We start from the raw sequence: 130327 nt of genomic DNA, 5'->3' as shown, positions 1-130327 counted from the left end.
TTGGGAGTAATATGGTGTACTGGAATCCCGAATAAAATCAACCTGCTTTCAGGAAAAAAATGTGTTGCATTACTGACTGGGAGTCCTCGCAAGTTCGCGTTGGAGCATAAAAAAGGCGGATACGTTCCTCTTTACGGGACTCTGACAGGAAACTGCCTCTACTCGCTTTCTACCTTCCTTGCTACAAATTTTGGCATGCGAACATAGTTTCGCTTATTTGCACTGAAAGACCGTAGCACAGAAATACTGACGGTAGAAGAGAGAGGAGACAATGCCAGTGGGAGAGAAAAAGAGTAGAACAGAAACAATGGCAGTTGGATGGAGAGACAGTGAATGTAGCAGCCGGACGAAGTGGCCGAGCGGATCTAGGCGCTACAGTCTGGAACCGCGCGACCGCTACGGTCGCAGGTTCGAATCCTGCCTCGGGCATGGATGTGTGTGATGTCCTTAGGTTAGTTAGGTTTAAGTAGTTCTAAGTTCTAAGGGACTGATGATCTCAGAAATTAAGTCCCATAGTGCTCAGAGCCATTTGAACCATTTTTGAATGTAGCAGTAATTAGACAGTGATAAGGACGAATGAGAGATACAGATGAAGACAGTGACAGTGGGAGAGATAGATAGGAGAAAACGCCAATGTTACAGAGGCAGTGAGAAGGAGATGCTGAACGTGAAGACTTAACTACAAAGGGAGACTGGGTGAAAGGATTTAGACTGTTCTATGTTGAAAGAGCGCTGTTCGCGTGCCAAAATTTTTGGTGAGGGCGGTGGAATGACTATTCAGACAGCTACACTACTGGCCATTAAAATTGCTACACCACAAAGATGACGTGCTGCAGACGCGAAATTTAACCGACAGGAAGAAGATCCTGTGATATGCAAATGATTAGCTTTTCAGAGTATTCACAAAAGGTTGGCGCCGGTGGCGACACCTACAACGTGCTGACATTAGGAAAGTTTCCAACCGATTGCTCATACACAAACAGCAGTTGACCAGCGTTGCCTGGTGAAACGTTGTTGTGGTGCATTGTGTAAGGAGGAGAAATGCGTACCATCACGTTTCCGACTTTGACAAAGGTCGGATTGTAGCCTATCGCGATTGCGGTGTATCGTATCGCGACATTGCTGCTCGCGTTGGTCGAGATCCAATGACTGTTAGCAGAATATGGCATCGGTGGGTTCAGGAGGGTAATACGGAACGCCGTGCTGGATCCCAACGGCCTCGTATCACTATCAGTCGAGATGACAGGCATCTGTAACGAATCGTGCAGCCACGTCTCGATCCCTGAGTCAACGGATGGGGACGTTTGCAAGACAACAACCATCTGCACGAACAATTCGACGACGTTTCCAGCAGCATGGACTATCAGCTCGGAGACCATGGCTGCGGTTACCCTTGACACTGCATCACAGACAGGAGCGCCTGCGATGGTGTACTCAACGATGAACCTGGGTGCACGAATGGCAAAATGTCATTTTTTCGGATGAATCCAGGTTCTGTTTACAGCATCATGATGGTCACATCCGTGTTTGGCGACATCGTGGTGAACGCACATTGGAAGCGTGTATTCGTCGTCGCCATACTGACGTATTACCCGGCGTGAAGGTATGGGGTGCCATTGGTTACACGTCTCGGTCACCTCTTGTTCGCACTGACTGCACTTTAAACAGTGGACGCTACATTTCAGATGTGTTACGACCCGTGGCTTTACCCTTCATTCGATCCCTGCGAAACCCTACATTTTAGCAGGATAATGCACGACCGCATGTTGCAGGTTGTGTACGGGCCTTTCTGGATACAGAAAATGTTCGACTGCTGCCCTGACCTGCACATTCTCCAGATCTCTCACCCATTGAAAACGTCTGGTCAATGGTGGCCGAGCAACTGGCTCGTCACAATACGCCAGTCACTACTTTTGATGAACTGTGGTATCGTGTTGAAGCTGCATGGGCAGCTGTACCTGTACACGCCATCCAAGCTCTGTTTGTACAGTCTGGAACCGCGCGACCGCAACTGTCGCAGCTTCGAATCCTGCTTCGGGCATGGATGTGTGTGATGTCCTTAGGTTAGTTAGGTTTAAGTATTTCTAAGCTCTAGGGGACTTATGACCTCTGATGTTAAGTCCCATAGTGCTCAGAGCCATTTGAACCAAGCTCTGTTTGACTCAATGCCCAGGCGCATCAAGGCCGTTATTACGGCCATAGGTAGTTGTTCTGGGTAATGATTTCTCAGGATCTATGCATCCACATTGCGTCAAAATGTAATCACAGGTCTGTTTTTGTATAATATATTTGCCCAATGAATACCCGTTTATCATCTGCATTTCTTCTTGGTGTAGCAATTTTAATGGCCAGTAGTGTAGTTCCCCACCTTTCCGTCACAGTCTTTTAAAGAGGAACATATTCGCCTCTTTAGTGATACGACGGAGCATTTTTCCGCTGTCAAGGAATACACCTACACTGCTATCCCCCTGACTCGTCACTGTACAAACGCACTCGTAAAAGTGCTGGGGCTCGTGAACTGTAGAGTTCTCGGTGCGGAATCGGAACTGTTCTGGGAGGAACATGTTAAGCTCCATAAAGAATTTTTGGAGCGACTGCACATAACGAAGTTCAGAATCTTTCCTAAGATATCAAGGAGGGAGGAGGGGATTTCAGGGAATAAGTTTGGGAAGAGAAACTACCACTTCAGCCGCCTTTCGTGCAGAGGTGTAGTAGGGTAAAGAAAGACAGCGGTTCTAGAAGCGACTCAGTAAGGTGATTATTTGGGGACGGAGGTGTTTGAGTAAAGGAACCCTAATACAATCTGGACCAGGTGCTTTGTGGTTGCCCTAACGCTTGATGAGAGAACACACAGTGTCGTCCACTGCGTCAGATACCCTGCCCGGCAGTCCACCCTCTGTTGAGTTCGTTTGAGGACTGTCAATTCGTGACACTCACTCATCATCGATGACGTGACTTCGGAATTTTATCTCCAGTGATTTGGCCATAATTTCTCCTTTTGTCGTCGTCGAAGTAGGCTAGACCGATTTCACCGTGGAGAGGCCTCACGGTACTAGAGGGCTTCTTCTGCTGCGTGATCACCTCCCAAAAATGTTCCGAGGGCGTCCGGTAGCTTTCGAGGATCGAAGCTTTTCATTCCAACAGCACAGTCGGTGCTCAGCAGTATATTCATGACGTGGACTTCGAGACTCCTCGGCGTTCTTCAATCGACAGGGTCGCGAAATCGCAACACTTCTGTCTCGTCTTGTGTTTGGCATAGTGAGGTCCTAAGTACTAAGTTCGGTGGCAAGGCTGGCACTACAATCGCTAGTGCAGGTGTGGAGAATATGCTTGAACACTTGACTGCCCAATACACCTCCCTCCTCGAACACAGTTATAAGAGATCTTCCACATATTGCCCGATTGGAAGCTACATTTCCTCTATATCCCGTTCATACCGAAATCACGACTGCACAAGACTGTTTACTCTTGATTCGACATGACGTATTTCCTTATTTGGGTATTAAATCATGAACTTCTGATTAAGAAAGCAGTTTGCTTCATGTTCAGATCGGATAAGTCCTAAGTAATGAATACTGAATTACTTCGAAACTAATAATCAGATTTTGAAGAATGGGATGCCGTTGCAGTCGTCTCTTTTACAACTACGATGTTAGCAGCAGAAGTGATTACAGTTCCATTTAAAAAATAAAGTTGCTAGCGGTATCTCTGTAGCTATGAAACCAGGCTACGTGTCGTTTAGTGAGGACTTTCCCACAATTCATCTGGGCAGAAGTAGTATTACGATACCAAAATAGTAGATTATATTACATTAAATGTACTTTTTGTTCCATAAATCCATATGAATGGAGTCCTCAAGGTTGTAGACCACGTGATAAAACAATACATATTTACCAAGAAAAACGGTTATACTAATGTACATTGACAATAATGGTCCACATGGATGTGTAATAAATAAAAGAAAATGCGGAAAGCTTTGAACTGTACAGCTTAGCTGAATGACCCTGACTTTCGTTATGCTGGTGTTCAACTCCTCTTGTGGGGAACATTTCGTGTGTACTTGTTAAACTCTGTCTCATCTCTTTCCGGGAGTGCACCTGGGACATTATTATTACACCTTCCAATATTTCAGGTGCAAAAGTTATGTGGCAGCATGCTCCGAAAAATAAAAAGTATTTCTTGTCAAGGAGCGTCACTGACTAACTCCAGAGTGCGATGCGGTGCCTGTTGGGCGTCAACGTCATTAAACGAAGAACTAACAGACAATATGCATTAAGCTTCGTTTAAAACAGGAACATTAAATGGAAGACGTAAGTCCATAATGGTTTGGGATCAGATGGCTGATTTACATCTGCATAGATACTCCGCAACCCACCGTTTGACGCTTGGCGGAGGGTGCCCTGTACCACTCCTAGTCGTATCCGTTCCTGTTCCACGCGCAATAGTGCGATGAAGAAACGACCGTCTATATGGCTCCGTATGAGCCCCAGTTTCTAGTGTCTTATCTTCGTGTTTCTTACGCGAAATGTGTGTTGGCAGCAGTAGGATCGTCCCGCAGTCAGCTTCAAATGCGAATTCTCTAAATTTTCACGATAGTGTTCCTCGACAAAGTAAGTCGCCTTCCCTCCAGGGATTCCCATTTGGGTTCCCGAAGCATATCTGTAACGCTTGCGTGCTGTTCGAACATACCATTACCAAGTCTAGCAGCCCGCCTCTGAAGTACTTCGATATCTTCCTTTAATCAGACCTGGTGTAGATCCCAAACACTCGGGCTGTACTCAAGAATAGGTCTCACTAGCATCCTATATGTGGTCTCCTCTGCACATGAACCACGCTTTCCTAAAAGTCTCCCAATAGACAGAAGTCGACCGTTTGCCTTGCCTACCACAATCCTTAAATACTGATACCATTTCATATCACTTTGCAACATTATACCCAGGTATTTTAGAAACGCGACTGTGTCAAGCAGGACACTACTAATGCTGTATCCAAATATTAGAGTTTGTTTTTCCAACTCACCACCATTAATTTGCATGTTTCTACATTCAGGGGCAGCTGTGATGCTGACTCAGAACATGAGCTTACAATAAAATATGAGCGGATTCCATGTATTGTCGAAATTAAAATCCTCATCTCAATTGATCAAGCTGTCTACTACTTACGAAAGCACCACGGGTGGAATTACCGAAGTGTCCGATTCCACCCATCTGCTTTTATCCATGACGTCATCAATATGGCGGAAATGGCTATTCTAAGCGTCTCCGATATGGCGCCTATGATGTCAGTACATACACACGGCCACAAACACGAAAATACGTACAAATACGACAATAACATCTCCCTCCAAAAATATCATCAAACTAACAGGGCAGCCGCAGGAAATTAGGGGTTTTAGGGAGGGGCCAGCTAAATACAACAGTAAAAAAAGAGACACCACGATCCCAAAACACAAAAATGACGAACAAAAAAAATTACAAAATCTACGGGCATCAGACACTTCCCTTGACCTATATAGGTCAACCATAACTATTGATACTAAGAAACTACCACCTACAACTACGAAAAACAAAAGCAAAACCACAACACATCAAAAATTCAAAAGCCAAACCTCCCTGCGTAAATTCAAACACATTGAATACACAAAAAAAACACAACAAAACATCTACAAACACAACCAACTCAAAAACTCCGCGTGGTAATGACGTCACACACCACAACACCCTTACGTCATGGGTCAAAGCTGACGGGTGGAATCGGACGCTTCCGTTGACACTCATGGGTTTATCCAAAGAGTCCCAAAAAGGTGTGTTTTTTTCATGATGTGAATGTTGTTCTAATTCATAAAGCGGATAGCAGACACGTGCGGCTCAGCCTTCACAGATATACACGGCTGCTGAAGGGGGTATGCCGCTGGTCACAGACACATCACTCCTACAAAATGCACGTTGCTTATATCGTATAACATTCACCACACTGACACGGAATTTTATAAATCCCCGCTTTTGGTAACAGCAGATCAGCCTTGATGCTTAATAGGAGATGTGCAGGAAGACAGTCAGTGGGGTTCTGGAAGGTACCGACATGGATGTGGAGCCCTGCTGACTCCAGTGGCGAGGCCAGCGGCGCTACATTTCTCAACTGAGGATCAGTGGCATAAACAGCCTGATTGAGGTGGTCTCACAGATTCGCGATTGAGTTTTGATCCGGAGGGTTTGGTGGCCAGAAGAGTACAGTAAACTTATTCTGATGCTCTTTGAACCACGCACGTGCACTGCGAGCGGCGTAACATGCTGCATTCTCCCGCTGGTAGATGCCAGCGTGCCGAGGAAACACAAACGGTATGTAGGGGTGGACATGGTCCCAGAGGATGACGCGTTGTTGTGTTGATCCACTGTGCATTCCGTCCGCCCCCAGTAGTTGGGTGGTCATCGCGACAGAATGTCAATCCTAAGGGCCCAAGTTCGATTCCCGGCTGGGTCGGAGATTTTCTCCGCTCAGGAATGGGTGTTGTGTTGTAATCATCATCATTTCATCCCTATCGTCGCGCAAGTCGCCGAAGTGGCATCAACTTGAAAGATTTGCACCCGGCGAACGGGTTACCCAATGGGAGGCCCTAGTCATACGACATTTATTTATTTACTGTGCGTTCCAGAATGATGAGATCATCCAGGAACAAAAACATTTCCCAGACCACAACGGTCCCTCCTCGAGCCTGGGCTCTTCGATGAGTGTTCACAGTGATTGCTTTCAGACATTTCACGACGAATACGCAAACGGCCATGTGTTCAATGGTGCATAAAATGTGATCCATCTGAGAAACCCACCTGCCACTACCCAGTGGACGTCCAGTTCCGGTACTGATGCGCAATTTCTAGCCTTTGTCGCTAGTGAACAGCAGTCAGTATGGGTGCATACGCCAGGCCCCTGCTGCGGGGGCCCAAACAAAGCAATGTTCGCTGAACAGTCGTCGACGAGACACTGTCAGTAGCACCTTGATTTATCTGGGCGGTCAGTTGCTCAACAGTTGCACGCCTACTCGCCTGTACACATCTCCGCAGCCATCGTTCACCCTTGTCATCTATGCACCACAGTTTCCACAGTGCTGGTTATGGATACATTCATTTTGCCATGCACGGTACACTTTAACCATAGTGGCATGCAAGCAGTTTACAAACTTAGCCATTGTAGAAATGCTTCCACGCTTGGCCCGAAAGCCAAAGATCATGCCAATTTGGACATCTGATATATCAATGATTTCCACATTATCACAACGACTGCACTGTTTTCCACGTCGCCCGACATGCATTATGTGCTCAACACTGCTAGAGCTGTCACCAGCCGTCTGTGAGTGAGTTGATGTTGAACCTAGTCTGTAGTCACATTACTCTGATTGAGCCGTATATTTGCGCATATTTCTGAGTACCAGGATACATGATCTAATCACTCTAATGTTCGAGAGTTGAACATAACCAGTACATAGAAAATGTTTCCTAATAATGGCCTCAAAAAGGTAACAGAAGATGGTAAAGCTTAATCGTAAGGCAATAGGCATACCACAGATACTGGCACAAGCAAGCTATCAGAGAAAAAATGCATAAACTAGATAGGGAAATAACATAGAAGGTTCGTCCAGCTTTTAGGGAAACGTACTCGAGGTATTGATAGAGAACCAGTCAAAGGAATTCACAAACAATTAATCAGCCGTGAAAGTGATTGAGACGAGGGACAAGAGTGCATGAGTGTTGCTAACCACAGATGCATGAAGTACAGGATGCTGCAAGATACCCCCCCATTTGCAGATAAGAGCGCATTTCACTTTATTTCCAGTTTTGCTGTTTCACATACGTTAAGTGAAGGTATCAGCGCTGCAATACCTATGAAGTAAGAAGAAAGACCGGCTGGGGTGGCCGAGCGGTTCTAAGCGCTTAAGGCTGGAACCGCGCGACCACTACAGTTGCAGGTTCGAATCCTGCCTCGGGCATGGATGTGTGTCATGTCCTTAGGTTAGTTAGGTTTAGGTAGTTCTAAGTTCTAGGGGACTGATGACCTCAGAAGTTAAGTCCCATAGTGCTCAGAGCCATTTGAACCATTTTAGGGAGAAAGCTGTAGGTTCCCACGCTGGCTAGCAGAGGCGGTTGGCCATCTGGCGCTTTCAGGTGCCAATGCAGAAATCGCACCTGATGTCAGCAAAAAGACACTTAGGGAAAGTACAGATATTCTGGCGCGATTCAAGTAGTTATTATTAATAAATATTTGCTAACGAGAGTTGTCTTTTGCAACTCAGTCTATGGGTCATAAATAGCATATCTTAGTAGATTTACAATTCCACGAAACGTTAATATTAATGAATAAATGAATAATTTTAGCATAACAGAAGATGTACATTTCATACAACTATACTGATTGTATGCTCAAGTTATAGACTGGGCGCCATAGTCGGTAGTCGTTGATAGGACGCCTTTCGATCGAGTCAGACAATGTTCTCGTACCGTTAATAGTTAGCTTGTAATCAGTGTGAACAATTCCATTTTACGGTGTTTCTTAAATAAACGCACCATAATGGCATCCTGTATGAAAATTATTTGGACAAATACCTCTTCCCATTTCGTTGTGTAGAACTTAGACAGTAGTATTGAGGTTTCAGATCCCGACAGAGCTTCTACGTCTCTGCAAGGGAATATAAAAATTACGAGATCATCTCCTCCTAACTGATAGGAAGAATCCCTAAGCAGCGGCTCACTAAGTCAGTACAGGTGCTGATTGACTTAATTTTTGTTATACTATAGTTATACTATACGCCCCTTATACCACCATCTACGGACTCACCGGCTACACTGAGACATTTCTGGAGGTTTAGTACGACTGGAGGGTTCTTGCATTTAGCATCTCCGGTGGGGAGGTGAATTCTCGTAAATTTGGATAGATTACAGTGAATGCGTCTTACACGTCGTCGCAATTTGAATAGTTTGTAGTGGAATGCATCTTGCACTTGGCATCTTGTGAGTTAAATGCCACTATAGAGAAATAACTTGCCACGGAAAAAATTATTAATTGCAAATTTATGGGCAAAATAGGAAGAGCAATTTCGATTAAAAACGCGACTAGAAAAGAAGCGGGAAGCGAACAATAACTACGATAAGTGATTGCAATGTGTAATCACTTTTCACATGAACGAATCAAATATTAGCGAGAAATGTCTGAGGAGACTTACGACTGGTCAGAGAGGCATGATGTATTGCAGCTATCAGAATCAAAAGAAGGTCCTGTAGTCAGGATGAATGATATTGTAGGTAAATAGGGGCAGGAAGTCCCATTAAATACTGTAGATACCACAGAAAATGTTATTGAGTCAGACAATGGTTACGGAATGTACGTCGACAGAAAATGAACCTAATAAAATTAATGCTTCAGCGTTTAATATACAAGCCATGTTTTCAGCTATGATGAGTAGACTAGAGGAAAGTGCTCGGGAAACTAAACAACTAAACCAAAAACTGGAAATGACTAATAACAAAATAGAAGAAACTGCTGGGGAAACTCACAGTGAGCTAGAAGAAAATAACCAACAACTCCAAGCAGCTAAGAAGAGAATAGAGCGAAGTGCTAGAGACACTAAAGAACAGTTGATAAACATTATGAAGTAAATTAAGAAGAACACCGCTGATGGCTTGGATAAATGTATTAGGGACACTAACCAAAATGTCACAGTCGTGGATGAAAATTTTGAGAATATAATCAAGGAACAGCGGGCAGCGGCTCAAAATTTGGAAAAAGGAGTCATCACTGGGGGAAGCAGCGCAGCAAATCACAGTGTATTTGCTAAAGAATTACAACAGAATACTAAAACTGTAGATCACAATTTTGGTAAGGAGACTGAAAAATGAATGCATCGATCTCCAATGTATATGAAAAAGTAGATGAAACACAGACCACTTTATCTAACAAAATATCTTCAGTAGAAACAAACACTAAAGATATATCCACAAAAGTTGCTAGTATTCAGAAAGAGGTCAGGGATTTTACTAACAAAGGCATTCATATCTTTGTTTAAATGGTTGAAAAGAAATAAAATACACTTAACATTAAAAGATATTATTACTGTAAATAATAGTTGAACCAGTACAAATGAAGAACTTTGTTTAAAAGTTTGTACTGTGCATAATTTTTCTGCAAAATGGAAACTTCATCCTAAAGCTTTTCTAAAACATTACCAAGGTCTATTATCGGAAAAATGGGATGAGAGGAGGAAAATAGGATGTTTTACAAATAGAACAGAAGGAGATACTCTTTCACGGGGAATGAATGGGGAATGAATCATGTCGAGCGAACGACGAATTCATTAAAAAAATTCTTAGAGAAGTTCTGATGTAACAGTACTCAATGCAGTGTTACAAACAGCATCTTCAAGGGCAAAAATTTCTTAGACAGTGGATATGATAGCTATAAAGATTATTTTTAAGGTTTCTGCGAAAAGAAATTGTATTTAGATAACTTCCTTAGTGAGGAAGACCTTATTGCCGTACTATTGGTCAATCTACCAGTGAGTCTTCAGGAAAAATTGATAGGGATATCGAAAAAGAAACCAGAAGATATTTTACAACCTTTAGACCAGCTGGATGCAATTTCAGGGGAATAAACATCCAGTAATGGCTGGAGAGGAGTAAATTGGAAACCGAGAGAAAGTGGTAATTGGAGGAAACAAAACAGAAACCGCAATGAGCAGAGGGAACGTAACAGAAATCAGAATGGGAGAGACGACGAAAGCCATGGCAATGGGTTCAACAGATATCGTAGAGGAGGCTGGACCTGAGGAGGTGATAATAATCACAGTACAAGGCGAAATCAAGAACGAGAGACTTAATGATGATAGAACAGAAAGAAACCACGAAAGGGGAGACCAGGAAAGGGAAAACTAGAAAGGAGTTTGTGTGAGGTCTAAACACAAGCTCAATAAGTGACGGCCTATTGACTATGAAGAGGTTGATAAGCGAATCTCCTGGTAATATTAGAAAAGTTCATTTTGAACGAGATAAAGTAGATAGCAAAGAGAAATACCAACCCATTGTAGATGGGGAAATTAATGGAATTGAAGAAACTACTGTTATTGGTGTGGCTAGCAGATTATGTGCTGTAACAGAAGGGCTGTATGACCAAATAAGAGCTAGAACTTGGGTTCCGGTGTTGCAGCCACAAGGAGTTACGGTTGTATGTGTTGTTGGACGAAAAAGTCAGAAAATAAAGAATCAAGCGTTATTAGAGCTAAATGTTCAAGGAATTTCATCAGGCGTTAGTGCTTTGGTGGTACCAAACCTTTGTATTAGATTGGTAATGGGATAGATTTTTTGCGGGACCACAGTGCAATCATGGATTTAGGAAAGCGTATATGACCCTAACGGTGAATGGTGCTCAGAGAGAAATTAAATTTTGTTTCGTTCCAAAGGAAAAGTGCAAGATAAGCACTACCTAGAAAATGTACGACTGTTTTCTGTGGGGAGTAGATAAAGGAAGGTATTCCACAGAAGAAATGGAATCAGAATCAGCGTGGGGTTGGTTCAAGAATAGTAAACTAAATAAAGAAAAAGGAAAGCATATTGATGTTATTGATACAGACGGGAAAAGGGAGCTAGAAAACGTGTTTTTAAAATATAAAGAAGTATTTTATGATAGACCAGAGTTAATGAAGGGAGAGCCTTATGAATTTAAAGTCAATAGGATGTTGTCTTTACAGATTATAGAGAGATTAACCAGTCAGTACTGTAACCGACTAGTTTACATTACCAAAAAGGATGTTTTAGTATCAGTGACATTGAATGCTAGGGTAATAAATAAGGTGACAGAATCTAAGAACAATAGACCAGAAAACTTAGAGGAATTAGTACAGAAATTTGAGAGCGCTAATACGTTATCTAGTCTGGACCAGGACTTAATAGTTGTTGTTAAAGAATCAATTAAGTAAAGAATAAAATAATTTAAAAAGGATAATGTTTCAAGAATTAATTAAATTAACGGACTGTCACGTAACCTTAGAATTGTTTATTACATAATAATTATTTGAAAGGAATTCACTAGCTCATGAAGGTAGTAGTTAATTAAAAGTTTTGAATTTTGGCCACTTGGGCAGAACCAAAGACATACGGTAGACTATGCTCTTGTACCGTTAATAGTTTGCGTATAATAAGTGTGAAAAAGTTCACTTTATGATTTTTCTTAAATAAATGCAACGCAATGGCACCCGATGCCAAAATTGTTTGTACAAGAAAACTTCTTCCCATTTCGTTGAGTAAAACATACACAGCAGTATTACACTTCCAGAATTCGACAGTGTTGCTACGGGTTTGCAAGAGGACATGAAGTACGAGAGCATCTCCACATAACAGGTAGGATGAATTCCTACCCAGCGACTCTCTAAGTCAGTTCAAGGATGGACTGGTTTAATTATCACGAAAGTCGGGTGGGAAAGTGTGACCAGTATTACTGTTTGCCCCTTATACCACATCTGCCATCTACGAACTCACCTACTAAACTGAGACATTTCTGGAGGTTTAGTATGAGTGGGAGGGGGCGTTGCAATGCCCACAAAAGAATATCCCACTTTAAACAGTCTATTATAACAGTTTAATTTAGACTATTTACAACAAATCAGACATCAAACTGAAGATAAACTAGCCTAGTTTTCTTACAAATGTTTAATATTTGCACCTTTAGTCACACAGCACACAATGAACTTAAAATCCAATTGTTCCAAACATTTGGTTAACAAGTCTAGAGTAATGGAAGCAATAGCCACTTCAATTCTGTGTCTCTACTGTAGCAAATAAAGTAGGATCAGGACACAGATACTAACTTTTATAAAGCCCCAAAGGGAAAAACTGTATAGCGTGAGGTCAGCTGAACATGAAGGCCAACAAAAAGAGCTCTGTCATGCTAACCACTACGACCAATCCAACGGTCAGAGACTTCAACCTTCAGCCACTCTTGTTCAGAGATACGCCAAAGGAGATAGGCTCAATGTTGTTGGCAAATAAAGTTTTCAGGTTCACGTTCTAATTGGGGAAAGAGCTATTCTTGCAACATATCCAGGTACTCTTCAGTGAAAAAAATGGTGCATACAACTGACGTCGGGACACAGCGAAAAAATTGATCCGTACACTTGACATCGGCACACAGCACGGGAAACATATAAATTTTGTGATGTCTCTGATGCTATACAACATCATGAGACTGTTCTGACCCTTAAGAAACTAGCATTGTTGGTATTTATCTCCCACTTAGATGAAAAGTTCCCTCATCACTGTACACCACAAGACCAAGAAAGTCATTTTCCTGTTGCAACACTTCACGTGCAAAGCTGCTCTACATCATAGTCATCTGGCTTTAAATCATGTGTCAAATGTAACTGGTATCCACCCAATTGTAAACTTTTTCGTGAAAGCTTCCACATTGTCGTCTTTGGCAGCTGAAGTTTAAGACTTGCTTTCTGAACAGACTTCTTAGGAGTACATCTACATCTACATCCATACTCCGTAAGCCACCCTATGGTTTGTGGCGGAGGGCACCTTTAGTACCTCTATCGATTCTCCCTTCTATTCCAGTCTCGTATTGTTCGTGGAAAGAAAGATTGTCTGTAGGCCTCTGTGTGGGCTCTAATCTCTCTGATCTTATCCTCATGGTCTCTTCGCGAGATGTACGTAGGAGGGAGCAATATACTGCTTGACTCCTCGGTGAAGGTACAGGGTGTTTCAAAAATGACCGGTATATTTGAAACGGCAATAAAAACTAAACGAGCAGCGATAGAAATACACCGTTTGTTGCAATATGCTTGGGACAACAGTACATTTTCAGGCCGACAAACTTTCGAAATTACAGTAGTTACAATTTTCAACAACAGATGGCGCTGCAAGTGATGTGAAAGATATAGAAGACAACGCAGTCTGTGGGTGCGCCATTCTGTACGTCGTCTTTCTGCTGTAAGCGTGTGCTGTTCACAACGTGCAAGTGTGCTGTAGACAACATGGTTTATTCCTTAGAACGGAGGATTTTTCTGGTGTTGGAATTCCACCGCCTAGAACACAGTGTTGTTGCAACAAGACGAAGTTTTCAACGGAGGTTTAATGTAACCAAAGGACCGAAAAGCGATACAATAAAGGATCTGTTTGAAAAATTTCAACGGACTGGGAACGTGACGGATGAACGTGCTGGAAAGGTAGGGCGACCGCGTACGGCAACCACAGAGGGCAACGCGCAGCTAGTGCAGCAGGTGATCCAACAGCGGCCTCGGGTTTCCGTTCGCCGTGTTGCAGCTGCGGTCCAAATGACGCCAACGTCCACGTATCGTCTCATGCGCCAGAGTTTACATCTCTATCCATACAAAATTCAAACGCGGCAACCCCTCAGCGCCGCTACCATTGCTGCACGAGAGACATTCGCTAACGATATAGTGCACAGGATTGATGACGGCGATATGCATGTGGGCAGCATTTGGTTTACTGACGAAGCTTATTTTTACCTGGACGGCTTCGTCAATAAACAGAACTGGCGCATATGGGGAACTGAAAAGCCCCATGTTGCAGTCCCATCGTCCCTGCATCCTCAAAAAGTACTGGTCTGGGCCGCCATTTCTTCCAAAGGAATCATTGGCCCATTTTTCAGATCCGAAACGATTACTGCATCACGCTATCTGGACATTCTTCGTGAATTTGTGGCGGTACAAACTGCCTTAGACGACACTGCGAACACCTCGTGGTTTATGCAAGATGGTGCCCGGCCACATCGCACGGCCGACGTCTTTAATTTCCTGAATGAATATTTCGATGATCGTGTGATTGCTTTGGGCTATCTGAAACATACAGGAGGCGGCGTGGATTGGCCTCCCTATTCGCCAGACATGAACCCCTGTGACTTCTTTCTGTGGGGACACTTGAAAGACCAGGTGTACCGCCAGAATCCAGAAACAATTGAACAGCTGAAGCAGTACATCTCATCTGCATGTGAAGCCATTCCGCCAGACACGTTGTCAAAGGTTTCGGGTAATTTCATTCAGAGACTACGCCATATTATTGCTACGCATGGTGGATATGTGGAAAATATCGTACTATAGAGTTTCCCAGACCGCAGCGCCATCTGTTGTTGAAAATTGTAACTACTGTAATTTCGAAAGTTTGTCGGCCTGAAAATGTACTGTTGTCCCAAGCATATTGCAACAAACGGTGTATTTCTATCGCTGCTCGTTTAGTTTTTATTGCCGTTTCAAATATACCGGTAATTTTTGAAACACCCTGTATGTTCTCGAAACTTCAACAAAAGCCCGTACCGAGCTACTGAGCGTCTCTCTTGCAGAGTCTTCCACTGGAGTTTATCTATCATCTCTGTAACGCTTTCGCGATTACTAAATGACCTGTAACGAAGCGCGCTGCACTCCGTTGGATCTTCTCTATCTCTTCTATCAACCCTATCTGGTAAGATGCTATGAGACGGTCGACATCCTCTTCAGACATATTTGGTAGTCGTGTGCTTTTCCTTTACATACACATCCCGTCCTTTCAAATTGATTACGTCATCGGCGGTTACAATTAATAATGACGTGGTCGTATAGATTTCACCTTAAAACCAAATGTTTCCCCCCCATCTGCGGAGGACATTTTCAAGGGGGATCGTTGCTTTGTTGAATTTCCGATTCACTCCCTGGCTCGCTACTGACTACAGCAAAATTCCGTTTCCGCGCAGTGGCTTGACGTCACATGTTTTGAATACGGGAGTGCAATTGGCCGTTGTCGACTGCCGTCGTCTGCTGTTGCTATCATCCCACGGTGGAAGACTGGTACACATCTTCTTCAGCACCAGAATCCAAATGTCATTTAATTTCACCCCCTTCTCCTTCCTACTGAAATTTTTCCGGAAGATACAAGATCACCTAAAATCGGACAAGGTTGGTCGACAACCACTGGAAAATGCTGGAATTTATAGCATTTCGTGTAGTTGTGTGGAGGTGTACGTGGGTACTACAAAAAAAGAACTGTCTACGAAAATTTGGAAATTTGTGGTAAGGTCTTCTGGGACCAAACTGTTAAGGTCATCGGTCCCTAAGCTTACGCACTATTTTATCTAATTTAAACTAACTTGTGCTAAGGACAACACACACCCATGCCCGAGGGAGGACTCGAACCTCCGACGGGGGTAGCCGCGCGGACCGTGACAAGGCGCCCTAGACCATGCGGCTACTCCGCGCGGCAACTCCTCAAAAAACGAGTCGAAGAGCACAAGAGCAATTGCAGAAGATGGGAGACTAGCAAATTAGCTGTTGTGGAACATGCCTTAGAGGCAGGAGACCACCACATTCATTTTGATAGTACTCAAGTATTGGCAGCCACTAGGGGACATCATGAAATGCTATATAGAGAAGCCATAGAGTTGCAAAATATTCCAGAAATTTCAGTAGGAAGGAGGAGGGCCTGAAATTGAATGACATTTGTATTCCGGTGCTGAAGAAGATGAATAGCAGTCTTCCACCATGGAATGATAGCAACAGCAGACGACGGCAGTCGACAACGGCCAATTGCAATTGCTTATTCAAAACATGTGTCGTCACGCCACTGCGCAGAAGTGGAATTTTTCTGTATTCAGTAGCGAGCCAGGGTCTGAACCGGACATTCAGCAAAACTACGATCCCCCTTGAAAATGTCCTCCGCAGATGGAAAGGGGGGGGGGGGCGAAATCAGGTTTTAAGGTGAAATCCATTCAACTATGGCGTTACAGCCCGGAACATTTTATTAATTGTGACATTTCCGGCAGTGAAAGTTTACATCGTACCATCGGCAGTTATTTCCACCACATTGGAAATCACAATTAAAGTTTAAACGAAACTCTTGTCGAACTGAAATTACACATTCACTCTAGCGAACTGTAAAACACAACACGCATTACTCTCAGGAGTTGCCGTTTTGCGTACGTGGCGCTGCAAGTGGGAAAACTGCAAAGCAGTACCTCCACATGTGCTTATCTAAAACTGTCTGAGTCACTCATTACTTGTGAACTTGACTCAACATTTTACAACGGACATTCTTTTACGGTCGCACCGGAAGCGTGCTAGTGCCGTCGCCGCAACCGCGACCATAGCGTGCATTTTCTAAGTGCAAATGCATTCTTATCGCATATTTACTAAACATCAAACAGTGACTGGATTAAGTATTACTTTGTCTCCAACTGATTCAGAATTAATTACCCATTTTAATCATGAAAGTCAGTAATTGTAACCAGTGCTAATGTATAGTACTAGTAATAGTGAATACTTTTACAAAACAGTAAATAGCTGTGCTATTGCCAAACCCACAGATTACTGAAACATTATGAAATCAAATGGTTCAAATTTCTCTGAGCACTAGAATACTCTCTTTCAAATTCTAAAGGTGGCAGGAATAAAATACAAGGAGCGAAAGGCTATTTACAATTTGTAGAGAAACCAGATGGCAGTTATAAGAGTCGAGGGACATGAAAGGGAAGCAGTGGTTGGGAAGGGAGTGAGACAGGGTTGTAGCCTCTCCCCGATGCTATTCAATCTGTATATTGAGCAAGCAATAAAGGAAACAAAAGAAAAGTTCGGAGTAGGTATTGAAATCCATGGAGAAGAAATAAAAATTTTGAGGTTCGCCGATGACATTGTAATTCTGTCAGACACAGCAAAGGACTTGGAAGAGCAGCTGAACGGAATGGACAGTGTCTTGAAAGGAGGGTATAAGATGAACACCAACAAAAGCAAAACGAGGATAATGGAATGTAGTCGAATTATATCGTGCGATGCTGAGGGTATTAGATTAGGAAATGAGACGCTTAAAGTAGTAAATGAGTTTTGCTATTTGGGGAGCAAAATAACTGATGATGGTCGAAGTAGAGAGGATATAAAATGTAGAATGGCAATGGCAAGGAAAGCGTTTCTGAAGAAGAGAAATTTGTTACCAGCGAGTATAGATTTAAATGTCAGGAAGTCATTTCTGAAAGTATTTGTATGGGGTGTAGCCTCGTATGGAAGTGAAACGTGGACGATAAATAGTTTAGACAAGAAGAGAATATAAGCTTTCGAAATGTTATGCTACAGAAGAATGCTGAAGATTAGATGGGTAGATCACATAGCTAATGAGGACGTATTGAATAGAATTGGGGAGAAGAGGAGCTTGTGGCACAACTTGACTAGAAGAAGGGATCGGTTGGTAGGACATGTTCTGAGACATCGAAGGATCACCAATTTAGTATTGGAGAGCAGCGTGGAGGGTAAAAATCGTAGAGGGAGACCAAGAGATGAATACACTAAGCAGATTCAGAAGGATGTAGGCTGCAGTAAGTACTGGGAGATGAAGAACCTTGCACAGGATAGAGTAGCATGGAGAGCTGCATCAAACCAGTCTCAGGACTGAAGACCACAGCAACAACAATGGGACTTAACGTCTGAGGTCATCAGTCCCCTAGAAATTAGAACTACTTAAACCTAACTAACCTAAGGACATCACACACATCCATTCCCGAGGCAGGGTTCGAACCTGCGACCGTAACGGTCGCGCGTTTCCAGACTGTAGCGCCTAGAACCGCTCGGCCACTACGGCCGGCTGAAATCAAATGTTCTGCGAGTTCACACATTGACAAGTTAAAATGGTTCAAATGACTCTAAGTACTATGGGATTTAACATCAGAGGTCATCAGTCCATTAGACTTAGAACTACTTAAACCTAACTAACCTAAGGACAGCACATACATCCATGTACGAGGCAGGATTCGAACCTGCGACCATAGCAGCAGCGCGGTTCCGGAATGAAGCGCCTCGAACCGCTCTGGCACAGCGGCCGGCTTGACAAGTTCATCATATGGAAGTACACAGGGTGAATCACCTAAAACTTGCACTGCAGATGTTATGAAAAAGTAAAGTGCTGTTTGCCGTGTCACCGCCAGACACCAAACTTGCTAGGTGGTAGCCTTTAAATCGGCCGCGGTCCGTTAGTATACGTAGGACCCGCGTGTCGCCACTATGTGATTGCAAACCGAGCGCCGCCACACGGCAGGTCTAGTCTAGAGAGACTCCCTAGCACTCACCCAGTTGTACAGCCGACTTTGCTAGCGATGGTTCACTGTCTACATACGCTATCATTTGCAGAGACGACAGTTTAGCATAACCTTCAGCTACGTCATTTACTACGACCTAGCAAGTGCCATTTTCAGTTACTATAATTAATATCTTCAAGAATGTATTCTGAACAGATAATGTTGTGAATCATGTACCGTCAAGAGCGACGTTCATCATTCATGGATTAAAGTTAAGTATGAAACTAATTATGTCCACTTTCTGAATTCTCATTTCTTGTCATGTTCCAGACCTCACGTCAGTATAGTTCTTCCCTCCTCACGCCACCAGACGTGAGCTAAAACGCGTGCATTTCGGCCTCCACTCGTAACACGTTGTTGGCTCTTCTGCTAACACAAAAAAAATTAATGATGTGCGGTTTTCACATAGTGTATTAGCAGTCAGGCGCTCGTATTGTTGACCAATAAACAGATTGTAATAATACTCAGACAGTGTATTTTTCATGCAAACATACTTTTACAAATGCAACAATGCCTATTGACGTTAACGAACTAAAAGTAAGGTAAATTAGTATGTCAATCGTCTTTGTTGCAGGAGTCTAGTGCGAGTCGTTTACGAGATATCGTATTGTCCAAAGTTTCCATACCGTCACTTGTTTGTGTCATTCAACCTGCGTAGTTGCTAGGTACGACGTTGTTAAGTTTGCTTAAGCGTGCTTGTGTGTTCCATGGGTGCACTGAGACGTGCTAGTTACTTAGTGCGTTACAGTCCAAGCAGTAGGGCAACAATGGACGATGGGATTTACCAGTGGAGAAAAAGCCGACATGTTCATGTTATATGGAGAGTGTAGGAAGAATGCAGTTCGTCCTTCTATGGTGTATGCGGCAAAATATCCCAATAGAGCCGGCCGCTGGTGGCCGAGCAGTCGTGTGAAGTTAGCACCCCTTTTTCGAGAAATATACATTTTTTTCACAGTTCTTGTTAGATGTGCCATAGTTCTAGAGTTCTTTGCACAAAATTTCAATATTTCTGCAGAATGTAACGAAGAAAACAACAATACTCGAAAAAAAATTCGTATCGAAAACATTCTTTGTTAATTTCCGCATAATGTAAATAAGTACAAGAGTTCTGAGCACAGTTCTGAACAGAGCTCCAAGAGTTCTATCGAAAATCCAAGTAACATTTTTTTGTGTAGCTGATAGATTACGAGATAATTGCAATTTAAGGAGAAAATCTTTTCACTTACTGTGAAGTTGGCACCCTTTTTTTCAGAAATGTATATTTTTTTCAGAGTTCTTGATAGATATGGCATAGTTCTAGAGTTCTTCGTACAAAATTTCAATAGTTCTGCAGAATTTAGAGAAGAAAACAACAATACTCGAAAAAATGTTCGTATCGAAAACATTCTCTGTCAATTTTCGCAGAAATTAAACTCGTAGAACAGTTCTGAGGACAGTTATGAACAGAACCCCAAGAGCTCTATCGAAGATCCCAATAACATTTTTCTATGGCGATAATAGTTTGAGATAAATTGATTTAATGTGGGACACACTTTCTATACAGAAAATATAAATATATTCGCACAACAGTTCTGATGATAGTTCTGGACAACACGTGAAGAGTTCTATCGAAAATCCTAGTAGCATTTTTTTGTGCAGGTAATAGATTAAGAGGTAATTGTAACTTAATTAAGAACTCCATCAGTGCTCCTACTGTGAAGCTGGCACCCTTTTTTTCAGAAATATATATTTTTTTCAGGGATCTTGATAGATAAGTCATAGTTCTAGAGTTCTTTGCACAAAATTTCAATAGTTCTGCAGAATTTAGCGAAGAAAACAACAGTACTCGTAAAAGTTGTGGTATAGAAACCATTTTTTGTCGATTTTCGCAAAAAGTAAATTCGTACAACAGTTCTGAACAGAGCCCGTATAGTTCTATCGAAAATCAAAATAACATTTTTTTGTGCAGCTAATAGTTTGCAAGATAATTGTAATTTAAGGAGAAAATCTTTTCTCTTACTGTGAAGTTGGCACCCTTTTTTTTCAGAAATGTATATTTTTTCAGAGTTCTTCATAGATATGGCATAGTTCTAGAGTTCTTTGTACAAAATTTGAATAGTTCTGCAGAATATAGCGAAGAAAACAACAATGTATAACATAGCTGATTCAGGAACCCTTTCCTTCTGATACAATTCTTACTGTTGCCACAAAAAATGACTTGTGCATCGATTCCAACCGTATTGATCATTACAAAAATATAACCATTGACCAGCGGCGCACATTTCTTGCACCGTTGTACAATGCATTCAGCTTATCCGCTGTGAAAATACGACACTTAACGCTATTGTAACATTTTCGATGGATGGCTTCCATTTATCTACAGTGTCAGCATCTATCGAATTATCTTCATGCAAACGTGATGCCAGGATCACACACTTCCCCTTTTTAGGTACGGAGGAAAAGCTCAGTCTTATGGAAGCCAAAAAAGGAACTGTGGGCAGCCCTTCTTTCACTGATAGCAAACTCTAGAGAAATATCACGGTTGTTTTTTATCATCGTGCCAACAAAAGAAAAATTCTCCCTTCATAGCTCTATTATCATTCCAGTACTAGTAAACCAGTTGTTCGTTTTCACATTTCGACCTGACTGATATGTAGGTTTACACATTCACATAACAACTTCAAAATGTTTATTGCTCAGTTGGTAAATCCTTCTGGTTGCAACACAGCGTATATTTCCAAATTGTACAGGTAAAAGTCTTAAGAATCCTCAAAAGCATAGATTTTAAATCCATACTTGTTTGTTTTGATAGGTACATATTTGCAAAAACTGTACCTTCCACAGAATCCTTCCAGTTTCTTCTCTACTGTAACATTTTCTCCAAGGGTATAAGATTTCTAGTAGTTGCGTACAAACACAGTAAATATTTCCCGAATTGCTGTTAGCTTGTCTAATCGTCTCCTTTCATCATGAATAGCGCGACTGTAAAATCTAAGGCACTCCACAATAAATTTGAAACGTTTTATGTTCATTTGCGAGGTGAAATTTTTCAGTGCCATCCCCATCAGTTCCACGCAGATCTTCCAGGCTTTATCTTTTGCTTTTGATAACAATAATTAAATGCAAGAGACTGATTAAGGCTTTCAGTTCAATAACATCTATTGATTTTACCCGTCTCTTACGCTGAAATCAAGCTTTAATGCTCTCAAAATGCTGATTGAAATACGAAACTACAATAGACAAATATCATCTATGAGGCAATTACAGCATCACAAAGGCTACTTTGGCTGCGCCTATCGGTCAAGGTAAATTTCGAATAGTATTATCCTCTTCGAACTATATGCTTTGGATTTCTTCAGCATGATCAAGTACATCCCACTTAAATTAATAAAATTCCTATAAAATAACGCAACCAGGCACAGTGTATTAATTTGGTATTTGACGTTCAGACGGCGGACACTGATGGTTAAACAGTTCAAACAGAATTTAAGTGCATTTTACATTCTGGATTAGCTTTGTACTACTTACTACGTTGATAAACAAATAAATTAATTGCTGAAATGAAATACGAAAGGGCACAGTGGATAAAAACGAGCAATCTCATCAAGAGAGGATTAGCGTCGATACTGAATCATACAACAATGAAAGGCATACAGAGAAAGGAAGCTATAACGAGAGGGCGCCAGTGCTACCAGTTGTTGACAAGTAATTTACAGAATCACACAACAATGAAAATCATACGGAGATTGTAAGCTATTAACGAGAAGGCGCCAATACTGCCAATTGTTGAAAAGTAATTTACAGAAAATTTCGACATGTATCAATTTGAACAGATGGGGGCGTTGGAAGGCTAATGAAAACTATGATACGTCCCTGAGACCTCTCAAGACCAAAAAATAATAAACAAAGCACAGCAACAATGCAAAAGTCGTGGCACTACATCTGGAAACAATGAACACTTGAACTGCGTCTTTTAAACAATCGGCAAGTGACGTCAGCGTAGCAGTTACAATAGAGGTAGCATCAAAGCTTCTCGCGGTAGCATCAAAGCTAATGACAACAACAGCTGCACTTTTTGGGTGGCACGCGCCGCGTCGTGTGAAGCCGCCCGCCGGCGCTGCATTTCGCTCCTTGATCTGCCCCTAATGACTAAACGTAACAATACTACTCACACTCATGGGAATAATAATTATGCTCGATCAGCCAGAGCTCTTGTGCAGTCGGTGCTTGTTGTGCAGTCGGTGCTGTTGTGGAAGTGATATTTATGAACTGTAATACCCATAAAAATGTACAATCTACCAGAATTGAAACGTCTTCTCAGCATGGAGGAATTTAAAGTAATCGATGAAAGAGGCATTCAGTTAACTCCGTCTCATCCGGTCTTCCAAAAACTGTCCGATGCCACGGCCGACATCGGCTCGAAAATGTCTTCAAACATATTTACACAACAATTAAAGAAGATCGTCATGATCTGCTTACTTTTGTTAGAAACACCTTCAGGCTGGAATGTTTTGTTGAAGAAAAAGACAACGACAGCAAAGATGAGTCGTGGAATTTTTTTGGTTCTTCGTGCTACAAGGACATGACAAAGTAATTCGACTTACTACTGTCAGCAGAAAAATGGTCTACCATAAAACCAACAAAGAGGAAACTTGGAAAGCCTTCAAAACTGGAAACAGGGAAATGGACCGATTTGATGGCTAATAAAATTTATGCACATCACAAAATTCCATGTGCCTTTTCTTTCAAATACGCGAAAGTGTGTGAAAGTTCAAGTTCAAAGTACTTCTTGAAGATCAAAGGAAGATGCACAGAATGCGGAGCCACTTTCGAAGGGATTGCTCTGAAGATGCAAAAAAAGGACAGCGACATTATTCTGAACAGCAGACTTTCAAACTTTTCAGACGATAGAAATCACCTGAAAAGAAAACAACTTCGTGACACGAGAAGACAACAGGTAGCTGCTAAATTGGTTGATAACAGGATTCCTACAGCTCTTTGGCGAAATTATGAAGTGAAAAATATGTCTTTCGGAGACATGATTCCTCCAAATTTACCAAATGCTGATGTCTTGAGAAAGGCTAAAGAAGAGGAAAGGGACAAACGATTTGGTATAATAACTAGTATGCCTGTTGAAAACCTGCAAATCGCAAAACATACAACCCATCGGGACGAAATTTACGCAATCGGATTGGACCCATTCTTCTGTATATATTGACTGAAAGATCAAAGTCAGTTGCACAAATACTGTCATCAAATCAATAGCAGTGTATACGGTTCAGTAGATGCTACAGGTGGCGTTGCATTTCGAGTTATTTCACGATTTGAGGATCTGTCAAACGGGGCTGACTGTGTGGAAATTAAGTCAAACTACATATACGTGTATCAGTACAAGTGCATCCACGAAGTAAACGTCACTAATAAAGATCCAAATGTCGTCAATGGATCATCAATCAGTTGCCCAACTTATCAGATGATATCCTCTAGGCATGAAGCATCATTCCTGTCATTTTTCTTTATGCAAATCGTCAGGTCTGGAGCTCCCAGACCAAAAATCATGGTAACTGATTTTGGTAAGGCTTTGTTGGTTGCTACTTCTAGAGCAATAGCCAATTTCTCGGGCTTAACAGATTATTTGAATAGGTGTTATAGTCATATTGTTTTGCATGAAAGAGTAATTCTACCCTCTTGTTGTTTGAGGATAGATTTAAACCATTTTATGGTCATGATTTCGAGGTGGAAATGCTTCTCAAGAGGTAAATCACAAGTCAAACAACTTTATCTTTGAGTTTTGGCCCATATTTACATGACAGATTTTCGTGATATTGAAAGTGCTTTGCGCTCACTTTTGGCTGTTGCGTTGAGTGAACATCTTGGTACTGATGAGTGCAGTCAAGAATATTCATCAATGAAACATCAGTACCACCTTGATAACATTATCAGAGGTGGTCCACGTCATTCATATATTGAAGAAAAGAAAGATGATGACAAGAAAACTGATGATGTTGAAAACAATGATGACTGTCTTTTGGAATCAATTTTGAACTCTAAAGAATCTACTGCAAACGCGTGGATTGATAGGGCAAAACGTATCTACAATGAAGCTGAAGTCATCGCGAATCAGACTAAGGATGACAATCTCTTTAATGTGAATCTGTACAACATTCCTAATGCTGCAGAGATACAGAAAGAGTTGATGTTCTATATACCACTGTGGACAGCTGTGATGTATCCTTCTTTCCATATTCCTTTTTCTATTCGTTCGTCAGCAGCAACTGAAGGATAATTTTCAAAATTAAAGACAATGGGCTTTGACTTGGTTATAATTTCATGCAAGAGGCTCTAGATGCAACAAATGGAGGTCTGAAGACTGTCATAAAATGCAAGAAATGTAAAGGAGAAGCAGTCGAAGAAAAGAGATTCGGATGCTACTTGATGATGGATACTAGTACAACAACTTGCCCACTAACTGAAGATCAGTTTCCTCCAAATCAAAGGAAGATATGTGTGTTGCAAATGATCACGAAAGAAATCTTGCTGGTGCCATTCATTATAATAGCTCCATCAAACACTACACGGCATATGTCTTTGATGGAACCTACTGGAAGCAGTAAGATGACTTGTATAAAGATGTACAGATATATTTTTCTGTACTTATTTTTCTTAGTTGTTTCACACCTCATAAATTCTATGCTTATTTATTACTGAATTCCCTACATATGTATTTCCTTCTGGGTTTTAGTGTATTCTGAAGAAGAGCTGTTAAGGGGACCTGTACATCACGGCCTGTAGTTTTTACTGGTACTTTGAAATTTAATAATGCAAGACTGTCAATAGATTCAGAAATGAAACTTTTATCAAAGAATAGGTATATAGTGAGCTCTAGGTGAAATACATTGTAAATCTGTGGAATACATTGTGCAGTGAATATTGATGTTTTTCTTACATACTGAATTACACGTAATTGTTATTTTAGGTTCAATGTATTTACACACTATTTCAAATAAAAGATAAAAAACAAATTTTATTCTTTGAATTATTACCTTGAGGCAACAGCAAGCCAGTAATATTTACCAGTTTCATGTTTTGATTATTTTAAAAACAATGTATTTTAAGAGTCAATTTTTTCTCCTAGTAATTTAAGAACATAATATGACATACTGCAGCTTAAAATATTTAATCCATTGTTGAATAATGTGGTTCGGTGTGTAGGCAAGCACTTTATTAATATTCATCCATAGCTTTGTTTATGTAGCTTTAATAGTGGATGAGATACTGGTAACAGTATCTCTGTATGCAAACACGTTGATTACAGAAAATTGAAACTAAAGATTTGTATGTTATTTTCTTCTCAATGACGACATTGCAAACCATTCCTGCTCCATAATCTTGTTGTCATCTTTCATGTCCTTTTAATTTTCTTTAGTTTTGCTTCTTTTCTTTGTTGTTCTGGCCTCCTTTTTCATGCTTTCAGCAGATTTTTCAGTTTATGTGACATGTTGCCTGTCCGCCCACACCAGCACAATTTTCATGTTGTTCCTAGTTTTGATGCCTCTTCTGCTCATTGTTTTTAATCTTTACACCATCAGGCCGGCCGGAGTGGCCGAGCGGTTCTAGACGCTACAGTCTGGAACCGCCAGACCGCTTCGGTCGCAGGTCCGAATCCTGCCTCGGGCATGGATGTGTGTGATGTCCTTAGGTTAGTTAGGTTTAAGTAGTTCTAAGTTCTAGGGTTCAAAAATGGCTCTGAGCACTATGGGACTTAACATCTCTGGTCATCAGTCCCCTAGAACTTAGAACTACTTAAACCGATAATTTCTAGGGGACTGATGACCATAGATGTTAAGTCCCATAGTGCTCAGAGCCATTTGTACCATTTGAGCCATCCCAATAGACGTCAACCAAATGATTCAAATGGCTCTAAGCACTATGGGACTTAATATCTGAGGTCATCAGCCCCCTAGACTTAGAACTACTTAAACCTAACTAACCTAAGGACATCAAACACATCCATGCCCGAGGCAGGATTCGAACCTGCGATCGTAGCAGCAGCGCGGTTCCGGAGTGAAGCGCCTAGAACCGCTCGGCCACAGCGGCCGGCAGACATCAACCATCTGGCAATTAGTTATCAGCCTCTTTAACCAGTTACATGAAAGTGGCAGGGTTACACCTAGACAATGTCAAAGAATGAAACAAGTGACGACAGAAGAGGGGAAAATTAATGTTCGTGGCGCTGTTGCAGTTGATCCTCACGTTACTGTCCATACAGTCTCACGAGGAAGTGGCATGAGTCAGGCAAGTGTCCTTACGCATTCTCCATCGACATAGGTTCCATCACAGTCACATCTCTCTCCATCAAAAGCTGCATGGAAACGATTCTGAAAATCGTGTTAAATCCTGTACGTAAGTACTAAGACACGATACTCCAGATGCATCGTGTATCTTGTTTAGTGGTGAAGCCACATTTATCAGTCATGCCAAGTAAACCGCCGAAACATGCATTATTGAGCTGTTGACAACCCCGTTGGCTTTATCAGCGCCTGTGGCGTGTCAATGGGTGGTCTGTGATAGTCAACCATAGACCCGTTGTTCATACATGGCAGACCTAACCTGTGCAAGTATCGCAGCCTCCTAACAGACCATATTCCACGGATGCTAGAAGATTGTCCTCTGCAGACTAGGAGAAATCTGTGGTATCAACACGTTGGCTGTCCCAACCATAATGCACGAAGTACTACAGTTAAGTCTTCACGAATTGTTTCCAAGTCGTTGGGTTGGACGCAGAAAATCTGTACATTGACCGGTCCGTTCTCCGGATTTGACGCCTGTAGACTTTATGTGTGGGGGAAGCTGAAAGATGGTGTCTACAAGGACTTTCTAACTACACCCGATGATACGCAGCAACGTCATCGGTCGGGTATATCCGCTGAAATGCTAGCACGTGTGGTGCAGCAGTCGTTCCATACCAGACTCGAAAGCGTGTATTGCCGCTGTCGGTGGTGGTTTTGACCCCAGTCTGTGATTGTCAGTTTTCTTGTTACTGGTAAGAATCGAAATAACTAGTTTATGTACTTGTGTTGTTCTTCAGTGTCTGCTGCCACAGGTATTGAACAAGTGCCTTTTCAAGTACCTTTTCAAAACACGATATCTCGGAAACGTCTCGCGCTAGAATTCTGCAATAAAGACCACTGACATTCTAATTTGCCCTACTTTTAGTTTCTTAACGTCAGTAGGCGTTGTACCATTTAAAAAGTATATGTTTGCACAAAAAATATCCTTTCTAAGTATTATTACGATCTGTTGATTGGCTACCAATTCATTCTGTGAAAATCGCACATCAGTAGCACTTTCCATTTCCGCAATATTTGTGGCGCAAGTTTTAGGTGATCCACTCTGTACATGAAAGCTAAGTAAAAGTTTCTGGCATCTGAAATAAATGACACATCATCAAACGAAAATTTATATCTCAAAAGAAAATTCTGTACATTCAGAAGTGTAGCTTCTTTCCAATCCTACTACAATAAGCGGTTCTCTTGGCAGACGAAATTAGCCTCTGAATAATTTGAAAAGCGAGTGTCTGAAGTGTAACTGTATTCTAGCAGCACTCACATGATCGAATACTACACTTTAACATCTGCGATGTCCTGATTAGTTTAACTTTAAACTCTCTGGCACCTTCCAACACCATCCACCGTTATTATACGAAGGTTACAAATTATCTGTTTGTGTTGGGAACACATTTCTCTCTCTCTCTCTCTCTCTCTCTCTCTCTCTCTCTCTCTCTCTCTCTCTCTCTCTCTTACTTTCATTATTTCCCACACTTTCCAACTGTACAGATAGTGCGTGCCAATAAAAGAATATAAATTCTAAATTCAAGGACATATAGCTACTTTTATTTAACTTTATGATACAGTTTTACAGAGCGATCACAGAGAACATATAAAACGTAAAACGATACTGGGTCCTTTTTATTAATCAACACAACTGATGAACATCTAATCTGTTAATAATTGCATCAGGCGTACCATTAGTTTCGTACTGATGAGGATACATTGTTTACCAACTAGTTCATTTCCTTGAACCTGTCGTCTTGATCGTATTTTTATCTTCATATTATTCATCTCCAATGACAATTCATTAATTCCTGGGCATTAAAATCATTTCAGGTTCATCTTTCCCACCAAAACCAGTGAAGAACCACTTTCTTCTTGGCACATGTTCATCACGCACACGTCTGCTGCACGGCAAAATTTTCAAATTATCTGTTTCTATATGCGTGCTACCCAATCTCCACCAGTGAAATCGTACTGCATAAGCTTCTGTTTCAGTACGTTATATAAGGTCAAAACAGGGTGACCAGACGTCCAGATTAATCCGGACATGTCCTGCTTTTTAGTTCCTTGTTCGGGGTCCGGGCGGATTTTTACAGTGTCCAGCTTTTTCGCAAAGTTGAGCGTAATACAGTTCAATTCATAATTCACCCCGTTCTATTGCTCTTTTCTTAAATACTTTAACTATTGGCACAGCCTTCGTGATAAACACGCACGAAGGTGGTGTTAGTAGGTGGCATCAGGATCGTCGATATTATCGTTGATAAACCTATAAGCGAATGCAAATATCAATTATTTAAAATTTTCGTAAAAAATATTCTTCTGGGAATCATCAACTGACCACCACTAACAATTAACTACTAGTTTTACCGGTAATTCCCGGCAGTCACGTGACTTGTCCAAAGCTGACGGGTGGTATCCTCATCTGCAGTTGACCCGTTTGATGTGTCCCCTTTTTTCTTCCTTTATCCTCCTTTTTGAAGCAGTTTGTCCTCCTTTTTAACCAATTGCATCTGGTCACCCTAGGTCAAAAGATTTCAGTTCATTCGCTTTCTGCACTCGTAAAACTAACATTGGCACAGCAACAATTACGAGGGCCGTTCAGAAAGTAACCTCCGGTTGATTTAAAAAAATACACCAAGTTAAATAAAAATATTTTAATATATACATCTTACAACTACATATTTGCACTATTTTTCTACATAGTCTCCATAGCGATTGAGGCACTTATCGTATCTCTTCACAAGCTTTGAAATTCCTTCTGCATAAAAATCACCCGCTTGTGCCTGGAGCCAGCCTGTGACCGCATCTTTGAGCTCTTCGTCGTCATCAAACCGCTGTGACCCGAGCCATTTCTTCAAATGCATGAAGAGGTGATAATCACTTGGCGCCAGGTCTGGGCTGTAAGGTGGATGGTTGATAACGTCCCACTTGAAGGACTCAAGAAGGGCCGTTGTTCTGCGAGCAGAGTGAGGACGGGCGTTATCGTGCAAAAAAACGATACCGGAAGTCAGCATACCACGGCGTTTGTTCTGTATAGCCCGTCGTAACTTTTTTATTGTTTCACAGTACACGTCTTGATTAATGGTCGTACCACGTTCCATGAATTCAACCAACAACACCCCTTTGGCATTCCAAAACAGCGTTGCCATCAATTTTCTGGCAGAAAAATCTTGCGAGGCTTTTCTTGGTTTGGTAGGCGAATTTGAATGTGCCCACATCTTTGATTGTTCTTTTGTCTCAGGGTTCACGTACTTAATCCAGGTTTCGTCACCGGTCACGATTCTGTTTAACAATGGTTCTCCTTCGTCCTCATAACGTGACAGAAAGTTTAATGCAGAGGCCATTCTTTGAGTTTTGTGGTGGTCGGTAAGAATTTTGGGCACCCATCGTGCACAGAACTTACGGTAACCCAATCTTGCTGTCACTATCTCGTACAAGAGAGTCTTAGAAATCTGTGGAAAACCAGTAGACAACTCCGACATTGAGAAACGTCGATTTTCACGAACTTTTGTATCAACTGTCTGAACGAGTTCGTCAGTCACCAATGATGGTCTACCACTCCTCTCTTCATCATGAACGTTTTCTCGTCCACTTTTAAATAAACGTACCCATTCACGGACAACTCCTTCACTCATAACTCTTGGTCCGTACACGGCACAAAGCTCACGATGAATAGCTGCTGCAGAATATCCTTTGGCTGTAAGAAACCTTATGACAGCACGCACTTCACATTTGGCGGGGTTTTCTATTGCAGCACACAATTCAATCTGCCACAAAAACTAAACTAGCGCAGGTACGACGTTCACTCGGTCACGGCTTGATGCCGACTGACCTGTTGACTGCGTGAACGCACAGATGGCGTCGCTACTCCCCCCACAACCCGCACTGTGACCAACCGGAGGTTACTTTCTGAACCGCCCTCGTATAATGTATAGAAAGGAAATACTTCCATTTATGAGTCATATTTAGATTCTCAGCATCAGAAAATACTGTAGCTCTCGTACACTGAGGATATCTACGGTCTATGCTACTTCCATCTATCTGTAGGGCATGCAAGTGTCGGAATTTCATGATAGCTATAGTAGTACTCTAAACTGCAGGAAGGTGGCTCCGCAGGCGCCCACAGTCGTGTAAGGCATTATTTTAACAAACAGGTCCAGCATACAGTCACAGTCGCTACAGCTCTCATTAAAATGTCTGAAATCATGTTACTAAACTAAGTCATCCTTTTCTGCAGTCCCGTCATCTTGGGAATATTTTACTAGCTGGCGTTCAGAAAGCTGAAATCATGCGGATCTTCTCCTCTGGTGGTTATTTATTTTCGAAACATGTTGATCCTGTATCAGGTCACACTACCAGATGTCCCACAGAACAAAAGGGACATTAAGACGATCCTGGCGGTCCCTGTGACCACTGAACCACTGCGCCGCAAAAACAAGACGGTGCAGTGCTTCAGATGTCAGGGCCTCAACCACATTGCGGCACACTGCTCCATGGCAGTGAGGTGCAGGAAATGCGCCGAGGCCCATGACACACGAACTTGCAACATGAAACACACGGACCCGCAAATAAGGTGCGCGCTGTGTGGCAAAAACCACACAGCGGGTTACCAAGGTTGCGAGGTCCATAAAAGACACACACAGCAGGCAAAGGGCGCAAAGGCCGCCCCCCACACACGAAAAGAAAACACCACGAACCCACCCAGACACACAAGAAACCAAAACATGACAACACACACAGACAAGGCCTGGGGAAAACCAAGGCCGGACACACCAAGGGCAACGTATGCGGAAGTGGTTTCTCCCCCGAGGAACCATGAAAGCATTGCCCAGCCACCACAACATCAGACACAATCACAAAAACAACACCGGGAAATACACGGCAACAACGACCAGGTCCACCATGCCAGAGAAAGCCCTAGGGAACCCCACACGCACTCCCCCCCCCCCCCCCCCATGGATCAGTTGTTAGGTGTAATGGTGCAGACCATGAACTTCGTCATGGAAATGATGAAGGAATTCAGGGAAGCACAGAAGCAGAACACACAGATCCTCGTTGCCCTTCAGGCAACAGTCCAGCAGTCGCTCCCCTCTGCGACTTCCTCAGTAGTACCAAAACCCCATCATGAATAGACGACCAAACATCCAAGGCCTGACAATGTGCGTCTTTAACGCAGACGGCATTGTTAATCAAGAGGTCGAGCTCAGAGAACTCATGAAGGAGTTCTCCATCGACATATGCATGATGGGGGAAACCCACCTAAAACCGGGAATAAAAGTGACAGTCCCTAACTACGTCAGCTATCACAAAGACAGGCCAACCCAAGGCGGAGGAGTGGCCATATACATAAAAAGAGGGATCCCCCACCACCAGGTATTCTTACCAGCTACCAATAAAATCGAAGCAGTGGCGGTGGAAGTAACCACTGCCACCGGACCCCTAACAATTGTTGCAGTCTACCGACCCCCACATGACCAGATAGATGAGGGAGACATAGCTGCTCTAGGGCAAATTGAAGGCAAACTCGTAATAGGGGGAGACTTCAATGCCAAACACCCTGACTGGAATTCTAGAGTAACCTCCAGAGCAGGCGCCAAACTGCAACAACTAGCGCGCACCCACCACTTCGAAACATGGGGTCCAGTCGAGCCCACACATTTTCCGAAAAACGGAAGCAGGCCCGATGTGTTAGACATAGCTCTCACTAGGAGGATCGCAGGATTTGTGACCGCAAGGACAATCAACAGAATGTCCTCCGACCACAACCCAGTGATTCTAGAAGTCGATGTGGGAGAATGGGTAGCACTCCCACGGTACCAGACGTCTTACAAACGCACAGACTGGGAGCGATACCAAGAAACTGTCGCCTCTGATATCGCTCGCGCTCCGCCACCTACTGCCGAAACAGTAGAACAAGCGCTACTAGACTTGACAGGCAACATATTGCAGGCAGCGGAACAGGCCACCCCTCCACAAAGGGATGGCCCTCCACCGCAAATACAGCTCCCGGAACACTTGCTAGCTCAAATCCGACACAAGAACAGAGTGGCAAAAGAGTGGAAGATCACCAGAAATCAGGCCACCAGGAGGCTGCTCAATCGTCTACAGAGAGAACTGAAGGTAGCGCTCAATGAGCACAGAAACCAGCAATGGCAAAACCGCCTCACAGCTCTCAAAGTAGACGATCATACACTATGGCAAGCAACCAAACAATTCACAAAAAGACGCGCTAGGATGCCGCCACTGCACGGCGAGCGGGGACTGGTCTACAGCCATGCTGGGAAGGCCAACGCCCTGGCCGACTCCTTCGAGAAGCAGTTTCAAACGGCAGAACCCCAGGATGAAGAGCACGAAGAGGTAGTCAGTCGTCAACTGGCCGTTTTCCTCAATGCTGAGGAGGACCCAGAGGACGAACCCATACTTTTTGCCCCCGAGAACGTGGCAAGAGTAATCAGGTCCCTCCCTACAAAAAAGGCGCCAGGGCACGATAGTGTCACAAACCAGTTAGTCAAAATCTCCCACCCACAGCGATCACACACCTCGCGAACGTCCTCAACGAGATTACTCGTTCCCGTGTTTTCCCAGCTTGCTGGAAACATGCGGAAGTGGTCGGGATACACAAACCAGGGAAAGACCCTCTATTCCCGCAGCACTACAGGCCGATTAGCCTCTTGCCAACTCTCAGCAAGATCTATGAGCGCCTCCTGCTAAGACCCATACAAGAACATATAACCAGTGAGCAAATCCTGCCGGATTTCCAATTCGGATTCCGGCAGAACCACTCTGCCCCACAACAGGTCATGAGAGTGGTTGAAGCAGCCACAGAGGGCTTCAACCACAGAGGCTACTGCGGGATAGTGCTACTAGACGTAGCCAAAGCCTTTGATTCAGTATGGCATAGAGGGCTACTCTACAAGTTGTACACACAAGGGTTTCCCGGGAGTATAGTTCAGCTGATCAAGAGCTATCTCACGAATAGGACTTTCTCCGTCAAAGTAGAAACTGCCACCTCCAGCAGAAGGCGTATTCGTGCCGGGGTGCCGCAGGGATCGATCCTGGGGCCCGTATTGTACAGTTTGTACACTGCGGACACTCCAACGGCCCCCCTGGTGCGCACCGCGCAGTACGCTGACGACACAGCCTTCTACACGAGAAATGCGAACAAGGACCTGGTCATTCGTAGGCTACAAAGGGTTTTAGATGACACAGAAACCTGGGCCCGTCGCTGGCGCATCACCATCAACTCGGAGAAGACGCAGGCAATGCTGATTACCCGCAGGCTCGGAAGGCGCGAACCTCCTCAACGTCCCCCCCTCCACCTTCACCTAAATGGAACCCAACTCCCATGGCGCAGAACCGCCAAGTACCTTGGCGTAACCTTGGACTCTCGTCTTACGTGGAAACCCCACATAGATGAGGTCCACAGGAAGGTCTGCGCCAGAATGTCCATCCTATACCCTATCCTGAACACAACCAGTTCCCTTCCTTGCCCAGTAGCATTAAATGTATACCAGGCCCTGATCCGGCCGGTAATGGAGTATGCGTGCCCTGTCTGCGGATACGCGGCGAAGCAGCACCTGGACAAACTCCAGAGGCTGCAGAACCGCGCCCTCAGAAGGGCACTGCGTCTACCTTATGGATTCCCCACAGACGACCTGCACGCCGCAGCCGAAATCCCACTCCTGAGGGAGCGTTTTCAGGATCTGGCAAGGGCCTTCTATGAGGGTTCTTCCAGATCCGGAAATGCACTCATCCACTCCCTAGGTCGGTATGACATGTCCCGCGATAAGCATAAGCGCCCTATGACGATCTTCGACGACTAAGTCGAAGAGAAAAATCCCAATATCCATTCCCAAATCCTGCTCCTACCCAAACTACTACAATTATCTCGCCAAACCTCAGGCAAGTACCAGACTCACACAGAACAAACATCACATTTCACAGACACCAAAAAATACAGAAATAATCATACACACAAGTACACAGGGGAGTAAAAGCCGAAAGGCTACAAACTCCCCCTCACACTTCTCCAAAGAGGAGAAAGTATTAGATGTAAGCAGCAGTTCGTTCTGAACCGCTGAAAAATTGTTTTTAGGCTTAAATTTGTCTACCAAATTCATCTGCTCATCAATTAGGCGCACAGTAAACCCGGGGTACTAGCCACTGATTTGTTGTCTATCTTACAGTGCAAATCTGTACTTGGGTTTCAAATTAATCAAATTTTTTTCATCTCTTTCTTTGTAAGACTGAACAAAATGATCGCTGGGACTACTCAACGTAGGTGCATATGTATGCTAGAAAGTCTGCTGTTTATGAGTTGTATTTGGAGAGGCGGAAAACGGAGAAACTCATCTGCATAAATCAAGGACATTGCTGAAACGAACTCGTTTATGGGTGGAAGGAAGGAACTATTTTCGGCAAAGAACTGGAAGATCCTTAGTTTTCTGTTGCTGTGGTTGGTTGGTTGGTTGGTTTGGGGAAGGAGACCAGACAGCGTGGTCATCGGTCTCATCGGATTAGGGAAGGATGGGGAAGGAAGTCGGCCGTGCCCTTTCAGAGGAACCATCCCGGCATTTGCCTGGAGTGATTTAGGGAAATCACGGAAAACCTAAATCTGGATGGCCGGACGCGGGATTGAACCGCCGTCCTCCCGAATGCGATGTTGCTGTGACTTATTTCCAGGAGTACCTGTGAGGTGGTAAATTTGTTACCGAGACTTAGAAAAGTTTTAGCAACTAGTTAAGATAAGAAGTCGGGAACTGCTGGGCAATAATCAAATAGTGCTACTCTGAATTTAAATTTAATAGACTCACTTCACTCTAAATTTGTACTAGTGTGTCCTCATTAATAGTCACTTTTCTTTCTTTAAAGTATTAGCAGACATTTTTTGTTGTCGGTACATGAAAGTGCGGTCTTCAACATTTGTGTGCGGCAGATGTACGTGAACCGAAGAGTTGTTCACTTGATTCGATTCACTGTTGTGCACTTTCCGGCGTTGATATCCCTATAGTTCGCCAGTCCTCTGAATAGATACTGGGTCTTCGGGAAATGACCACTCGGGAGGCCCTGCTGAGTCGCAGCTAGTAAATTACCCTTGTCTCACGCCGTCAACTTATTGTATCGAAGCTGGCGACCCAATTATTTACAATTATCTGCGTTGGGAAGGTTGGTATTAAAGGCAGCCGAAAGCGATCAATTTTCCTTAGGTAACTAAGTAAAGGGGTAGTAAGTGTGAGTTTTGGCAATAAGAAAAAATTTAAGGCAGAAAGAAAGTCAGCATCGGTCATAATATCTTCTGTTTTTTTTTTTGTTGTTATTTCTTTGCAGACCTAGATTTCAACAAACAGTGCAGTTGTAATCAGTGCTATCAACACAAAAATAATACAGGAATCAGACATTGAAAAAGCACACTAACCAGAACCATTTCATAGTTGTACAAAACGCCAATTGCATCATTACATACGGCTATGGGCAGCCATGGAGACGCAGCATATTTATGACGACACGTGTTACAATATCTAACTTTGACATGTACAAGCATCAGTCAAACAAAGTGGGTATAAAATTTATAGGTACAGATAAAATGAATTCATATAACAACTACGGTATGTTACAAATATAGCTTATATGCCTTCCGACATATTTCTAATTTACTATAATTATTAAATGAATTCATATTCTTCGTATGTACAAATTTTTACCCACTTTTATACATGGACAATGGAAATAGATGGCGTTGATCATCCAACATGGCGCAAACCAAGGTTAACTGTATTGGTCTGTAAAAAGGATCATCAGTTTGACTGAAGCTTGTACATGCCAAAGTTATATTATAACATGTGTCGTTCTAACTATTCCCTGTCTGCATGACTTCCTATAAAGTTATGCAATGATGCAATTAGCGTTTTGTACAACAGTGACATGGTTCTCTGTTAGCGTGCTGTTTCAAAGTGTGATTCCAGTGTTTTTTTTTGTGTTTATAGTACTGATTATAGCTGCACTGATGGTTGAAATCTTGATTTGCAATTAAATTCAGAAGATATTACGACCGATTCTGACCTTATTTCTGTTCTGAATTACGTCACGGTCGTTGGACACAGTTGTTCCGAAGGAATGAAACCTGATAAGAAAAGTTTAGATTGTGTTCTAGCTGATAAAAAGTTTTATGTTTAATGAATAAAAAGTTTTATGTTTAATGAATAAAAAGTCCGGATGAATGAATGACAACACAGACGTCCAAATAACGAAGAAAAAGGCAGTGAAAATAAAGGAAACTAATGCTGGAACGAAAGTATATACACTACTGGCCATTAAAATTGCTACACCACGAAGATGACGTGCTACAGACGCGAAATTTAACCAACAGGAAGAAGATGCTGTGATATGCAAATAATTATCTTTTCAGAGCACTCACACAAGGTACGCGTCGGTGGCGACACCTACAACGTGCTGACATGACAGTTTCCAACCGATTTCTCATACACAAACAGCAGTTGACCGGTGTTGCTTGGTGAATCGTTGTTGTGATGCCTCGTGTAAGGAGGAGAAATGCGTACCATCACGTTTCCGACTTTGATAACGGTCGGATTGTAGCCTATCGCGATTGCGGTTTATCGTATCGCGAGATTGCTCCTCGCGTTGGTCGAGATCCAACGACTGTTAGCAGAATATGGAATCGGTGGGTACAGGAGGGTAATACGGAACGCCGTGCTGGATTCCAACGGCCTCGTATCACTAGCAGTCGAGATAACAAGCATCATATCCGCATGGCTGTAACGGATCGTGCAGCCACGTCTCGATCCCTGAGTCAACAGATGGGGACGTTTGCAAGACAACAACCATCTGCACGAACAGTTCGACGACGTTTGCAGCAGCTCGGAGACCATGGCTGCGGTTACCCTTGACGCGGCATCACAAAGAGGAGCACCTGCGATGGTGTACTCAACGACGAACCGGGGTGCACGAATGGCAAAACGTCATTTTTTCCGATAAATCCATGCTCTGTTTACAGCATCATGATGGTCGCATCCGTGTTTGGCGACATCGCGGTGAAAGCACATTGGAAGCGTGTATTCGTCATCGCCATACTGGCGTATCACCCGGCGTGATGGTATGGGCTGCCATTGGTTTCACGTCTCGGTCACCTCTTGCTCGCATTGACTGCACTCTGAACAGTGGACGTTACATTTCAGATGTGTTACCACCGTGGCTCTACCCTTCATTCGATTCCTGCGAAACCCTACATTTCAGCAGGATAATACACGACCGCACGTTGCAGGTCCTGTACGGGCCTTTCCTGATACAGAAAATGTTAGACTGCTGCCCTGGCCAGCACATTCTCCAGATCTCTCACCTATTGAAAACGTCTGGTCAATGGTGGCCGCGGAACTGGCTCGTCACAATACGCCAGTCACTACACTTGATGAACTGTGGTATCATGTTGAAACTGCATGGGCAGCTGTACCTGTACACGCCATCCAAGCTCTGTTTGACTCAATGCCCAAGCGTATCAAGGCCGTTATGACGGCCAGAGATGGTTGTTCTGGGAACTGATTTCTCAGGATCTATGCACCCAAATTGCGTGAAAATGTAATCACATGTCAGTTCTAGTATAATATATTTGTCCAATGAATACCCGTTTATCATCTGCATTTCTTCTTGGTGTAGCAATTTTAATGGCCAGTAGTGTAATTATTTGAAATCGTTGTGTGCACTGCTAGAACTCGTCTGGAAAGCAGAAGACAAGCAGACAATGACGCCATTGGAGGGCTGTGGCCAAACCACAAATCGTAACAATGTTTAGGATTTCTCTGGGAGAAGGAAGCACAGCATAATCAATATCAACGGTATTCCAACTAGGGATGGAAAACACCTACCGGTTAAAACCGGTACCAGTATTTTTGTCCTGAATAAGCGATATTTTCCGGTATTTGTTTGATCTCGGTTATAGCAGGCTCTTTAATTTTTTTACTGATAACCGGATAAAAAAACCGGCATATCAATTTGCCATAATATTTTCGGTTTTTAAATGAAACAGTTTTGAAAAACGAGTAAAGTTTTTCGTAAAATTACCATTGCTTCGAATTATCGTGTTATTATAGAAAATGGTCAGAATTCCGAGCGGGAAGGAGCGCCTGGTCCTCGGCACGAATCCGCCCGGTGGATTTGCGTCGAGGTCCGGTGAACCGGCCAGTCTGTAGATGGTTTTTAGGCGGTTTTCCATCTGCCCCGGCGAATGCGGGCTGGTTCCCCTTATTCCACCTTAGTTACACTATATCGGCGATTGCTGCGCAAACAAGTTCTCCACGTACGCGTACACCACCATTACTCTACCATGCAAACATAGGGCTTACACTCGTCTGATGTGAGACGTTCGCTGGGGGGGTCCACCGGGAGCCGAACCGCACAATAACCCTGGGTTCGGTGTGGGGTGGCGGAGGGATGAAGTGGACTGCGGTAGTCGTCGTGGGGTTGTGGACCACTGCGGCTGCAGTGGGGACGGAGCCTCTCCGTCGTTTCTAGGTCCCCGGTTAACATACAATACAATACAACACATACAAGTGGTCAGAACTATTTCAATAACAACTCTTACAGTTAGACGTAGGGCATTGTGGACCGGGAGTCCTCCATTCGGGGAAGTTCGGCAGCCGAGGGCAAGTACTTATTGCATTCGACGCCACATTGGGCGACTTCCGCGTCGGAGATGGTGATGAAATGATGATGACGACAACACAACACCCAGTCCCTGAGCGGAGAAAATCTCCTGTCCCAGCCGGGAATCGAACCCGGGCCCCTTGACGTGGCATTCCGCTGCACTGACCACTCAGCTAACAGGGGCGGCCAGAGATTGGCAATAAAGACGTGACATATGACTCGGGACAGCATTGCAGAGAGAATAATGGTCGTGTTACCGTGTGTATGGCATGGCCTGATGATGGTATTCGTGTAGTGCAGTGTGCAAGACTTGGCCCCACCTGCCCTATACGGTAGTTTCTCGCAGTTGCAGAATCTTCAGGTTTGTTTCCATCAGCAGTGCTCCACGACCCTACTGATGAAACCCAAGATCGAAGGAACGTCGCTCGTAATTTTTTTAATCTGCTTATTGCACATCGATTGATAGCTCCACAGCAGCTGAAATCTATTTGCAATAAAGAGATTAAAAATTTACGCCCGATTCTACCCTTCCACCGATCTTGAATCGTGTGGCAGAGTGGTGCCATCTCTAGTTTGCGTGTATTTTGCGAAGCACGGTAGCAATGAAGTACAATGTTCCATTTGCTTAAAAGTTAAAAAAAAAACGGGAGAAGGCAGAACAGACTCGCAACACCATATACAGAGAAAAGGAGAAAACATCTACAATGTTCCTTGGAAGAGAAGGTTTTGTAAACCCTAGTCGTCAGTTTTGTAAAGGCCTCGCCGCTACTGCTGTTGTGGCCGAGTTGCCACTGTAATTATGGTAGGCCGAGTTTGTGATTTCGTGAAACGGCTTCTCGTGCAGCTATGACGAGGGTCAGGTAACAGAATAGGAGAACGAAGGTTCTACAACACTCCAACCAATTAGTAACAAAGCCGCACAACTGAGTTAAAAGGCGGGGTCAGGGATTTTCTCTGCCTCGTGATGACTGGGTGTTGTGTGATGTCCTTAGGTTAGTTAGGTTTAAGTAGTTCTAAGTTCTAGGGGACTAATGACCATAGATGTTAAGTCCCATAGTGCTCAGAGCCATTTGAGTTAAAAGGTTTACTTATCTTTGTGTCTGGACGAATAAGAAATTCGCACCACTGCTTGTAATATAACACAAAAAGACCCTCAATGGTTCAGTGAAACAATCGTAGGTAAACTTCACAGTACATAGCAAATGCAATTTACAGCAACTGTCTGTTCACTTCCAAGAGTTCACTAAACGACGTTCCCTGTGTAAGTCAGCCCTGGACGAGTATCTATAACCAAGTGGGTGAGAGCTGCTCTTCTGTCTTCCGAGTAGGCTTCTGTCCATTGTCGTCCGGTCGTTGGCGGATTGTACTCGGCCGGCAATTGCCCGAGGCGATGTCAATATCTTCATCTTCAGTGCAGCCCGTGGCCTTGTGGAACTCGCCCAAGTGGCGAGTCTCTATGCACTGGCACCAGCTCGCATCTTCGCGCCTTTGGTGCTTTTGCCCTTGCTGTGTCTTGTTCGGACGACACAGCAGAAGTCAAATTCGATTGATAGACTTTCAACTTTATTAATGTGCTAAAAATTTGGGATTATAATTGAACCCTCAATTTTGTGGTTGCTTTGGGGAAAAAACTGATACCATCCAAAAGTGACGAGGCAGGGAACAGCTTGCGACCTTTCAATCTCCTGTTGCCGCCCCATCTCTGCTGGAGACAACAAGACCGATTACTTCCACAGCCTCAATCCCATGTCGACCGTGTTCCCCTCCTGCTTCACCTTCATCGGAATTTTTCAATCTTTGTTCGAAATCTACATTCATTATTGGAAGTAATACGAGTGTCACTCCAAAAGAAATGCACACTATTTTTTTTTAAATCCACCTTTTATTCTACATGTTTGAAAGTTTTACAGTGTGTAAATACATCCTATAGGAACAATATTTTCATTTCTCCATATAATTTCAATCCCTCTCAACTGCCTTACGCCATCTTGGAACCAGTGCCCGTATAACCGACGGTAAAATTCTGGACAAACTTGTGGGAGCCACTGTTTGGCAGCGTGCACAATGGAGTCATCATCTTCAAACCTTGTTCCACGAAGAGAGTCTTTGAGTTTCCCAAAGAGATGATAGTCACATGGAGCCAGGTCAGGACTGTAAGGCGGGTGTTTGTTTTGTCCATCCGAGTTTTGTGATCGCTTCCATGGTTTTTTGACTGACATGTGGCCGTGCATTGTTGTACAACAGAAAAATATCCTGCTTTTGCCGATGTGGTCGAACACGACTCAGTCAAGCTTGAAGTTTCTTGAGAGTCGTCGCATATGCATCAGAATTTATGGTGGTTCCACTTGGCATGATGTCCACAAGCTAGAGTGGTTCGGAATCGAAAAACACCGTAGCCATAACTTTTCCAGCAGAAGATGTGGTTTTGAATTTTTTTTTTCCTTGGATGAATTTGCATGGTGCCATTCCATTGATTGCCCCTTCGTCTCTGGTGAAAAATGATGGAGCCATGTTTCATCACCTGTCACAATTCTTCCAAGAAATTGACCTCCACCATTCTCGTACTGTTCCAAAAGTTCGCTGCATACGGTTTTTCTTGCTTCTTTGTGAGCCACTGTTAACATCCTGAGAACCCACCTGGCACAAATCTTTCTTAACGCCAACACTTTCAGTTCAAAATGGTTCAAATGGCTCTGAGCACTGTGGGACTTAACATCCGAGGTCATCAGTACCCTAGAACTTAGAACTACTTAAACCTAACTAACCTAAGGACATCACACACATCCATGCCCGAGGCAGGATTCGAACCTGCGACCGTAGCAGTCGCGCGGTTCCAGACTGAAGCTCCTAGAACCGGCTCACTTTCAGTATTCTGCAAACACTTCCTTCCCCTATCCCAACGTAGCGTGATAATTCGTTCACTATGATGCGTCTGTCAACAGTCACCAATTCGTCAACTCTCTGCAGATTGTCTGGAGTGTGTGCAGTACGAGACCTGCCGCTGCGAGTACAATCCTCAATATTGCGTGCGCGCTTTCATCACGTAACCTGCTTGCTGACCGACTAACTGCACTGCGATCGACAGCAGCATCTCCATACACCTTTTTCAACCTCTTGTGGATGTTTCCCACTGTCTCGTTTTCACAGCACAGGAATTCTATGACAGCACGTTGCTTCTGACGAACGTCAAGTGTAGCAACCATCTTGAAGACATGCTGTGACGGCGCCACTCACGGGAACAGGTTGAACTAAGTTTGAAAACAAGCGGGAAGGATGTATCTACAGACTGTAAACCTTTCACACATGCAGAATAAAAAGTGTATTTTTACAAAAACAGTGTGCATTTCTTTTGGAGTGACCCTCGTAGCAAGAAATAGTCGAAAATCTGTTATTTGAGAAACTCGTTATTTTGAGCAGTTTTACCCGTCAGGTTAAATCGGATGCGAGAAGAAACGGTGTAACGGAAAACCGGTTGTTTCAACATAACCGCCATCCCTAGTTCCAGCTCTGTTGTTTGAAATCAGTTCCAACAACTGCGGCACGTCGACTCACGTAATATGCTCGATGTTCAGTTATCTGTACAAGGAAAAGATTGCACGTCTCTTCCGGCTGTTACTGGGTCGCTGCACCTCTGTCGTGTAAACAGGCGGCGCGGTTGCCCAACGCCGGCAGAGTGACGCGGTCGTTGCCGCGCGGGACATCCCGGCGTTTCGACTGCGGCTGCGCCAGGCGGCGCGGCCGGCGGTCACAGCACATACGCCGAGCCTTCAGTAGCGTCGCAGCCGCGATGGCAGTGCAGCTGTGGTGCTTGCTGTTCGGCGTGCTCGTCGCTCTTCCAGAGCGACTGAACGGTTCGCACCGCGACGACCTCGTGGTCGAAACGGATCTGGGCAGGCTGCGTGGCTCCATCATGAAGTCGCGCAGCGGCCGGGACATTTACTCCTTCAGAGGCGTGCGTTTCGCCAAGCCTCCCGTGGGCGAGTTGCGTTTCAAGGTAAGGTATAAGGCTTTGAAATAGTTTTTCCTCAAGAGTTCCTCTCTTATACATAGGATTCATCTCTTTAATTTTGCTGCTGTCTCAGTCTAGACTGTGTCAATGTTTTCTGTGGTCAGATGACTTTCGTCATATAGAAAGTGCTATTTATCGACACATACATCATCTACATACGTAGACCAGCGTGAAGAGCATGGCACAAGGTATTTTGCAGTGTACAAACAACTGGACATATCCTGAACAACGTTGAGGCCAATCTCTCAACGGCTGAATCTTCCACCACCATAGACACTACAACGCTATGCTCTAAACGTAGAATAACGAGAACAGATTATTCAATGTGAAGTCAACAGTATAAATCAATAGAGAAATTCTGATTAAGAAAAATTAAACAAATCTACCAAACTTTCACCTATAGTCTCCTGTAAATTTGCATATTATGTGCAAGAATTCTGCAAACCACTGTGAAGTGCGTGGCAGAGAGTATTTTGCAGTGTACATGTCATGGGTTTTTCTATTTCAATGATGTATGAAGCGCCGGAATAAAGACTACTTAAAGCGACTGTAAGCGCTGTAATTACTCTAACCTTGTCTTCGCTATCGCCGGCCGGAGTGACCGAGCAGTTCCAGGCACTTCAGTCTTGAACCGCGCGACCGCTACGGTCGCAGGTTCGAATCCTGCCTCGGGCGTGGATGTGTGTGGTGTCCTTAGGTTAGTTAGGTTTCAGTAGTTCTAAGTTCTAGTCCCATAGTGCTCAGAGCCATTTGAATCTTCGCTATCCATACGGAAGAAGTGCATAGTGGACTGAGGTATAGTTGTAGATTCTTCACTTAAGTCTGATTCTACAAGCTTTGTAAACGATAGGTCTATTTCGCGAGATAGTTTGGGGTGTATCTACAAGCACCCGCCAGTTGTGTTTTTCAGTACGCTTTTCCCCATAAGTCAAACGCACCTGTTCGTGCTGCCCTTCTTTGAATACCTTCAGTATCCACTGTTAGTACCATTTAGTTCCGGTCCCATACACTTGAGCAATACTGTAATGTAGGACAAGTGTTTTGCGAACAGTCTCACTTGTTACCTGAATGCGTTTCTCCCGCATCCTGCCACCGAACGCTGTCTTCTACCTGTTTTACACACAACTGTGCTATGTGATCATTTCATAGCCACACAAATTACTACACCAAGGTATGTGTGAGGTGAGTGATTTTCATTGTTTTCATGAATTGCATTTTAACCAGTAGCTATTTATTTGTCCCTTGTGTCATCTGCCGGTGTCGGTTATTAACCATCATCCAGGATGTCTATCAACATCAACATTTAAAAAAATTATGAAAATACAGTGTATACAAAAGTAGCAAAACTCAACAAATGTATAGGTACAAAATTCCATTTGTATACTTAAAGGGTACAAGAGATTAGTTGAAAGCATCCCTTATTCCTTTGAAGCTGAAAAATACCGAAGATATCCAGTGAAATTTACAAACACCTGACATAATTTGTCTAAGAGTACTGACAATCACATCTCACGTGAAACAGACAGACAGACAGACAAAGTGAAACTTTAGAGTAACATTATTGCTTTTATTAAGTAACTTGTTATGCACCCTGAATCAGGTGTCCACATTTGTTGTTGTAAACATATCTAGTTTCACCGATATGAGGTTCCACTTTTATCTTGTGACTGTTTTTACTGTAACTTTCAGTATTAATGTTTCTCTCTTTTTGCTTACGTTCGGCCAGTGATGTTGGTAAAGATGTTCTGTTCCTGCATTTTACCACTGATGCAAAAGTACGTTGTTATGTTACCTATGCAGTACAAATTTACTGTCTTTGATAGAACGTGACTGCTGAGGCATTCTTCCAGTAATTGTTCGTCTTGTTTTTTCTTTATGTCTATTTGACATGAGATATAACTGTCAGTATTCTAAGTCGAATTGTCAAGTGTTCTTACAATTTCATTGGATATTTTCGATATTGTTCAGCTTCAAAGGAATATGGGATGCTTTTAACAAATCTGTTGTACTCTGTAAGTATACAAATAGAATTTTGCACTCATATATTTGTTGACTTTTGCTATTTTTGTATGTATTGTACTTTCATAATTTTTAATGTTGATAGACATCCTGGATGATGGTTAATATCTAAAACTGGTAGACGAATAATGGGAAAAATAAACAGCTAATGGTTAAAATGCATTTTATGTACTTTACGACTGTAACATGATTTGTAGGGCGGGAAACCACAGCCAAACTTCGACATTTTTCCAAAGAAAATTCCACACTGGCTGTATCAATGATTTTTATTAAATCTGCGACCGCTTTCACCAGATGACGGTACATTGGACGTGAATGGTGGGGAGTGGCTACAGGGCAATGTTCAACGTCACCATGTTATAAATAACGTATACTGCCTGAGGATGCACTTTACGACTGTTGAACCTCATCTCATGGAAAGTATTTTAACTGTGAGTCGTTAATATCTTACTGTGAACAGGCCAACAACTTTTCTGCATTTTGTGAAGTGCATAATGTTACAATTTCCACATATCATCCTACGCTAAGTGCATAACAAGAGTGGAGCATTATCAGAAGACAGTAAATGTCCCGGGTTTTCTGCAGACGAAATTTTGCTGCGGTGTGGACAAGAGGTACATCACAGTGTACGAATCAAATGGCGCGGGAACTGGAAACGCAATCCAACGTTGATCTACGCGAGGCAGTACGAAATTTTAGGCCAAAACGGCCAAATTGCACTCAGATTCCCACTGAAATTCTGGCGGTATATGCCCCAAACGCTATGTCGCTTCTAGCGGTAGTGAAATGTTGCCAACAACTTGACCAAGGCCACGGAGACGTAGCTGATGCTGATCGGCAAGTCCACATCTTAAACCACACAACTTTCGTCTTTTCGGCAGGCTGAAAGAACATCTGGGAGGAAAGGAATTTTCCGACGACTAGGATATTCACACAGGGTTTGTCGAACGGATCCGTGACCAACGAGCGAATTTCCATCGGTGAGGAGTTGAATTCTTAGCAAGACGATCCGTGTGTTCTTTACAGAGACTTGGTGACTATGGTAAAAAATTTCATGTACCTTTGGCAGTATGAACTGTAGTGCAGCATTCAATAAAAGTCACTCGGCCTGCCATATAATGTGTAACTTACTTTTCGAAGTCGCTTCATATTTCTCTATACTTAAAGCAAGTTGCCTATTATGCATTGCCTATTGTGCACCGTTTTGAAATCTTAATTTGGATATTTGAGCTGTTTCTTTTTCACGTAGTGCTTCAGTACAAACAAATGCGCCATCTGTCAACAGTCTGGGGTTACTGTTAATGTTGTCTACCAGATCACTAACATACACTACTGGCCATTAAAATTGCTACACCAAGAAGAAATGCAGATGATAAACGGGTATTCATTGGACAAATATATTATACTAGAACTGACATGTGATTACATTTTCACGCAATTTGGGTGCATAGATCCTGAGAAATCGGTACCCAGAACAACCACCACTGGCTGTAGTAACGGCCTTGATACGTCTGGGCATTGAGTCAGACAGAGCTTGGATGGCGTGTACAGGTACAGCTGCCCATGCAGCTTCAACACGATACCACAGTTCATCAAGAGTAGTGACTGGCGTATTGTGACGAGTCAGTTACTCGGCCACCATTGACCAGACGTTTTGACCAGACGTTTTCAATTGGTGAGAGATCTGGAGAGTGTGCTGGTAAGGGGCAGCAGTCGCACATTTTCTGTACAGGACCTGAAACATGCGGTCGTGCATTATCCTGCTGAAATGTAGGGTTTCGCAGGGATCGATGAAGGGTAGCGCCACGGGTCGTAACACATCTGAAATGTAACGTCCACTGTTCAAAGTGCCGTCAATGCGAACGAGAGGTGACCGAGACGTGTAACCAATGGTACCCCATACCATCACGCCGGGGGATACGCCAGTATGGCGATGACGAATACACACTTCCAATGTGCGTTCGCCGCGACGTCGCCAAACACGGATGCGACCATCATGATGCTGTAAACGGAACCTGGATTCACCGAAAAAATGCCGTTTTGCCACTCGTCCACCCAGGTTCGTCGTTGAGTACACCATCGCAGGCGCTCCTGTCTGTGATGCAGCGTCAAGAGTAACCGCAGCCACGGTCTCCGAGTGGATAGTCCATGCTGCTGCAAACGTCGTCGAACTGTTCGTGCAGATGATTGTTGTCTTGCAAACGTCCCCATCTGTTGACTCAGGGATCGAGACGTGGCTGCACGATCCGTTACACCCATGCGGCTAAGATGCTTGTCATCTCGACTGCTAGTGATTCGAGGCCGTTGGGATCCAGCACGGCGTTCCGTATTACCCTCCTGAACCCACCGATTCCATATTCTGCCAACAGTCATTGGATCTCGACCAACGCGAGCAGCAATGTCGCGATACGACAAACCGCAACCGCGATAGGCTACAATCCGACTTTTATCAAAGTCGGAATGGTGATGGTACGCATTTCTCCTCCTTACACGAGGCATCACAACAACGTTTCACCAGGCAACGCCGGTCAACTGCTGTTTGTGTATGAGAAATCGGTTGGAAACTTTCCTGATGTCAGCACGTTGTAGGTGTCGCCACCGGCGCCAATCTTGTGTGAATGCTCTGAAAAGCTAATCATTTGCATATCACAGCATCTTCTCCCTGTCGGTTATTTTCCCGTCTGTAGCACGTCATCTTCGTGGTGCTGCAATTTCAATGGCCAGTAGTGTACATTCTCAGCAAAGGTCCCTACACTTTTCCCTCTGGGACTCCTGAAATCGATGACTTTCCATCCAGAAAAAAACAAGTAGCATCCTCCCTATCATGAAATACACAAATTCAGTCACAAATTTCAATGCATGCCCCACACGATCGTTCTTCTGTTAATGTACATTGATTTGGTTCCGAGTCCAATGTTTTTAAAAAGTCAAGAAATACTGTATCCATCTGAAGAAAAAGCCACGTTGCCGATACTCAACCCTAAAAGCTGATTCTAGTTTTGCTTAAGTTCTTGGCTGATATCGAAAGTCGACAACCCATGTTAACGGGGTGACGATCGACCCTGAGATAGCCAGTTGGTGCCATAATCGTACAAAAAATTTGTCAGCTATATAGTAGGATTTGACCAAAAGAGAGGAGGACGCGAAGGCGGTGGCGTATTATTCCTCGTCATCAAATTGTAAACCAGTGTCCTGGGTTAAATTCCAAACTCTGTGCGCTGTGTTGAATCCATCCATCAGTGTCGTCGTTGAGCTCGTGAGCCTCCTTGCTGCTACTCGATACGAGTAGAAAGCAGACAGCGTGGTAACACCGGATTACAGCCTCCTCTTTCGTCATCACCATCACACCCACAATAAACTACACTGCTCCTGCTCTCTAATCGCCAGTTCTAAGTAAGCACAATGAGAGGCAAAAAGAGTGCCAGGCCCGAATAATTTGGAGTCCAAGAACAATGCACAGAGCGTGCCCAGGTTCAGAAGTTCCAGTGTTCAGAACTCCAGCAGTCTGTGGAGCTTACATCATAGCAAGGATACAGAATATGTCGATTGTCGATCTTCATTGATACCCTATGTAATCAAAAGTATCCGGACACCCCCAATAACATAAGTTTTTCATATTAGGTGAATTGTGCTGCCACCTACTCTCAGGCACTCCATATCAGTGGCCATTGTAATCATTAGACATCGTGAGAGAGCAGAATGGGGCGCTCCGCGGAAGTCACGGACTTCGAACGTGGGCAGATGATTGGGTGTCACTTGTGTCATACGCCTGTACGCGAGTTTTCCACACTTCTAAACATCCCTAGGTCCACTGTTTCCGATATGATAGCGAAATGGAAACGTGAAGGGACACGTACAGCACAAGAGCGTACAGGCCGACCACGTAGGTTGACTGACAGAGACCGCCGACAGTTGAAGAGGGTCGTAATATATTATTGGCAGACATCTACCCAGACTATCACGCAGGAATTACAAACTACATCAGGATCCACTGCAAGTACTATGACAGTTAGGCGGGAGATGAGAAAACTTGGCTTTCATGGTCGAGCGGCTGTTCATAAGCGACACATGACGCCGGTAAATGCCAAAAGACGCCTCGCTTGGTGTAAGGAGCGTAAAAATTGGACGACTGAACAGCGGAAAAACGTTGTGTGGAGTGACGAATCACGATACACAATGTGGCGATTCGATGGCAGGGTGTGGGTATGCCGAATGCCCGGTGAACGTCATCCGCCAGCGTGTGTAATGCCAACAGTAAAATTCGGAGGCGGTGGTGTTATGGTGTGGTCGTGTTTTTCATGGAGAGGACTTGCACCCTTTGTTGTTTTGCGAGGCACTATCACAGCACAGGCCTACATTGATGTTTTAACCACCTTCTTGCTTCCCACTGTTGAAGAGCAATTCGGAGATGGTGATTGAATATTCCAACACGATCGAGCACCTGTTCATAATGCACGGCCTGTGGCAGAGCTGTTACACGACAGTAACATCCCTGTAATGGACTGGCCTGCACAGCGTCCTTACCTGAATCTTATAGAGCACCTTTGGGATGTTTTGGAACTCCAAATTCGTGCCAGGCCTCACCGACCGACATCAATACCTCTCTTCAGCGCAGCACTCCGTGAAGAATGGGCTGCCGTTCCCCAAAAAACCTTCCAGCACTTGATTGAACGTAAGCCTGCGAGAGTGGAAGCTGTCATCAAGCCTAAGGGTGGGCCAACACCATATTGAATCCCAGCATTACCGATGGAGAGCGCCCCGAACTTGTAAGTCATTTTCAGCAAGATGTCTGGGTACTTTTGATCACATAGTGTGTTTAACTCACCTTATCATTTCTTTCGAAAATCATTATTCGAGCCCGTAAACACGGTTGAAATACTATAAGAACTCAACATCGGTAGAATTACTACAACGAAGAGCGTTTTACATCTGCTGCGATGGCTGATTGGATAGGCTGACGGTTTACGAACGTAAAGGACGAGCCTTCGAATCTAGCTACAGACAACTGTTATTTTCTGTTAATTTAGACCTATGCAGCTAATATTTTAAACCTTAATTCGCTACAAATTGTGCAACTGTAGGTAGCTTCATGCAACACTATGAGCAGTGGCCTTTTGCGAATTGTCCGTCTCCAACTGCCCACTACATGCAGTTCCCTTCGCTGTGTTCAGCCGGAAGCCGGTTGAGATGAACCAGGATTCCATTTTTACTGGTATTGAAACCGATTATCGTTTATTTATTTAATCTTATCAAAAACACACTGTCACTTACAAGATATCAAAAACATAACAATACTCCAAATTGATTCTTCAGCCTTCATACCTTTTGGGTCAAATTGAATCAGGTGCTGTAGTAGGTCCACAACCGATTATATTGAGATAGGGAACTAATGCTCAGAAATGCAAATTTTTTTGTGTTGTGGACATACACAGCGTACACTGCATAACAACAAAGTACCTCATAGTCCTTGTTAAAAGTGACGACCATCAGTCTCAACACATGCATGGCAATGGTGCATGAAGTTCTGCCACACTCTCTCGAAGACCATAGTGTCTGTTGTACCAGGAGACAGGCAGCTTTGATCCTAACAAGCAGCTCTTCATCCATTTCTATGGGGATTTCATACGCCAGCGTCCTACATAATCCTAGAGGAAAAATTCCGGAGGTATGAGATTCGGCGATCGCGCTGGCCATGGACAGGACCTCCTGTTCCAATCCAACGATGAGAGTACGGGTTATTCAGGCGCTCACGGACATTAACATCCAAGTGGACTAGTGCGCTGTCGTAGTGGAACGACAATCTCTCGCGGACTAAAAAGGGGTACAGTCTGAAAGAACTGTGGCAGCACATCTCACAGAAACATCAGGTAAAGAGGAATAATCAAACGAAGTAGTAGCAAATAAGGTCCTATTAGGTGATCATGGACAATGCCCGCCCATATGCTGACACAGTCGTTGCTGGCGGCCACCGATATGGGTGGGCTAGGAATTCTCCTCACTCCATACATGCGCCGTTGCAATACAGGCATTGAGACCCAGAATGATCAAGATTAGATGGGTGGACCATTTAATTAATGAGGAGGTACTGAATACAACTGGAGGAAAATAAATTTGTGGCACAACTTGACTAAGATAATTGATTAGTCGATCGGACACATTCTGAGACATTAGTGGATCACCAATTTAGTATTGGGGGGAAGTCTGGGGGATAAAAATTGCATGAGGAGATCAAGAGACGAGTAAAGTAAGTAGATTCGAATAGGTGTATGTTGCAGGAGTTATCGGAGATGGAAAGACTTGCACGGGATAGAGTATCATGGAGAGCTGTATCAAACCAGTCTTCGGACTGAAGAGCACAACACAACAAGAATGGAATCGGCTAATAGCATGCTACACAAATACGTACTGAATATGGTGTGGCCACTATGCAGCTAACGCCCTCTCGGTAGTATGAATCAAGTCCTGGTGAGAGCATGTAGTTGGTTACTACCTTCAGACAAGCAGATGGTTCATCGTCTCTTTTTCACCACATTCGCAAAATGCAGAGTCACTGTCAAATCCCCGTTGTCGGACGCTGACTTTCGTTCTCCCACTCCAAGGTGCAGTCTGTCTGGCGTCTTCATTGTAGACCAATTTTCCTCCTGGCCTGAAGGGAAGCTTTCAGTAGGCAGCATCCATCCTCCAAGGCGGATGGGTCTGGAATGTCATGTCATGACTGAGGGCAGTACACGATCCCTTGTATACAGTTTGGACAGTGCACGTGGGTACAGCAACAAATCGGGAAACTTCATTCACGGTGCGGTCATAGGCATGTCGAAAGACGATAGTTCATTTCTGGCAATCCGTCACGTCATATTGTTCACCCATCTTACTGCTTTGGTTCCACACAAGTCGCATCACGCACATGTAGCACAACTTGCCATGACATACGTCAGTAGTGGAGGGTCACATGACCGCCTGGTACTTACTTCTGCAGCATCTTCAGTGCTCCAAGGTGACCTCTGGGCCCTTCAATAGTGGTAATTGATAAAAGAGGCAGTGAAATAAAAAGGAAACAGCGTGGTAGAGGCTGTAACCTCCCCTCAGAAAAATATTAATTAATTAATGAACCATGAACCAAGTGTAACCTCCCCACAAAATTTTATAATAATGAAAATGGACCATGAACCAAACGTAAACTCCCCACAAAATTAATAATTAAATGAATTTTAAATAATATTATAACCTCTGAACAATATTAGCTCCCATTTATTATATGTGTGCAGAAATGCATTCACATTTAATGTAACCTCAAAATTGAATTCGTAAATCCGGAAATAATAATAAAAAAACAAATTAGTAACCTAATAAATTTTATGAGGACAGCAGCGCTGCCCTTCGGCCCTGTATTCTGAATAAAAAAGCAAAAATTCTTACCTCAAAAAAAAAGACCTGCAAATATATCTGCTCTTATGTAGAAATTTTTTGACACAGCTTCGTGCAATGCTGGCGTATATTTTTTTTTTTATTCTTGGAAGGAATGCATAGGAAATATTCTTTAAATTGAAATGAATGCTTTTCTTTAAAAAAGTTACTTTATATTGTAAAAATTATTATTGGGGCATATTTTTTGGAACAAATTAAATGACAATTAACATACATTATTAGATATGCGCAAGGCTGTTTCTTTACCTTCTACAATAATACCCATCCTGCAGAGTCCTGACCAGAGTCCCGAGCAGAGCGGACACCCGACACGCGCCGACTCCCGCCGACTCACGACTACTACTCAAGACTACTGTCGACTCGCTACTGCAGCCGACCGACTACTGTCGACTCGCGCAGACAAGCGCAGACTAGCGATAAGCAACAACTAACGACATACTACTCTCTGGTCAGAGACTCTGTCATGCCTCGCCCATCGCCGGCAAAGCATACGTCTTACAAGGCTTTAAACTCAACTAAATAGTTAGGGATTACAATTACCAATAACATAGTTGGAACGATCGCATAGATAATGTTGTGGGGAAATCAAGCCAAGGACTGCGATTTTTTGACAGAAAATTTAGACAAGAAGAGAATAGAGGCTTTCTAAATGTCGTGTTACATAAGAATGCTGAAGATTTGATGGATAGATCACGTAACTAATGAGGAGGTACTGAACAGAATTGGGGAGAAGAGGAATTTGTGGCACAACTTGACTAAAAGAAGGGATCGGTTGGTAGGACACATTCTGCGGCATCAAGGGATCACCAATTTAGAATTGGAAGGCAGCGTGGAGGGTGAAAAGAGATGAATGCACTAAGCAGATTCAGAAGGTTGTAGGTCGCAGCAGGTATTCCGAAATGAAGAAGCTTGCACAGGGTAGGGTAGCATGGAGAGCTGCATCAAACCAGTCTCTGTACAAAAGACCACAACAGCAGCATTTAGAAAATGTAGCAGTCTACTAAAGAGATTGCTTACACTACGCTTGTTCGCCGTCTTCTGGAGTATTGCTGTGTAGTGTGGGATCCGCATCAGATAGAATTGACGGAGGACATCGAAAAAGATCAAAGAAGGGCAGCTCGTTTTGTATTATCGCGAGACAAGAGACAGAGTGTCACGGATATCACTAAAGAATTTGGGTTACAGTCATTAAAACAATGGCATTTTTCGTTGCAGCAGGTCCTTATCATGAAATTTCAATCACCAAATTTATCCTCAGAGTGTGAAAATATTTTGATGGCGCCCAACTACATAGGTAGAAACGATCATCTCAATGAAATAAGAGAAACCAGAGCACCTTCGTAAAGATATAAGCGTTCGTTTTTCCCTCGCACTTTTTGAGAGTGGAACGGTAGAGAAGTAGCTTAAAGGTGGTCCGACGACCCATCTGCCAGGCACCTAACTGTGAACTGTCGAGTAATCATTTAGACGTAGATGTAGCTGTTTATCGTTTCAACAGCACTGGCCACAGCTGTTAAAACATTTTTCCCACTGTGTGACAATACGCTCAATGGCTTCATGAAAAAATATTCATGGTTGCCAGGCGTGCACATCTTCGTCGGAAGCGAATCGACAGCCACAAATATCATTCTTCGGGGCACCAAAAATATGGAAATCGTATGGGGAGAGATCGTGACTGCATGGAGACTGCGTAAGGAATTTCCAGCGAAATTTCTGCAGCGTAATTGAAACAACATGTGGGCTCGCCAATTTTTCTTCGGACTAAGAGGTGTACCTCTGGGTACAATCATGGTTACGTAGGCAACCGAGAACATTTTTCCGTGGAGGCATTGGCCGTCTTGTCTCTCAGTGGGATAAATGTAGTAACATAGGTGGTCATTACTTTTTAAATAATGAACAGTTTACTTATTTTTTTCCACCTCTCTCTTTTTCATTTCACTGACCTTATACTTTTCTGTCCAGTGAGCTTACTTGCTCCAATTGTACTAGACGGAAATAACACATGTAATGCAGAGCTGCTCTATTTACACTACTGGCCATTAAAATTGCTACACCAAGAAGAAATGCAGATGATAAATGGGTATTCATTGGACAAATATATTATACTAGAACTGACATGTGATTACATTTTCACGCAATTTGGGTGCATAGATCCTGAGAAATCAGTACCCAGAACAACCACCTCTGGCCAGAATAAAGGCCTTGATACGCCTGGGCATTGAGTCAAACAGAGCTTGGATGGCGTGTACAGGTACAGCTGCCCATGCAGCTTCAACACGATACCACAGTTCATCAAGAGTAGTGATTGGCGTATTGTGACGAGTCAGTTGCTAGGCGAGCATTGACCAGACGTTTTCAATTGGTGAGAGATCTGGAGAATGTGCTGACCAAGGCAGGAGTCGAACATTTTCTGTAACCAGAAACGCCCCTACAGGAGCTGCAACATGCGATCATGCATTATCCTGCTGAAATGTAGGGTTTCGCAGGAATCGAATGAAGGGTAGAGCTACGGGTCGTAACACATCTGAAATGTAACGTCCACTGTTCAAAGTGCCGTCAATGCGAACAAGAGGTGACCGAGACGTGTAACCAGTGGCACCCATACCATCACGCCGGGTGATCTGCCAGTAAGGCGATGACGAATACACGCTTCCAATGTGCGTTCACCGCGATGTCGCCAAACACGGATGCGACCATCATGATGCTGTAAACAGAACCTGGATTCATCCGAAAAAATTACGTGCACCCAGGTTCGTCGTTGAGTACACCATCGCAGGCGCTCCTGTCCGTGATGCAGCGTCAAGGGTAACCGCAGCCATGGTCTCCGAGCTGATAGTCCATGCTGCTGCAAACGTCGTCGAACTGTTCGTGCAGATGGTTGTTGTCTTGCAAACGTCCCCATCTGTTGACTCAGGGATCGAACCGTGGCTGCACGATCCGTCACAGCCATGCGCATAAGATGCCTGTTATCTCGACTGCTAGTGATACGAGGCCGTTGGGATCCAGCACGGCGTTCCGTATTACCATCCTGAACCCACCGATTCCATATTCTGCTAACAGTCGTTGGATCTCGACGAGCGCGAGTAGCAGTGTCGAGATACGATAAACCGCAATCGCGATAGGCTACAATCCGACCATTATCAAAGTCGGAAACGTGATGGTACGCATTTCTCCTCCTTACACGAGGCATCACAACAACGTTTCATCAGGCAACACCGGTCAACTGCTGTTTGTGTGTGAGAAATCGGTTTGAAACTTATCTCATGTCAGCACGTTGTAGGTGTCGCTACCGGCGCCAATCTTGTGTGAATGCTCTGAAAAGCTAATCATTTGCATATCACAGCATCTTCTTCCTGTCGGTTAAATTTCGCGTCTGTAGCACGTCATCTTCGTGGTGTAGCAATTTTAATGGCCAATAGTGTAAAATGCTGTATATAATGTTTGGCCGCTTCAGACGTTTCGTGTGCCTTATATCACATTTTCGTACCCTAAATACACTGCCTGACAAAAAGAGTGAAGCACTCCGTAGACATGGTCGGATATCAGTGTAACTAACCATCGGCGCTTGGTGTTTGTAACCTCCCCCTCACTTACCGACCTTAATGACAGTGAAAAATGAAACCGCGTGTACCTAATGGGAATTTTGGAAAAGCAATCGTCACCGAAGTTAACCTGTCGGTAAAGAGGGAGGAAAGGGTTACATCTTAATGAAAGGAGAAATGCAAATGAAACTGGTGGAAATTAATTTTGAAAAGGGGTAAAGTTAATAGAGAAAGTAAATGTGCGGCCGTTACGTCAACAATTAACTAGCGGTAATTAGATATTTGAGATTTGGGGGAAATCACGGTCGCCTGTCCTAAGGACAATTACTATAGTAACTGAAAAAGAAAGGTTATTACACATATAATTAGCACTAGAAGCGTGGCAACTGAAGGTTGACACGTGTAGTGTGAAAACTGAAAGTTTGTCAGAAGTAATAAATTTCGCTACACTCTGACTTAATTTAGCAAAAGAATTAATAAATCCGGAAAATCGAAAGTTAATTTAGTGACTGAAGTTAATAGTGAGCTTTCTTTCTGAAGCACATCGAAATCCAGCAGAATACGGTTAGCCTTGGACTACCTCAACAATCATTTCAAAAGCAACTTGACTCTACGCAATTTAGAAACAAGAGATTTAACTTTGAACTTGAATTAAATGATTCTGAATAATTAACAATAGTAAAATTTAGTACGTACCAAGCTGAGCTGCAGTCACAGCTAAGCTAAAATATGCTAACAAAACTCGCACTCTTAATTTGTGCTTGTGTAATCTAACTATTGTAGCCAGCTATGCTTTAACTGCACTTTGAAACTAAAGTAATGAAATGCAATGATAGTACTTTAATGCTGGCGTCTGAATTTCAACGACACTCGGTTTCATTTCGGAAAAGGAAGGGACCCTGCTTGGCAATGCAGTTGGGACAATGAGCAACAAAGTTCATGCTAAGTTGCTGTAATTTTGCGAGGCAAATGGAACAATTTGATAAGCTGAGGTCTGCCATACAGTTCTGAAACTTTACGTGCTTTTAGTCTTCCTTGTTGGTTGATTGAAGGTTTGAAGCCGTCGATCGAGGAGGTGGCGACAGTCACTCATTGTCGGCCGTCGCTGTTGCAGAAGCTGGATGTTGGCGCGCGTTCTTCTCAACACGGTCACCAGACGAAACGGGCTCTTGATGTGCGCCAGCTAATGCTTCCCGTCCGCGACACCATGTCAGAAACTATCATCGCAAGTCGAGCGCAATTACATGCTGCTAAACCCCGAAAGCGCGGCAACTCGCGGGAGCGTCACACCACACACCTGCTCCACTCGCTACTCCAGCCAGACTCCGACTGCCCTGCCCGCGCTCCACGCGGCAGAGTTAACACTACCAAAGATCCTACACACTTTGATTCTTCACACGACCTATCGATGTAATCGTTCGATAGCAGTTTTCCCTAGGCAAGACCCAGCGTAAAAATACAAATAATATTTACGAAACAAACCAATTATACACCGACATAAATGCATATATATATATATATATATATATATATATATATATATATATATATATATATATATATATATATACAAATAGTAAAACAATTACAATATATAAAGGCACAGAAATGTCATATATTCAGGTAATAAATTAAGGAAAAAACTTACAGTACAACAGATGGAAATAGGAGGATATGCATTTCCGGCTTACACGTGCCCCACATTGTCTGAGGATGTTCGTGTAACCTAAACAGACTCAGAAAATGTCCCAAAAAATAAACAGCGGAAATGGATATGCTCAAAACGTCATCAAAATTTAGCATTCGTCTAATTAAGCATAAATCAATTTTTTAGACCATAAAAATTGAGTGGAGACAGTCCTAATCTTATTCCACTCTGTCATCTTGCACAAAATAAAACAGGTTGACGACATATTAAAATTCATAGAGAACATAGAAAATGGTTTAGCTATTCTAAAAATCAAAATTCGTAACACTATAAGAAATGGAATACTATTTGCAAAATTAATTAGAGTACATGGTCATAAAACAGGTAGATCTAAATACGCAAATTAATTATTAATTACATAGAATACACATTTTATATAACCTTTTCATAATTATTAACTCGTCATGAGAGTCCACTTAACGCTAAACAAGAAAATAATATACAGTAGATCGACAAAAACATAAATATTGACAGCAGAATTCTTTCACATCAGCTGTCCGGGAAGAAAAACAACTCCGCCTTCCGTACTTGCAAGTACAAAGAATGCCGACAGCGGCACAAGAGCCGACGGCGACCCAAGAGCCGACAGCGGCTCCACCTTGCCAGTATTGTTGCGCCCGCCTGTGCGGCACGCTTGATCTCACTCGCCTGTGTAGCGGCCTTTCCAGAACGTCCGTTTCACTGAATTCTTTAGGAAAACTCACTCCCGAGTAATCTCAAGGAGTCCCTTAATACTATCACAGTGGATAACTCAACACTGTCCATCATCACACGCATGTACTAGCCTGAAACTTAAAACAGCGTCTAAGTACATCGGCAATGACTAGTAAAACACACATGCATGCATTCATGAAATCTGACAGCTAGTTACAAAAGCATATTTACATTCCTTAATCTACTGTGACTCAGCTGAAAACTTAAACTAGCAGCTTGGATTTTTCAATTGGTTAAAACGTCTAATCAAAAATTAATTGCTTGTTAATTACAAGTTCTTTAATGACCTCTAGGTCAGGCAAAAGCATCGCAACATGGCACATCCTTAAATCTTACACTCTATATTACATACTGTACAAATTACCCATTCTGTGGTATTAATCAATCCTAGGTTGGTACAATTTCAAGTCTACAATATTCCGTATACCTAATCGTTTTCCAGAGCTTGGATACTCTAAGCAATAAGCATTTGTGTGAGGTATACCAATGACTTTATATGGTCCATTATAAACAACTTAAATTTAGAGATTTCATTGTCTATCTCGCTCGATTTCTCATGAGCTTTTACAAGTACTAAGTCTCCGATTGCAAACTTAGCAAAACGCGCTTTAGCGTCATGACGACGTGCGCGAGCATCGGCTTTTAGCTTAATTACTTCTCGCAAACGATCTTTTTTCACACCAATACTAATGTCAATCCGTGGAGGGAATTTGATTATCTCTTCCACTTCACTTTCTACACTTTTGTCAATGCCGAAATTCCTCACGTTACGGCAGTTCGAACTCATTCCTACATCAATACCATCCGGCCAGTTAACAATGTGTATAGGCTGGTATTGCCTATGCACACCGTCTCCTGCCTCGTCAAAACTAACTACTATTGTTTTATCTTGGGACGTACATGTCAAAGTTTTGCTTTCGCAGTCAACCACTGCACGGTACTTTAATAGCCAATCTAACCCGATAATTACTTCCGTAGTTAAGTCTGGCACGACGACAAACTCTTCTTCAAATCGTGCCCCACATATCTCGAACTTGACAATTATCTGTTCTGTGACCGGTTTACTGGCCTTCCCAGTAGCACCGATAATTTTCACTCCTGTTACTGGCATAACTACGATGCCAGGTCTGTCTTTCAGTAACTCAAATATTTTTCCAGATACAACACTCAATTCTGCACTGGTGTCAATCAACACGTTTAGTTGTAGGTCGTGCATATTAACAGACACTACTATCTGTCTACACTTGTCCTCGACTGTTTCTTTATTTTCCCACAGTAAATCCTCGTCTATATCCAGGTCATTCCAGAAAAAACCATCCGGCTTTGATCCTAAATCCGGTTTATCTTGCGGCTTTTTCAGTCTCTGTTCACATACAGTTTTAATTTCAACACGTTTGTCCTGAGGCTTAGTCTGTAGCTTCGCCTCCAATACCGAAACCTTTTCCTGTAACTCGTCAACTAGTGAGTGTTGCTTTGCTATCAGTTCACCAATTGTCACCTTCGTTGATTCCACTTTGGTCAGATTGATCTCATCTGCCAATCTACCTGGAGGAATGTGCCCAGTAGTATCTGCAATTACTTCCTCTGGATCTGCGCAACCCACACTGCTACCGTCTGACCATATAACGTCAGCTCTAACCTCATACACGCTGTAATCTACGTGCTTTTCTACCAATCGTGTCCGGCTATCACTAAAATTCTCGTAATCTTTCTCCTCAATACTTGCGCAATGTTTAAACTGGAGCTTTGCGTCGGATGGGTCGGCCACTTCTAACACTATAACTTTCGGTAAAGTCTGCCGGTTAGGGCCAGAACTTTCCGTTACTACTTCAACATCCATCTCCTGTGGGACGAAACACGACGAACCTTGCTCGTGCTCCCCATTAACATCAACTATTTCTAGTAAAGTCTGCCGGTTAGGGCCAGAACTTTCTATCATTTCACAAACACTATCTTCCTGCGGAACGAGACGCGGCAAATCCTGCCCGCGCTCCCCATAAACGCTTCTCCCATACAGACCCCTATAATCTCTTAGTTCGCCGTATAAGCGACCGAACTGCCTTAACCAGACCTCATCCCTCTCTGCATCCCCTCGCTCGATGACGGACGTTTTATCCGACATCTGATCTTCTCTCAACACTTGCGAATCATTCTTAAATTCAATCTCCAGTTTCGCTGTGGGTATTACAGCTGCCACTTTATAACCGTTTTCCGGAACACTACTTAAATTGTTCTCACTGACAGAGAATGTATTTTCTACTGCCGTGTACACAGCTGATCTCCTACTTGTGGGCGCACTCCTTTCTCCTAACACTGGCACACTCTCCCGCCGTTTATTATTCCACACGGAATTTTCAAAACGACGACACCTGGGTTTTCTCCTGCTATTGGGCCGCCAAAATTTCTCCACGCCCGGTCGGCCCCTCACCGGCGCGGCTAATGGTTTCCCTGTCTCGTCCCAGCAGATACGGTCCCCGGATGCTGCTGAGGCGGCTGATCACACCCTCTGGCGTTATTACTATTCTGTGAAGCCCGTATCACGTTAGTATGATACTGGTTTCCGTCATTCCTGTTATTATTTGCATTGTACCGATTGTTATTACGGCCCGAACCACTATTGTTATTACTGCCATGGTTGCGGTATGCATTATGCCCATAGTTATGATTGTTGTGGTTGCTGTGGTACCCGTTGTTGTTACCACGGCCTCTACCACTGTCGCGATTATTGCGCCAATTGTCCTCGTCCTCCACTCTTTCCAGGAAATCATTTATTGTCCTGTAATTGCTTCCTACGTAGCGTTTTGTATCATCTGGAAGCTTTTTGTAGAGTTCCCAGACTATTTCGGATTCCGTGCGGCGATCACGCAAATATTCCAACTTGCGGATCCAGCTCTCACAAAACTCCTTCATCGAACCGCGCGAATTCGCATCGAAAGGCCTCGATACGACAAATTCGCGCCAGACACTTTGCTGTTTTTGCTCTGACCAGTATTCAGCCAGAAACAAATTTTTAAATTCTCCAAAAGTCAGGTCCGTAATGTTGAGGTTTAAGCCCCAACGCTTGGCATCACCAGCCAACACATCAATAATCGCATTAATTTTCCTCTCATTAGTCCATGATCTGGGTAAAACTCTTTCACAATTCTTAATGAAATCCGTCGCGTGTATACCGCCTTTTTTCAAGGGGTCGAACCACTCCTCTTTCGTCAACAATTCCGAACTATGTGCATAGATTGGCACATAGCTCTGTTTTTCGTCAAGTTTCTTTTCTAATTCCGACACTCTGGTAATTACTTGGCAAGTGGTTGTCGCAAGCGTTTCTACTTCCCTTTTTTTTTCTTCGCAGGTATTAGCCTGCTTCGTCACTTTGGTATCTACTTCGGATACTAAACCTTTAAAGTTTCCACCTTCTTTTGATCCTCTTTTTTCACTAACTGAATTTGTTCCGTCACCTTATTCTCGATGATCGAAGCAACTGATTCTCCTACACTTTTCTCGATTCTGCTAATTTCGGAATAAAAACGAGTATTTATGCTCGCAATTTCCGCCTGAACGCCTATCATTTCCTGTTTAAGATTACCGATTTCGCTATTAATCACAACAATATCTTCTTTGATTTTATCAACTTTTGTGTTAACAACTCCAACATTGTTGTTAACAACATTAATAGCTTTGTTGTGACTGTCTAGCTTTCGTTCAATTTTTTCAGACTGAGCTTCTTGCTTGGCCGATTGACTCTTGATTTCGTTAATCAAAACATTCAATAAATCAGTTAAATTCCCGGAAACTACCGGTTTTACTTCCGTAGCGGCTTCCTCTTTAATTGTCCCCCCGTATTCGTCATCAAGGGATTCGCATTTGATTTTCACTTCCGACTCCGAAACATTTTCTAAAGTGTGGAATTCCATTTCTGCTCTTTGTTGCGTTTCGGCGGTCGCGTCTTTCATGCTAGCCGCCTGTCCCTGAACAATGGGTACCGCGGTGCGCGTTCCCCACTGTTCGATCGATTGTTCCTTATCCAAGTCTACCAAATTTTGGTAATTGTTGCCTTCACTCATTTTAATAATTTTCAATATAAATAACAAATCTCAAATCTAATTAGGATTACTCCAACTACTCATTCTCGCTGACGTAACGGCCTGTACGTAACCAGTACTTTGTTACGAGATTTGCACAATGCAAAATTCGTGTCCAGAACAACCTCAAAGCTGAAGATTGTCCTGTCACGGTCGCCACGTGTAACCTCCCCCTCACTTACCAACCTTAATGACAGTGAAAAATGAAACCGCGTGTACCTAATGGGAATTTTGGAAAAGCAATCGTCACCGAAGTTAACCTGTCGGTAAAGAGGGAGGAAAGGGTTACATCTTAATGAAAGGAGAAATGCAAATGAAACTGGTGGAAATTAATTTTGAAAAGGGGTAAAGTTAATAGAGAAAGTAAATGTGCGGCCGTTACGTCAACAATTAACTAGCGGTAATTAGATATTTGAGATTTGGGGGAAATCACGGTCGCCTGTCCTAAGGACAATTACTATAGTAACTGAAAAAGAAAGGTTATTACACATATAATTAGCACTAGAAGCGTGGCAACTGAAGGTTGACACGTGTAGTGTGAAAACTGAAAGTTTGTCAGAAGTAATAAATTTCGCTACACTCTGACTTAATTTAGCAAAAGAATTAATAAATCCGGAAAATCGAAAGTTAATTTAGTGACTGAAGTTAATAGTGAGCTTTCTTTCTGAAGCACATCGAAATCCAGCAGAATACGGTTAGCCTTGGACTACCTCAACAATCATTTCAAAAGCAACTTGACTCTACGCAATTTAGAAACAAGAGATTTAACTTTGAACTTGAATTAAATGATTCTGAATAATTAACAATAGTAAAATTTAGTACGTACCAAGCTGAGCTGCAGTCACAGCTAAGCTAAAATATGCTAACAAAACTCGCACTCTTAATTTGTGCTTGTGTAATCTAACTATTGTAGCCAGCTATACTTTAACTGCACTTTGAAACTAAAGTAATGAAATGCAATGATAGTACTTTAATGCTGGCGTCTGAATTTCAACGACACTCAGTTTCATTTCGGAAAAGGAAGGGACCCTGCTTGGCAATGCAATTGGGACAATGAGCAACAAAGGTTCATGTTGTTGCTGTAATTTTGCGAGGCAAATGGAACAATTTGAAAAGCTGAGGTCTGCCATACAGTTCTGAAACTTTACGTGCTTTTAGTCTTCCTTGTTGGTTGATTGAAGGTTTGAAGCCGTCGATCGAGGAGGTGGCGACAGTCACTCATTGTCGGCCGTCGCTGTTGCAGAAGCTGGATGTTGGCGCGCGTTCTTCTCAACACGGTCACCAGACGAAACGGGCTCTTGATGTGCGCCAGCTAATGCTTCCCGTCCGCGACACCATGTCAGAAACTATCATCGCAAGTCGAGCGCAATTACATGCTGCTAAACCCCGAAAGCGCGGCAACTCGCGGGAGCGTCACACCACACACCTGCTCCACTCGCTACTCCAGCCAGACTCCGACTGCCCTGCCCGCGCTCCACGCGGCAGAGTTAACACTACCAAAGATCCTACACACTTTGATTCTTCACACGACCTATCGATGTAATCGTTCGATAGCAGTTTTCCCTAGGCAAGACCCAGCGTAAAAATACAAATAATATTTACGAAACAAACCAATTATACACCGACATAAATGCATATATATATATATATATATATATATATATATATATATATATATATATATATATATATACAAATAGTAAAACAATTACAATATATAAAGGCACAGAAATGTCATATATTCAGGTAATAAATTAAGGAAAAAACTTACAGTACAACAGATGGAAATAGGAGGATATGCATTTCCGGCGTTACATGTTGCCTGGTGAAACGTTGTTGTGATGCCTCGTATAAGGAGGAGAAATGCGTACCATCACGTTTCCGACTTTGATAATGGTCGGTGACTATAGCTGCAATTTTCTGCGACAGGTAGAACGCCCACCAGAGTTGCTTGGACTGCAGTGCCGCCAAGGCCAGCCGTCAGTGGTAGGGTCAGTGGCAGGCCACTGCCTCCGCAGCGCGCCAAACAAAAACACACGACTTCCGAGCCGCGTTAGACACGTTCCCAGTGCTTATCGGGGATCTTATTAGTCGACCGCAGTATCGTTGCACCTGGGAGTGAGGGCGTTTCGTTCGGCTTATCGTCGGTTTTTACCGTGATTTTTCACGAAGACACACTGAACCACTTGATAGTACATGCACAACTGTCTTAAAATCATTCACAGTGCGATGCGTTTTCCTCAGTCACCACTGTGCCTGTTTGCTGTAGCGTTACAGCGGGTTTCTGATAACAGCCACGGGAGGCCAAGTGTAATTTATCGTGTTCGGATAATAGTTTACCGTGCGAAGCACATGCTCTTCTTTCGCCGTATTATCTGTTTTCTAGCACACCTGTTGGGGTACATAGCCCTTAAGTCGTTATTGCACTCCACTGGGCAAAAAGGTGAGGTGTATGTCCTCATAAAAGATGGCAACCAGCGGAAGATAGTCATCATTACTGCCCATATGGACGACGCCATCCAGTTGAATACCCGAGAACATTTCAAAATCGTCATACTCTGGGAAAGCCTACAATCATGCACACATCTTCATAGTACTCGTTCGAGATGGCTTCATAATATATTGCAAGTTAAGTTGTTTGTAAAACGTGTTTATTAAACAAGAACTAATGATGACTCGCATAGAAAAAGAAGTACAGGTTGGATACACTTAATCTTTCGCTACTTCGGCCAGTGTAGACGGAAAATTACACACATCAAAAAAAGTTTTGCATCACCCCGGTTCCGAGAGTTCCGGACGTGTACAGAAAATTGGAATAGAGATCAACATAAACAACATTTCTGCCCTTCCCATTGCTCATGAAAACCACACATTGCATGTTGTATCACCATACAGCGAGACCCTCAGAGGTGGTGGTCCAGACTGCTGTACACACCGGGCCGCGCGGTATTAGACGAGTGGTCTAGGGCGCTGCAGTCATGCACTGTGCGGCTGATCCCGGCGGAGGTTCGAGTCCTCCCTCGGGCATGGATGTGTGTGTTTGTCCTTAGTATAATTTAGGTTAAAGTAGTGTGTAAGCTTAGGGCCTGATGACCTTAGCAGTTAAGTCCCATAAGATTTCACACACATTTGAACATTTTTTTGTACACTCCGGTACCTCTAATACCTAGTAGCGCGTCTTTTTGCATTGATGCATGCCTGTATTTGTCGTAGCATACTATCCACAAGTTCATCAAGGCACTGTTGGTCCAGTTTGTCACACTCCTCAACGGCAATTCGGCGTAGATTCCTCAGAGTGGATGGTGGGTCACGTCGTCATTAAACAGCCCATTTCAATTTATCCGAGGCATGTTCGATAGGGTTCATGTCTGGAGAACATGCTGGCCACTCTAGTGGAGCGATGTCGTTCTCCTGAAGGAGTCATTCACAAGATGTGCACGATGGGGGCGCGAATTGTCGTGCATTAAGACGAATGCCTCCCCAATATGCTGCCGATATGGTTGCGCTATCGGTCGGAGGATGACATTCACGTATCGAACAGCCGTTACGGCGCCTTCCATGACCACCAGCGGCGTACGTCGGCCCCACATAATGCCACCCCAAAACAGCAGGGAACCTCCACCTTGCTACACTCGCTGGACAGTGTGTCTAAGGCGTTCAGCCTGACTGGGTTGCCTCCAAACACGTCTCCGACAATTGTCTGGTTGAAGGCATATGCGACACTCATCGGTGAACAGAACGTGATGCCGATCCTGAGCAGTCGATTCGGCATGTTGTTGGGCCCATCTGTACCGCGCTGCATGGTGTCGTGGTTGCAAAAGATGGGCCTCGCCATGCACGTCGCTAGTAAGTTGCGCTTCTTGCAGCCTACTGCGCACAGTTTGAGTGATAACACGACGTCCTACGGCTGCGTGAAAAGCATTATTCAATGTGGTGTCGTTGCTGTCAGGGTTCCTCCGAGCCATAATACGTAGGTAGCGGTCGTCCACTGCTGTAGTAGCCCTAGGGCGGCCAGAGCGAGGCATTTCAGCGACAGTTCCTGTCTCTCTGTATCTCCTCCATGTCCGAACAACATCGCTTTGGTTCACTCCGAGGCGCCTGGTCCTTTCCCCTGTTGAGAGCCCTTCCTGGGACAAAGTAACAATGCGGACGCGATCGAACCATGGTATTGACCGTCCAGGCATGGTTGAACCACAGACAACAAGAGCCGTGTACCTCCTTCCTCGTGGAATGACTGAAACTGATCGGTTGTTGGACCCCCTCCGTCTAATAGGCGCTGCTCATTCATGGTTGTTTACATCTTTGGGCGGGTTTAGTGACACTTCTGAACAGTCAAAGGGACTGTGTCTGCGGTACAATATCCACAGTCAACGTCTATATTCAGGAGTTCTGGGAACTGGGGTGATCAAAACTTTTTTTGATGTGTGTATTTACCGTTTGAATACCCAACTGTGGACTATTCGCTGCAGGATTTATTAACACTGATACGGCGACGTAAGGTTAAAACACAAGCATCACTGTGCATTTGTGTTGCAGACAGTCAACATGGGCCTGGACAAGGTGTGCAGGCCTTTATTTGTAAAGATATTTTATGCAAACAACTGCAAACAGTGCTGCTGCTCTTCACAAGTGTCGACACATTAAGGAAGTTCGGAGAGATCCTCATTTCGCACAGGGGTTCAAGAATATGATTCGGAAGGAACTGCTCCTGGGAGAGGCCGACAGCCTAATGCGACACAAATTGTTGAAGAAGTAACTGTTGCCATTGCTGAGAATTCCGGACGCAATGTGCGAGCTTGTGGCAGCTCACGAGCTGTCTCACCGTTGTTTCGAGTAGTAGTAGAGCAGTTTTTTGTGTCCTTCCAGGTTTCATGGATACAGAAGGTTGTCAGATCGAGGAGTGTTTGCAGCCTAGAGCGTAAATATGGTAGGCAGTTAACAAATGTTACCCTCTGATGAGGGAATTAAAATGTTTCTTTCAATGGTTTATTCGCTATTTCTCTTCAGCCTGTCCTTACAAATGTTTCCGTGAAGTTTCATTGTTCTAGGTTCACTCGTTTTTCATGGGGGCGTTCCAAAGTCGCGAAAGTTTAATTATAACCACTCTGTACACCACACTCTCCCTATCGGTCCTCGAGTAATGTAGCCGACCACAGTTCATGAAGTAGCGTGCTTTTTAGGTCCTAATAAATATTCACGTCTTCCGCGTGTGCCGTTCGCTGTGTTATTCGGTAGTTTGGTATTTAACAAATTTGTAAATGGAAATGATAATCTTATTTTATTACACTGAGTAATTACTAAATAATTTTTCTCCCGGCTAAAGATTTGATCAAGTTGCTAAAGAACTCCAAGTTAACGTCGTGTTAAAGTGTTGTGTGTAAGTTGTGTAAGTGTCACTAAATCACAGTTCATACAATTACTGATTATGATGGAAGCAGTTATCTTCAGCAAAATGATCATTAAAACCACCGAATATCAGCCGCGCACAACACTGACGTATGTTACCTGAAATAATATTCTTCGCAACTCGTGCGTAATTAATTTCGGTTCCATACATCAGCTAGAAAAGTTTGTTATAAGGATCGTGCTATGAGAACTGTTTTTAAATAACCAATCTGATTCGAATTATTTTCATTAAAATGAGTTCGGGACCACCGGTGGACATTTATTTTTACACATTTGTATTACGTTCGGCATTTATGTCTGCAGAGTTGCATAATTTGAAATTGCCGCTGAGATAATTGTTAAGATGGCGGCAGACAATTTATAGAGACTTTCTATTGTTAGAGCGAATAAGTAAGTATTTGAAATGCTTATTAAACTCTATAAACTCTACTTTCGTATTGTGCACTATTTAGACTTCATCAGGCAAACATTTGATTTGTTTCTAAGGAAAACACAGACAAAAACGCGATTCAAATCGCTATCATCAATGGCTGCGCTCCTTGCAGCGGAAAGAAATAATTAACACAGGTAATGCTTATTGAGAGAGGAATTAAAGTTACAAATAATTATTCACTCATATTTATAATAATAATGAACTCTATTCTCAAGTAATAATTAACATATAATTACAATTTCTTAACAGACCTCAGTTTGATATGCGTCCGCAATCTACAAAAACCAACCAACAAAAAGGTAAAAACAAAGGAAGACAAACGAGGATCATAAAAGGAATTTACAATTATCATTGTCTTTGTATGATACACATCGATATGTCCAATTACATCATAGAATATTATATAAATATTTAATATTTATCATCGTTTTCACTATTTTTTATATGTCGAATAGATAATGTTTATAATTGTTACAGGCATAATTTCCTCTCGTCGCACTGTAGCTAAAATTTATCTCGTGGATGTTACACGCGACTGCAACATTCTTCGTTTTCGTGACAAGGCTGTATGCGTAACAGAATACACTGAGGTGACAAAAGTCATGGGATAGCTCCTAATATCGTGTTGGAGTTCCTTTTGCCCGGCCTAGTGCAGCATTGCACTGACTCAACAAGTCGTTGGAAGTCCCCTGCAGAAACATTCAGCCACGCTGACTCTATAGTCGTCCATAATTGCTAAAGTGTTGCCGGTGCAGTATTTTATGCACGTACTGTCTCATAATTGTACAATGGGATTCATGTCGGCCGATCTGTGAGGCCGAATCATTCGCTCGAACTGTCCAGAATGTTCTTCAAACAAATCGCGACCAACTGTGGCCCAATAACGTGGCGCATTGTCGTCCATAGGAAAATGAAGTCTGTGAATGGCTGCAAATCGTCTCCAGGTAGCCGAAAATAACCATTTGCGGACAATGACCAGTTCTGTTGGACCAGGGGACCCAGTCAATTCCATATACACATAGCTCAGTATTATGGAGCCACCACCAGCTTGCACAGTGGCTAGTTGGCAGTTTGGCTCCATGGCTTCGTGGGGTCTGTGCCACACTCGAACGCTGTCGTCAGTGCTTGCCAACTGAAACGGGGTCTCGTTTATCCAGGCCACATTTTCCAGTCGTCTAGGGTGCAATCGATGTGGTCACGAGCCCAGGAGAGACGTGCAGGTCATGTCATACTGTTAAAAAAGGCATTTGCGTCGGTCGTTTTCTGCGACAGCCAATTAACGCTAAATTTCGCCTCACTGTCCTAAAGCATACGTTCGCCATACGTCTCACGCTGCGATTATTTCACGCAGTGTTGCTTGCTCTTAGCACTGACAACTCTACGCAAATGCCGCTGCTCTCGGTCGTTAAGTGATGATCGTCAGCCACTGCATTGTCTGTAGTGAGAGGTAATGCCTGAAGTTTAGTATTCTCGACACACTCTTGACACTGTGTATCTCGGAATACTGAATTCCCTAATGATTCTGAAATGGAATGTCCCATGCGTCTAGCTCCAACTAACATCCCGCGTTCAAAAACTGTCAGTTCCCGCCGTGCAGACATAATCACTTCGGAAACCTTTTCACAAGAATTTCCTGAGTACAAATGACAGCTCCGCCAAAGCACTGCCCTTTTGTTCTTTGTGTACGCGATTCTACCGCCAATCTGTATATGCGCATATCGCTATCCCGTGCCTTCTGTCAACTCTGTACAGTTTCGTGTAAAAACTTTGTATCTCTGTGTTATTCTGACTTCTAGTTTTTAACGTCAGACAGTTATTTCCATTTTGGCGCAGATTAGAGCACCAATACATACATTGTTGACTCAAAACATCACCACCACACGCTTAATAGTGTGCTGGTCCAACTTTGGAAGACAAAACAGCAGCGATTATGTTGGCACCGATTCGACAAGCCCTTGCTAGATTTCCTGAGTTAGGTCTCTGCTGGATCCTTAGTGTATAAGCAGAGCAAAAGTGTGGGTTCAATTCGAGGAAGCTTTCCATGATGTGAGGATATGCAACACAAAGCAAACAATTAGTAATAACTTGTATCAAGAGAAATAAACAGATTATATAACTTCTGATATGTTGAGCGAAGCAAAGTACAGGATACAATGTTCATAGATAATTGGTTCTTCTCCGCTGGCTAGCTGGTGTACGTCTGCTTCTCAGCAGGAAGACTCGGTGCTCTTCTTCTATTGGCTGCGGCGTGGCGGGGCGCCCTCGTGGCGGCCAGCAGCAACTTTGCTGCCAACCTGCGTTTCGTCTCGTGGCAGGCGCAGTATCGCAGCTATCGATACTGCAGTCTCATCTGCATCTATGTTTTCAGCTACATGAATACTCTGCAAATCACACTTAAGCACCTGGCAGAGAATTCATCGAACCACCTTCACAATAATTCTGTGGTATTCCTATCTCGAACAGCGCGCGGATAAAACGGAATCCTATATCTTTCTATGCGAGTTCTGATTTCCCTTATTTTATTGCGATGATCATTTCTCCCTGTGTAGATCGGCGTCAACAAAATATTTTCCCATTCGGAGGAGAAAGTTGGCGATTGAAATTTGGTGAGAAGATTCCTCCGCAACGAAAAAAGCCTCTGTTTTCATGATGTCAAACCAAATCCTGTGTCATGTCAGTGACACTCTCTCTCCTATTTCTCGATAATACGAAACGTGCTGCGCTTCTTTGAACCTTATCGATGTCTATGCAGTTCTGCTGGAAGATACCATCACCATTGGGGACGACAGGAAGCAAGCAGAGATGCAGGTGGTCCGAAATAATGTTCGCTTAGTCTACAGTTGGCATGGTGCCTTCGATTATTATCACAGGCCCCGTCGAAGCCCGGCTGAATGTCCAACATGGGGCACTGCTGGTCCCACCGACTTGCGTCTATGTGGTGGTGCCTGTTGCTAGCAACCGCTCGTCTGGGTGACGGGATGTGCAGACACGACAATCGATGTAGTTGAACAGGAAAAGCAATTCATCCAACGAGGCGACACATTTAAATTGATGCTTAGTCCAGTTTCGATATTCCCGTGCACACAGCAACCGTAATTGGGTGGTTGGTTGATGTGTGGGAGGGGACCAAACAACGAGGTCATCGGTCCCATCGGATTAGGTAAGGATGAGGAAGTAAGTCGGCCGTGTCCTTTCAAAGGAACCATCCCGGCATTTGCCTGAAGCGATTTAGAGAAATCACGGAAAACCTAAACCAGGATGGCCGGACGTAGCTTTGAACCGTCGTCCTCCCGAATGCGAGTCCAGTGTGCTAACCATTGTGGCACCTTGCTCGGTGCAATCGTAATTCACGATATCGTTGGGTCGACAGGGGAACACGTAGGGGCCGTCTGTTGCGTGGCGCCACGTTCAACAGAGTGCGCTAAACGGTGCGCTGTGGAACACTCGTCGGTGTACCAGCAGTGTGCTCTGTCGCCAGATCTGACACAGATCGCCCCCAATCCTAGTTTACAGAGCGGGCAAGTGCCGGACCTCCATGTTCTGTGATGAGTAGAGCTTCCGTTTTTATGTAAGTACATATCATTCTTCTTGGCTCTTATGCACGTGAAAATTGTATATGTTCATGAATTATGTTGCCAGCGTTGTATACGCGGTCTGTTCAAAAAATTCCGGAACATTCGTAATGGCGTCTTGTCACGGACGGAGGTTCGAGTCCTCCCTCGGGCGTGGGTGTGTGTGCCGTACTTAGAGTAAGTTAGTTTAAGTTAGTTAAATAGTGTGTAAGCTTAGGGACCGATGACCTCAGCAGTTTGGTCCCATAAGACCTTACGACAAATATCCAAAAAACATTCGTAATTTCGCGCCGACGGTGTGTTGGAGCGAAATGAGGTTGGCACCACAGCATACGCCGGTGTTTAATGTGTAACTTCCTAAAGTTTTCATTGTTGTATGTGATGATATACCTTCTATATTCATCGATATGATGATCAACTGTGGTCCTGAAAACGACCAAGATGATGTTTCTGGTGTGAAAGGATCAGCTGCCAGAGAAACCTGACGCCCAGGGTACGCCCGATTGCAAGTCTTATCTTGGCCGCAAATCATTGCAATCTTCGTGGAGGCTCCTTTAATGCTGAATGCGCTTCGCCAGTCTGGTACAGGTCATCTCATGCCAGACAAGTAGACATTACTCTCAACGAAACCTGCAAGGTGACCACAGGTTGCTTAAGACCTACCCCAACTGATAAGCTCTACTGCCTGGCTGGAATAGCGCCACCATGGGTACGCAGAACAGTGGCTGCCAACAAGGAGAGACTGAAAGTGGAACAGGACAGTGCCCATCCACTGCACGGACATAATCCACCACAGCTACGGCTGATATCGCGAAAGAGCTTCCTGAGAACAACCGAGAAGGTCACCATTTAGAAGGCAAGGCTGGAGTTACGGAAGAAATCGACGCCTCACCTGCAGACGCCAGAAGCTGAAGAACTACCACCTGGACACAACAAGAGCTGGCTGGTGTGGAAATCTTTAAACAGATTACGATCAGGAGTTGGACGATCCAGAGACAACCTGAAGAGATGGGGCTTCATAACAGAAGATACGTCCTGTGATATATATATATATATGTGTGTGTATGGCTACTGTAAATTTGTATGTTTCTGACTCGAGAATTATAATTGTTGTATGTCTGTTATTGTTCAGTTATTGTTCAGTGTTGTATTGAGTAGAACGTTGTGTTGCACAGTTTGCGAATTTCGAGATGGCTGAGTTAGAGTAGCAACACGTCTGGATTTTCTTTTTTTTTTTTTTTTTTTTTGTGAAACTCAAGAAAACCTTTGCAGAGACATACCAAATGTTTCAGGGAGCCTACGGTGATGAGTGCTTAAACTATACTTGGTGTTACGAACGGTTCACACGGTTTAAAAATGGCAGGACGCCCTTCGACGTCTACCGACGACGCTCATGTCAGGAATGTGAATGAAATTGTGTGTGCTAATCGAAGACTGACTGTCAGAGAGGTTGCAGAGGAATGCAACGTTTCAGTTGGATCATGTCATGAAATCCTGACGCAACATTTTGAAATGCATCCTGTTGCCACCAAGTTCGTCCCACGGCTCATGAGTCAAGACCAGAAAGATCTTCGCCTCGCAATCTATGAAGAGCTTTTGGATCGCGCAAATGAGAACCAGATGTTCCTTCAAAGAATCATAAGTGACGATGAGAAGGTCCAATCTTCGCTATGGGTCGGGAGAGGTTCTCCAAGACCAAAAGGAGCTCGTCAGGTCAGTCAAATGTCAAAGCCATGCTGATAGTTTTCTTTGACTTTGAAGGATTCGTGCCACAGGGACAAACTGTTAATCGACGGTACTATCGGGACGTATTGCGACGCCTGCGCGAAAATGTGAGAACGAAACGATCTGAAATGTGGCGACAATTTTTCATCACGATAACGCACCCGCACATTCATTCTTGTTGGTGTGTGACTACTGCACAAAAAACGAAATCATCTTCCGTGTACTCTCCAGACCTGGCACTTGCGAACTTTTCTTTTAATTTTAAATTTGAAAACCCCCTTGGAAGGACGAAGATTTGCAAAGATAGACGAGATAAAAGAAAATTTACAGACGGCGCTTCGCGCGATCCAGCAAGAGCCGTACCAAGACTGCTTCCGGAAGTGGAAACGGCGTTGTGAGCGATGTATCAATAGTGGAGGAGAGTGTTTCGAAGAAGACCACGCACAATAAGCGTAACAAGAATTCTGTGGACGAAGTTCCGGAATGTTTCGAACAGATCTCGTATTTCATTTTATCATTACATATTCACTATAAGTACTCTATATGTTTGTACATATTTGAACTTCATGATGCATAAAATTACGTGTTACTGTTATATTACGTTTCTTCGTATTTTCCTACAGCCTACACCCAAAGTAAGCCACTCTCTCGGAAAAACATACGAGGACATCTTGAGTTGGATTATGAAGGCTGTGCTCCTACCTAATTTTTTAAGATTCAGGACTTCAGCTCTCAAAAGCAAAGCAGGTACAACAACAATAGCAAATGCAGCACTATGTGTAGTAAATAGGTTCGTGTACTTCGGGGTTGTGAGTGGGACAAACAGAAAGCCAATGACCCGAAGTTTTCCGCCTACTAGAGATCAAATCGTTCAAATGGCTCTGAGCACTATGGGACTTAACATCTGAGGTTATCAGTCCCCTAGAACTTAGAACTACTCAAACCTAACTAACTTAAGGAGAACACACACATCCATACCCGAGGCAGGATTCGAATCTGCGACCGTAGCAGTCGCGCGGTTCCAGACAAACGCCTAGAACCACTCGACCACCGCGGCCGGCAACTAGAGAACTATAGGGAGATTAAGCGCCAAGGAAAGGGTGTGAAGAGTTCAGGATTATTGGTGTTGATCATGCCCCCTGTTGCATCAAAATCATCATCTAAATTAAGATCGTGGGTTACGATGGACAACGCTTTCACTACTGATGAACAGGTAGTTAAAGTTAAAGCGTGCAAAAAGCAGATCGGGTACTCTATGAAGTCCCAACTAGCAACGCGTATCTGTTTCACCCACACACAAAGAACAAAGTAGTGCTTCGTAGAAGCAGCAAATTTTATTGACGCAAATATGCAAAAGACTCCAAACTTCGCAAATGAATTTTTCTATGATACGTACTTCACTTGACAGGGAGGGGACGAAATTTCCGAGTTTTAATAGGGGAGGAACAAAACACTTTCACTGAACCTAAAAGCGAAAACACTGTTCTGTACATTCATAGCAACTTCGGCTTCTTTCCTGGAAGAATTGAACGATTAAAATCTATGGGGTTGCCTTTGCAGAAATCATTATAAATGCTTCAGGACCGTATGCCAAATGCAAGCCGACTGATGTTAAAGATGATATGGAGCAGAGGGAAATGACTAGAGATAGGTTGTTCGCGAACTAACGGGTCCAAAGGAACGGTTCACCAAGATCAACGGAAGGAGCGAGGAACGAATCATAGTTCACTTCGGTAGCGGCTTTCTACTTGTAGTTCCTGGGAACGGGAAACGATCGGTCTCGTTCCCGCAACGGCACATCGGCAGGTCTCGTCCAGCCTCGGTCCCGTTCCCGTCTGTCTTGGTCTTGTCTCGCTCGGCCGGACTCGTCATTCTTCACGTGGCCACTCGTCGCAGTTCCGCTGCCGACTGTTCCTATTTCAGTATCGAGTTATTCGTTTCGTTCGCTGCGCACGCCCATTTCGTTTCTGTTTCAAACCTATTTTGAACTCTGGACTTCTGGTTCTTTTCCTACTCTAATCAGCGTCCACAAACGGTAACTAAAATGTATTTTATAATTATGTAAATTACATAAAAATTACGTGCTATGTAATAATACATCTTTTCAGGTAACAAAAGGGCATATCAGCTTACTTCACTATATTAATAAACAGCAGAAGACATACTTATAAAAAGGCAAGTTGTTTTGTTATTACAAATGCAAAGGAAGTCGGCATGGCACTCACGAGTGGCTATTTTCCGCCTTTTTTTATCCAAGATAAAACAGCATGTTCATTGTTACGGAAGGCAGACCGACTTACAACCGCATGAAGCCCGCGCTCCATAATCAAGTGTATGGTGTCACATTTTGTAAAAAAAAAAAAAAAAAAAATACGATAACTTCTAAAATATTATTTCATTGGTACAGGGTGGCGCACGAAAAATCGGCCCCGAGCACTAGACTGCTCATTATCGCCCACCAATCGTCTTTTATTGTTTCGAAGTTGTTGCTTGCATTAGCTTATTTGTTATTTCTTTACTGGCTAATATTACATGTTTATCTACTCTACTCGTAGCGGTCAACAAATCGTGCGTAATTGGCGAGTAGTCTGTTACTCGGGGCCGGTTTTTCGTGCGCCACCTTATGTTATTTCACTGCAATCAGCCAAATAACACAACAGTGGCTAAATGAGAGGTTTTGCAGAATCACGAATATTACTTTACAAGTGTGTGAGAATTCTGTAATGAATAATAACTCTGTACTCCAAAGGAGAGACAAGTGCCCCCTCTTGGCGCCTTCCATCTTCAGTCACCTATGCTACTAATTTTCCATTTTTCATAAGAATCATATAGCCTACCATGCACATATGAACGGTGAACGACTAAACATGAAAGGTTCCCAAAAAAAGAGCGATCACCAGTGAACTAGTTCCCAAGGATCAACGAGTTTGCCCATCTCTAGTACGGACCAAGCTTGACGCTGTTTTGACAAGAAATCCAGGCTGTTCGACTTTTGCTTCCGTCTACAATATCCTCAATGATCGGCGACGTTTCGTGACTGCAGAGAATTTAGAGAAGTATCTGTTTATTCATTGCGCTTCAAAATGAGAGTCAACGTATGGTAACTTTGTAATTTCACAGAAGATGGACATTTTAGTAAACGGAAATACCTAAACCCACTTAATTATTTTGTGTTAAATCTATATAAATAAAAATCAGTCGCCGCATGTGGGAAACATCTTCACTTGAGAATGGCTTGACTGCTTTTATTTTTGTCAGGACAATATGTGTATGAAAGAAAATTTTTGGAAAATACAACGATAAAGTCGGAAATTAACATCAATTGCCGCATTTATGAAATATCATCAATTAACAACCGTTCGACACATACGGCTGATTTTTGTCTTTTCGTAAATGTCAGGATAAGGTTAAACGAAATTTTTTTGGAAAATTCATCCGAAAAAGTCAGAAATTAAAATCAATTGTTTAAAAAAAGAGAGCACAAGAAAAGAACGTACTTTGTCCACTTTTTGAAACCGAATTTCGTAGGTACTAATACGTTAAATTTAATATTAACTCATACCTTAAATGTTCAAATTGTAGTTTTATTGGAAAGTAATGACATGCGTTACTAGGAAAAAACTTGTTATTTGTACATAGCGGAAGAGAATATTTGGAAGTAAAAATGCATTTTCTGTTAAACGTTAGGCGTCAAGTATTTCGCAATGAATAACAATGTTTGAAACAATAAAGATACTTCTTGTTAAACAATTTTTCTTTGCCAGTTTAACATCATGTTTTAAAGTGGTAATAAGAATAAAATATATCACTTAATGCCAGCACTCCCTTTTCAGCCTAGCCCCTCTGGAGGTCCTGATACTTTCGATATTGCCAGAGGACCTGCAAAGACATTATTATTATTATATAAAATTATTTTTAAGTCATATTATATTTTTATATTTTACCACTGTATGCAAAAGATGGGTATTCTCCAGACAGTTATTCTTGAAGTCGCTGTGTAGCTCTCACCATCTACAAAATCCAAGCTCCGTATAAGTTTCTCGATGTTGAATGAGGTAGGTATGTTTTCTTTGTGTTGACTATCTCTCTGATGGGCCTTGTTAGCTATGGGCATTTCCTCAAATATTGCTTCTCCAAGAATGACACCCACTATCTTGACTGACCACCACAACATCAAAAAGCTTAGGTTTAACATCAAGCCTTAACCATTTTCTGCACCCAGTCCACTGGAATTTCTGCTACTGTTATTGCGTTAATCAGTCCCATATTCGTACCACAGTCCATAAAAGTGTGCCCTTTAAAAAGAAAAATTACTTTCACTGTCTCCAAAAGTTTCAGTTCACTCAGAACAGTGTAATTCTTGTTCTGGGCTCAGCACGAATCACAAAAAGCTTCAAAATGTTTAACTTTCTTATCCAGTAATTCTGTCACAAAGTGATTTAAAAAGGAAGCAACTTCATTGGCCCCTTTTCTTCCAATATCTTCATTTTATGTGTAAAACGATGAAGTTGCATTTGAAAGCTGGTAAATATTGAAAGAGTAAACAGACAACTGCCTTTTATAATAGACATCATAACATACTGAACTTATGTGTTCTGCCATTGCTGAAGCTTCTGGTGTAAGATCAATGTAAGTAAGACCTTGCTAATGTATCAGGTTTCTCTAGTGTGAATGAAAGCTCTGACGCACCCAGACACAGCCAATATCTCGACTTCTTTCCTAATCAATGAGCTAAATGACGTTCTTGTAGAAAATCTCATTGGACAGTCTGTTTCATTGCTCATCATGTGTATCAAACCTACTTACAAAACTACAAAATATTCTAAACCAGCGTAGAAAAAACTGCAGAAAGCTAGATGCAAATTGGGGAAGGTTTGGGAGAGGGAGGACGCACAACTTTTTTAGTTCCAAAAGATCACAGGATCACTTTTTTAAGTTTTCAAACATTGAAAACATTCTGTTCATCACTAATATCGCTTACAGTTCAAAGGCTGGATGGCTTTGCATTTCAGTTTCTGAATCTTTACTGATAGCACAGTTGTCATTTTATTATCCTCGACTGTTCAAAATGTACTTCTTCTTTTATTGCATAGCATAATGTGCACAACATGTAGTCTGAACAGATTGTGGATCCCCAGAATTAATGTTTTCCAATTTTCTTTTCATTATCTCTATGCTTAGAAATTATAAATTTCTTTTGCATATAATGTGGCAGTTCAGCCCCCTTGAATTATTATATTTTATTATTTTTTCACCTGCTTGTGTATATTGGATGTTCTGCATTCACCTGACTTCAATGTCCATTAATCTCTGCCTTCTTGCATTTTGTCATGGCCGCTGTCCTGTTTCAGCCCATCTGAGTGCCCATTTAGTCACTTTCTGTTTCACCTTTTGTGAGCTGCACTACAGTTAAATTTCTTTGTGAATTGGCATTTCAGTGAGTCGATTGGTAGAGGTCAGCTGACATCCAATTGTAGTTCTTTCATGAGCACCATGTACTCACTGTGTTGTCTGTTTTGTAAGAATACACAGTGTCTTGTTTTGGGTTGGCTGCATTGCATGCCAGCAGTATTCCCACCATCACCAACACCACTTCAATCTGTCTGTCACAAAGTGGTAATTTTAACTGGAGTATAGCTTTTCAATCTCCCTTTTTCTAATTTAGATCATGAAGACTGTGTGCACTGAAAGATCCTTTATTGCTTTATGCAGTAATTTCTAACTCTTTTACCTGTCTCAAACTGCTTAGCATTGTTGACTTCCATCTTTGCTAGCTGTTTCATACCCAACATCATATTGATTGTGGAGGGCATTTTCTGTCTTCTGTTTCTAAAGCAAGCCTTAGAATTAGTAATTATGAATGGTTACTTCATCTTAATTTTTGCTCTGTCACAGGCTCCTCAACCATTAGAACCATGGGAGGGCATAGTTAATGCAACAGAAGATGGATATGCTTGTCTGCAGCCAGTTCCGAACTCAATCATCAGGCCCTCATCTGAAGATTGTTTATTCTTAAATGTCTACACAACACAGGTATGATGTATTACGTGATTATTCTACATGTTAGAAGTAAACATATTTTGAAAAAGTAATGCAAGGTACACCACAAATTAACATCATAAACCAAGATATTTTATTACTGTAGTAATGGAGAGTTCTGGAAGTAATTAAATAATAAGAAATTTTTTTAGAACATTTCTCATGGGGAACAGTGGTGTGGCAAAAAGTACTTTAGAAATAGTCACAAACAGTCTTGACTGCAAAAAGATTTATTTTGATGGTAACTGCTTTGGGTCAGTTTTTCACCATCCTCAGACCCTCATAACATGATGGTAGACAGTGGTGATGAATGGAGCAGATGTTGTAACTCCGTGATCGCTCATAGAGTTACAACACCCACTCCATTCACTGCCACCACCAACTATCATCTTATGAGGGTCTGAGGATGGTCAAAAACTGACACAGACTGGTTACCATCAAAATAAATATTTTTGTGGTCGAGACTATTTATGTCCATTTTTAAAGTACCTAAGTAATGATCAGGAAGTCTGTACTCAGTAACCAAAAATTACTATTGACATGTAAAACTTTCTTTATTGGAGCAAAGAGAAGTTCAGATAAACAAAAACACATGTACACTATGTGTAACTAGTGTATGGCATGATCAAGGCTGAGAATTATGGGAAGGCAACATGTATGGAGGAAAGGTAGAAGTCATAATGGATTTGGTAAAGATTTGGGGACAGGGAGAGGAATGAGGCCAAAAGCAAGTGAAGTCAGCAACTGTGTTTTCATAAGAAGAAAACATTGGCATAGAACAAATGGAGAGCAAGATGAAGAAAATAGATTAATCAAGATTAAATAAAATTAAGAAGAGACTGGTAAGTACAGAAATAAATGTTGATCTGGGCCAGGAGAGTACTAATGGACATAGGGTATATGAGAGGGACTAACAGACTGGTAATACAGAATGATGTGCTAGAGGGAAAATTCTCACTTTCATAGTTCTGTGAGGATGGTCTCCATCATCATCATCTTCTTTCTTTTTTTCTCTTTCTTTCTCCTGTATTACCCCAGTATTTACTATACTGTCTGGGATGTTGAGACTTCTACTTCTTATTGATGGATTTCATGTTTTCATATTCTCCTTTGTTATCACAAAACTTTTTGTACAAGGTGAAAGTAAACCAATGTATGTAAACAATTTATCTGTTTTGTTGTACAGAACAGTGTGTAATTTCCACCAGTAAAAATTGGATTTTCTAGATTAACTGTCAGAGAGATCAGAGAAATGATTAAACCATTGAAAAGCAGAAACTCCTCTTGCTATGGTGACATTTCAGCCAAAGTATTGAAATCACTAAACTTGACTGTACTTTGTAATCGACTGATGAGTCAATATGCCTTTCATGAAAGACTGAAATATCCAGTTGTAATGGACATTTATAAGAGTTGAGATCAGCAAGTGATCTCTAGCTATAAATTCATCTCCTTCTTCCCGCAACTTGGAACTTTTAGAGAAAGTATATTAGAATAGAATATTGCCCCAGTTCTCTGACAAAACCTTTTAACTACTCATTTCAGCTTCTGTAACAGATTCTCTTCAGAGAAAGCAAAATATGATCTCACAATCTAAGTTCTGGTAAAACTGAATATGAACATTTACCCAGAATGAAATTTTCTCTCTGCAGAGGAGTGTGTACTGACATGAAACTCGTTGCCAGATTAAAACTCTGTGCTGGACCAAGACTCAAACTTGGGACCTTTGCATCCCATGGGCAAGTGCTCTACCAACTGTGCTACACAAGCACAACTCATGACCCATCCTCACAGCTTTACTTCCTCTAGTACCTCATCTCCTAACTCCTAGGAGACAAGTTACTGGTCGAAGTAAAGCAGTGATGACGGCTCATGAGTCATGCCTGGGTAGCTCAGTTCGTAGAGCACTTGCCTGCAAAAGGTAAAGGTTCTGAGTTTGAGTCTCAGTCTGGCACACAATTTTAATCTTCCAGGAAGATTCAACATTTACCCAGTTGGCATTTTATGTGACATTACCTTTGAAAATGACGGTAACAAAATTCTTTCAGGGAAAGCTGTCAAAGTGGAGGTTTTGATGGTAACTGACAGGTTTGGACATACCGATCACAATTGATAGGTTTGATGTGAAGAGATGCACTGATGTAGCCATCCTTCAGTGCATGGGAAGTTCAGCATTAAAGAAAGTGGCTTGTTGGATTAGGAGGATCAGGTAAAATGAACAGTAGAGAAGATGTTGACATTCTGGGTGAATGTGGATAGTGTCCTCACCCTTGGTTCATAACATGAAGATATCATCAGTGACTATGAACCAGGTGAGAGATAATGGATGTGAGTGGTTAGGAAGGATTCCATTCGATGAATCATGAATAGGTTGACATAGGATAGCACCATGCGGATGTTCAGTGCTGCACCATGGATTTGTTTGTATGTGATGCTTTTGCAGGAGAAGTAATTGTGGGTGAGAATATAGCTGATCATGGTGACCAGGAAGGAGACTTTAGGTTGAAAATCAATCAGGTGTTGGGAAAGGTTTTGTCCAGTAGTAGAAAAGCCATGGGCATTGGTAATGTTACCCTTTGGCCAGTGTTAGGTGGCTATCGAGAATTGCAGGATGTCCACCTGCCTCCATATTAGGACTGACAAAAGGAGACGAAAGCTAAGTTTAATGTATTACTGCCCCCTTATCATATTTCTGGTACCATTACTTGTTTTTGTGCTTACATGAAAGCAATGGTGACACAGGCAGAAACATAGGCAGCACTTCCAACTAGTGCCTGCTTTCTTTGCTTCACATCACTAAAATGAGTCAACTTCTTGTCACCAAACTGTAGTGTTGAGGGAAGCAACATCAACAGTGATGAGCAGGGCACAGGGGGTAAAGAAACTGGTACTGTTGAGTATTGTCAGAGGAAAACCTCAAAATGTGCAGTTACAAACAAATAAAATGACTTACTGGTATGACAAATAAAGACTGATAAATTTTTTAGTTATCTAGACAAATAACAAATTGAGGTGCCACCAGCATGTGGATAAGATAAAAGTAAGATAAACTTCAGTATTCAGGCCCTAGATGGACCATTCAGACCTGACCAACTGCCATGTCATCCTTTGCCAATGGCGTCACTGAATGCAGTATGGAAGGGCACATAATCAGCACACAACTCTCCCAGTCAGTCAGGTTTCTTGACCTTTTAGGCACTACTGATCAGTCAAGTAGCTCCTCACTTGACCTCTACTGGCAATTAAAAACCAGGTCCTCGACATGACAATCACCCACCCCGGCTGCTCAGCTATGGAGGCAGACAACATATGATGGATAAATTAATAAAAAAAACCAAATTCTATCTGATTTGCATTGAGAAATCTCTCTTATTACGTTGACCTGTATGCATGATTGTTGGCAAAATTTCATTCAGTACTGTCCTAAGTCATAATATTGTGTACTAATGTAGCTAAGCTCAAAAAAAGTATTTTGTACAGTAAGAAATTATCTACATCTACATCTATACCTGCAAACCACCATGAGGTATATGGCAGAGGGTACATCCCATTGTACCAGTTGTTATGGTTTCTTCCTGTTCCATTCAGTATGGAGTGCAGGAAGAATTATCATTTGAATGCCTCTGTGTATGCAGTAATTATTCTAATCTTATCCTCAAGGTTCCTGTGTGAGCAATACATAGGGGGTTGTAGTATTCACTAGAGTAATCATTTAAAGATGGTACTTGAAACTTTGTCAATAGACTTTTGTGGGATATTTTACGTCCATCTTCAAGAGTTTGCCATTTCAATTCCTTCAGTATCTCTGTGACTCTCTCCCATGGATTAAACAAACCTGTGACCATTCATGCTGCCCTTCTCTGCATATGTTCAATATCCCCTGTTAGACCTATCTAGCACCTGTCCCACTACAAAGTATTACACCCAGTGAGTCATTGATATTATAGTCATAGGATACTACTTTTGTTTTGTTTTGTGAAGTGCACAATTTTACATTTCTGAACATTCAGAGCAAGTTGCCAATCTCTCCACCCTGTTGAAATCTTATCAAGATTGGATTGAATATTTATGCAGTTTCCATCAGAAAGAACTTCATTATAGATAACTGCATCATCTGCAAAAGGCCTGAGTTTACTATTAATATTATCTGCAAGGTCATTAATATACAACATGAACAGCAAGGGTTCCAACACACTTCCCTCGGGCACACACAAAGTTACTTCTACATCTGACAATGACTCTACATCCAGGGGAACTTGCTGTGTCCTCACTACCACAAAGTCCACAATCCAGTCACAAATTTCACTCGAGTACTGTAACAGGGAGAGGAAACATCATATTTACAGCACTCGTGTCCTATCAGATCCAAAACAAAAAGCATCTCACACAGGTGTGTTAGACTTTCATATAGAGTGAAACACATGGCTCTCAAAAAGAATTCAGAATAATCATCTTGAAGTTGAAGCTCTTGTGTCTGTGTTTGCTTTAACAATAACATATGTTTTTGGGTGGGGTCTGCCTTTAGCAAAACATAATTTTGTTAGTTGTCTCAGACATGTGTTTTGCTATAGGCGGACCCCACCCAAAAACATAAGGAATTCAGAATATAAGTTACCCATTTAAAAATAATTTTTGAATTTACCTTCATTCTTGGCAGATATATCAATTTTTAGTGTACTGAATGTCCCCAAAGAATTCTTTCAAGATACCCATAATTTCCATACACAACATTGATGGGTGTGTTTTTTTTCCCCCAGTCAACATCACTACCAGCTGTTCAGCAAAAAGTTGTGCAAACATATTAACTGCGGTACAGATAACTTCACCAATCATCATTTTGAAAGTCACGTAAGCAGTGTTACCAGTTTCCACGTGTGGAAATTTCGACTTGCATGTAATGCTACTGACGGGGGTTGCATATGCAAGTAATTCATGCCTGTGACAAACCCAGCTTTACATCAGGTGCCAATAATCAATAATTATACCTGGAGATCACTTGAAAATACTGTGTGCTGATTGATACAGAACTTCACATGCTTACTGCTGTGCACTGACTGACATGGTATGTCCATTGTTTGAAGGCTCATCTCCAACTGACGTGGAGATAATAGTGACTAACATGAAATATCACATAGTGTTTCTACTTCTTGACTGCCAGCTTCAGACTGACTATGGCACTGTACACTATGATGCCTGTTTAAAGATGCCTGGAGGACAGATATTACAAAATGTTGAAATATAAAGTTATTACATTTCTGTACAGAATACATAAACTCATTAGCTCAGTACAGTGTTTCTACATGAAATATTTGCACTACTGTAACCAGCAGACTGTAAATTTTACACTAAATAATAAAGTTTTGAAAAATACAGCTGTAAGGATTGGGAGATTTTGTATATTCACTGTGGGCCTACATGTAGAAAACAAAAAAAGGAAAAAAATATGTTTATTTATGGAGTGTGATTATAGTGAGTGGAGCTATTCTGGTGTGCTGCATTTCAGTGCCTACCACATGCAGTATTCAGAGTGATGTATTGATTTGATAAAGGCAATAATACCTGAATTAGAAAGCAGTACAAATCACAAATTGTCATCAGAAAAATATAATGACCAAAAAGCATCTCCAAAGCAAAAAGTAAAGCAGCCATGTCAGTTACAAGGTACTAAATGGTGTTTGATGTGTAGCCTCATCCAACACTGGAGACTGAGCTGGAGGGAGACTGTCAGGCTGTTGCACTTGGGTACTTAACAACATTACTCAGAAATGAAATATGACTACCTGAGCCGATATATGCATTGCTCAAGGAGATCATGTGATATTGACTCTGATCTCAACACCTGCTTCATATAATACTAAGAATATTTTCTTGGTATGTGTTTTATACAGTAGACATTTTATATAATTTTATTTTTATGCAGTAGAAAAAGCAAAAATAATTTCCATCTAGAGTATGCATCCTTGTCTAGACTTCAGAATGAAGTTTCATGTTGTGGTTCAAAACTATTTGAATGCTTGAACACTCAAAACTAAATAAACAAACCACACTTTCTGTAAATAAGACAGTATTTTACTCATGAGAGGCGTAAGTTCCATGTAATATCTATGTTCATATTTAACAGTTTTTGACTTAACACGAATATAGACATCTAATAGTGTACTGTATAAAGCCATGTAGAAGCTTAGTGTGAAGTATTAAATAAAAAACATCGTAAGAGTGTAAGAGGAACAGCAGTGGCTTTTTTCAAAGCAATTGATTTTCATGTAATATTTATAGACTAATAAAATAGTTTAGAATTAACTGTCATAATCATAAGTAAGAACAGCATTTGTGTATGCTGCAACAGTGGTGTGCAATCAGTTCTTCATTCAATTCATGTGTAGTTTTACTCATCCCATAACCTTGAAGGCTCTCCTTTGTGGTGGGATTTATGAAAAATCGTGTGTGAGTGAGTGACTGTATACTTAAACAATGAAACAATGTGTGTGTGTGTGTGTGTATTTTGTCGATGTAGGCTATCTGCGACTCAGCATCTCCGCTATATGGTGAGTAGCAACTTACCTTCTCATAATATTGTGACTGTATACTTATAAACTTATACTTTAAATCTGTAATTTTGTTATTCTTTTTACATTCCTCTTCATGTCATTCTTGTGTACCAATTCTTAAAATTTCAATTCTGTTGTCTGTAAATTTCTTTTTTCTTTCTTCTTTGTTAGAATCCATACCACATTTTCATACTGTCTTGGTTTTGAAAATTTTGTCGTGATCTTTCTTCTTATTTCTTGTTTTACATTTCTGCAATGTGTGCCATCAACAAAATTGAATCATCCTATTTCAATTACAGAACCTACTCCTTCTAAGAACATACTGTGCATCTATCGAAGTTATGAGCATGGAATGCAAAGTAATTTCCCCATATTTGTAACATGAGGTTTTTGGTGGATATATTTCAACAAATGAATTGCAGATATAATTATTGTTAGATTGTGCTAATTAATTGGCAATGTTCACTTTTCCCCATAATCACCAGACAATTGAATATGCTTATGCCAACAGTGAACGAGTTTTCTGCAATGGTCATAGAAGATGGCCACATACATCTTATCCTCACCGATTCTACGGAGAAACTCCTCATTCCTTATCTTATCAGCTCCTAGTTTTCAACACACTTCTGTAGCTCAACATCTCAAGCAAATTGATTGTTTTTTGTTACGGTTTTCCCACAGTGAATGATTCACTACCATACAATGCTGTGCTCCAAACGTACACTCTCAGAAATTTCTTCCTCGAATTAAGGCCTATGTTTGACACTGGTAGCCGGCTGGTGTGGCCAAGCGGTTCTAGGCACTTCAGTCCGGAACCGCGCTGCTGCTACGGTCGCAGGTTCGAATCCTGTCTCAAGCATGGATGTGTATGATGTCCTTAGGTTAGTTAGGTTTAAGTAGTTCTAAGTCTATGGGACTGATGACCTCAGATGTTAAGTCCCATAGTGCTCAGATCCATTTGAACCATTTGAGGATCATGCTCCTACTCACAAAGTAGTGTTATCAGGATTTGTAGTGCACATTTTTGTAACATGTTCCCCATTCATTGCTTTATGATAGTCTGCAACTTTCATCTATTGCTATGAATAAAGAAATTTGAATTGCTTGAAGAGGCATAAATGGTTATTTTGGAGAATTTCCAGATTTGCAGCTCAGTAGTGGAATCTACTTCCTGCAAAAATGCTTTACAGACTACATTGGTCTAAAAGTAGAGGTGTTGAAAAACAAGTAACTTTTGATCTAGATAACACTGATGTATACTGCCAAACTGAGAATCTTTCAACTTACGATAATCTAAAACTTAAAAGTATTGTGGATGTACTGAACCCTTGCAATACATTTAAATAATTTTCCTTATTAACATATTTCATTCCAGAAATGACTATTTATAAATGTCTGCACAAGCTATTTTTCATTTGTATGAGCTCTAGTATGACCCCCAAATGATCACTATTGACTTTTTTAAATGCTTTCATATAATGTATACATTAATTCAAATACTAGTTACCTGGAATCTGAGTAGTATGAAAAATAATATGCAGAATTCAATGTCTGGTACAAGACATGCAAATAGTCATGGAGAAGATAGTACTTTCAAATATTATGTGAATGGCATGAGATCACTAATGAAGTTCACAGTGGTGTGCTAGGCGTTATTCACCATGCTTCACAAGCCAGACAGTTACATTACTGCCATTTGGTTTTCTTCTTAGAATGATAAGATTAATTTTGTTACTTACTAATGGCTTTCGTCTTAGAATGATAAGATTAATTTTGTTATTTGCTGGTTCTGAACTCTGCATTATAGCAGTTTTATCTAGTACACAGTTACAAAGTAAAGCAGGTAAACTGTTTCACTGTCTTACACCAGTTTCTATTTCAATGGTTGATATGTTTCTCCCATAGATTTTACTGTAGCTGTTGAGTTTCACAGAAACTGATCCACATCTTTACAATACTACTTCTCCCGTTTTCCTTACTGTCTCTCCGTTTCTTACTCTGATTTTGCTCATTGTTTCAGATCTCAGTAAATGTTTTCAGCTAGAACAGTCAAAGAAATGCTGTTTGTGTTCATTTACATTTTTAAAATAGACATTGAGTTTGGTTTAGTGGTCAGAGATCAAATTCTTATGTATTCTCTTTGGATATGAGAAGTACCTGTGTTGAGAATTGGCATTAATAAAAACTGAATATTTAAATGTCGCTGTTTTAGTTCATCTTATTTATGTTATGAGCAGTTCTACTTGAAACTTCCTGGAAGATTAAAACTGTGTGCTTGGCTGTGAGTTAACCATGGCACTGTATCTCTTGTGGACATAGCATGCAAAAGACAAGATACTGAGTTAAAGTCCCAGTTCCAGCACATATTTAATCTGTCAGCAAATTTCCATAACAGCATACTCCCCTACAGAACAAAGGACTCATTCTCAAAACTTTTACTCATTAACACTGTGTTCATATTAGTTTTGAATACTTCTTTGAGTAACTGCCTGACAAGGTGGATTAAACTTTTGCTAGCAGCATGGCAATTAACAAAGCTCATTGTAAATGGGCATTTACAGTAGTCACACAGCATGACTTGTATCCTTCACAGTTACCCTGTACTCTCTTATTTATTTATTTTATTAGGGCTAGTAAATCATTGTTAATAACTTGTTTGTACATATGATATAGAACCAGTCAGGGGTAACATAATTAATGTATTATTACAGTAGTTGTTTGGTGACACTACATGATTAGCACAATCAAGTATATAATAATATACAGTCATGTACTACACTGTTTGTACATATATGGCACTCCTTTAACTACCATACCAGCAGTAGCAGATAACAGCAGCTACAAAGCAGTAAGCAGATTTCTCTTTACAATGTATTACCTTTCAGTTTAATGACTTCTTCCAGATACCAGAAGGTTATGCTTCATGTGTCATATGCAGAACAGGATGAATGAATAAATGAATATAAGACGAATAGACAAATCATTCTTAATTCAAAACAAAATATAAAAGTGTGATTATACTCCAAAGCTGGAACAACAATGACAATGCACATGAAACTGACATATTCAATTTTCAGATCATTGAAATATTTAGAAATACATGCTAAATGACTTCTTTTTCAGCTGCCTCAAAAAGGGCACAAACATCCAAACAGGCCTGTTCTGTTCTTTATTCATCCTGGTGGATGGTACCAGTTTACTGCCATTAGCAGTTTCCTTGGACCACAATACTTTATGGATCAGGATATTGTGCTAGTTACAGCAAATTATAGACTTGGTGCTTTAGGTAAGTTTCTTTTATAACTGAAACATACTGTAGCACAATAAGTTAATGAACAAACTCTGGGTAAGAAACAAAGAGTAATAATATGGTAGAGAATAAGATCTACATCATGACATTTTACAAGGGTCACTCCAAAAGAAATGCACACTATTTTAAAATCCATCTTTTATTCTACATTTTTGAAAGTTGTACAGTGTGTAGATACATCCTTTAGGAACAATATTTTCATTTCTCCACATAATTTCCATCCCTCTCAACTGCCTTACGCCATCTTGGAACCAGCGCACAGTAAAATTCTGGATCAACCTGTTGGAGCCACTGTTTGGCAGTGTGCACAAGGGAGTCATCATCATCAAACCTTGCTCCACAAAGAGAGTCTGTCAGTTTCCCAAAGAGATAATAGTCACATGGAACCAGGTCAGGACTGTAAGGCGGGTGTTTCAGTGTTGCCCATCTGGGTTTTGTGATCGCTTCCATGGTTTTTTGACTGACATGTGGCCATGCACTGTCGTGCAACAGCAAAACATCCTGCTTTTGCCGATGTGGTTAAACACGACTCATACGAGCTTGAAGTTTCTTCAGTGTCGTCACATATGCATCAGAATTTATGGTGGTTCCACTTGGCATGATGTCCACAAGCAAGAGTCCTTCGGAATCGAAAAACACTGTAGCCATATGCCACTCCATTGATTGCCTTTTCATCTCTGGTGAAAAATGATGGTGCCATGTTTCATCACCTGTCACAATTCTTCCAAGAAATTCATCTCCACCATTCTCGTACTGTTCCAAAAGTTCCCTGCATACCGTTTTTCTTGTTTCTTTGTGAGCCACTGTCAACATCCTGGGAACCCACCTGGTACAAACCTTTTTTAACGCCAACACTTTCAGTATTCTGCAAACACTTCCTTCCCCTATCCCAATGTAGCATGACAATTTGTTTACTGTGATGTGTCTGTCAGCAGTCACCAATTTGTTAACTGTCTGCAGATTGTCTGGAGTGTGTGCAGTACAAGGCCTGCTGCTGTGAGAACAATCCTCAATATTGCCATGCCCGCTTTCATCACGTAATCTGCTTGCCCGCCGACTAACTGTACTGCGATTGACAGCAGCATCTCCCTATGCCTTTTTCAACTTCTTGTGGATGTTTCCCACTGTCTCGTTTTCACAGCACAGGAATTCTATGACAGCACATTGCTTCTGTGATGGCGCCACTCACAGGAACAGGTTGAACTAAATTTGAAAACAAGCGGGAAGGTTGTATCTACACACTGTAAAACTTTCACACATGGAGAATGAAAACTGTATTTTTACAAAAATAGTGTGCATTTCTTTTGGAGTGACCCTCGTAGTATGCATAGCAACTCTAGAATAGTTGCTCAATTCCATTTGTTCTCATTTGATCAAATTACTCCATCATGACCTTTACTTGAAACATAGTAATGTTGAATTACTGTGCAGTACTCATCTTCAGGAGACAACAAGTTTAGTTGTGCCAACAGATAAGAGGTGTGGCTAGAAAAAAACCGGACTAGTACTGGTGAAACAATAAAACGAATGCAATAAGGCTGAAAGTCGCGTGGCCTGTCACGTGACTCTCGCTCCGCCTACTGCTCGAGTTTCATCTGCCTCCTGCACTCAGTTTGCTCGTGGCGTCTGTTTTAAGTAGTTGACGTTTTGTCTGTGCATCGGAAAATGTTGAGTGTACAGAAAGAACAGCACGTTAACATCAAATTTTGTTTCAAACTAGGAAAATCTGCAAGTGAAACGTTTGTAATGTTACAACAAGTGTACAGCGATGATTGTTTATCGCGAACACAAGTGTTTGAGTGGTTTAAACGATTTAAAGATGGCCGCGAAGACACCAGTGATGACACTCGCACTGGCAGACCATTGTCAGCAAAAACTGATGCAAACATTGAAAAAATCGGTAAACTTGTTCGACAAGATCGCCGTTTAACAATCAGAGCAGTGTCTGAGTTAACAGGAGTTGACAAGGAAAGTGTCGAACAAGTTTACCGATTTTTTCAATGTTTGCATCAGTTTTTGCTGACAATGGTCTGCCAGTGCGAGTGTCATCACTGGTGTCTTCGCGGCCATCTTTAAATCGTTTAAACCACTCAAACACTTGTGTTCGCGATAAACAATCATCGCCGTACACTTGTTGTAACATTACAAACGTTTCACTTGCAGATTTTCCTAGTTTGAAACAAAATTTGATGTTAACACGCTGTTCTTTCTGTACACTCAACATTTTCCGACGCACAGACAAAACGTCAACTACTTAAAACAGACGCCACGGGCAGACTGAGTGCAGGAGGCAGATGAAACTCGAGCAGTAGGCGGAGCGAGAGTCATGTGACAGGCCACACGACTTTCAGCCTTATTGCATTCGTTTTATTGTTTCACCAGTACTAGTCCGGTTTTTTTCTAGCCACACCTCATACATATGCATGTAAAAGTGATGAGACTATCATATCTTCGGCTACTATTAGTTCCTCTTCGGTAGGAGAGAGGGATAGATTGGGGAATGTTAATGAGGGAGGGCAGATCAGTCAAATGCCATGTTGAGAGGGACCCATGAGCAGTTAAGATAAGGGCAAAAACAAAGACACATTTGTGTCAAGAAAAGTATTCACATATTCATGGATCCCATTTCCAACTGCTTGACTAGTCAGTATTCTGCTGGACACCAACAGGGCAAGTCAGAATCCAGAGATAAGAGGAAGCTGAAATAGCAGCTCACCAGGGGCACAATGCAGAAAAATATGCAGTGTCCTATGAGTTGTTTCTTTACTGTTTTGTCAGAGGGTTGTAACACATTGAGATGAAGAGTGGCTTTAAGTGGTGTAAATTAAGCTACAGTCACAGAGACAGGCTGGAGTGACATTGAACTACCTCTGTGTAGCTCATTGTCATCTTACCAGGGATTTCTACTCCAGGTGAGAGAATCCACCTGGAGTTTTCAATACACCACATTTTAACTGAGTATATATTATATTTCAGTGAGAGGGCTGCAGTAATTTTAATTCATGATGGATTGAGTGTAGTATACATTTTAAAACTTTGTGAGTTGTCTACACTCCAACATAACTCTTAGGTTGGAGGTCTTAGTGTGTTGTGGAGCATTCAATTTTATTGAGTTGTATTCTTTGATGAGGTTCAAACATGTATACAGTGAATCTAATTACATACTCCATTTAAAGATGTTTGCACGTCCTTGGTTGAATTTTCACAAAACTTTGGCATATGATTACTGACATAAATTCACGCACTCATGAGAACTACAACTGCAGTGGTTTGGTGGTTGCAGCCACCAGAGTATATTCTTAACAATAAAAACCTTTACGAGTGTTATTGTCAGTCATATGTTAACTGAATTTTAAGTACAGAGACTGATTACAGAGTTATTGAAATGCACCAATGCAAACTTAATAAAATATAAACACACATTTTTCTGGCCATAATTAAGTATGTACAAAATATCAGCTTCAATTTCACAATGCACGTGTTTCTAACAATCATAAATTAACAGATTTTAATGGAACATATAATTATTTTCACCAGATTGTTACTAATATTTGTATCATAACTTTACACCATACGGAGCCATGTCACATTTTTGTGTCTATTTGGACCTAGGAAAATACTAGGAATGTAACAGCATGTATGGAAAAAATCGTATGTTTTACATAATTAAGTAAAAGTTAGGTTGATTATGCATGCAAGTAACATTGTGATTAGTAATCAGCTTTAGTGAAAAATAAAAGTTGTAGTAGTACTCATTTGTGTACACAGTAAACGGTTAATATGATTACTAAAGTTGTGTATTGCATTCTTTAGTAGTACATCTTGATCTGTTACATTAACAGGTTTTAACATATATCCTTGTATAAAGTCTGACAATTTTATCAAAAATCAATAATACAATAAAGATGAAACAGTTGTAGTTCAGGACATCTGTCAAATAACATAGGCTGATACAAAGTTTTTAAGTAAAAACCCACCATTTATTCTGCACATAAAATTAGTTTGTGACTGATAGATCAGCCTAAGTACTCAGTACTCACACAACAGTTGTACAATAATAAACTGCGTGTAGAAGTTCAAGTAACACGTTCCTCTGATGATGCTGAAAGTTTTGTGAACATATGTGATCAATTCACAACTCATCCAGCACATGCACCTCTCTCAGCAACTCTCAGACACACATTGTCACATCCTGCATACAGGTATCTGAGCATCTGAGCAGCCCCTTCATTTCTCCCTGGAAAACCCACCCTTTCCAACCACAAAGCTTATAGCTTGTAATGTCACAACACTGAACAGCTAAACTATAAAATGTAGTCCTGATCTTTGGTTTTCAGGATTTTGAGCTATTTTTCCCTCCTTCCAGAATATAAAAGTTTTATCTTTTCCTATTTCCAATCAGCTCCTTTGTCATAGTGGAAGAACACTCAAAAAAGCCAAACATAAAAAATTCAGCCTTTGTTATTTTAAATATGTGTGTCTAATAGAAACAGCTCTTCTTTTTCAGGTACAGATAACATTAATTTTAAAATTCATATTAATTTTATATTTTGATATTTGTGTTATGTGTTTTCATTAATTTTTCTTGGATTTCATTCATATTTTTGTAGGCCTTATAAGCACTGGTGATGGTGTTTTGGAGGGGAATTATGCAATGAAGGATCAAGTAGCAGTATTGCGCTGGATAAATAAAAATATTCATTCATTCGGTGGAAATCCTTCAAGTGTAACAATTGGAGGCTACAGTGTTGGAGGAGCTAGCGTATTTCTGCATATGTTATCACCCATGACAAAAGGTTTGTATGTTATATACTAGAATGAAAATTATCTTCCATAAAGGTGTAACTTATAGATCTCAAACACAAGAACATTCTCCTGTAATATTACAGACTATAAGGAGTGTAGTATGTTTGCTACTCCATGCTCTCTGTTCGTTATATTACTAATACTAATCATTTACTTTACTAATCTCTTGTCTTCTCCAGTATCCTCCATTTTCATCAGCATACAAACTGCATTCCTTTTCCAGCTGCATGTTTTTCTTCTTACAATAGTACCTTTATGACAACTGATTAGTTATTTAAACATAGTAGAAGCAGATATGTTATCTGCATACCAATGTAAATAGTAGCAGCTCTGTAAGAAAGATGAAAATAATTACAGCTGAAAGTAGCTAATAATCTCGGCACAGAAGATAAACAGCCACAGAGGACAAAAGAAAAGCTTACACTAAGTTAGGATGTTTTTGAGCCAGATAACAGCACAGTGATTGCTAAGGTGATACAAAAAGAGAAGCAATAAAAATGTCAATTATGAGAACAATATTGATACCAAACAAATTCTTTAAGCAACCACAATGATTTACAACTTCAGCTACCTATTTTTAGTGATGTTGGTGCTCTTGGTGCTTTTGATGCATATGACAGCATAGGTATTTAATATTCATATATGTATATTAATAAAAATGTAGGCCTACAACATGTAAATTAAACAATAAAATATTAGAAAATAATGATAAAATAAATTACAGTGTTAACAAAAGGAGATACTCTTAAGAATAGTACAAAATTTTTCAAAGATTAAAAATATTTTACACACATTTGCGTAGAACCACGAAAAGAAATGGACCAAATATTCCTATCTTTGTATACAGCAATTGAAGTGCACAAATATCTGTAACTAGTTGCATTGTTCATACTCCTACTTATTTAGAAAAAGACTGAAAAATACGACACTATAAGGAATACAGTTCTGAAAAGCAGCATGTGACCACCAAACTGTACACACAAAACTCAGCATGTGTGTTGTGTTAATTTTAAGTGAATCTATATGATGACAGAAGTATAGTTCTCCAAAATGTATAATGTACAGACAAATAAAGTGTGTGGTCACAGATGTGCATTTCAGTTGATATTCACAGCAGCTGTGGACGGCTTTCTCATCATTTAACTAGACACTTACATTCTCTGTCAGATTATGGTGTGCTGATTTAAGTAAACTACATACATCACTTTTTGTTGGGAATTCATATGTCAAAAGATGGTGCCCCATTCAAGAGTTGTTGTAAAAATACTTACTTCTGCATGAGTAACTCAGAAGAAGTTAATACTACAGGGTCACTGGCTTCACCAAACACAGTTTGTAATACATGGCATGTAACCACTAATTATCCTACTAATACATGACCCTTAAGTATTTTTAGTATTCTTTTTCCTTTTTAGTATTCTTTTTGTTTGTGCCTGTCTGTGACTCAATGCTTTATCTATGTCGTTAATAGCATTCTATCCTTTCCATAATGTTGTTATTCCATTCTCGATTTCCCATTGTGTGATTAAGGCATGATCAATATTATGAAAAGGAATATTGCTACTCACCATATAGCAGAGGTGCAGAGTCGCAGATAGGCACAACAAAAAGACTGTCACAAGTAAGTGTCCAGCCAACAAGGCCTCCCAGAGTATGCCCTTTTCAGACCCTTTGCCCACTGCATCCACTCAGTCATTTCTTTAAACTTCCAATGCCCTGACTTTTGTGGACAGAGAAACAGATATCACATGATTACAAAGAGATTCAACAATCTGAAGCAAATGCATTCTGTGTGTGCTCCATCACTTGCAACTAAGAAACTTCAAGATAATCACTATTTTCTGGAAACTTGACAATTATTGTGTGTATCAGCTTAGAATCAAATGTGAAACTCAGAAACTTGGACTGTCAAGGTATGTAATATATTGAGGTGACAAAAGTTGTGGGATAGCAACATGCCCATAAACAGATAGCAGCAGTATCAGTATTATGAGAAGGAAAGTTTCTACTCAGCATATAGTGGAGATACAGAGTCACAGATAGGCAAAACAAAAAGACTATCAAAATTAAAGCTTTCGGCCATTAAGCCCTTCATCAACAATAGAAGACACACTCATGCAAATGCAACTCGCACTCATGACTGCAGTCTCAGGCAACTGAAACGACACTGTGAGCAACAGCACCAGTGCATGATGGGAGTAGTGACTGGGTGGGGGTATGGAGGAGGTGGGGGAGGGATATTATATTATGGTGGAGGTGGCGGACAGTGTAGTGCTGCAGGTTAGACAGAGGGCAGGTGAGAGATGGTGATTGGGGGGGGGGGGGGGGGAGGTAGTGGCAATGGAGAGAAATAAAATAAAAAGACAGTGTGCAATGCTGGAATGATGGCTGTTTAGTGCTGGAATGCAAACAGGAAACAGGCTGTATGGGTGAAGACAGTGACTAACAAAGGTTGAGGCCAGGAGGGTTATGGGAACGTAGGATGTATTGCAGGGAAATTTCCCACCTGCGCAGTTCAGAAAAGCTGGTGTTGGTGGGAAGGATCCATATGGCACAGGCTGTGAAGCAGACACTGAAATGAAAGATATGGCAGCATGTTCAGCAACAGGGTGGTCCATTTGTTTCTTGGCCAGACTGTGTTGATGGCCATTTATGCGGACAGACAGCTTGTTGGTTGCTATGCCTGCATATAATGCAGCACAGTAGTTGCAGCTTAGCTTGCAGATCACATGAGTGGTTTCACAGGTAGCTCTGCATCTGATGGGATAGGTGATGTTAGTGACTGAACGGGAGTAGGTGGTGGTGGGAGGACGTGTGGGACAGGTCTTGGATCTAGGTCTATTACAGGGGTATGAGCCTTGAGGTAAAGGCTTGGGAGCAGGGGTTGTGTAAGGATGGAGGAGTATATTCTGTAGGTTTGGTGGATGGTGGAATACCATTGTGGGAGGGGTGGGAAGGATAGTGGGCAGGACATCTCTCATTTCAGGGCGCGATGAGAGGTAATCAAAACCCTGGCGAGGATGTAATACATTTGCTCCAGTTCTGGGTGGTACTGAGTTACGAGGGAATGCTCCTCTGTAGCCGGACAGTGGGACTTTGGGAGGTGGTGGGAAACTGGAAGAATAAAGCATAGGAGATTTGTTATTGTACAAGAATGAGAGGATAATTACAGTCAATGAAGGTTGCAGTGAGATCCTCAGTATATTTCGAGAGGGACTGCTTGTCATTGCAGATGTGATGACCATGGTTAGCTAGCCTGTACAGAGGGACTTCTTGGTATGGAACGAGTGGCAGCTGTCAAAGTGGAGGTATTGTTGGTGGTTAGCAGGTTTGATTTGGACAGAGGTACTGATGTAGCCATCTTTGAGGTGGAGGCCAACATCTAGGATGGTGGTATGTTCAACAACTGTCTTTGTTAGGACAGTGCAGTGAAATTTGTCATTAATGGGCGATGGCTCTTGGCTCGTGACCACATCGGTTGGACCCTAGACAATTGAAAAACTGGCATGGTCAGATGAGTCCCAATTTCAGTTGGTAAGAGCTAATGTTAGGGATTGTGTGTGGTGCAGATCCCACAAAATCATGGACCCAGGTTGTCAACAAGCCACTGTACAATTTGGTGGTGTTTCCATAATGGTATTGGCTATGTTTATGTAGAATGGACTGGATCCTCTGGTCCAGCTGAATTGATCATTGAGCGGAAATGGTTATGTTTGGCAACTTGGTGACCATTTGCAGCCATTCATGGACTTCATGTTCCCAAACGACAACAGAATTGTTATGGATAACAGTGTGCTTTATCACCAGCCCATAATTGGTCATGATTGATTTGAAAAACATTGTTGACAGTTTGAGCAAATGATTTTGCTACCCGTCAGACATTTATGTGACATAACCAAGAGGTCAGTTCATGCACAAATCCTGCTATAGCAGTACTTTCACAATTATGGACGACTATAGAGGCAGCATGGCTCAATATTCCTGCAGGGGATGTCCAACGACTTGTTGAATCCATGCCACATTGAGCTGCTGTTCTGTGCCAGGCAAAAGGAGGTCCAACACAATATTAGGAGGTGTCCTCGGACTTTATCGCCACAGTGTACAGATGAATTAAAAATATGATGGGGTTAGTTAATATCCTTGCAGAGCACCACAACATACATTAACGATTTCTGGCATGATTTCACTGTGAAATGTGCCACAGACAGTGCTGAATCCAGTTTTCACATGGAGAAGGTGGATTTGCAAATTACATGACTGGTGGAACTGAAGACTCAATTTGCAATCAAACTGATATTTGTGCTATTCTGCAAGGCTCCATTCTAGGTGGTAATTCAAGCAAAATGTTATATTATTGTCCAGACAATATCTCCACAGTTTGTCAGCTTGTGAAGAACTTTGATTAGCTGTATTAACCCATCACAACATGATACTGAGGTGGGTAAGAATCTGTTCTCTAGCAGGTTTACCATGCTACATCATGAAATGCCTATGTGCAGAATGAATCTAAAGCATTCACTCTGAGTAATTTCATTTACATCAGTCAGGTGCACATTCTTATTAATCTGAGAAGAAAGATCATTTGCTGCCCTGAGGAGGGCCACATTATGCAAGATTCACATATACTCATGTATCTTGTTAGAGATGTATCAATGCAGTCATTGTAATGAGTGATTAAATTCACATAATTGCTATTTTTCTTCCACATATGTAACATAAAGTAATCCCGAAAACAAACTTTTTATTTTGATAAATAAAACAGAAACAGTATTTGTTTTTTTATACGTTAATGACACTGTGAGATGTAATATGAAGGGAAAGAAGGAAGAGAGCAATAAAGAAGGCTAAAAGCAGAGAGTAAGAGAAAGATAGGGGTAGGAGTGAATGCAGTTGATTCTGTTACTTTTAGATCAATAATGTGGCTCCTAGAATAATTGATACTCAATTTAATTGCATATCGTATGACAATACCTCATTATATAAGCAACCCTGAAAGATTTTCGTGTTTCAAAACTAACAAGAAAGAAAAAAACTCTTATAAAAGATACAATTTCTGCAATAGGAAGCACTGCAAAAAGAAATTAGAATTTTTTATGAATAGTTATAAAAATGTATTTGGTAAATCTCATTAAATCATTGTTTCCAGGTTTGTTCCATAGAGCAATTTCAATGAGTGCATCTATTGATACCAGGTGGGATATCGACCATGATCCAATAGCAATAGCAAGGAAACATGCCAGTTTACTTGGATGTCCTACTGCAACATCCCAACTGATTGCAGAATGTCTCCGTGCAAAACCAGCTAGAGACATTGCTGAATCAATTGGACTTTTAAGGGTTTGTGTTATTTCAGTGTCAAGGGTTTAGCAATACAAAAAAAAAGTTGCAATGAAGTCCTATTCCATTACCCATTTTATCAAGAGTGGTTATATTGACAAAAAAATTTTCAACTAGGAATGGGCTCGTGATCCAATTCTCAAATATTACCCAGTTATTGAGTCTGATCTACATGATGGGAGAGAGAGATATCTTACTGAAGAGCCTTATTTACAGCTGTTGCACAGAAATTTTACTCAGGTACCATGGCTAACAGGTTTCACTAAAGATGAATTTTCTTGGAGAGCATTGTGTAAGTATCAAAAATAAAAGAAAAAACATATGTTCTATGAGCTAAAGTAAAACTGATTAATAATAGTACTAGTGTAAAGGAATATTATTTATACTTAACTTGTTTTTAAACTTACACTATTTGTAGCTGTAACAATGAATGCAACTCTAGCCAATGACATGTATGAAAATTTTGAATTTGTTGCTCCAATTGCCTTCATGTATGAACGAGGAACAAATCAGTCACATCACATTAGCCAAGAGCTCAAAAAATTTTATCTTAAAAATCAACCAATTACCAACACTTCATTAGATGGGCTTGGAAAGGTAATATTGACTTCAATTTGCACAAACATACAATCAAATCATGTCAGAAAACTGTCATCCACATTTATTTTCATTTTTATTATTTCTTGCAGCTTTATGCAGATGCCATTATTTGCTTTGGTGAAGATCGGGCCGCTAAAATAATAGCAAAAATTAGTAGGTACCCAGTCTACTTCTATAAATTTTCATATCAGGGCAGGTATAGCTTCTTTTATATTCCAGGAACAACTACACCATATGGTAAGTTTTACATATTACAGTCTATTGTCTAACATCATACACTTATTTTTCTTTCTATTTCAGCAAACAAATTTTATTTATTCATCAATAGCCAAAATGTTATAAAATGCCTTAAAAATAAGACTCTATTTAGAAATAGCTTATAAAAATTTGTTGTCCTAAAAAACTGAAAAAAAAGAAAAAGAAAACGAAGATTGGCTAGTAAATGTAGTGAAATTAACCTGTTTCAAGAACTGGTTGTATTATACAGCCTAGCAGTTGTAAAAGTTAATTTTACATAATTTATTGCAGGTGTGGCACATCATGATGATCTCATGTACCTGTTTTATATATCTTCTCTTGGATTTCCATTTTTCCAAGATGGTGAACCAGAAACACGTGTCTCAGAAACACTTATTGCTATGTGGGCAAATTTTGTGAAAACTGGGTGAGTACTATTTTACTGCTGTTTGAAAATCTTACTACCAACATTTTGTTTTTCATCTAAAATCTCTTAAGGGTATAATTTTGAACATGATTTACATGTCTTGTCAAATATATTAATCATCATATGATGTACGAAGATGTGTTGCAGAGGTGATAATCTTTTGGAAATGCAGTGTAGACTTTACATAATTATTGAAGCAAATCATTAGATTTTGGGAGCAAAGATTCTTCTGCAACATTTATCACAGATTAACATGCTTTTGAATGCAGGAGGATGTACTCGAAGGTTGTCACGCACTTCAGCGGTAATGAGACACTTAGTCAGTGGCAGATTGGATTTCAAAAGGGCTCTATACTGAGGAAGCTGTTTACATCTTCACTGACTACATAATAAAATTTTAGATGACTGTGTATCATTGGTTGGACTAACTGTGATTCATTCACAATACTGCATTACACATTTTTTGTGGTGTACATGGGTCAATACATATGTGGTTGAGTTCCCATTCAAGAAGCAGGATACACAAACTTCCAATAGGAATATTGATATAAACAGTGATGCTATATCAACTTCATGGTGAGAAATTACAGTGGGCATCCCACAGGGTTTGATCTTGATTCGAAGTCTGTTCCTTGCTCTGTGTTAGTGATCTATCAGTTTATTTTAATGAAAGTGAAAAAATAGTCCTTTTTGCCAGTGATATGTCATTATTGTTAATCCAATCAAAGCTGCATCCACAGGGAAAATAGTAAGTTATTTGTTTGTGTATGTTATTAACTGATTTGCAGAAATGGACAAGATTTAAGTTTTGAAAAAAAACATAGCTCATCAGTTTTGTATTGTCATAAATAATCCACCTACTATAAATGTAGCTTACATCAAAAAATAATAAACAATGTGAAAGTTCAAAATTCACTGGTGTGAGTATTAATGAAAACCTAAATTAAGAACACCATTCCATATATGTGCTAAAACATTTAGGTTGTGCTACATCTGCCATGAAGCTAACTGTGAATTTTGAGGACATGCAGTCAGTAAGTGAACATAATTTTCGTATTCTCGTTCACTGACATTCAACAGTATAATATTCTGGGATCAGAAAAATATTCTGGGATTACTCCTCACTTATGCAAAATGTGTTCATTTTGTGAAAGATAGAAATTGTACTTTTTTTTATTTATAGTTGGTTATTACTTCTGAGCATATATGCCCCAGGATAACAAAGAAAAATGTGGGACTTTTTTCATCCAGAAAAATCAAGGAAAACCCAGGAATTTTTTAATACTTTTCACTTTTTAATTTTGTCTGGTAAGAACTGATGCTCTAAAAAAGAATTTTACTTTAGCACACTACTGCAGAATAATATTGCAGCAATAAAACATAAGCAAGAGAATAACACAAAAATAAAACCTTAGTTGTAAATAAAATGTGCCATTTATAGCCATGAAGCACAGTGCATACACAAGCATTTGCCAACAGCAAAATGTGTTGAAGGCTTTAGGACAAAGATTATGCAATATTTCAAAACAACAAACAGTTTTTGATGAGTGGACCATCACAACTGTTTACATATCTAACAGGTCGCAGGAAAATATTGTGAATGGTGGTTTGAGAAGCATTACTTTTAAAGTAAATTGCCTTTTACGCAAGATGAGTTGTGTTACATGTGACAATGTGTGATGAATCTCTTAAATTATGGAGCATTTTACTCTCACTCAAAATTTAACATGTTGAGGACCTGCCACTTAGAAACATTTTGGGCACTGAAGGCCAGCCATTTATGCCATTATTTAAAATTTTACTGGAACATTTGTGTTTGATATATCTTAAGGGGTAACTTATGCTATAACAGATCAAGCTTCAAGGTTAGTTTTCATATTTATTTTAGTTGTGTCATAATAATGATGGTAACAAGTGCAATTATCGAAGGTGAGCTCTTGAGCAGTTTCACACATAATTGGTTTTTCTGTGGAAAAGTCAGTGCTCAACAGATTATGCATTCAGCAATGTTCAGTGTGCAGCAGTGAGATTTATAATTGTGATTCTCAAAAATATTCAGCTGCTGCTATTTAAGCTGTGTTCTTAGGATCCTGCCTAACCACATCCTCAGGAAAAACAGCAAAAAAATTTTGACAAGCAGTTTTATATTTAAAAGCTTAGCTTTTCTTGCAGCTGTACTATATGTACGAGGGCTATCCACAAAGTACATTACGTTTTCGTTTGTGTCCGTTAGGGGCGGGGCTAGCGCGGCCATTTGGTGTCATGGTATTCTGCCGCTCAGTCGGCATCCTGCCGTGCTAGTGAGAGGTTCGTGCTGTACTCCGTCAAGTTACTGTGACAGTTTGAAATGTCAGCGTTAATTGAAAATGCCGCGAAGTGTGAAGTGCGTGCTGTAATAAGGTTTCTGACTACAAAAAACTGTACACCAATAGAAATCTATCAGCAGCTTTGTGAAGTGTATGGGGACAACATAATCACTGAAGGTGGAGTGTGTCAATGGGTCCTAAAATTTAAAAATGGTCGAACTAACGTTCACGACGAAGAGCGAAGTGGAAGACCCAGCATAGTGACTGCCGAACTTGTCGAAAAAGTCGATGCCGCGGTCCGTGAAAACCGTAATTTCACAATAACGGAACTCTCTATGAGTTTTCCACAAATTTCATGAAGTATGTTGCACGAAATCATTACCGAAAAGCTTGGTTACCACAAGTTTTGTGCAAGATGGATACCAAAAAATCTTGACAGAGACTCACAAAAATCAGCGAATGGCTGCAGCGTTAACGTTTTTGGACACTTACGAGAAAGATGGTGACTCATTACTCAATCGCATCATTACTGGTGACAAAACATGGGTTAAGCATGTGAACTGCGAGACAAAATTGCAGTCAATGCAGTGGGGACACAAATTCCCCCCAAAAACCCAAGAAATGCATGTAGACAATGTCGGCAAGGAAGGTGATGGTGACTGTCTTTTGGGACAGAAAAGGTGTGATTTTTGTGGATTTCCTGGAAAGAGGCACTACAATAAACTCTCAAAGGTATTGCCAAACTCTGCACAACCTCAGAAGAGCAATACAAAACAAGCGCAGGGGAAAGTTGGGCTCAAAGATCTTGCTGATTCACGACAACGCCCGGGCCCACACGGCAAATGCCACTCGTGAAGTTCTCGAAACTTTTAAGTGGGAGTTGTTTCCTCATCCGCCGTACAGTCCCGACCTGGCACCAAGCGACTTCCACTTATTCCCAGCAATGAATAAGTGGTTGGCTATGCAGCATTTTGATGACGATGCACAGCTTCAAGAAGAGGTAACCACGTGGTTGAAGGCGCAGGCGGCCAAATTTTCGACTACAGTTGTGTGTGTGTGTGTGGGGGGGGGGGGGGGCATATGGCCATCTGCGATTTTTTTGAATTTGGCTTAGAGCATGTTGTAACAATACACCCAATTTTTGAATCATCCCCACTGCATGCAAATGTTGCACAATGGTGAAATCATTACAGTTCATCACATTTTACATCTCTCAAGTACACTGATGTGGATTAATGCATTTAAATGATCTTCATCAAACCCCGATGGTCTTCCTGAATGTGGAATCACTGGTGTCAAACCTATCTTCCTTTCAACAACAAAACCATATCATGCCATGCTCTGTCCAGTGGCATTATCCCCACACACAGTGCAAATTTTTCTGGCTCCCTCCACTACTGTCATTCCTCTACTGAACTCAAACAGAATATTATGTCAGAAATGTTCCGATTTCCTCACCTGGCACTCCATTTTCTGACATCCACGGTTCCAAACACTATCTCCAAATGACGTAATGACAAAGTGTAAACTCAAATAGCAATACTAAATTACAAATAAAAATGACAATTGATAAATAAACCAACAGCAACCACAATACCAACAAGGAAAACAAGAAAGCTATGAACTTATGCACAAACCTAATACTTCAGTTTTATGCATGATTACTGGAAGCACAGGCACACAGAGTCTGTCCTGCAGGCATGTTTGGCTTGACTGACTCACTCCTTCACCCCAGACAATTTCCAGATACCAAACTCTCCCTTCTAGAACTATGGGACATCACCATTAGCAGTGCCACTGTGCTGTAGCAAAGAAGCATAAGGGTAGATTCGTTCCTTTAAGTATAGGATCAATATTTGCACCCTTACAAGTTTGCACAAGTATATCTTGCAGGCATCTGTTATAACAACTGGGAATATTAACCATAGCCTCACACCATATTTACTCAGTCATGAAACTTTTTATTGATTATCCATTGCACTTTGAGAATAATAGAGATATCAGAAACACAGTAATAGAAGGAAAAATTATGTACACTTCCCTCTAGTTAATTTATATTTGGCACAGCCATAAAACTTTTGGATAACCTTTTCGTTGTAAAAGTATTTTAAAATGTAGATTAAAGTAGTTTCTCTTTAACTAATTCTCTGTAGAGCAATATTTAGCCATAAAACATTTGGATAACCTTTTCATTGAAATAAAATATCTGAGAGACAGTAAAAGTATTTTAAAATGTAGATTAAAAGTAGTTTCTCTTTAACAAATTCTCTCTAGGCATAGAACAATTTCTGAAAAGAAATAAGTAGTCAGTCACAAATCTTTCAATGTTTTATATCACAAAATTTAGTGCCTACCATGAATATGAGCTACACGACTTGGAATTAACTAACTCAAGGTTTCAGAAGCACTAGCAAACAAGTAGGGGGAGTGTGAATATATTGACACAGATATCTAAATGGAGTCAATGTAAAATTGGGTACACTGAAATGAAAGTAACATGAAGGAGAAGGACATTATAAAGAATTTTCTCAAAACATTCTGAAGGCCAGATAATTTAAACAGTTAGATAACTATTCTAGAAAATATGGGTTACAGTCTAGCACCTGCATTGTCTAAAAACTACAAATATGTATGTTTATCTTTTGTCATAATTCAGTGAAAGTATGTTTCTCAACAGATTTTAAATAAAACAAACAGGAAGCAACTAGAAAAATAGTTCAAATGATTGCTCTCATAAATAAGAAAAATATGGAATGTCATTTTATCTGATGTTAAAAAAAATCTTTGATTGAATGAAGACTAATTTGCTCCAGCTCTTCGTGCTACTTGGTCTTGTGCAAGCCTCTTCATCTGCATCTTCATTGTGCACAGTAAGAATGAGTTGTGATGAGAGTAATCAAACAGAATTATCACCTCTAGATGGTGACCAGATGGTCCTTTGAAATATTGTATCAAGATGCTTGTATGATTCAGACGCAGAAATAACAAGAATATTACCAAGAATGACTAATGATCCTTTCTGTCATTGAAGTACATAAACTAATTGTAAGATGTAAAAATTGGAAAATAAAGGAAACATTCAGTCATCTAAATGTGTTAATCTGTTAAAGGAGGAAAACCAAGGAAATCATTACAGTATTGTTCAACTGCAGTAAGATTTGTACATATTCAGTCTATGGCTTACTTGAGATTTTTCTTATGAACTACGTATTTGGAATGAATCATTCTACAATTCCTGAAACCAGGAGAAATTTGCACTCAGATGATTAAACAAGGTAGCCAGTGCATAACACTAGTATGAGGAAAGTTAACTACCCACCACATATGAGGGAATATTGAGCTGTATAAACAGACACATAAATAATGAAAAACATTCTAACAGATTAAAACTATGCTGTAAAGTGGCTCATCTCACATCTATCTACTTAGTAACTGAAGCATCCAGGTATTACCCTAAACACATTCACAGCTTCTAATTATCAGAAAGTTTCACAGCACTGTCATATTCTGTAATAACCCTTTTCTCAGTACTATAGGTGCAGAATGGTATATGGGCAAGCTTCTATGGAAATTGAAAAGGATGAGAGAGGTACCGATGGAATTAAAACTGTAGGAGCTCTTTGTGAACAATACCCGGGCAAGTTAGTTGTTTAGACTGTTTTTCATGAAAGCAAAAGTTTGATGTCAAGTACCAGATTGGCAGATAGTATCAATTGGTCAAGAAATCATAACACAGTCTGTTGCAGACTAAAAGATTCCTTTGTGACATAAATAAGGTGTTAAATATTATAGTAAAGATTTTGACAAAGACACATTTAGATTTACATGCACACATCTGCATCTACACACACACGCATTTGTGCACACTCGTGTGCACGTGTGTCACACACACACACACACACATGCGCACAGTAATTTAAAGTTTAGAGTTCTTACAGACAGAATAATTCAGGTGAGATACTGATGTGATAAAGGGCAGGAGAGGGAAAGTCAGTATAGAGTTGCTGTCTTAATTCATTTTTATGTTTAGTAAATAGTTTTAATTGAGTGTATGGCTCTCTTCTATTTACATTTTGAAATTACACCATTGACTAAATTACGATTTTCTGCTATTGCAGTATATATCAGTCAAAATATTAAGCAGACATATCATGAATCAATGCAGTTGGCATACTATTGATTATACCTTTTGCCTCCCATAATGATGTCACCAACAGTAGGATATTAAACATTAAATCCTCACATTAAGGAATATTTTAAGTTGTCATCAGCTAGATTATGCATTTGTTAGTTGAAAACTTACTATTGCGCTCAGATGCATTTGGGAAAATGCCTTATGTTATCCTGTAAATCACTGATCAAAAAGAATATTCTTTACTACCAGTAGAATATGTGGCATCATAGTGCTGAAAAACAAATATCCAGGATCAGCAGATTTGCCCATAGGCAGAAGTTAACAAATCACACTGAAAGTTGGGTGAAAAGTGCAGCATCTCATAATTACAGTAAGAACACTTTTTTAAAAATAAAACTTAATCTATAAAAACTACTAATATATCTTAGAAGTTCAGTCAAATGTTGTTACTTAGAATTGTAGAGCACATAGTGGAGAACTTGGTGACAAACTTTTTTAGTTATTATGAGTCTTTATCAATACTGTCCTAAATACACCGCTGGAAAAAAAAGATTTTGCTCCTGGAAAGACAATGTGTGTTAATCCGATGATGGCATATGGCACCTGGGGGAGAGTGTCTATACTGATAATGATTTCAACATTGTCAACCAACAGATAGAGAAGTTGCATAGCTATCAAAGCACCATCTTTGTCTCCCCTTTAATAGGGAATTCTCACAGCCATAAAGCTCAGTGTAGTGCGAACATGTAAACCAAGCAGGCAACCATGCCTTGGAGACATACTTGTGCTTCCTACAGGCAACTAAGCAAGGTTGAAAGGGGTCAAGTTGTGGGCTTCTGAGTTACGAGTTGGTCCTTGCAGAGAAGTGCCACACAAGTTGGATGTGCCACGTCAGTTGTATAACAATGTTGGTATCAGTGGTCACGTGAACATTTTCACACCTGTAGATAAGATTATGGATGTCCACATAGCACAGACACCTGCCAGGATCATTATATTGCAAGTGGAGCAGTGGCACATCATACAGCTACAACAGCACACATAAGAGGACTTATGAGCCCAGACGTGTCAACATAAACTGTTGCAAACCAGTCGTTAGCAGTGAGACTATGAGCACGCATGCCTCTAGCCTGTCTTCCTCTCTCATCACAGCATCGACTTGTGCAGCTTGACTGGTGCCATCAGAGGATCACATGGAAGATGGAATGATGCACCATGGTCTTCATTAATGAAAACAGATACTGCCCGGACACAAGTGATGGTCGTTTGTGCGTATGATGTAGACCTGGAGAGCATGGTCTCATAGATTGCATTCTTCCAAGACACACTGCCTCAAAACCAGTGTTTATGGTCTGGCCTGCAATAAGTTACAACTCTCATTCCCTGTTGGTGTTTCTGGAGGGGATGCTAACCAGTGCCTGGTAGTGCAGAATGTTGTTAGACCCATTCTTTTGCTGTTCTTTCAACAAGAAGGATGTGTTATCCCAACAGAATAATGCTGGGCCACATACCATCCACGAAACTCAATATGCTGTGTAATATGTGCAGCAACATACCTGACAGAATAATGTCCGTAATTGTCTCCAATCAAGCATATATGGAATATTATGGGACGAGAAGTGACTCATGTGACTTATCAGCCAAAAATTCCTACAGAACTATGAAGACAGGTTGAGCAGGCATAGCATAACATATTCCAGGACATTCGTGATTTGTACAACTGATTGGATGCCATAGTCAGTGCTGCATTGCTGCCCATGGAGACTACATGACTCAATACCTGGTACCTCAGAACCATTTGTGCTGTTGATTTACAAATGTAATCATTTCATGTACTCCATATGAACTGTTCCAATAATAAATCTTGAGTGAAATGGATACCTCTGAAAGGGTGCAATTTTTTTCCTGGAAGTGTATTTCATCAAAATTTCATATCATCTCTGCAGTAATTGTATCAAAATTTGAAAGTTATCAATTACATACCTCAAATAAAATAAAAACATCTATACCAGCTTCAAAGGTCAATGTTGTATTTAGCAAAATAAGTTTGAAGCCCCTAGCATCCAACTACGAACATCCTTCTACAGAAAAATAGTTGCTGTACAAGACAGCTGGCTTGCATGCTAGAAACTGACATGCTCACACACCATACAATGAAAATTTCAGCCTTGAGTGATGAATGGCACATGGCTCTGCAGTTCAAGCCCTATGTGCGAAACTAAGCTAATACATTGAAAGAGAACTATGTAATGTATAGAAGTTCAGTCTGGATTGATGCGTCTAACTGTTTATAAGTTTGACTCTGACATAAATATCACTCAAACACTTGGCATTTAAAGTTTGACAATCACTTGTTAACAGACATCTGCTGGAACTGTAGAGTGATGCAGGCAATGGACTGTGACAGGAACTGCAACTGTGTAAACTGCCCAAAACGCAACTGGGCGAACTGGAACTGTAGTTAAGGGCCCACCAAGAGTGGCTTCTTGAGTGGTGAAATAATCTTGTACCTGCAACCTTATTGGAGAAACTGAATTCCAACTCAGATGATTCAGTTGCGGAACAGTTAAAAGAAGCTTGAGTGTCATCTCAAATAGGTACCCCATTCATACAATTATATTTGTTGGTGACTTCAATCTACCCTTGATATGTTGATAAAAATACTTGTTCAAAGCAGGTGGTAGATATAAAACCTGGTCAGAAACTGTATTAAATGCTTGCTTTAAAATTATTTTAATCAGTTAGTTCAGAAAGTCACATCTAATGTGAATGGTTGTGTCAACATCCTTAACCTCGATGCAACAAATGAGCAGGAGTGTGTTGTGATGGTCAGTGGAGCAGGAAACAATATAGATAGGGATCAATGGCTACAATATTGAGAATGACCTGGTGGAAATAGATGCTGCATTGATCTTTATAAATGTTGGGTTGATGCCTGTATTCATGTGGTATGATTGGCCCCAACTGAACAGTTGTTGTTGTTGTTGTTGTTGTGGTCTTCAGTCCTGAGACTGGTTTGATGCACCTCTCCATGCTACTCTATCCTGTGCAAGCTTCTTCATCTCCCAGTACCTACTGCAACCTACATCCTTTTGAATCTGCTTAGTGTATTCATCTCTTGGTCTCTCTCTACGATTTTTACCCTCCACGCTGGCCCTCCAATACTAAATTGGTAATCCCTTGATGCCTCAGAACATGTCCTACCAACCGATCCCTTCTTCTAGTTAAGTTGTGCCACAAACTTCTCTTCTCCCCAATCCTATTCAATACTTCCTCATTAGTTATGTGATCTACCCATCTAATCTTCAGCATTCTTCTGTAGCACCACATTTCGAAAGCTTCTATTCTCTTCTTGTCCAAACTATTTATCGTCCACGTTTCACTTCCATACATGGCCACACTCCATACAAATACTTTCAGAAATAACTTCCTGACACTTAAATCTATACTCGATGTTAACAAATTTCTCTTCTTCAGAAACGCTTTCCTTGCCATTGACAGTCTGCATTTTATATCCTCTCTACTTTGACCATCATCAGTTATTTTGCTCCCCAAATAGCAAAACTCCTTTACTACTTTAAGTGTCTCATTTCCTAATCTAATTCCCTCAGCGTCACCTGACTTCATTCGACTACATTCCATTATTCTCGTTTTGTTTTTGGTGATGCTCATCTTATATCCTCCTTTCAAGACACTATCCATTCCGTTCAATTGCTCTTCCAAGTCCTTTGCTGTCTCTGACAGAATTACAATGTCATCGGAGAACCTCAAAGTTTTTATTTCTTCTCCATGGATTTTAATACCTACTCCGAATTTTTCTTTTGTTTCCTTCACTGCTTGCTCAATACAGATTGAATAACATTGGGGAGAGGCAACAACCCTGTCTCACTCCCTTCCCAACCACTGCTTCCCTTTCATATCCCCCGACTCTTATAACTGCCATCTGGTTTTTGTACAAATTGTAAATAGCCTTTCGTTCCCTGTATTTTACCCCTGCCACCTTCATAATTTGAAAGAGAGTATTCCAGTCAACATTGTCAAAAGCTTTCTCCAAGTCTACAAATGCTAGAAACGTACGTTTGCCCTTCCTTAATCTAGCTTCTAAGATAAGTCGTAGCGTCAGTATTGCCTCACGTGTTCCAACATTTCTACGGAATCCAAACTGATCTTCCCCGAGGTCGGCTTCTACCAGTTTTTCCATTCGTCTGTAAAGAATTCGCATTAGTATTTAGCAGCTGTGGCTTATTAAATTGATAGTTCAGTAATTTTCTCATCTGTCAACACCTGCTTTCTTTGGGATTGGAATTATTATATTCTTCTTGAAGTATGAGGGTATTTCGCCTGTTTCCTACATCTTGCTCACCAGATGGTAGAGTTTTGTCAGGACTGGCTCTCCCAAGGCTGTCAGTAGTTCTAATGGAATGTTGTCTACTCCGGGGGCCTTGTTTCGACTCAGGTCTTTCAGTGCTCTGTCAAACTCTTCACGCAGTATCATATCTCCCATTTTCATCTTCATCTACATCCTCTGCCATTTCCATAACATTGTCCTCAAGAACATCGCCCCTGTATAGATCCTCTATATACTCCTTCCACCTTTCTGCTTTCCATTATTTGCTTAGAACTGGGTTTCCATCTGAGCTCTTGATATTCATACAAGTGGTTCTCCAAAGGTCTCTTTAATTTTCCTGTAGGCAGTATCTATCTTACCCCTAGTGAGAGAAGCCTCTACATCCTTACATTTGTCCTCTAGCCATCCCTGCTTAGCCATTTTGCACTTCCTGTCGATCTCATTTTTGAGACGTTTGTATTCCTTTTTGCCTGCTTCATTTACTGCATTTTTATATTTTCTCCTTTCATCAATTAAATTCAATATTTCTTCTGTTACCCAAGGATTTCTACTAGCCCTCGTCTTTTTACCTACTTGATCCTCTGCTGCCTTCACTACTTCATCTCTCAAAGCTACCTATTCTTCTTCTACTGTATTTCTTTCCACCATTCCTGTCAATTGTTCTCTTATGCTCTCCCTGAAACTCTGTAGAACCTCTGGTTTAGTCAGTTTTTCCAGGTCACATCTCCTTAAATTCCCACCTTTTTGCAGTTTCTTCAGTTTTAATCTACAGGTCATAACCAATAGTTTGTGGTCAGAGTCCACATCTGCCCGTGGAAATGTCTTACAATTTCAAACCTGGTTCCTAAATCTCTGTCTTACCATTATATAATCTATCTGAAACCTGTCAGTATCTTCAGGCTTCTTCCATGTATACAGCCTTCTTTTATGATTCTTGAACCAAGTGTTAGCTATGATTAAGTTGTGCTCTGTGCAAAATTCTACCAGACGGCTTCCTCTTTCATTTCTTAGCCCCAATCCATATTCACCTACTATGTTTCCTTCTCTCCCTTTTCCTACTACCGAATTCCAGTCACCCATGACTATTAAATTTTCATCACCCTTCACTATCTGAATAATTTCTTTTATTTCATCATACACTTCTTCAATTTCTTCGTCATCTGCAGAGCTAGTTGGCATATAAACTTGTACTACAGTGTAGGCGTGGGCTTCGTACCTATCTTGGCCACAATAATGCGTTCACTATGCTGTTTATAGTAGCTTACCCGCATTCCTATTTTCCTATTCATTATTAAACCTGCTCCTGCATTACCCCTATTTGATTTTGTGTTTATAACCCTGTAGTCACCTGACCAGAAGTCTTGTTCCTCCTGCCACCTAACTTCACTAATCCCCACTATATCTAACTTTAACCTATCCATTTCCCTTTTTAAATTTTCTAACCTACCTGCCCGATTAAGGGATCTGACATTCCACGCTCCGATCCATAGAACGCCAGTTTTCTTTCTCCTGATAACGACATCCTCCTGACCAGTTCCTGCCCGGAGATCCAAATGGGGGTGAACTATTTTACCTCCAGAATATCTTACCAAAGAGGACGCCATCATCATTTAACCATACAGTAAAACTGCATGCCCTCGGAAAAAATTACGGCCATAGTTTCCCCTTGCTTTCAGCCGTTCGCAGTACCAGCACAGCAAGGCCGTTTTGGTTAATATTGCAAGGCCAGATCAGTCAATCATCCAGATTGTTGCCCCTGCAACTACTGAAAAGGCTGCTGCCCCTCTTCAGGAACTATACGGTTGTCTGGCCTCTCAACAGATACCCGTCCGTTGTGGTTGCACCTACGGTACGGCTATCTGTATCGCTGAGGTACGCAAGCCTCCCCACCAACGACGAGGTCCATGGTTCATGGGGGGGGGGGGGGGTAACTGAACAGTAAGCTGGGTTAATGTGGAGTTAGATCAGCTGCTTTGGGTGGCTATTAGGTCAGAACATGGGTTTGGTTCCTGTTGATGCTATTGGTAGGTGGTATTTCACTAGGCATGACATACATCTCAGTAGGAAAGAGAAGGGTAAATTGGTTAGATTGATAGCAAAATCTTTAGGGGGGGGGGGGGGTGAGGTGGCACTGAAACTCATGGGGGTACCTCACTTTTAGGCTAAGATCAGTGTCCAGTAATACAACATTGAAAAGAATCTAGCTTAATGAGCTCAGACAGGCAGATATTAAAGATGTTAAAATATCGCAAGATTCTCACAAAAGCACAGTGAAAAATAATGTTAGTATGTTGCATCAGAATATCAGGGGGTTAAAAAACAAAGTAAATGAGCTTTCCATTTTTTAGGAAGATTTAGAAGTGGAGGATGTTATAGATGTACTATGCCTGTCAGAACATTATATATTAATGGAAAAGGTGAATGTAAGTGGGTAAAGCTTCCAGCACATGTAAGTAGAAACAATATGTACAAAGGAGGAGTGGCCATATATGTTAAAAGTAATCCTGGTATGAAAACTTTAGAAATTAAAAAATTTTGTGTAGACCAATATATAGATGTATGCGTCTGTGAGCTTAAACTGAATAATTGTACTTTTATAATTGTAACTGTATGTAGATCCACACTGGGAAATCGTCATCTATTTCTGAGAAACTTGGATTCTTTTTCATGTTACCTGTCAGACAGACGGAAGCAAATTATTATTTGTGGGGATTTCAGTGTAGATTTTGCAAAAGGGTCTGATAGGAAGAACGACTTCAAATTATCACTTAGTTCTTTCAATTTGACATCAGTTACTGATTTTTCTACTCACGTACAACAGGAAAGCAGCAGACTGGTAGATAATATTTTCATATACCAAGATAAACTTATTCAAATAAACATTTATTCTGTTAAGAATAATCTTTCTGATTGTGATGTACAGCTAGTTACAGTATATTACATAGCTCCACACATTAATACAAAACAATCCCCCAAACTGGTGTATTCAATTAACAATTTAACAACTGAATTACAATTTAACAATTGTACATTTTAGAGTAATCTTGCAGCAGTTATATTGGGATAGAGTATACTGGGAAACTGACGTTAATGTAAAATATAACTTATTTCATGATATGTTTGTGAGTATATTTGAAAACAGTGAAATATAATAGTAAGAAACCATATTAAAAACCATGAATTATTGAAGGGATAAAAATATATTGTAATGGGAAAAGAGGAATGTATCTAACAGTAAGAAAGAGTAATGACCCAGAAACAGTCAGATATTATAAAACCTACTGTACAGTATGAAGGAAAATTATAAGTCCAAGGTATGTGTCTGGGATTAGCATCCCTGACAGTAAAATGAAAACAATTTGGAATATTGTTGAAAGGAAAACAGGACAACCAAAAGCACAAGAAGACTGTATTACCATTGAACTGGGTGAAAAGTCAGAAGTAGAAAATATTTTTAATAATCAATTTTTAAGTGTCACAGAGAAAATAGGATCCAAGTGCTCATTAGAAAAGGCCAAGATGTATGTAGGGAAGAGACAATACCTATGCAATTTGGTACAGTTGAAATTGTACCCACCCTTCCTTCTGTAATTGGGAAAACAGTAAACTCACTCAAAAGTAAAGGTATGCATGAAATTGGTGGTATTTCCAGCACAGTACTAAAACCTTGTTCGCAACAGATAAGTAACAATCTCAGCCATAGATCTATAAGCTCACTGAAACAGGGCATTTTTTTCTGATAGACTGAAATATACTGTTGTTAAGCCATTGCATAAAAAGTGGGATATGTCTGAGGCCAACAACTATTGCCCAATCTCATTTCTGACAGCTCTATCCAAAATTCTTGAAAAAGTAGTAAATTAAGTAATATATTCCAGAGTAGCTCCACATAGTTGAAGAAAAGTACTAACTAAATATCAGTTTGGTTTTCAGAAAGGTTTTTCAGCAGAAAATGCAATATATACTTCAATGATCAAATATTAAAGCCTCTGAATAACAGAACATCACCAACTGGGATTTTTTGTGATCTCTCAAAGACTTTTAACTGTGTGAATCATTAAATTTTTCTAGATAAACTTAAGTATTGTGGTATGAATGGGGACAGTGCAATATGGTTTAATTGATATTTTTCTGGAAAAGTGTGGAAGGTGGAAACAAACAGTTCACATAATGTGCAAACCAGCAGCGTATTCCTTGAACTCGAGAAGAATTGGATACCACAGAATTCAGTCTTGGGTCCCTAACTGTTCTTAATATACTTGTGTATTAGTGACACGCCACTCTGTATTCACAAAGTTATATAAAGCTCGTTCTGTTTGCATGTGATAAAAGTGTAGTAATCACACCAAACAAAAAGAATTGGTGGAGGAGATTGTGTATCATGTCTTTCAGAAAATTATTAAGTGGTTTTATGCAAATCACCTCTCATTAAATTTGGATAAAACACGGTATATACAATTCTGTATAGTAGGTGGCATAACACCATACTTTGAACAGAAATCTCTAGCAAAGGCAGTACATTCAAAAATTTTATATATGCACATTAATGAAAGATTGTTTTGGGTGAAACACATTGATGATGTGGTGAAACATTTTACTTCAGCTGCTTATGCTATTAGAGATATTGCAAATTTCAGCAAGGTTTATTGCAAAATTTTGGCAATAAACATAATAGTAAATTAGCTCACTGTGCCTCATTTCATGTACTGCCTTTGTGTGGCATCATATTGTGGGATAATTCATCATTAAGTAAAAAAGTACTCCCACAAAAGCATGTAATTCGAATAATAGCTGGAGCCCACCTAAGATCATCTTGCAGCATTTATTTAACGAACTACGGATATTCGCAGTAGCTTCACATCATGTATATTTCCTTATGAAATTTGTTACCAGTAACCCATTCAAATTCAAAAGCAATAGCAATGTGCATAGCTACAACACTAGATGCTCTTCATTATTATGGGTTAAATCTATCTTTGGCACAGGAAAGGGTGAATTATGATGCCACAAAAATCTTTGTCAGTCTGACTGCTAGCCAACCAGCATTTAAAAACAAATTCAAAGAATTTCTGAATGACAACTCCTCCTACTCAATAGATGAATTTTTAGATATAAATTAGTCATTTTACAATCATTAAAATAAAATTTAAAAAATTGCGTTATGCCATGTAAAGAAAAAAATTGACACATGTGCCACATCATCACAAAGTATTTTATTCATGATCTGTGGAACAAATATTAACCTAGTCTAATTCTGAGTAAATAGAGAGCATCTTGACAGATACAGAGATTAGTTACCACAAGGTCGCTGTAGTGAGACTGAACACTACACCATCCAAATCCACCAAAAGTAAATGCAGAATACATCCATCTAAAAATGCAGATAAAAATTCACTCGACTGTTTCCACTCCTTCCCAGCTGACTATGTAAGTGTAGACCAGATGTGGCTTAAATTCAAGGAAATACACTGACAGAAAAAAAAAATGCAGCACCAAGAAGGAGCTGTGCAAAACACAAAAATTGGTAGGCGTGTTTGGACATCTGAAAGATTATGTATATTCAAATTTAGTGCCAGTTGCATAAGAATGGCGCTAGTGGCACCACTGTGAGTGTGTAAATAGGATTTGCTTTAAATAAATGCTGTAACAATCATGAGCGTTTGTTACCTACGAGATTGGATGTGGTGAATCAATGTTAGTCAAGAATGCCTTTAAAGTGACAAAGACACCATTATCAACACCTAACTTTGTTTGAATGGGGTAATTTAACAGGCCTGCAATATTGAAATGAATATTGGCATCAATGTAGCCACTGTATATGATTGCTGACAGTAGTGGTCACAAGAATGTATGGCGCAAGGAGACCAGTCTCCACACAGTCATGTGGCACTTCCGATAGGGAAGACCATAGTTTTCGTTGTATTGCTCTGTCACATCATATTGCATCTGGATCAGCAATTTGAGCAGCAGTTGACACTACAGTGACACAACTTCACAAATCAGTTACTTCAAGGAAAGCTTTGAGCTAGTTTCCCTGTAGCTTACATTCCACTGATCCAAACCACCATCATTTGCGACTTCAGCAGTGTCAAGCAAGAGCCCATTGGAGGGCAGGGTGAAGATCCATTATGTTTTCTGATAAAACCTGATTCTGCCTTGGTGCCAGTGACAATTTTGTGTTGATTAGAAGAGGCCTGTAGTGGGCCTGCAATCAACCCATCTACATGCTAGAAGCACTGGACCTACACCTGGAGTTATGGTCTAGGGTGCACTTTTATATGATAGCAGGAGCAATCCATGATTATTCCATGCATGCTGATTACAAATTTGTGTGTCAGTATGGTGATTTGACCTGTTGTGGTGATGTTCATGTGCAGAATTCCAGGGAGTGTTTTCCAACATGCTTTACAGAGTGTCAGTATGTTGTCTTGGTCTGTTGAATCACCATATCTCTCTCCAATTGAGCACATATGAGACGTCATCAGACAACAGCTCCAGCTTCCTCCACCAACAGTATTAACTGTCCCTGTATTGACTGACTGAGTGCAACAGACATGGAACTCCATACCACAAACTGACATCTGTCACCTGTACACCACAACACATGTACATTTCCATACTTGTATTCAACATTATGGCAGTCCCATTGGTTATTAATGAACCACCATTTCAGGTTTATAACGGCTTATATTGTACTGGTATTAACTGCTGATCTTGATATGTTAATCATTTAATTATATTACCTAGACAAATGTATTCCCAAAATTTCATTATTCTCTGTAAATTATGTGTGGTGCTACAGATTTTTTTCCCTATCTGTATAGTATCTGTGGCAATTGAGAAGTTTATATTAAATAAATTAATAAAAGATGATACTGATCCCCTATAGTACATAAAACAAGTCAGAGCACTGTTGCAGAAACAACTAAAAAGCATGCCAAATTTAAAAGCACACAAAATCTACCAAGACTGGCAATATTTTACTGAAGCTCAAAACTTACAATTAGCACAGACTTCAATAAAAGATGCTTTTAACAGCTTCCAAAACGAAATCTTACAGAAAATCAAAAGGGATTTTGTTTATATGTAAAGTACACCAGTGCCAAGATATGAATACCTTCGTTGTGTAATGCCAGTGGTAATATTACCAATCACAGCATCACTAAAGCAAGAAGAGTAAATAGGAATAATCCACTGAATTACACATGCAGATCACTGGCATCAATCTGTGATTTGCAGTAGGATTTAGGAACATGTACTCTGTTCAAACATTATTAGTTACCTGGAAGAAAAGGATTTATTCACAAATAGCCAACATGAATTCAGAAAATATCATTGTAGTGAAACACGACTAGTTCTTTATTCTCATGAAGTTATGAGCGCTATTGAAAAGGTGTAACCTAACCATTTCCTATACAAGTATGCTTCGGCAGCTGTGTCCTGTCGAATCTGGCTGAAAAGAGGTTGTCAAAAGTAGGCTATTGTCAATGATGTAGTCTACACCAAGATTACAGTTCAAACACTGTAATTGCCCTTTGATTGCTGAATGAACTAATGTTAATGTCCAGTTCATGTCTCATCTACCTAAATTATGACAATATTATGAGAAGGAAAGTTGCCACTCACCATGTAGAGGAGATGCTGAGTTGCAGATAGGCACAACAAAAAGACTCTCACAATTAAAGCTTTTGGCCATTAAGACCTTCATCAACAATAGACACACTATGCACACACACTCACACAAACTGCAGTCATGTGTGTGTGTGTGAGTGTGTGTGCGTGTGCATGTGTCTATTGCTGACGAAGCCTTTAATGGCCAAAAGCTTTAATTGTGAGAGTCTTTTTGTTGTGCCTATCTGCGATTCAGGATCTCCACTATATGGTGAGTGGCAACTTTCCTTCTCATAATAGTGTTACATTCCATCCTGGATTTTACATTGTTTGATTTCTACTTAAATTATGAACAGATAAACAGTTAGCCACATACTATACTTGGTTGATATCCTATAATCTGATTGTTTGAGTGCAGTAACCTAACACTGAAGTAACTATTCACAAACATTCATGTGTGGCAAACAGTTACTTAACAGTCACTGTATGAAATTTTTAATACATGATCTTCCAGATCTAGCAGTCAAATCTGTGTAAACTCTACATGCACATTAATTATCAGTGGGAAATAATACAGTTCACAGTGAGATACTATTGTCATAGATTGCATTACTTTACTTATCACTGAATGATTAACACAGTTCATGATATTAATTAGAAGTTCACAGTCAATCATTAAAAGCAGTCAATGAACATGGGGTGAACTCTTGGAGACAAAACTTAGAAAATCACAATACATTTTCTGATATACTGTATACTACCTTGCCTGCAGTACATTTCTCAGTATTGGTTGACAGAAGTCATGCTCTTTCAAATGTACCACAGATTGACTTAAAATGGCTTCCAAGTTTATAATAATTAAAACTGAATTTGCCTATTGTTGTTTATCAGATTTTCATAAATTACTATTAAAGATTTACATTTTCAAATAACTGAATAGTGGATGGAGATTTGTTTTGAAAAGAACTATAAAATACAACAATAATTTCTAATGAATTACACTGGCTAGTTTGTCTAAATGTGGGATTCTTTATCAGTAACAGTGTTTTAACTAATGATCTTAATTATTTTGGAATTAAATAAGTGCAAGTGTTGCAGCATGTTTTCATCATTGGTTGTAAGAATACATTCCTTATTTAAATGTCTGATCTACTTTATTAGGAAGCCAGTAATCAGGTATATGTTTACAAATGAACAACGACAGCAGAATTTTATTACTGGTGATATGTTATTAGCATGGTTTTTAGGTAAATTAGCTAGCTCATTAACTCCTGACAACTGAAGGAACGTAATCTTTATATGGCAATGTTACAACTGACTGACTCACATTCAGTGACTCGACGTTACCCAGAACCAACCACTAGGGACAGAAACTTGAAATCTGGAAAGGTCTTATATTGTAGGTGTTGTTTACGAAGGCATTTTTTGAAATTCCGTCCCTAAGGGAGTGAAATATGAGATGAAATAATTTTTGAAAACATGCTATTAAGGCAATTTTGAAGCTATGCCCATTAAAACTGGTATCTGGTTTCTCAATCAGAGAAAGATATTTTTTAAAGCTACATCTATGATAATTGGTATTTGACTTCTCAGTTACAAATAAAAAAATATGTTTCAGTGTTTTTGGAAATTCAGTGTGTAAGGGGGTGAAATAGGACAAAAATTTTTAAGAACATATTTCGTTATATTAAAAAAAATTTAAAGCTACATCCGTGAAAACCATTATTTCACTTTTCAGTTAGATATAAAGAAATATGTGCTAGAACACAAAAGTTTATATGGAAATATCTCCACAAGAGTGCAAAAGGCATGATTAACTAAACCTTGAACTCTGGCTACCAGAATTGCTTATTGATCAGAAGTACATTCAGAAAAGACTCTGCTACCAGGGCATCAGTTAGCATGAAAAACTTAGAAGGTATTCCAATTTGTGAACAACTTAAAGATTAGATTTAAAAACAAACAAAAATATCTGTGCATCCTATACAGTCTACGTGAGCAAAGCAACAGGCTCTAAGCTAGCAGATAATAAAGTTAAGTTGGTTAAACCCTGGGTCAATATTTGGAACTTTAGGTACTGTGCAAATGTCATAAGAATAACAAGGCTGGAGACATCATGAAAATTGAGGGAAAAACAATAAATATGTTGGGGAGATAACATAACAGTTAGAAGAATCCACCCTCTTCATTACAAGAGGACCTCAGATTGTTTCCATATTCTTGATTTCCAAAACGATTTTGACACCATTCCTCAAAAAAGATTTCTAATCAAATTGCATGCCCATGTGAGAATCGCCTCAGTTGTGGTCTGGATTCATGACTTGCTGTCAGAACTGTCAAAGTACTGTTTGTCCATGATGAAATTATTGCATGTGCTGCCAGAAGCAGAGAAAAGCGGCACTAATCGAAAGATATTAATTTATCTCCATGTGCTGCCTACATTAAGCTACCCCTAGAGGCAACATATTATTGTGCACATTTTTAATGGTAGCAGTGCCTGAAGTTCAGCAGGTGACAAATGGTGTCTTCCCATAATCGCCCCATTCCCCTTGGCAGTTTTAATGCAACAACACGGAATGTCTCCTGCCATTCCTGACAGTCACTCCCCTTATCATTTTACATGCACATACAGCACATAGTAATTGACAGAAAATTGAAAAAAAAAAAAAAAAACAGAAGTGACACATGGCATTCTCCAAGGAAGTGTTATAGGACCTCTACTGTTCCTAATCTATATAAACGATTGAGGACACAATATGAGCATCCTTATTAGATTATTTGCTGATGGTATTGTCATTTGCCATCTGATAAAGTCGTCTGCAGATCAAAACCAACTGCAAAATGATTTAGACAAAGTATCTGTATGGTTCAAAAAATGACTTTTGTGTGAGGTCATCCACGAGAGTACAAAAAGAAATTACTTAGTAATTACATTTTCAAACATCTTAAATGGGAACGATCACACAGATATGTGGTGGGGAAGTTAAGCCAGAGGCTGCATTTTATTGGCAGATCACTTCGAAGATGCAACAGGTCTACTAAAGAGACTGCCTAAGATATGCTTGTCTGTCCTCTGCTAGAGCATTGTTGTGCATTGTGGGATCCATACCAAATAGGGTTGATGGAAGACATCAAAAAAGTTCGAAGAAGGGCAGTCCGTTTTGTATTGTCATGAAACAGGGGAAATAGTGTCACAGATATGGCAAGTGAGCTAGAGTGGCAATCATTAAAACAAAAAGAAGTTTTTCACTGGGACGAGATCTTTTCACAAAATGTCAATCACCAACTTTCTCCTCTGAATATGAAAACATTTTATTGACACCAGCCTACTTAGAGAGAAATTGTCACCATAATAAAATAAGAGAAATTACAGCTTGAACAGAAAGATTTAAGTGTTCATTTTTTCCAAATGTTGTTAGAGTGAAGGTGGTTCATAAAACCCTCTGCCAGGCCCCTAAGTGTGTAATGAAGATTAATCTTGAAGATGTAGGTTCAGTTGGCATAAGCATAATTAGGTGGCAACAGATCAGAACAGAGCGACCCTTGGCACAGAGTGTGCTTGTGAGGTGGTGCCCTCTGGTGATACATTGCTGTGAACAATGTGACTACATACACAGCAGTTAGGCTTAGTTGTTGGTAATGGCAGATGAATAGCCTGCTCAAAGCAGTTCCTTTGGCCCTCTGCTCCTTAATTGTTTTAATTTGCAGTTTCATCTTCTGCATTACCTCTAACTAAGGAGTATTCTGAGGAGCTGTTTGCTAACAGATGCTTAAATTTTTTAAAAACTTTCTCTTGTAGACAGATAAATGTGGTTAAATGCCTTTTGCAGTTCTTTTAGAAGTTGTTATTTAAATACATGAAATAAGTTCTTCTGAACTTCTATGCATGATGACTAATGCAGTCCATTATTATTGTGTCTCAGAAATCCTACACCACCCAGTTCTTCAGTCACAAGTAACATTACCTGGGAACCTATGAAACCAGAAAAACTAACATATCTGGATATTGACTCCCAATTGGTATTGAAGGAAAATCTATATCAAGAGCGAATGGAAGTCTGGAGCAGATTGTTTCCATATCAGTTGTAATGATAAGCAGCAGCAGCAAGAAATCTGATTCAGTAGATGGTAAAAAGCAAATCATATTCTTGTTCAATAATTTTCATTTAATTTTGAATGATCATAAATTTTATTTTAAATAAACAAACGTTTTCATTGACAACTGTGTGCTTTTTCTTTTTCCCTATTTTTTTTATTTGTGTTTAAACTGAAGAGATGCATGTAATAACTTGAAAACCTTATTTTGATTTCATCAAAGGTAAGCAAAAGGCATGATCCCAAAGAATTGTAAAGGCTTAAAGTTATAAACAAAATTTAGAACCAACAGTGCAATGCCTTTCTGCATGACCCACTAATGCCAGTGCTATTGTGACAACAACACAGAGAAACAGTATTTAAGGACAGGCCGGACACTGTGGCTGAGTGGTTCTAGGTGCTTCAGTTGGGAACCGCACTGCTGCTACGGTCGCAGGTTTGAATCCTGCCTCGGGCATGGATGTGTGTGATGTCCTTAGGTTAGTTAGGTTAAAGTAGTTCTAAGTCTAGAGGACTGATGACCTCAGATGTTATAGTGCCTAGAGCCATTTGAACCATTTAAGGACACATGAACTAGCTTGTCATCTTCGAACAGCAAGGCATCCTGTGGTAATCTGCACCACACCGAGTACGCAGACACTCCTGCCTCACCCAGGACATGAACTACTGCCTAAGCATTTGGGCACCAGGGGCAGCCCTACACTTGGCCATCATTCCAAGAGTAGGGCATCTCAGCCCACACCGGGGTGTCAACAGAAGACCACTACACTCTGAGTCCAGGAGTGGGATGCAACCTGACCTCCTTGCAAGAACAGCTAATGACCACTCTGTCACCAGGAGCATAGCAACACAGTGGTGGAGGTGTGCAGTCAGCAGCAAATATTTGCAAATTATTCACTGCACCACCCACTAATCATTGTAAACCAGCCTCAATGGAGAAGTCATTGTAACCACCTTCTCCAACTACACCATTGTTATAATTGGTATCAGAATGACTGCTGAGAATGAACATAAAGAAGAATATGGACAGCCAGAAGGCAGCAGGCAGAACCATGAATCTTCTGGATTTCTGAAGGGGGGATCACTAAGTTACAATCATCACCTTAAAAACATAGTTATATAGTTAATTTTTTGTTTGTTTATGTGTATTACAATCTCATGACTACCCTCTGTATTGTCTTAAAATTTTAATTTAAAAAAAGCATGTGAGTGGACTAAAAAGAACATGCAACAACTATTGAAATGCAAGCAGTACTGGAAAAGCATGTTTAATTCTGTGGACACATTCATAAACATCTCAGAATAACCTCACTCTAAAAGTTTCAGCCATTCGTAAATTAATGTATATTCATTTTTAATAAACTCATATGGCTTTTCATGGATGGTATAACTACATGTGTACAAGCAAGGGTATGAGTCAATACTAACATAAGCATCTTACTGCTGGAAGAAAGACAATTTGCTGCTGGTAAGGGAAAACACCCCACTGCACCTCCCCCCCCCCCCCCCCCCCCGTCCTCAAATTTAATTGTAAAATGGCCAGGTGGATAGGCCATCAAAAACTGAACACAGATCACACATGAAATCGGGAAGAAGGTGTACTGAACTGTGAAAAAAAGAAGCAAACTAGGAACAGTGAATGGTCCAATCTGAAGACGTGTAACATCAAGCATAGTGTGAAAACCAGTGCATCATGATTGCATGATCATGGTGTTGAACTGTAAAGCAGGAGATTCTTGTTGATATCTCTCTCATTCCCCTTTTCTTTTTTCACAAAATTATGAACTATCTGTCTGGTCACTAACATGTCTGCTCTCTTGTCTTGGCAATTATCGTACTATACATTGGTTTAGAATATGTCATATGGTAAGAATATATATTACCGTCAGCTGAAAGCAAGGGGAAACTACTGCCGTAATTTTTCCCGAGGGCATGCAGCTTTACTGTATGGTTAAATGATGATGGCGTCCTCTTGGGTACAATATTCCGGAGGTAAAATAGTACCCCATTCGAATTTCCAGGCGGGGACTACTCAAGAGGATGTCGTTATCAGGAGAAAGAACACTGGCATTCTACAGATCAGAGCGTGGAATGTCAGATACCTTAATCGATCAGGTAGGTTAGAAAACTTAAAAAGGGAAATGGATAGGTTAACGTTAGATATAGTAGGAATTAGTGAAGTTCGGTGGCAGGAGGAACAAGACTTTTGGTCAGGCGAATACAGGGTTATAAATACAAAATCAAATAGGGGTAATGCAGGAGTCTGTTTAATAATGAATAAAAAATAGGAGTGCGGATAAGCTACTAGAAACAGAATAGTGAACGCCTTATTGTGGCCAATATAGACACAAAGCCCACACCTACTACAGTAGTACAATTTTATATGCCAACTGGCTCCACAGATGACGAAGAAATTGAAGAAATGTATGATGAAATAAAAGAAATTATTCAGATAGTGAAGGGAGACAAAAATTTAATAGTCATGGGTGACTGGAATTCGTTAGTAGGAAAAGGGAGAGAAGGAAACGTAGTAGGTGAATATGGATTGGGGCTAAGAAATGAAAGAGGAAGCCGCCTGGTAGAATTTTGCACAGAGCACAACTTAATCATAGCTAACACTTGGTTCAAGAAGGCTGTATACATGGAAGAAGCCTGGAGATACTGACAGGTTTCAGATAGATTATATAATGGTAAGACAGAGATTTAGGAACCAGGTTTGAAATTGTAAGACATTTCCAGTGGCAGATGTGGACTCTGACCACAGTCTGTTGGTTATGAACTGTAGATTAAAACTGAAGAAACTGCAAAAAGGTGGGAATTTAAGGAGATGGGACCTGGATAAACTGACTAAACCAGAGGTTCTACAGAGTTTCAGGGAGAGCATAAGAGAACAATTGACAGGAATGGTGGAAAGAAATACAGTAGAAGAAGAATGGGTAGCTCTGAGAGATGAAGTAGTGAAGGCAGCAGAGGATCAAGTAGGTAAAAAGACGAGGGCTAGTAGAAATCCTTGGGTAACAGAAGAAATATTGAATTTAATTGATGAAAGGAGAAAATATAAAAATGCAGTAAATGAAGCAGGCAAAAAGGAATACAAACGTCTCAAAAATGAGATCGACAGGAAATGCAAAATGGCTAAGCAGGGATGGCTAGAGGACAAATGCAAGGATGTAGAGGCTTCTCTCACTAGGGGTAAGATAGATACTGCCTACAGGAAAATTAAAGAGACCTTTGGAGAACCACTTGTATGAATATCAAGAGCTCAGATGGAAACCCAGTACTAAGCAAAGAATGGAAAGCAGAAAGGTGGAAGGAGTATATAGAGGGTCTATACAATGGTGATGTACTTGAGGACAATATTATGGAAATGGAAGAGGAGGTAGATGAAGATGAAATGGGAGATACTATACTGCATGAAGAGTTTTACAGAGCACTGAAAAACCTGAGTCAAAACAAGGCCCCGGGAGTAGACAACATTCCATTAGAACTACTGACGGCCTTGGGAGAGCCAGTCCTGACAAAACTCTACCATCTGGTGAGCAAGTTGTATGAGACAGGCGAAATACCCTCAGACTTCAAGAAGAACATAGTAATTCCAGTCCCAAAGAAAGCAGGTGCTGACAGATGTGAAAATTACTGAACAATCAGTTTAATAAATCACAGATGCAAAATACTAATGCGAATTCTTTACAGACGAATGGAAAAACTGGTAGAAGCCGACCTCGGGGAAGATCAGTTTGGATTCTGTAGAAATATTGGAACACGTGAGGCAATACTGACCTTACGACTTATCTTAGAAGCTAGATTAAGGAAGGGCAAACGTACGTTTCTAGCATTTGTAGACTTGGAGAAAGCTTTTGACAATGTTGACTGGAATACTCCCTTTCAAGTTTTGAAGGTGGCAGGGGTAAAATACAGGGAGCGAAAGACTATTTACAATTTGTATAAAAACCAGATGGCAGTTAGTCGAGGGACATGAAAGGGAAGCAGTGGTTGGGAAGGGAGTGAGACAGGGTTGTTGCCTCTCCCCAATGTTATTCAATCTGTATATTGAGCAAGCAGTGAAGGGAACAAAAGAAAAGTTCGGAGTGGGCATTAAAATCCATGGAGAAGAAATAAAAACTTTGAGGTTCACCGATGACATTGTAATTCTGTCAGAGACAGCAAAGGACTTGGAAGAGCAGTTGAACGGAATGGATAGTGTCTTGAAAGGAGGATATAAGATGAACATCAACAAAATCAAAACGAGGATAATGGAATGTAGTCAAATAAAATCGGGTGATGCTGAGGGAATTAGATTAGGAAACGAGACACTTAAAGTAGTAAAGGAGTTTTGCTATTTGGGGAGCAAAATAACTGATGATGGTCAAACTAGAGAGGATATAAAATGTAGACTGTCAATGGCAAGGAAAGAGTTACTGAAGAAGATAAATTTGTTAACATCGAGTATAGATTTAAGTGTCAGGAAGTCGTTTCTGAAAGTATTTGTATGGAGTGTAGCCTTGTATGGAAGTGAAACGTGGACGATAAATAGTTTGGACAAGAAGAGAATAGAAGCTTTCGAAATGTGGTGCTACAGAAGAATGCTGAAGATTAGATGGGTAGATCATATAAGTAATGAGGAGGTATTGAATAGGATTGCGGAGAAGAGAAGTTTGTGGCACAACTTGACTAGTAGAAGGGATCGGTTGGTAGGACATGTTCTGAAGCATCAAGGGATCACCAGTTTAGTATTGGATTGCAGCGTGGAGGCTAAAAATCGTAGAGGGAGACCAAGAGATGAATACACTAAACAGATAAAGAAGGATGAAGGTTGCAGTAGGTACTGGGAGATGAAGAAGCTTGCACAGGATAGAGTAGCATGGAGAGGTGCATCAAACCAGTCTCAGGACTGAAGACCACAACAACAAACAACATATTACCATCACAAGTAAATGTGATGAATAGTGAGAACAAACGAGATGCCACATAGACCTCTCATGGAAATGAAAAGAACAAATAAACAGGTACGAAACATGTTATAATATGAGTCAAAACTTCCAAAATGGAATTCAAGAGTAAGAAGAACATGGTGGTACTTACGTAGAACAAATAGGAGGTACATACATCTGGAAGTCCCTCCATTACACCTGGACCTCCCCTTTTGCAGACCAACACCATGACCACAGAACCACGATGCCATGCCTATTCTGATTGCTTAATGCTGCACATGTTGCAAGAGAGTTTTCTGTTAACATTGTTGATCTTCAGCTTGCTTTGGTTCTTTAGCTCGACATGGAAAAAAAAATTCTTCAAATAATGTATAAGCATACAACTTGAGAGTGCGCTATTATTGGCCTGTATAATGTTACTTTTTGATAACCTTCTATAATTTCTGGCAGATGGTGACAAAGATTGGTTGACAACCTTCTCTTTGCTTATTGTCAGCCATTTACTCAGTCTTTTTGCTACTACACACGCTGGCCCTCCATTCAGAAAGGTGTCTACACTTAAGACTTTGGTTTGGTACCCAGTTTCTAAAGATGACTTTTTTCTGTATATTAGTCTATAACACTATGATTTGACATGTGACCAAATGTGGTATACTGAAGTTTATTCACACCTTTGAAGCTACTTACAGGGAAGAGGACCCTGTCTGTGCCACAATCATTTTAGTGTAAGATATTATGCTTGGTGGTGTTCCTTTCTAACTCCAATCAGTAAATAAACCAAGCCTATCAGGAACTCTTAAATTCTTAAAGCACCTGAATGACGAGAAACTGACATACCATATACAAATAATTAGTGTGAATTCAGCTGGTTGACATTGTTGACAACATTTGATATTTTGACAGGTGCACATCCTGTCAT

The 130327-nt window shown here is 41.0% G+C and overlaps 1 protein-coding gene across 2 annotated transcripts; it reads left to right on the top strand.

The window, feature by feature from the left end:
• Positions 1-43755: 43755 nt before the first annotated feature.
• On the top strand, positions 43756-124596 carry LOC126234343 (esterase E4-like). 2 transcript variants are annotated; one of them, XM_049943029.1, is made up of 11 exons: positions 43756-43983; positions 44026-44043; positions 80574-80711; positions 90389-90551; positions 95186-95371; positions 100528-100718; positions 100836-101010; positions 101137-101315; positions 101408-101555; positions 101847-101982; positions 124306-124596. In XM_049943029.1, the coding sequence occupies exons 1-11, from the start codon at positions 43837-43839 to the stop codon at positions 124469-124471; spliced, it is 1647 nt and encodes a 548-aa protein (XP_049798986.1). In that variant the 5' UTR covers positions 43756-43836; the 3' UTR covers positions 124472-124596. The 2 variants fall into 2 exon arrangements, with proteins under 2 accessions (XP_049798986.1, XP_049798985.1); XM_049943028.1 differs by having other exon boundaries at positions 43756-44043.
• The last annotated feature ends 5731 nt before the right edge of the window (positions 124597-130327 follow it).

The sequence above is a fragment of the Schistocerca nitens genome, chromosome 2 (genome assembly GCF_023898315.1).
Source record: "Schistocerca nitens isolate TAMUIC-IGC-003100 chromosome 2, iqSchNite1.1, whole genome shotgun sequence".
Lineage (NCBI taxonomy): Eukaryota > Metazoa > Arthropoda > Insecta > Orthoptera > Acrididae > Schistocerca > Schistocerca nitens.
This window is presented reverse-complemented; position numbering and strand designations above follow the sequence as displayed.

Coding starts and splice junctions, on each gene's coding strand:
- LOC126234343 (XM_049943028.1), top strand. CDS start 43,837: ATGGCAGTGCAGCTGTGGTGCTTGCTGTTCGGCGTGCTCGTCGCTCTT. Junction 100,719..100,835: donor AATCAATTGGACTTTTAAGG/GTTTGTGTTATT, acceptor ATTTTCAACTAG/GAATGGGCTCGTGATCCAAT. Junction 101,556..101,846: donor AGGAACAACTACACCATATG/GTAAGTTTTACA, acceptor AATTTATTGCAG/GTGTGGCACATCATGATGAT.